Raw genomic sequence first — 121,950 nt, 5'->3', positions numbered from 1 at the left:
AAACAGCTACTTCAGAACCCCTTGAGTTGATCAGGCATTATTATTAAAAACACTGCTGTAAATCATATGTTGTATATGTTGTCTTCTTCCTATTTCAGATAAAAGCAGATTACTCTGAGAATGTACAAATATTACTGAAAAAAAGAAAAAAAATATTAAAAAAAGAGGAGTGGGACAATTTGGAGGAACATGGTGACCATGTTTAGATTTTGGCAGTTATAGCAATGCAAGCAATAGAGGAATTAGGCTGTGGAGAGACCTGATGAGCTTGTTGTCAAATTGAAAATGGGAGTATAATGATATGTGAGATAATTTGCCTTTGACACAAATGAAAACATTGGACTTCTGATGATCAGATAATCAGCTAATAAAGCCTGGGGCTGTGCTAATTTTTTGGAGTGGAATGTGTTTAGACAGGATGATGGACATTGATAAGGCATTTATGTCATGGCACAGTTGTGATTCCAAAGAGTTTGGTGAGATATTTGTAAAATGAATCTGACCCTAATAATGTAGTCAGTGTGGAGATGATGTAAAAGCAAAACAAATGAATCTGATCTGCAATGGAAACTAAGATATGAATGTATATTGCAACACATGGCCATACGTAAATTTAAATAATGTATAAATCAGATGGCACAGTTTATGAAAATAAATGTTTTTGCAGTGGTTCTTTGGAGAAGGGTAAGATGTGCAGTAAAAGAAGAAGGATCATTCAGATGTATGTGGCTGTGTGTGGAAAAGAGGTGTAATGTGAGAGGACAGGGTAAAAAAGCATTGGGTGTGAGAGACTGAGTAGGAGGATAAAAGATGTAGGAGATAAAAGGGTTGAGAGAGGAGAGATATAGACAAGGTAAAATGTGTGTCTGATCTTAAAGATAAGGGTAAATAGCTTTGGTTCAGTACAGTAAGCAACAGGAAGCCAAGCAGTGATTCATATGGCCAAAACAACAGAAGAGGAGATGACACAGAAGTCTAGTTTTGGAGAGATTATTGAGGAAGATAAGCGAAAAAAAAAAAAGGAAAACATTAGAGAAAAGGATATAAATGAGCACCAGACTGTATATTAAGATATTCGTAGACACTAGTAATAAAACAAATATATTCTGCACTAAATACTCATAGGAAGTCTCCATTTTCAGGCTTTTAATATTATGGATGAGTTTAATTTGTTGTGTTTCTTTTTCAAAATAATACCAAATAAAGGTGTCTTCAGCCATTGATTAATCATTTGCCAAGCTTAGCTTTAATTAAATGTGCTATGTGAGTACATAAAGGAATAAACATCAAAGTTGCTCTGTTCTGCTATTGTTAAAATGGGGGAAATGTTTTTTTCCTTTGGAATTTTAAATTTTATATTACATTATTTAGCCCAAGGCAAATATTTTTTTATGGCTGAATTATAAACTTCTTGAGAAACAGGTTTATAACAGAAGTGCAGACAATCTTCAAAAAAGCATTATAAACACCAAGTCATATTATGAAGCAAAGATGGGCCTGAAACCAAACCCCAAAGCTAGCCACTCCATTAACTTTTACATACACTGGATTCAGATTCAGTCTTTGTAATACTAACTCATCCTTGCCATAAAATCCCATTACTGATGTGAAAATGGAGAGCTGAACAAATGCGTAAGCAGTTGCAGGATCAGGACCTAAAATTCCATGACTAAAATGTGAGAAGTGGATTATAAAAAGATACTTCTGAATGTTTCATTTGATGCCAGTTTATATTCAAGATTATTAAAGATTGAACATTTTCAGGTAAATACATGTAAACCAATGATAGAATGTCTTCACTCATCATTCCAGGGCAATTCATACATAGAAAAAAACTGTGCTTATATCCATGAACTAGAGAGAAAAAGATGGGTGGAAAAATGAGACTAGTGTCATTCATGCTATGATAGGAAAGGACATTAACATACCAGACTCTGGAATATTTGCTAGGCCTTGAGACTTCAACAGGAAAGCATAAATAAAGTCCCATTGTGGAATCCAAAATACCCACACAGTGCTGAGGAAGGGCAGAAATCCTCTTCCATGGCCATGTTAGCCCCAACAGAGGCCATTCCTGTTCAGCTGTCTTTGCAGCCTGTTGCACATCTCTCTGTGCAAGGAGAGGAAACTCTGATATTGGAGACATAAGCATGCTGAAATAAACCTATATGGATTAGTGATTACAGGCTGGGCTCAATTGATAAAAGCAACTTTCATCATTATCCTACAATTTATCACATTGTACCATCTTCCCTAATGTACATGTTGTGTCTGCATTGAGGTGTTTTCTTCCAGAGAAAGAAATTTCTTTAAAATACACTTGCTACTAAAAAACTATGTCTCCATCTGCAAAAATTAACTTATTAGTCAGATAGGAAAAAAATAGATGAAACACAATGGCTGGCTGGCTGGTTGGTTGGTTGGTTGGTTGATTGGTTGGTTGGTTTGGAGCATCTTTCCAGCATGGAGCTGGCAATGATTATTTCCTTTCTGCAGATTCCTAGGAATAACCTGACAGACAATGCTAATCCCAAAGCAAGAGGGCCGTCACTGTCATGCACTAAGTGTATTTTTTGATGTACATGCTTTCTTTGTATCTGTAATTCTTAGAGAATTAATCTTGATTTCTGAAACAGGTTTTAAAACATACTTGTATGCATATATTTTTGCAAACCCTTAGTAAGCAACCATCAACAGGTAATTTCTGTTTTCAAAAACAGATGTACTTTATTTTAAAAGCTATACCATTGCTCAAACAGTCAAATTATGATCAGGTCAGAACCCATTTATCTCAAGGATCCAGCAGATTGAGCTTTAATAATCAGAAAGCACTGTTAACTCTCCCCTTCCCCCATGTTCTGGGAATGTCTCTAAAAGAAAAAAAAAAGGGGGGGGGGGGGGGGCTTAATGTGCTACCCATAAAATATACATCCCAATCAATCAAGAAAATGCATAAGTATTGCAAATGATGATCCAGAGACCGCCTAAAGATGGGGAAATGAGACTGAACCCAATAACTCAATCTGACTAGTTCCAGCCTGCCTAGTCTCTAGCCCGCCTGCAGACACAGGCATGGGCAGGGGCACAGGCAGGGGCAGAAGCTGATGAAGGAAAGAATTAAATGTACAGAGAGTATAACAGGATCAAACTGCATTTTAGTGCCCAATATTAGAGAACTGTAATCATAGAAGAGAAAGGGAATGTCTGGAAAATCCTCAGAAAGCAGTGGTGAGAGAGTGTGCAGTATGAAACCAGCAGATAGATTTCCTACAGACTTAATCTCCAGACTTCAGCTGACCTTAAACTCAGGGCTTCAAAAGGGCAGTGAGGGAGAGTGAGAGGAGAAATCTCAAACTCAGGGCTAGAGACAAAGGGATAGAGGAAGCTGGATTTGTGTTTGGTGTCTGCACACAGATGTAACACGTTTCTAGTTAATCTGTATGGCTGCAGACTGACAACTATGTTTGAAAACTATTTCAAGCATGGCTATATCTTCAGAGTGGACGGGGTTTACTGCCATGGCTACACTTGGAGGATGACCCTGTCCTCAGCAAAGCTCAGCTCTTTTCCCACTGCATCCTTCAAAAAAACCCCTTTTGGAGTAGGTCTTCTATCAGCCTTTTTCCTGATGAAGCATTAACAGAGTTTGCCTTAACTGTGCACCAGTAACAAATTGTTTTCAAACTGCCCTGGGAGATGAGAGTGGCTGACGTCCACCACTGGCTGCAGGTCATTTTCCTAGCACAGACCTGTCTTTGGGGACCATTTAACACTGTGTTTCAGCTTTCAGCCTTGGAGCTCTTCCTGTAACCCCTACCCCAGCGACTGGATTGCCTTCACCATAGAGGGTGTGCAAAGTACTCCACATGAAAGTCGGGGTCAGCAAGGTGATTATTCTCCAGGTGCAGGGACAGCCTGTAAGGCAGGGCAATGGGGCAAGGAAGAGACAGGGCCCATAGCTGGTGAGCACCAGACCGTGCAGCCAAGGCAGCAGGATTCAGAGTCCGATATGTCCCCACTTTGTTCCAGCCCTCTGGTGCCGGTGGTGGTGGTGGGGAGGATGCTCAGGAAGAGACGCACACTCCCCAGTGGGGATTTCACGATGCACAGTCTCCTTCGGGAGCAGAGCCGGCCCTGGGGGACTCCAGCAGCTCCTCAGCCCCTCAAGAGGCCTCATGAGAGACAGACTGAGGAGGGCAAAGCTGCAACAGGAGCTGAGAGAGACGGGAATGACAGCAAGAGCGAGTGAGAAAGGAGGTGGAAAGAGGGTCGGAAGAGAGTGGCTACGGGAAAGCCTCCCCCCGAGGTGAGATATGGCCAGATGAGCCTGACACCTGGGGGTGCTCTGACGGGGGGTCCTCGCAGCTCACCCCACATCAGCACAGCCAGCCTTCCCTGAGACAAGGGACGGTGTGTCCCAACGGGGACAAGGGACGGTGTGTCCCAACGGGGGCAACAAGGGACGGTGCGTCCCACTGGGGAAACGGCAGGGACTCCGAGGGACACGCACTCTCGCACGAAACTAAAAGAAAGTGTTGGGAGGAGGGAAAGGTGGCGGAGGAGGGAAAGGTGGCAGAGGGGACGGCCCGGGACGGGACGGGGCAGGATTCCCACGGGGTACCCGAGGCGAGCGAGCCGGAGGTGGGCAGGGGTGCGTGTGTGTGGGGCCGGGGCGATGGGGACGGCCGGGCAGGGCAGGGCACGGCAGGACACGGCAGGACACGGCAGGACATGGCAGGACATGGCAGGGCAGGGCCGGCAGGAGCCCGCGGGGCGGAGGGCGCAGGTGGTGCCGCCGCCCGCATCGGCTCTACCTGCCGGGCGGGGGCCGCCGCCTCTCGCCCCCCTCTGCCCCTCGCATTCCCCTCGCCAGTCCCCGCCTCGGCTGAGCGCCAGAGCTGGGGCTCGCCGTGTTTGTTTGTTCGCTCTTCCGCGCTGCCGATGTCTTGGGGGGCTGAGGAGGAGGAGGAGGAGGAGGAGGAGAAGGAGGAGGGCGGGGAGGGGGAGGGGACTGGGGCTCGGGAGACGGCGGCTCCTCGGCCTCTCTTATTGCCGCTGAGTTGCGCTCCTCTTCCTCAGGCTGCGAGCAGGAGCCGCCCGGGCGCTTCCCAGTTCCCCGGCCGGCCGGAGTCCCTGCGGCGGCAGCGCTCGCCCGCCCGCCTCCCGCCGGGGCAGGTGAGTGCGGGGCACGGCCGGGCACCGCCGGCACCGCCGCCCCGGGCTGGAGCTCCGCGGAGCGGGGCAGGCGGCGGGACGCAGTTTGCCAAACTCCGGCTGGTCCCCGCTCACGGCCGCTTTCCCTTCCTTGTCTCCCCTCCGCAGAGCACCCTCGCCCGGCAGAGCGCTCCCGAGGTGCCGACAGCCGCCAGTATTTTTTGTCTGTCTTGTTTGTGTGTTTGTTGGGTTTTGTTTTTTGTTATTTTTTCCCCTCGTTTTCATTTGGCTTTCTAGTCTCACTGGGAATGGCAGGGGCAGCGGCGCCTGGAGAAGGAACAAGTGTGGGGAAAGCGAGAGGGAGTCGGAGCTAAATGACAGGATGCGGGCGGCTTGAGGCACAGAGAGAAGCCAGCCTCCTCCTGTCCCCGAGACTGCCCCTGCGGACCGTGCTTTCTACTCCTCATTCCGGCTGGAGAATTTAAGGAAGAGTTGGGCATTTTTATTTTTTTCCTCCTTTCCCTGCTGTCGGAAGGGAAAATGGATTGGGGACTTCTCCTGCAGTGTGCAGCCCTCACCTTCACCCTCGCCCGGGCTCTGCGGAGCGGTGAGTGCCACGGGAGCGCGGGGCTCAGCTCGGGCTGCGGGGCTGGGGGGGTTCGGGCGGGCCGTGGCACCGGCACCGACACCCACCCGGCTGGGGAACTTTCTTCCGGAGCAGGGATGCAGTCCTCGCCTGAGGATCGCCCGCCCTGACATTGCCTTCCGACTTTATTTTCTGCTCTTTCGGGTTATTGTGTAAAGCAGGCTGCTCGTTCTCACTAGATCAGGACAGCCAATTATCTTAATAATGTCCCGTCCCATAGGCAATTAAGTGTCTCTCCTTCGATATCTGAAAGATAATGAACACTTTAAAGGGAAGGCGCTCTTCCCCGGCCCCCCTTTCTGTTCTCCAAAGCGTAAAATTTTAGATCGTCCCTCCTACTAGCTGTGTGTGTACCTGCGAATAGTCTTCACGCAGAGAACTCCTTTCCCAAGTCTGCAGTTTATGTGCAACTTACACTGTGCCAAGAGGGGAGCTGAGCTTCTCTGTGAAGGCTCGAGACTCCCTTCCAAGAGGAGAAATCCCATAACAAATGAGTGGTGTGGCTAGCTTACTGTCAGGCAGCCCTTGAAAACACAGCTAATTAAAAGCAGCGTGCTCCTCCTTCCTCGAACAATGCCAGGGCACTGTGAATATTTCACTGCATGATGCGTTTTTAAAGATGGTCTAATTGTGGGACTGCTTGGCGTTTAGCTCTTGCACATGAAACAGCTCATGTGAGTCTTCCTTTCCTGATAAATCCAGAGCAATTATTATTAACTAATTATCAAATATTTACTTTTGCCTGACTGGGTTTTCAATCAAAGTAATTAAAAGAAGAGAGCACCCTCCTCTTACCCTGGTATATTGTTTTAATAAGGGACCACAAGTGGAGTGTCAAGCAAGAGTATTAAAATCTCATGTTTTATGATGGAAGTTAATCTCTTTCCCAGTATGTTTTGAGGAGGCTGCTTAGTTTAATCAGGATGAGCTTCCTCCTTCAGTGCTATGGCACAGGGGCAAAGGTGCTCAAGGGGTGCACCAAGCCTGGTGTGAGGATGCTCCGAGAGCTGCACTTTGCTCATCCCCCCACCCAGCTCGGGGTGTGGGCACTGCCTCCCACACAGACCCACACTGCCACCCTGTACCTCTGAGGGACAGAAGGGGCCACCCTCGTGCTCTTGTTGATCATTCCTCCCTGTGAATGGAAGGGGAGGAGAGTGAGTTGCTGGGCAGAAGCCTCCACCACGAGTGGTTAATGTGGTGGTCCTGCTGGAGTCACCAAGGCCATTAACCTCCTCTGTAACCTACCAGACCTACTAATGCCACCTTCACCTACATGCAGTATTAGTGTCCACTAAATTAATTCATTAACCTTATTTGGAACTAATGGTCCAAAGTCATTAGAAACTGCTCTTCTTAATCAAGTGTGAGAGAGATTGCACAGAGCCAAGGAGTCTAGCAGACTGCATTATCTTATTACACTGTCACTTTCCCAGAAGTCGCAGATTAAGGAGTGCTGGTGGTAGTGAGTCCACCTCAGCGTCCTCTGAAGTGACTCTGTCAAGTGACTAGAAGCAGCGCTGCTTTATTTCAGGCATTTAACAGATGCCAGACCCTGCCATGTTGTTTGCTGGGCTGGAGTGGGCTTAATGAGACAAGATCACTTTCTGAGTGTGCTTACACAGGGAGGAAAAGGCAAGATTCCCTGAGAGCCCCAGACAGCAGATTAGCAAGATCACCAGTGACAGCTTTTGAGCTTTGAGCAGCAATGCCTTTTGTTCTGGTCAGAGGAAAACAGCCTGTTTGCAAAGGCACAGCGGAAATACAATAAGATAGCCTTGTGTGCTTGGCAGTATCTGGGTTTTGACCATACATCTGAGTACCTATCAACCCCTTCCCTGCTAATTTATGGCAAATAATTACTATAAAGAGTGTTGCTTTATGCATTTTTGATGTATGCTTCCTCATTTGTTTCCATTTGACCTGGTTTTCCTACAATAAACTCCTGTATATTTATAAATTCATGCTGAGAGCAAGGATTACTATTTTGCTTTCACAGGGAAGGTATTAGATAGAGCACTGCAGCCTCTATATACCATTTTTGAGATGTAGTGACATATAGTCTTGCTTTAGTGGGGACATTCTTCCTGGCCATAGTTTACTGTCTTGCCTTATTGCTCAAAATTAAACAGCCAACACTTAGAGAAAGTTTTTCATACCTGTAAGTCCACAGGAAGAAATCCACAGTAGTAAAAAAACTGGTAACACAAACCTGCACTGGACAGTGAAATGAGTGACTCTGTAGGTTGGGGTTTCTTGTCACTTTTTATTTTTCCTATAAACCTTAAACTGCAACCTTGACATAGCTGATCAAAGGAGCAAGATGCAGCATACAACATTTCACAGTCACACTTTGTGATTCTATAAACTTTTGCAACTATTTTGCTCTTAGAAGTGAATCTTTTTTGTTGTTCAGGGGAGGAAGGAATGAAGGGAAGAGGAAGGGAGGTTGTTCTGCTCCATTACTTTGATGCAGACTCCAAGCATGAACAAACTTCCTTGAAAGAGTAAATAGCGGATGGTCTCTGCTTCACTAGAGCTACTTTGTTCTCTTCTACCCTGGGTTTGAAGAGCACAGATAGTTTCAACCTGCCTAGATTTATGGGCTGATAAAACAAAGGGAGAGTCTCCTGCGAATGAGCTTGGATCCACCAATACAATCCCAGTGGTCTGTGACACAGACCAGACTTATCCCATAGCTGGGCAGGGGGTCAAATGGCATCCCTTAACATCTCCTCCCAGCCTTTCTTGAAACTTCATACTTAAGAGGATTATAGTTTTTGGAGTTAATTGTGTCCCAGGAACCCTTCTTAGCCAATACTGACGCTGTTATGAGGGTTCAACGTTTTGACACTGTAAGGGCCGCTGTTGGAGTGGAGGGCTTTTTAAAAGGATACTGTTTAGAAATGGGGTGCCTTCTGCTGCCTATTCAGCCAGCGGATTTAAGGAATGGGGGACGGTAGAAAGTAGCACAGATGTCTTTAGAAGCAGGAGGATGCTAATTCAGCCTGAAGAAGACTGCGGCCCCGCAGCATTCCCACGGCCGTCTTCCGGCTCCGCTGCTGCGGGCTGCGCTCGAATTCTTGCGGGAGACACTGAGACCAGCCCATGTGTTTGCTTCCCCCGCAGACAAGTGTGGCGACACGATCAAAATTTTAAGCCCGGGGTACCTGACGTCTCCCGGGTACCCGCAGTCCTACCACCCCAGCCAGAAGTGCGAGTGGCTGATCCAGGCGCCCGAGCCCTACCAGCGCATCATGATCAACTTCAATCCGCACTTCGACCTGGAGGACCGCGACTGCAAGTGAGTAAGCGGAGCGGGAGAGTGAGAGAGAAGGAGCGAGTGAGAGAAGGAGCGAGTGAGAGAAGGAGCGAGTGAGAGAAGGAGCGAGGGAGAGAAGGAGAGCGAGCGGGAGAGCGCTGCGGAGCGCCACGGCGACACCTGCCGGCCACCGCGGGCAGCGCCGCGGGCGTGCTGCGGGCCGGGCCGAGCGGGGCAGGGAGGACAGACGGACGGACGGACGGGCAGACGGAGGGGTGTGTGTGCGTGTTAAAAATGTCCTCACAGCCTTCTGAGGCTTGTAAGCAGCCTCTGGGCTGCGGCCGCCCGGTGCGCTGCGGGCGGGCGGCGGTGGCGATGCGCGGGTGCGGTTGTGGTGAGGCACCGTTTGCTGGCCCGCTTCCTTTTGTGAGTCTTGTTTGAGTTTGAAAAAGAAGCTCCTTTTACTTTTGTACTCCCACGGCTGCAAACAGCCCATGGAAGAGACAGGCCATTTATTAATTGCCAAATCTTCTTAACTCAGAGTTAATCTGGAGTTTACCGTCACCCTTCAAGGGGTGGCGGACTACAGAACTGATAATTGTGTTTCCTTCTTTCTCCCTTTGCTGCTGATTTATAGCTAGTAGCTTTTCTTTCCCCTCCTCCTGCTCTCCTGTAATGAGAGGAGGAAGCTGAGGCTCCCTTTGTCCCCTGTCCTCGCATTCCCTTTGACCACCCGTTCCAAAAGTGGGAAGGAGAATCGGAGCCTCCCAGAAGCTGTTCTCCACTTTTCCCCAAATCTGTAAATCTCACAGCTTGTGCAAGGCAACATATGGTCAGATCATTCCCCTCTTCAGCATGCCCTCTGAATTCAGCCTGCTTGTTGCATGAAGAAAATATTTTAGTGATTCATTATTTAAATATTTCTGGAGTATCATAGTTACTTAAATATTTCTTATGTATCATAATTTTTTACCCCCTGCTGATAGCTGCAAGAGAGTTGCTGTTCATTAATGCTACCAGTCAAGATTTTCTCTGCATGACAGAAAGATAAAATTCAATAGCCAGTGTGTTTGGTATTTCATGGGAGTATACGAGATTTGATCCCATAAAATGATGCTCAGTTTATCAGGAGTGGTTGTGGTAGACCATGAGATAAGAGTGTTGGACTTCGGGAAAGAGAGCAACTGTATTCAAGGACTTAATTTTTACGATGCACATCTTTGTCCAATTATTTAATAAATTGATTACTTAGATCACAATTATTGTTTTTTCTTAAAATGAAGTTTTTAATGATGCATTGTGGTGCTTAGTTGCTTTTTCATGATATTTTATAACCACTTATAGATCAGCATTTCAGTGCCATAGTTGAGTGATAGTGCAGGAAAACCCTGTGGTCATAAAACAAAACTTTGCAAAAATGAGTTTTCACTGTGGTGTTGGAGCTGCAGCTCGTATTCACACCATATGTTCACACGCTGACTTCCCATTCTTTAATTTTTAATGTCTTGTACTCAGGCAATGGTTCACTTCTGTGTCTTCCTGATACAGGTTTTGCTTTCATTCTGTGGAACGCTGCTAACGCTTTAAAATATTTGTCACTCTTAGAGAGAAATTAGGAAATTACATCAAGCATATTCCAGTGTCAAATCCTTTTTCTCCCTTGCTAGAATGCATGTTTTTCCAGCTCTGTAAAACCAACATGGTCTTTGGCAGCAGTAAAATGGTGTAGAGCCTACAATTATTTGAAGAACAAGTAATCTTTGTGGCACAGTGTTGTGCTAAACAGTGCTAGACTGAGCTGAACTGGGTCCAGGGAAAGGATTGACTCCCTCCCTCTGTGGCTTCCTTCTCAGTGTTCATTGTCCACTCTCCCTGCTGTATTATTTCTGCCCCTGAAATGGAGCCCAAAGCAGTAATGAGATGGTAGTGGGTGGAAGGAAGTCTCTCAACAGGGTTGTTCGCATTGTCTTTGCAGTGTGTGATGGTGATGACTTTACCATTATTTTGTCTGTGCTGAAACACTAATTTTCTAGGCTATGCTAAATTACTCAGCTGCTACTTCATTTATGTTGAAAATTGCTCTTTTTAACTTGAGAGGGATTGTATTTGTGGAAAAGACACAAAACAAAAAACCAACAAAAAAAAACCTTAGGACCAGAACAATTATTTCAGCAACAGGAATTTGTCAACAATCTCCGTGGTCTGAAATTTCAGCATCTACTTACAAAATTTGCATTCCTTGTACTGAATATTGAATACAACAGGCGATTAATGTACTAAATGTATCACAAGATTTTTCTGTTTTCCAGCTAAGTACATTTTGTTTTTCTAATATGCTTAGCTTATTAGAAACTCAGTCTGCAATCTAGAAATGTGTAATTTAGGTTACACTCTAGTTTATTGAAAGGTTTAGCACTGGAAATTAATAACCACTTAAATATGAAATGCAGATAGAAAATGAGAGATAAGGGAATTCATGTCTGGGAACAAAAAATGTCCCATACAATTAGAGTAGACTAGAGAAGATTAGCTTGCTGGCCTAGCTCCCAAAATCCTCTTTATAATGCTGTTCATTGCAACTTGGACCTTAGTTAGCATTGAAAACAACTTTAATAACAGGGACCCCCAGAGAAGAGGAAAGGAAACACTTTGGAAAGGTTGCATTCTTGTTCCATAGGGCCAACAAGAAAATCAAGAGGCTTTACCTAACTTCAAAAAATATTGCTCTATATAGAGGGCTAGATGTATTGAAATGTAAAACTGGTGAAAGGTTGATTCTCTGAGGAGAATCAAAAGCAGCACATGTAAGCATTAGCTGTTACTGAAGCTGTTCCCAGTAACTCTCTTTATATGTTAGGGTTTGGAATTAATTTAAGAATATGCCCTTGATTTACCTACTTATTATGCTATGCTTTAATGAATAAGTATTTCTCAAATGACTGCTAATAAAATTCATATATGTATGTTTTTCTGATAATCAGAACCATTTGAATTGTTTTAAATTTCAAGTAAACATGGTGAAAATTCCGTTTTCTCTGGAAGCGTTCCAAAGGACTCGACTTTCACAGTTTTGAAGAATAAAGATACGCAAATAATTAAAAATGTGTTCACACAAGCTAGGTGCATCTAATAAACAATCTTCTAGACAGGACTACTGTACCAGCATTATTTAAATTCTGGGTTTTGACAGGAAGCACACAAACATGTTGACCACAGATTGTTATCAAGGACATCGATAATGAAAAAAATTTACAGTCTCCTTTTAACATCTAACTGTAATGAATGTTATGCCTCCTCCTCAGGAAGCCAAGAAACAGAAATTACGGTTGTACTTTAAGAAAAAAGTAATTTTTGTTTGCCATTTTGCCTTTTCTCAAGCAAGTCTCAATAATAAGCATGCATTCTTGGAGTCAGGAACGCAGTTAAAATGAACAGAAGAGACAAAACATATGGCCACGTATTAGTTAAAATGCTCCAGTGTTTGTTGCATGTGGTAAATGCTTTTCAGCACTTAGAGCAAGCTGTACAAATCTCGTGTTGCTGAAGTATCCTACTGTGTAAATGTAGCCATCTTGAATCTAGTAAAACTTTATACCTAGATAATAAACAAGAATGTCACTGATACAGTATTTTGAATTTATGGAACTTTTCCAGTTTCCCAGCAATGCACACTATCAGCATGATAATTTATAATGGTTTGTGACAAATGTTGCTGAGCAAAGAGGTGTGTGGTTACATTCAGATCAGATGTCATTATCTAGGGAGCAATAAAAATTTCACAGACACTAGGTTAAAAACATTAAGAAAATGAATGTGAAGCTTCAGAAGAAAAGGGCTTAAGAAAGGTGGAGGGTTGGGTAGAGAAAGCCCAACAGTGGTTTCCTTACTGACAAATTATTAACTTTGTTGCCAGACTTGACTGTATTGTTTTACAAGGTTTTCATAGATATGCCACACAGCACTATTATTTCAATGGCCACAATTTATAGATGTAGAAAATAAATACCATTCTTTCTTAACACTTGTGGATTATATACAACAGTGCTGTCAAATCTCTCAGAAAGGAAAAATTGCCCATTTTGGAAACATCCAAGTTGTAGGAGAGGTGTCATAGATAATTACTCTTCATATTGCATTTACTAGGGATTAGTTACATGGATTAGAGTAGAGCTGTATAGAAATTGTGGTCAGTTATAGAATACAGAGCAAAAAATATCTATGTTTGTTTACATGGATGAAAATGGCTCCTCCAGATCCTTGGGTAAGGAAGAAAGCACAGGTATTCAGACCTAAAGAGTGAAAGTATAGCTCCACATAACTCCTATAGACCTTAATGATGTTAGAAATTCATCCATCCATTTTATTTCTAAATAATGTCAATGGATTTATGCTACAAATCTGTAGGTATAACAAACTCAGGCTGGTAAAGTAAACAGGAGACAGCAAAGTCATGGCTCAGCCTTTCTTTAGTTTCTGCATAGTTTAAGCTTTCATTTGCTTTTGTCTAAATCCTGGTTCCTGTTCTTCCATGCAGTGAGGTCTGCTTTGTGCAGGCCTTGAGCCTTGCATGTGTTTCTTTTGTTCAGGGGCAGCTCAAGCCCTTTGAGTTGAGCTGATGGGAGTGGGAGTGTTCATGTCCTTGCTGCCCACCTGCAGAACCACCCATGAATGATCCTGCTGGGCTGTTCATTGAGCCTGTCAGAAGGGCTCTGCCACCAGCTGCACACAGCAGCTGCTTCCTGACTGCCCCAGGTGCACCTGGAGCCTGGACAGCCCTGAGCTGCTCCCACAAAGTGCCCCAAGGACATCTCAGGGGTAGGGGTGCTCTGGTGCATCCCTGAGCTGCTCCCACAAAGTGCCCCAAGGACATCTCAGGGGTAGGGGTGCTCTGGTGCAGCCCCTCTGTCTGTGTAAGTGTGGGAACTTTGCCCTCCACTCCCACAGATCTGTCTCCCATCATTGTTGATGGCTGTGGAGAAGGGCTCAGCACAGCCTGTAGGATGGTTAATGACTGTATCAGTTGTTTGGATAGCAAGTGTCAGTCAGAGCTGCCTGATTCCCTCTCCCAGCTGCCATGGGGCTCGCTGGCAGAGGTGCCTGCAGCTGACAAGGCAGGGTGAGCAGCAGAGAGCACAGGACAGACTTGTTCAGGTCTGTGCAAGGCAGGGGCTATGTTTACCCACCACTGAGCACAGAGGTGTGAAGGAGCCAAGGCCTCTGAGCTTTCCAACAGAAATATGGCTTGACTGGCTTGGCCCCATCAGCTAAGCATCACCATTGGCCTTTTAGTGGATTTCAGCAGGACAAGGTATTCAGGAGACATGGGAATGCCCCCTCCTCACTGCTGAGGGCAGCTGGAAGGATGCCCTGCTTGCATCTCCCCTGAGCTGGGTTCACTAATCCAGGCAGCCCACACGTGTGGGTCACCCCACTGTGGGCTGCACTGCCCCAGGCAGTGACCTGGACCTGTCTCTGCAAAGCCAGAGTGGGATGTGGGCACTGACACACTGAGAAAGCCAAACATGGGCTGAGGAGGCAGCATCTTGTCCTTTTTGTCTCCCTCAAAAATCTGTCCCTCAAGAGCTGTTTGGGGTTTCCAAGAGATTAATTGGAAATACTAAAGGGATGAAGGGGGCCATGCTTCATTCTATTGCTGAAATAAAAAACAAGTGGTTTTGGCTTAGTTTGAGATGGGTTGTTGCAATAGAATTGGGGGCCATGTGGCATCTCATGTTTCTGGGTGTGCTTTGAGGGCATTTCTCTGCTCTGTATAAAAAAACATGAAAGGCTTTCTCAGGGAGCACTCGGCTAGACTCAGACAGCCCTTTGGGAGACCACTGCTATTTGGCACCCTCCATAAGGCTGCAGGAAAGGTTCCTGCCAAGGAAAGGATTCTGCCCATTCCCTGTGCAGGATCAGGGAAAAAAAGCAGAAAACACTTGTACCCCAAAAAATTTATCCTTCACTTAAAAATTTTGCATTATCAAAGTATATATAATGTTCTCTTTGCCACAAGATTCCACATGTATTCGCACACACAGATGAAAGTGTCTAAAGATAAAGATGCTGTTATTTTATTGCAGGGACTAAATGAGAGTTAAAAGAAGTTGGAAATGATATTATTTTTCTGGTGTAATTAAACAATTTCTTTGTGGTTTATCCAAGCAGTTAACTCTTGTGAAAGTCTCTGTTGTCAAACTGTTAAACAACTTGTTCTTTTAGAGTTGTGGTTTGAGTTTGGGTTTTCTCAGGAAAAGGTATTAGGAAATCCATGACCAAACTGCCTGGTCATAGCTAGAGAGTCTGTGTTGGCCTGTGTTCAGGGCTGAGGGGTGGGTGCAGAGCCCAGTGTTGCACTCTGTGTATGGGTGCATCCCCTGTCACAGGAAAGTCTTGACTTGGGTCTCTCTACAGCAGCACATTAAAACCATAAAACCAGTCATACATGGATGTTTCTATTACTCTGAACACTTAACTGTGAGGAGAATTCTGTCTAGATGTGCTAAAACCAGATGCCCTTCAGGCAGGAAAAATTTGAGGGTCAAATATGGATTCCCTTAAGCCTAATCCTTCATCCTTTCTGCGGACAGAGATAAACAAAATCAGAACAAAGGTCTAAGTCCTTTCTAAATTGAAACCCAGAGTTGTTGGAATTAGCTCCATGAGACTCTCAATATGTTTTCAGTCAACCTCACACTGCTCTTCTCTCCTCCCTCCTCTCCTGTGCTAATCTAATTGAAACAAAAATCTATGTGTTTCTGTTAGTTTCTTAGTTTCTTAATTATAGTTTATTGCAAGGTATAACATTGGATTGTAATTTGATAATTATGATATAGAGATCTTTTTACAGCTAATGCAAAACCAAATTAAATTATTTTCTTTAGTGGTATTTCCAAAGAATGAAATTATGTCTGGAAACTGGATATACATGCACTCATATGTGTATGTCTAGGCTTATATATCACCCAAATTGCTTGGATATAGGCACATATTGTGTGCACCTCTTTAGGGCTGTGCATATGTACACGTATTTATGTCTATGTTAGAGATTTCTTAGTTTACGTAGAAGTTCCTAAAGTAAATCTACTAATTAAAGTGCTAATACCCATCTTAAGGCTGATAATTAGGTATAAAGAGAAAAAGAGATGGGATTAGTTCAGATCATGTTCCAAATGCCTCTTAATTGGGTGTTTGTAATCAATCCTGATTGCAAGAGGCAGTGGTTTGGCAGAATAAAGAATGAAAAAGGCTTAGCCCTACTATTTTCCTTTTAGTTGATTTGGCCGTAGTATTTTAGGACAGGATCCAGTGTCAAACAAGGCAATTTTGTCAGCCTTAGCAATCCTTATAAAACATTTAGAAAATCTATTCTAATGATATTTTTTTCAAGCTAGTAACTCTCTCAAGCCTAGAGAGTTATTTTTATCCATAATCTTAAAAATTGTTTTCAAGTGAACCACAGGAAAGACTTTGTTCTCCTGGCCTCTATCCACCACCGACTTTGGAAATCATGTCTGAGTTCACTGTGGGTTTTTCATTGCATTGACCTTGGTACTTTTCTCACCAAGCCACAGTTTTCCATCATAAAACCACACAGCTTGGTATAATGATTATTTCTTTATCCCGAGTAACCAAACAATTTTTTAAACAGGGTGACAGATTTCCCTCTTGCACTGTGGGAAGCAAGCACCTGGCCATTTCCAAATAGACTTTTAATGAACTTCCTGAAGGAGAGTTTGAGAGAAGTTTAATAAGTCACCTGCCAACTTTTTTGGGAGCATAGGTCATTTGCTTTTCTGTAGGAATTTGCAAAAATGTGAGAATAACCCCCTTCCCAAGTCCTAAACTTCCATGGAGGAAATTGATTTTCATAGGCAATATCAAAGGTTTTTAAAAGTGTAACCTCAGAAATCGAATTACTGATTGTTTCTCACACATAAGGTACTGTGAAACACTGTGATCCACAGAGCTGGTTCTGAACTGTGTGAACTTTGTAATAATTTATTTAAACACGATCAGATTGTGCATATTTAGACTCATCTTGCAGGTTAATCTCGTTACAAGTATTTTATGTAATGCTATAAAATGAAGAATTTAGCTGCCTCAAAAGGACCATTGAAAAAATATCTCCATATGTGGAAGAGACACCCATTTATTGTGATGATTTCTTCCAGAAGAAACTGTGCACATCCCAGAAGCACAATAACTAGCTGTTGTTCAGGAGAAACTGGGCAGTTGTGTGCTGCCTTCCACACTGACGTGGGGTTGCAGTGGCCACACGTCCCAACACTCTTACAACACCCCTTATTAAATTGAAAGTTAGTAACCTAGAGAAAACTAGAGGTCTGTTCATACCAAAGTGATTATTCTGCCTCAAGCTTTGAGAAATGCTCCCTCAAAGCCAAAGTTTTGCTCATTCACATAAACAGTCACACTGAAGTCAATTAAAACAACAGACTCACTTGAGCAGGGCTAATGAGTAGGACATACATTTCTGGCACTACACAAATTAATAATTGCTTTTTGTAACAGTGGTTTTCAGATGTTTGCAGAGTAATTTACAGTACAGTAGAAGATTCAGCCTCATACTTCATAGATCACCATAAATAGGTTATTAGTTCTTCTCCAGCTTTCAGCTCTTACTAGTGAATATTTGGGACAAGTTACTAAGTGCATGAGTAAAGTCAGTTTGCCTTCTTGTGCCAATCTGTCATTAAGCCAGACAACTTGTACTGACTTTCTTCTGATGTATTCCTCTGTAACAAGGAAAGCAGATCAGCAATTTAGAAAAGGTTTAGCTTGATCACTATGTAAAAAGGCAGGCTACACTGCCTATTTCCATAGTGATCACACCACTTTGCCAGATGCAAAATGAGAGGCTTACATCCCTCATGCTAAAAGTCCTTCTTAGAGGAAATCCTAGGCTGTCGTTTCATTTGAGTAGCTTTAGCTAAGTCTAGAAAAATATGCAAAGGTAGCTCTTAAATAAAAACTCTCCTTTTTTTTCATGTTTCAAAGTCATCTCCATAATCTGTTTTGGAGACAGAGGCATAAGATATATTAACATGGAAGGCATATGTTCTGATTGCTGAGTGTTTTTTGACATTCTCATAAAACCCCTGGGACTTTGTGTCACAGTTCTGTAAACTTTATCTATTTGTATATTCATATCTGGGCCTAAATCCAAAACTTCTTTACATGCATTACAGCAGACAGTTTGGGTTCATCTGCTTGTGTTCCAGATGGCAAGCAGTTAAATCAGGTATACATTTTAACCACTCCACATGGTCTAATGCTCTAATTTCAAAAGTTTTCCAATGTGTTCTTATAGCACATAGACTATAAATTGTGTGTATATAAAATAGATACAGGGCTACATTGAGCTGTGAAGCAAATGAAGATAGCTCCACTGATGCCAGTAGAGCTGCACCTGCTAATAGCTCAAACACAAAATACCAGAATTATATTGTATTATGTTCCTTACTGGTTTCCATTTTCATTTATTCTCCGCAGCTACATTAGATGATGGCCTTCCAACAGTATAATAGTCATCCTTATCATTTCTCTGACATAATTTTCAAGCTCCTTATTACTCTTGAACAGTGTAGCTAATAGTGCTCAAATTGCTTCTCATTCTTTTCATTATACTAAGTCATTATTCAAGAAACTAGTGCTGTTCAGCCTTTCCCACACAAGTAACTCTCCCCCAAACTAAACTTAAAACTTACCTCCAAGCTCCAGTCTCACATTTGACTCCTTCTACTGGCTATTACATTTTTACTTTGCACATTTTTGCACTTCATTTAATAACTGTACCTGTGTACTCCTTTGAATTTTAATCTTTGTCTTCTAAGCCTAGTCTTCATGCACTGATTTTTGCACCAATTTAATGATTTCAATTAAGGTTTAGTTTGTGTATAGTTAAAACAATTCAGCATACACTGGGGGATACATGTGTTCTAGTATAAAGATGTCAGTACTTTTGCAGAATAAACTTTGCTAATGTCAGCAGTTTGCAGCAAAGACTGTACTGTTTTATCTAGAAAGATGCTGCTATAGTGCCTGTAAAAAACAATGTGTAGATCTACTTCTGTGTGACATAACTAGCCACCAATGCTAGTAGAGCATTTGGGATCCTGTATTAGCTAAATTTGTCAGCAAAAGTTAATTGGATTGCCTTGCTGATTGCAGGTTGCAAATTGCAATATAGACATAGATGTGTGTATTGAGGGCCTTCCTGACACATCCATTTTCTCCCAGCTTTTAGTCCTCAAACAAAAGCTTAGCCAAAGTGTCTAAGCCAGGCAGTTCCTCTGCCTGCTGTAACTTATGCTTTCCAGGAAGGTTTTTTTGGAACTTGTGCTACTAGGCAGCTACATAAATTACTGTGGTGTGACCTCCAAGCACCTCACTTATTCCATGGAAATTATCCATATGCAGCCTCTCACCCTATGATCATGCAAGTTTCTTAGTTATTCCTCCCCCATACCTGAAATTACAAAGTAAAAACATGCTTATAGGTATAAGCACAACTTATCTGATGCTTTGAAGTCAAACTCTGGGTACTCTGGAAATAAATATCTGATCACCAGGTAACTTTTCATGTCCCCATATGCTGAGCATAGAAAAGAAAATAAATCCTTCCTTTCAACATCCCAGTTTCAGCTCTTTCTCATCTGAGAGATATCAGATAATTTTGGTTTAAATATGTAAAGAAAGAAAGCTTTTCTTCATGTACTATATTCCTAATTTGTTTAAAGATCATTCTACTGAACTTAGTAGAACCCCAGTGATTTATATCAGTTGAGTGAGGAGCTGACTCCACACTTCCACAGCTCCCTAGAAATTCTCAGAAGAAAGGTCAGTATTGTAGCTGAACAAATGTTAACTCAGAGGGAAGTCAGTTAAAGTTTTGCCAGTCATCAGGATTGCACTTTAATACTTAGGCAGAATGGGTAGGAGCTTCTTAATAGTAGATGAAATAAAGACCAAAGTAATTCTGTACGAAACTCGCTTTCCACTAACATCTTTAAAGAAATGCACAGGCTTGGGTGCTGTGGTGCTGTGACTCTTTATAGTGGGAACACTCTCCTATTGCTTGATCTTGGGACAGTCAATCATCATCTTTGTGCCTCTGTTTCCTTAGAGAGCATAATATTTCTCTGGTTTTCAAATATCTGAGGATGTGCTTATTAGTGTTTGCAAAACCCTTGAGACTGCTGGTGAAAATGTAGAGCAGTATAATAGTAATTTGCCATTGTTTTGTGCTGTTCATCTTCTAGCTGTTAATTTTTTTTTAACAATATACTGCTATGTAAAAATGCATGTGGCAACCTCCTGATGTACAGAGAGAAGTGTTACCCAAACAAAAATAAAGAATAGGGCTCATGCTCACAAGAGACACATTATCCGTGATGAGGAGAATCTGCAGCAGACGTGGCACTAAGTCAAAACTGTGCAGCAAACAGCATCCAAACGCAAGCAATTTCAGATGTGTGCATATTGCCAGTACAAAACCAGGCCATTCTGCAAATGCAGAGCCCCCAAGGAGCAGTGAACCTCGCAGCAGCAGCACTAATGGCTGTCTTCTCATGTGCAGTGGGGGAAAGCAGCACTTTAGAGCTGCCTTGGGCAGCTGTTGAGTTATTCATTCTTACCTTACTTCTATAAAGCTGTTATTGGGTGCAAGCAGAGAGCACAAAAGATTCTGGAGCTGTGCTGTCTGCTATGGGGAGAGCTTTCCCCATTTTTGTAAATAGGGTGAAATTCTGATTTCCTCCAAGTCAATGACAAAATTTCTCTCCAGTCTTGCTTGGACTTAAAAAAAAATATTTTAGGTCCCAGAAAATTTTTTGAAGAGCACTTCAGTGATGCCATTGTCTCTAGTAGGATTTTTCTGGGTTTGGACTTTATTTTCCTTTGAATGAACACTATTCAAATGCATTTGTACTGCTAGAACAATAATGAAATAAAATCAGAAAAACAACCAACCACAAACAAAGCCAAAACACACGCCAGAACCATTTTCTGTTGTTAGAGTACACATAATGCACAGAGGCACTGTGCTCTGGGTCATCTGCCTTGTTTCTCAACCTCCTTTCAGAATATTTTAAGCTGGTTTATGGTTTGCTTGTTGCACCTGATGCTTTGACCTTCTCTCCTCTCTACAGGTGATGTGAAAATTTAGACTCTCCTCAGTAAAACACAGCAATTTTCTTTATCAATTTTGTACACTCCATAAGTCAGGCCTCAACAAACTGTGAAACTTTATAAAAATCCTTGTATCTCAAAAACTACTGCTGGTTCCTGTTCATTTCTTATCAAGTATATTTTGGGTGCTTTCCTCTGCCATAAATGAGAAGTTTGGCAATACCATGATATCAACAGCTGATGCTTTAAAATATGCAACCAAATTTCATGCTACTCATGCTAAAAATAATGAGAGTTGGTAATGTTAGATTCTTGCTAAAGTCACAACTTCCTGATCCTGTTTCTTTTCTCAGTCATAGCCCTGAAACTCCCACTGTAGGGAAGATTTATAGAAGAAGAATAGAACCAAAAGGAAATGGAAGTGTTAATTAATATTGATTTCACTGCATGACTATGTTTCTTCGCCCCTCACCATATGATCAAAATTTGCAGAAATCAAAATTCATTCCAGAAAAAAATACCTTTGAGTTTACCATCCTTTTCTCTGAGAACACATGAAATAGTATTAGTGGTTGAATTGTTCTAGTTGCTTGGCTTCAGAGCCAGATTACACCAATGAGAAGAAATTTGGTTGAAAGCCATTAAATACCAGGACATGACTTTTGGCTCAGGAAGAACCTGATCTGCAAATTGCTGGCATGGTTGGTACAAAGGTCACACTGGCTGTTTCAGGATCCTTTCCCTGTGCCACTGCTGTCCTCTGCCAGTCCGGCTTTAGATAAATGAGCTGGACTGACACACAAGAAACTTGCTAATGCTACGTTCTTTTATGTGTTGTGCATGATTAGGTGTGCAGGGGATTGTTCCCATTCAGATATTGCACAAAAACATGGTGCAAAGTAGCTAACACTGACATAAAGGGGCCCATCCTGCACTTAACTGTACCATTTTTTTGTCAGCATGTTTCTAGTGAAGTAAATGAAGTTGTGGCCGACCACTTTGTATTTCCTTAATGGTTTGGATCCTTCCCTGCTGCAGTTACAATGACTGCACTGGGTCCAATCTGATGTGCACAAGCTGAGAAGTGGATGCATAGCACTAAACTCAGGGGCTGTTCTGAAGACAAAACTAATTTTTGAAACGTTTTTATAAACTCAAGGAAATCTTAATGCCTTTATTCTGTTATTGCTCTACAATAATAATCCCAAACTGGCCTGGGAGCTATTACTCAGTGAGCACTGGCCCCTTGGAAGGTTTCAACTTGTCAAGTTTAGCCCTTTTTTGAATGCACAGAGGAAGTCATTAAGGCACATCAGGCTGCTGATTGCTATTAAACTCTGCAGAGACTTCTGTGCAAAAATCAATGCCATAACAGGGCTACGAGAATCTAAGAGGTGGGAAAAGCATTTCTTTACCCTCTAGTAACTCAGAAATGGATTAATAGACTTTGTGAAACCTCAAAAAAATATCACCTATAAGCTAGGGGCCAAATGTAGACCTCTGTGACAAAATAATACAGCTCAGAAAGCTCCAAACGTGTGAAAATGGGTTTATAATGGAACTGTCACTGCTGTAACCTCAATTGTGTTTCTGTGCTGGGGAAATCTCACACATCTGCACATCTATGCATGCACATGCTTATTTATTGCATCCCAAGGAACACCTCTTGTGCTGTATTGCCACTAAGGAACCTGGAGGAAAAATGCTTTTTTAGTAAGGTATGGTCTTAGATAGCTTTTGGCAGGAAAGTACTACAAGAATTTTCCAGATGAGCTCCATCTCAGCATCAGAGAAAGTATTATGCAGATGATTGCCTGATTTTGACTGGGGCAGGGGAGAGACCTGCACTGAAAAATGCAACACAGTTGGAACAATTGCTAACATTTGAAGGCTTTTGTAGAAAATATCTTTATCATGGGAAAAACTAGTTTAAATCGCTTAGGAAGTTTTATTGTAAACATGTACTGTATAAACCTGGCAAGTCCATTGTCTGACTCTGGAATGTCTTAAATTCCAACTGTCCAATTCTCTTCCCCCACAAAGCAAAGGGAAAGCATTCAATTCAAATTTTGTCATGAATTTCATTTGAATTTTGATGAAAAAATGATGAAACATCTTTTCAAATTGATTTTTTAAAATTCTTATATGGAAAAAAAATTACTGAGTTGTATTACATTTGTTTCACCCTATTCTAGGAACATTTGGGTTGGAAGGGACTAGGAGGTCACCTCATCCAACTTACTAACCCAAGAAATTGCATTTTATTTAATGCAAAAGATGGAATGAAGCAATCCATGTAAACCAAATGTTTGTTTCCATAAAAACAAAGATCTAGTTATGGTGTTTCAGAACCTTTGTTTCACTGGCTATCCCAGCCTTCCTGCTTAAGTCAATACTAGTTTGCCACTAGCTCTGCTTATTAATTTTAGAATTTTACACAATATGTTTTTATTGAAAAGAAGGTTTCCTTCTGGTTTTCTTTTTTGAAATTCATGGAAGTATCATGTAGGGTTGGCCTTCCCTAGGAGGAGGGCTGAGGGGAAGGGCCACAAGCACCTCCCTACACAGTCATGGGTCATGGTCTGTCCCCTCTGCTAAGCTCAAAAAAGACTTTTTTAAAGAAAGAGTATAAAGATGGGACACCTCAGTGTTAAGGCTCAGGGCAGGCAGGACTCAGGACCAAAATAGTCAGCTTTGGTCCAGGTGGAGGCAATTTTTTCCCAGAGCTCCTCAGGGCTGTCTGACAATTTCCCCCTGTACTGAGCAATCAGTGCTGTACATCCACCCATGGCAAGGGCATGCAATCTGCATGGAAAACCCTCCCAAAGTACCTGGAACCAAGACTGAGATCTGGAGAAAAGCATCAAAAATAGGCTTTCTCTTAAGGACTGTATCAAGCACAGTCAATGGAAAAGCATTTAGGGAATGAGCCTATTGCAGTGTGTATGGTCTGGGCCAGCTGCAGTGAGGGGGCAGATTGTGGACCATTGCCCCAGCATGGTGCTGAGGAAGGAGGCTCCTATATTCTCATTATAGCAGGGGAAAATCCACTTTTCTCGCATGGATAATTTAGAAGTTATGAATCAGCCTGTTGTTTTTATTTCAGCAGAGCACAGATGAAAGTTGTGCAAAATGAGGCTGCTGCCAGTCTGTCAGGCAGCTGTAGTTTCTTACCCTGCAGCTTCTTTTAATGTGCATTCTTGGCAAATTCTGAAGAGAAGCAGTCACAACTGTGCCTCAGAGCAGATCTCATTCCCTCGGCACTGAGCCGGGACTGATGCATCGTCCCGTGTCTGACGCAGCCACTGAGCACCCTGACCCAGTAACCACAAAACAGAACTGGTGTCTAAGTTAAAAGGCACTCTAAAAATATGCCCTTGAATCATCTGTTTTTGAAAAGAGATTAATATTTTCTTGCAGTGTATCTGCTTTTTCCCAGGTGTTGAATAGAACATTTGCTCTCTGCTGTTCTTTAGGATTTTTTAAAGTAAGTGTTAAAGGCTGTTCCAGACTAGCTCGACAGGGTTTTAAGGCATGAGAGACAGTTACCTGCAGAAAAATGCCCATCTCTCTCAAATAATTAGCAATTATCTGTCAAAAAAGCTTCTGAGCTGACTACAGTAAGAAAAATACTTTTCATCTTTGGCTTTTTTGACTCTCTCCTTCCCTCTCCTCTTCGCCTGCCTCCCACCTTTCCCCTAGCATTTTTTTTTGAGCAGCCTTTTCCAAAGGAAACACTGATGAAAGTATCTTTCAGTACCTGAGCAGTTCCCTCGGACACCTCCTCCCTGTCCACCCCTGAGATTGCAAGAGACATCTGCCTTTGTACACACCATGTCAGCTTCCTGCAGAGACATTTTGTGTTTGTTGTTTCTCCAAAATAAATAAGAGCAGCACAGCCAATGCAAACTGTCTGTAGACATCCCATTGCTAACAACACAGCTACGTTGGTAATTGCTAATAATGATGCAGTGTTTCAGCATGGGAACACTCTTCTAGCTGCAGTGTGGATAGGGTGACACAGATGGTAACATTATTGCATATTTCTTTGTAGAAGAAGTTGAAATTTTGCTGTGGGAATTAAAAAAAAAACAAGGTTCCTACATTTTGTTCGAATTGTTTCTTTAATATTAGCAGCACTGGCATGCTTGGTCTGTGAACTGTGTCAGTGCTACCTAAGGAAACACCAAGAGGAGTCTGCAAAGTGAGGAGAAGCAATTGTTTCCACTCAGCAAAGGAAGCACTTAGATGCTGTTTGACAGAATTGCATTTGCCTTTTTTGGCAAGGATGACCCATTTTGATCACACGCAACAGCCAAACAGCCAGTTCAAACATTTCTGTAGCTCCTAGACTGATTCTGGAGTCTTGTCTCATCTACCAGAGTCCCCACATCTGTACCTCAATTGCCTGGGAGTGCTTCACTGCATTTTGCAGGCCACAAACAGCAGGAACACGTGGCCTGTGGGCCAGCTCCTGGGTTTCAGCTTCCTTTGATGCCTGCACAGTAGGTGCTCCCCTGGGACTGCCTGACATCCTCCCTGCTTGCTGCACGGCCGCTCCGGCAGCCCAGCGAGCCCCAGCCGTGGCAGCACACGGTGCTGCTTTGGCCAGGCTGCAGCACGTTTCCTTTGAAAGGTGTTTGGAGAGCTGTGGCAGCATGTCAAAGATAAGAGAGGCAGGAATTGGTTGTATTTGCCAAGCTCCTGCCTTTGTTGGCTCTGTCCACGAGAGCAGCTCCCCTCACTTTTGAACTCTCCGATCTTGCACGTTCATCCACAAAAACTGCTAGCTCACCCAGACCTGGAGTGTCAGGACCAGAGTTGTCCTTCCTGCAAGATTAGGTCATATCATCAGATCAAAGCTCTGTTATGCCATTTTACACCACGTGGATGCAACACCAGCCAAGTTTCAAGTCCCAAGCACAGGTGTCTAGTAACTGTATGAACAAACATGAAAATTAGAGCCATAAGCCAAACTTAGAAGCTGAATTTCCTGTCTTTCCCCAGCATTACATCTTTCTCATCCACACTTATAACTGCATTTCCAATTTATATTTCAGAAGAACGCTGATAATTTCTGAAGCTATCCTACCTGTTGTTCCTTTGCAACTTTTTCTCTTCCTCTGGCAATTCAAAACTGCACTTAATGGGGCCCTTTAAATAAGCTGAGAAACAGTGATTGATCTGCCAAAAAGTCTTTTTCCTGGCAAAAGGAGTGCTACCCAGTATTAATTTCATTGTAGAGGGAACATGTAGCAGAAAACAGTGTTGGTCCATGGGTAGGAAATAAGCACAGGGTATTTTGCTGCAGGGTTGCTGCGTAGATGGAAGTGCAAGGCATAAGCAGGAATGATAAGCAAGTGTCATTTAAAAATCATTATGAGAAAATTGTGAAAAAGCATAGAAAAACAAATAATTTCACCTAATTCATCTTCCAAAAAATGTGTGTGTCCTCTAGTCTGGGTATGTGGGTTTTTTCTGTGGCTTATGGAGAAAAAAATAAATCCCACCTTAAGACTGATCACCAGGATAAATCATTCTTTCCAGGTGCCTTTATCTCTGTCCCCAGACTACCAAAGGATAACTAGCTCAGAGTATCTCCCTGGGTTTTAGACAACTATTATAAGGTGAAATAAATTCCATCCAAAATCCTCAGAAATGGCTGCCCTAAGTGGACAGGAAAGCTGGCAGACTTAGATAGCTGCTGGAACTCATTTCTGTCATGGCAGACAAAGAGCTGGTTGCCAAGGCTGGTTCAGTATTGCCCATGTCAATGAGATAAAAAACATCTTGCTACTATTTTGAAATATTTTGCTGTGTCACAGGCTTAATGCACAACAAGGGGCATAATTGGTTTACAAGTGAAAATTAAAACAGAAAATGAGCACGAGACCTTTATGTTCTGTTCTTATAAAAGTAAATTTTTCTTCAAGAACTGAACAGTTGTGTTGCAGGGTGTCACATGTGGATGTACTCATAGTGTCAGGTTGTGTTTGCTCAGGCAGTGTTACCTGCAGTGCCACGGCTTGGCTCAGAGCCTCTGGAGTCTGGGTGGGACAGACTGACTGACCTGTGCTCACTGCTCTGTGCTGTTCAGGGATGGGACAGACTGACAGACCTGTGCTCACTGCTCTGTGCTGTTCAGGGGTGGGACAGACTGACTGACCTGTGCTCACTGCTCTGGGCTGTCCAAGGGATGGGACAGACTGACAGACCTGTGCTCACTGCTCTGGGCTGTTCAGGGATGGGACAGACTGACAGACCTGTGCTTGCTGCTCTGGGCTGTTCAGGGGTGGGACAGACTGACAGACCTGTGCTCACTGCTATGTGCTGTTCAGGGGTGGGACAGACTGACAGACCTGTGCTCACTGCTCTGTGCTGTTCAGGGATGGGACAGACAGACCTGTGCTCACTGCTCTGCAGTGTTCAAGGGGTGGGACAGACTGACAGACCTGTGCTCACTGCTCTGTGTTGTTCAGGGGTGGGACAGACTGACAGACCTGTGCTCACTGCTCTGTGCTGTTCAGGGGTGGGACAGACTGACAGACCTGTGCTCACTGCTCTGTGCTGTTCAGGGGTGGGACAGACTGACAGACCTGTGCTCACTGCTCTGTGCTGTTCAGGGGTGGGACAGACTGACAGACCTGTGCTCACTGCTCTGCAGTGTTCAAGGGTTGGGACAGACTGACAGACCTGTGCTCACTGCTCTGTGCTGTTCAGGGGTGGGACAGACTGACAGACCTGTGCTCACTGCTCTGTGCTGTCCAAGGGGTGGGACAGACTGACAGACCTGTGCTCACTGCTCTGTGCTGTTCAGGGGTGGGACAGACTGACAGACCTGTGCTCACTGCTCTGCAGTGTTCAAGGGTTGGGACAGACTGACAGACCTGTGCTCACTGCTCTGTGCTGTTCAGGGGTGGGACAGACTGACAGACCTGTGCTCACTGCTCTGTGCTGTTCAGGGGGTGGGACAGACTGACAGACCTGTGCTCACTGCTCTGTGCTGCTCAAGAGGCAGTCCTGCAGAGCACAGGCACCATGGGAGCACAGCAGTCAGCACTCAGAGATCTTCTGTGGAAAAGATGCTTGGTAGGACACAGTGATATGAGCAACATCCCTGAAGTGGAAGAGAATGGAAAGAAAAATACTGGAGTGTAAATGCACAAGACAGGCTGCCTAATTCAACAAATGTCATTAATTCACTTAGACTTCCTCATTCTTCTCTCAGTACACTCTCTCTCAGTCCTGTTTAACAAATGCTTGAATCCTGCTTAATATAACGTGGCCAGCTTACAATTAAGCACATGCTTAATTGTGCCTGAATTAAGGCCCAAAATATTCCTGCTTTAACACATGAAGAGGACTGTTTCCATTAAGATGGAGCAGTGCATGCTAGGATTTGTAATCACTACAGACCACACCACATGGACGATGAGCACTGTGAAATGCTTCTGTTCAGAGCACTGTTCATGTGCATCCATTTGGGTCTGAGCTCAAAACTCTCTTTTAAGCAGGGTAGAAGCAATGACTGTCTTAAACCAATTTATGAAGCCCAAATCCTGAAGTTCCTGTTGCTTAAAAACTCCCACAGATTTGAAACATGCAGACTGGAAGCAGTTCATGGGCTCCTAGCATATTGTCAGGGCAGTGTCCTTAAGTTTGCCATGTTTTGCTCAACTGAAGTAAGTGGCTCTGTTTAAAATTCAGGAAAAATAGAGGGCACTGCATTTTCACTTACAGTCTGATTTCTTGTCTCTACCTTATGTAACTAAAATAAGATGGACTTGAACACCAATAGGTTAAGCAGTAATGATGCCAGCAATTTCTTTTGCTGAGGCTTTAGTCTGGCTAGGGACACAATGTTAATCTGGGGTTGTTTCTCTTTTTCCTTAAATAATATTTTTATTGAGCAAGAAGCGGATGTCAGAATGGCCTTTTGATCATCTAAAAACAACAGTGCCTCTAAGGGAATCTTTCCTGTTTATTGTATGCTGCTGCATTTGAAAAATGCTATCCTACAGTAGAGCAAGACTCCTTAACATACAAGAAGCAGGGCAAAACAGGATGAGGCCAAAATGGGAACTGTATATCACAGGAACTTGGAAAGACAGGAAGTTACAAAAGAACTACAAATTCTTGATTAAAAGTATAATTGTACCAGCTTGTGCAAGAGGATAATGACTTTCAAATGTCAGCCTTTGTGCCTGTTCATAATGATAAAGCTATTAAACCATATGTACTGTTCCTAATTCCATTTTTCATGGCAAGTCATTTAGGATCGATAACTTTTCTGTGCACTAATATCCAGAGTATTTCTTCAGTTGTATATTCAAACAGTAGATTTAAAGGAGTGCTGCCTAAAGCAGAGCCAGCCAGGACTGCTGCACAGTAGTTTAAACTGCATTGGAGATCCTGTTATAAGACCCTATTTTCAAGGATTTAAGTATCAGCCGTAAAAATTCTCACCCACGATAAAAGTCAACCAATGAGTGAATATTTAAACCCAAATTATTAAAATAAAAAGGCAAAATTTTTGCACTTAAGAAGTTTCATGTGTAAAAAAGAATAAGCTCTTCAAACATTTTTCATATATCTGTGACTGAAAAGTAAATCTACTTCAAAAATTACCTCAATAAGAAATTAGCTCTTAAAGCAGTCAGTGGTTTTGTTATTTCAGAATATCAGTCCTAGTAGAGATAGTCACAAAAGGTTGCACTATTGAGCTTGGTCCAGATCTAGCTTGCAAATGGAAAAACCTCATTTGTTTCAGTAAGAATTAGATCAATGCTAACTTCCTCCTCAGGAAGTTGAAGTCTGGAAGAAAAACTAAGAACTTGGTTTTACAACCACTTTGCTTGTTAAAATTGTCATCTATAATATCAGCAAAGTCACCTCCAAAGGGAGGATGACAAACAGTGCCTCAGCCTTACCAGCATTTCAGTCAGTGTCAGTGCTCCTGGTCCCAGGCTGTGGGATGGTGCTCCTTCCAGACCAAAGCTGCTAATAATATGTTTTATAATTATAGGCACAAGAAAACAGGAAAGCTGTAGAATAAATTGCCATTACGAGATGGTTCAAAGTTTTTGATGAGGAGATATTGGTGAATTCTGCAGCAGCTTCTGCAAATCTTACCCAGCAGGTGATATTTATGGACTGTTTACAAGATTTTCACATATGGTATTTTAAAGAGGTTTGTAACTTTTATGCTCATCCATCCAGTTTATTTCTTTTGAAAAAATCCCACTCCAAAGGTCAGTTATGTTCTGTCTGTCTCAGCAACTCCAGGCCTAGGGAAAAATACTGAATGTAATCTCAGCATGAAGTAGTTATACAAATGTGCTTTTAAACATGGTAAGAGAGGGTTTTGTGTCTTGTTCTCATATATCTTAGACTGTGTGTCTCTTGGCTTTACACATCATTTAAATGAGAACACTGTTTAGCACCTCTTTCACATTCAAATGATGTATTTGTGCTCTTTTGTGTGGAAATGTCTGTATATTTTCAACACTTCTCAGTTCATGTGAAAGCAGACAGGAATAAACCAAGGAGACAAAGATTATGTCGAAGTGGCTGAATAATACTGAAATGATCATGATGCATCTATTCTTCTTTTCAAAATCTTCAGAATAAACCCTTCTTTTCATTTCCATCTTTCAAGCAGTGGAAGGAAATTTATTTCCAGCCCCTTCCAGCCTGACATTCTGCTCTTGGTGTTGGGTTCTCAGATCTGACTCTTCTCCTCTGCTCCAACTGATTCATGCCTGAAGGCCAAACATTAATACTGCCTTTTCCTACTTACCTGACAGCAGAACAGGATTCCTTCTCCTTTTTATTACTGCATCTTATCCATATAGATGCTGTGCTTAGTTGCAGGTGAAATTATGCAAATGCAGCTACTCTCATCTGATTAATTAATTTTGAAGGTAAAAAGCATGCTTGTACACAGGGAAGTAACAGATCAGCTTTTTTTATGTATATCCTGAAAGTCACTGTAGCTGGGAGACATTAAGTACCTCAAAGTTATATTTCCTGTATATCTTGGTTTAACCTGGCAGGTAGCTAAACACCAGACAGCTTCTCATTTGGTCCTCCCCTCACACAGTGGGATGGGGGAGAGAATGTGGGAAAAAAGTACAGTTTATGAGTTGAGCTAAAGAGAGTTTAATAGAAGAGAAGTGGAAGGAAAATAATAACAATAACAGTAACAGTAATAATAATATACAAAACAAGTGATGCACAAGGCAGTTGCTCACCATCCACTGACCAGTGCCCAGCCAAAGGCATGCAGCCACTGGCCAACTTTCACTCTAGTTTATAAACAGCATGACACTGTATGGTCTGGAGCATCTTTTAGCCAGCTGGGATCAGCTGTCCCAGCTGTGTCTCTTCCCAGTTCTTGTACCCCCAGCCTACTCCCTTCTCAGGTGATATGAGAAGCTGAAAAGTCTTTGACTTAGTAAACACTGCTCAGCAACTATTGAAAGATCACTGTTATCAATATAATTTTTTGCTTAAATTCAAAATACAGCACTTTGCAACCCACTAGAAATAACATTAACTCTACTATAGTCAAAGCTGGGACACTGTAGACCAGTTATAAAAATTCAACCAATACTTGAATAGCTGAATTTCTCATTCACAAAAGCAATATGATTAGAGAGAAGCTATTATTTTTATAATGTTTGATTTGTGATATATGTGTATAATCAATTGCAAATTATGTGCTTCTCAAACATCTGCTGTAGTTTATAGTGAGTCTATTAGAGGATATCTAATATCCAGTAAGAAATGATGTGCAAGAAATCCATTACCTCTTTTCTGTCAGGAGAGCCCTCTAACTCAAACAGAGGCTGTTTATCTTCTTTTTTATATCAACCTTCTGGATTTAAGGATCTGAGGTTTCTGCTGAATTATCATGAAAATACATTCTTGATGTTTTCATCTCTGCCATGATAAGCCTGTTTTTTGACCAAGGGGGCAAAGCAGATGCACAGTGTGTGGAAACTGGCACAGCTTTAAGACAGGCATTAGTTCAAAGTCATGAAAGAATGTTCTTAGAAAAATAAAATCTGTGTCTTCGAGTCAAAATCACAAAATTCTTATTTTCATCAGCTACCTGGTAGTATCACAAGCCCTATTTCTTTTAGGAATATTCTTTTAGGAATACAGCCCAGGGGTATGTATGCCCTTTGCTCTTAGGAGTCTGGCATACCTGCTTCAGAAGCAAGATACCTGCTTGCTCATAGGATGCACAGGGAGGTTTGCAGTTCCTGGTCTTGTGTGAGTTTTGTCAAACCACCACAGTTTACGAATTCCACATTCTTCACTCAAGGAATTCCACAATTCAGCTGCAAGGTATAAAAGCAGCTATTAAATATACCTACTGTTACATGTTTATAGGTGCACTAGGAGGACTTGCCTTGAGCTAGACCTCAGCAGGTTAAATTGCCTCCACTTAAACTAATGGAGCCGTGTCAGTTTTCAGCTCTAGTGGAGCTGCAGTGGGGCAGGACAGGATGCACATTCTACAAGCAGGGCCAGAAAATCTCTGTGAGAAAAGCTTGGACATAATTTCTGATTTTAGATTTCAAATTGCTCTTTAAGAGCTGAGATTCTCCACTCAGTGACATCTTTTCCTATCCTGCCAGCAGCACCTTTGTGCTGCCATGGCCTCTGCTTCCACTGAAGAGTGTGGCTAGATGCCAGGGAGGAGAGTGTGGTTGCAGAGTGCAGATTTTTTGGGTTCCCTGTTGGGTAAAGTGTTTGTCATGGTCCTCTGCCCAGGACAGTTGTTGTATGTCTCCCTTGGGACTCCTGGTCTCAGACACAGGGCAGAGTGTCGGGTGTGTTTTTCCTTTTTATTTTCTTCTCAGCCTGGAAAAAGCTCTGTTCTCTCTGTGGGAATTTAACTTAGAGACTGTGGGATCAGGACTGCAGCTTACTCTGTTATACCTAATTAACCCTGGGAATTCATTTCCACAACACAGAACTAGGCCAAGTATATAGGTAGCTTTACAAAAGAAAATTAGGGATTTGCAATGAAGACATGGAATATCCACAATTACATTTCATATGATACAAAATAATTAAGGGATATAAGCCATAATGGTTCATGGCACAATCCAAGTTCTAACAGATGGGGATACGATGAAATTTACCCATGGGAAAGTGATTTTGTAATTGTAGAGGTGGGTGTATTCCATTTACTTCTGTATTTATTTTAGATGAATGTTTATATTTGTATAAACATTAAGGAAAAGCATCATTTTATAACCTCTGGGTATTTTTACCATTTCTTTAAAATACAGAAGTAATTGCTGCATACTTCTTAAAGAATAAAAGGAAAAAAATTAAAACTCTTGGTTTTCCCCACCCACACATTTCTCTTCACTTCATATATTCCAGCCCTCAGATTGCCCCTCCCTCTGCAAAAGCCTGGGAAAAGATTCACAAGCACATGTGAAAAATGATAGTTTCACATGGCTGTAGTAGGTTCACATCCTTATTATGTAAATGAGTGGTTTTGGTTTGGGCGTCTCTTTTGTGGTTTTTTGTGCAGATGGTTAAATGCTTAAAGACAGTGGGCCAAATTGTTCCTACTGGAATTTCACTGGCTTTGGCTAAACTGCACCAGGAATCGAAACAGGCCATGGAACCAAAATCTATTTTTGCATATAATGAAATAGTCAAAGGGGTAATGGGATTGCTGCACAGTAGCAGAAAGGAAGAAGCAGCCATGAGGAGATTTCCCTTTGTCTGTTTGGTAATTAATGAAGTACCTGGAGAGCAACAGATCTGAGAAACTTCACTTTGCTCCTGTGATCTGCACTTCCTCCAGCCAGGTAAGCACAGAGCTGTGTGTGCTGGAGACTGATTAATTAGCCAGTTGTAAAATCGTTAGGAAACAAGTGGTGTCTGTTTTCTTCTGCACAGGATGCCAAGAGATGTATTTAAAGTGTGAGAGTCAAAGGTCAGTTTGACATCATGTACTCTAAGAGCCCTTGCTTGGATCCCTGTTTCATGTTAGAAATGCTGTCTGCAAGCCGTGCAGTTATTGTACTTGATAAGAGAAGGAGTAGGATTAATCTGCAGCGAGGAAAATTCAGGTTAAATATTATGAAAAATGCTGTAACTGCGAGATCACTTAAATAAAGTAGCAGGCTGTCAGGGGACACAGTCAAGGCTGGAAGTGACACTTTTCTATCAGTGCTGGTTGGGAGAATAATTAATAAGCATTTCCCTGTGAAGGGGGAGTGGCACTGGGCTCCCCCAGAGGCTTCTGCCAAACCAAAGGAGCCGACGGAGCTCACAGACATGCTCGGAGCTAATGCCTATGTACAGATAAAATGGAGCTTTCTGAGAGGACTTTACAACCTCTTCTCAGCTTGTTTTACATATTCTAAATGTAAATTGAATGCAAATGCTTTGAGCTGTTTGCCACAAAGCAATTTACAATCTTCTACACTAAATCTGACCCACTGGAAATATAAGGGTCCATAGTAATGCTGCATATAATTCTTTAGAAACTAATTGGGTTACAACAGGAAAAAGGTCTGCTCCCAATCTCTATGATTTTTCATGCCTATTTCATATTTTTTTCACAAAATTCTCTTCATAATTTAATATCTCTAAGTTTCTAAGTAATGTCTTCATCTATCAAAGTTAATGATCGTGTTGAAATTACATTCAATGAGAAAATGGGTAAGTTAGATGCGTGGCTCAAGTTCTAAACATTCTGCCAAGTTTTTTATCTTCAAATTGTTCAGGTTTATCTGCTGTTATTGATAATAAGGTATCTTTCTTTCTGTCTTTGTTCTGGAAAGATAAAATTTGTCATTTCCTAGCATTATATCCAAGTGCTGCAAATTGCAAAACAAATGCCTCTACATGATTTTGGAGATTCAGTGAGTATTAAATAGATTTTCAAAATCAGATTAATCTCAGTCCCTAATTTGTGCCAACAAAATTATCAAATCTTCTTAACAAAGGGCCTAGGAATTATTGCCTTGATAATAACAGAAAATTTTAACTTGGCAGTTTTATAGATTAGCCCATGTCTAAAAACCTTTAGTAAAGGTTGTTCTCCACAATCTCCAGCGGAGTAGTGTTTCATAAAAGCAAACATTCATTTTGTCCACTAACAGGGTTTTGGCCAAGTGAAGGGGGGCAGAGGCAACATGGTGTTTAATCCATAGCTTTCTGTCTACTGCACCCTACAGAGCCACAACCCAGGGAACCAGAAGAAAGAGATCAAAAGGCTTTAAAAATGTCAGGCAACAGGATCTCATTTAAATTATTAGGTGAGATGCCCTCTTGGGCTTGACAATAGCAAAACATATCACGTAGCCTGTTTTCTTCTCTCCCTTTATGCTGATTTTGACAGGCTGGTGCAATTGCGTGTAGAAATTGTATTTCTGCTCTCCAGCATCACTTTGGACATCACTTGAAAATGTCTTTTTGTATAACAGTGTAATATTCAAAGGTATTTGTATCATGCAGAAACTGGAGGATTTGTAACAGGTTCTTAACCGGTATTGACTGAAATAAAATTTATTTGATGAAAAATAACCCAGAAACCTGCCTTAGGTGAAGCTGATAAGCACTGGGGGAACACAGAAGGGCTTATCTGTAATTCTGTTAAGTGATTCAGCTTTAAGAATTGTACATTTCTAATTCACATACATATGCTAAAAGGCTTTTTTCAGTTTTCAACAATTGAAATTGTTAAAACCGTATAAGCAGAGATTTTTTTCTTGTTATTTGGATTGGCTTTATTGCAGAAAGATAGATACAGCTCCAACCTGATGTCATACTGCGGAACATTAAAAGCTTTTTCCCAAACTCTGTGTGTAACCTCTATGCTGCTAAATCCTTGTGCATGAATAGTCTCACTGACGTCAGCAAAAGCAGGGCTGCACAGTCTAATTCTTAAAATAAGTCATGTTCATATAAATTCTTGCTGCTGTCATTTTTATCTCAGATTTTGTATGGTAGAGCATATGGCCTGAATACGAGACTGGCTGAATATAAAAATTCTCTAGCTTAGTGAGTAATTCATGTTTCCAAGTCATACAAGTAGTGGATAGTACTGATTTTAAAAAGCACCAATCAGTCAAGACATCTGTGCTTAAAATGAAAGAAATGCAAATAGAAGGTCATCAATATATACATGATTAATGATCTCCCTTAAAAGCAGTTTTAACCATGCCTCCTAATCATGGCTTTTCATGTCTGTGTGTCTGTCTGTCTGTATGAAGGATGGGCTGAAAGAAGGGGAAAAAATATCTCAGAACTGTTCTGTGTTCCTTACTTATGTTAATGCTTTTGGGATTCTTTACAGAATAACACAGACATTGCAGATTTAGGAAAACAGAACAGGCTATTTTTAAGATTCAATTCATATGAAACCATGTTCACTTACCTTATAGCAACTCCCTGATTTTCTTTTCACAATTACATTGGCTAAATGCAGATGGGAAGGAGACTGCAAAATTGAACTGAGCAGGACTTGCATCCCTAAAAATTAAAAGCATCAGGAGACAAAATGCAAAGAGGAGCAAGCTTCTGGATGTAAGGGGTGCTGGTCATACTGGGTGAAAGGCATTTCCCATTCAGAATACCTCACCATAGCAAAGTGTTTGCTAGTGTGCTCTCATCCTCTCGTGCTGCCCCAGGTATCTAAGACAATTCCTACATGGCAAATGAAGGGAGAGTCATTTACAACGTGACAGGCTCATGCTAAGGCTGGCAGGGAATATCGTTAACCTCACGAGTCTTGATGTGACTGAAGAGGCTCCAGATCTGTATGGGAGACGAGTCTGAAAATTAACAGCCTCATTAATCAAATCACAATGTTTTGACAACTTCATGGTGTGTATGCAATCTATCCTGTATACAATTTAGCTCAGGCTTTCATGCAACAAGAGGTTTTTTTGCAATAACTTTAAGTGAATGTGAACTTTATGTCCACCCCACAGCAAAGTTACTGGATTGTATGCTGATTATCAAGGAATAAAAAAGCATAATAAGATGAGATTCAGATAGAAAATCCTGCCAGGAGTATGAAGGAGGTAGCACATCTCCTTTTTTTCCTACTCTATTTTACTGACAGCAGTATAATCACCATCATCATTTATTTAGATAGTCTGGGGGAAAGCTGGCCACCTGAGCTCAGGTACTGAAAATATTCCTCTTCAAAGCAGAAATCCTTTGAATCCACTTGCCCAATGTGTTTAGTCAAGAGTGGAACAAGAGTGGATAACCTGCTGGGGCACCATACCCTGAGGTGCCACAGCATGTCCCTCAGATAACCAGTTCTCTAAAGCAACAGGTCACTCAGGGTAACTCAAAATAACTCTGGGTCCCTCATATGTCAAACAATCATTTTCTGCTTAAATACAGTGCCCCAAATCCTTTGTTTTTCAGGCTTCTTGTAAGCACCTACCCTAAGGAGCTTAGGGATACACAGTTGTCTCTTCCACACCTAGGGATTTATGCCAAGGGCTTATTAATACTTCTGAGTATTAATTGTCTAAATCCCTGCACATCTAGGCAAGGCTACATCAATTATTATTTCTGGGTTATAAAAAAAAAGTTGTTGCTTGTCATAATGGGCTTAATAGAAGGACATTTGATGTAGTGCTAAGAGTAGCAAAATACTGTATTGCACTATGAATGTTTTGAAATGGAGACTCACAAAAAGTACACAGTATTTTAGGTTTCTTTGTTCTTATTGTCCATCTTCAAGGGTAAAAACTTGAAATCGTAGCTAAAAAGGGTTGGAAACAAGAATGAAGAGCTGTCAACTAAATATATCTGTTTACAAGAGATGTATCAAATTTGAAAAATAATGACAATGTTACTAGTATTGTGGCCATCTCAGTTCATCCTGTGCCTTCAAACTCTTTCAGAGAAATATCAATATCTCATTTTCCAATCCAGAAAGCTGTGGCACAGGGAAGTTAGCTGACGTTTGGCTTCACTGAATAGCCATGGCAGATGTAAAGAGTTTGCTTTCAGCCTTTCAGTCCAGTGTCTGCCCACTTTCTCCCATTGGTTTCTATCTCCCTAAATGACCTAACTAAGCCCCATCGTACTGAGGGTCATCTAGACTCACATCTGCAGCTTAAAATCTCAATTCTCTTTCTAATCTAAGCTTTATGGCCCTGCTAACTACTGTGTGAACATAACAGAGCTGTAACAAAGCAGAAGGCATACAGCTGACTGAAGAGGCAAGCCCTGGGCAGCCCCACTCCTTTCCAATGCTCCTGCCTTCCCAGACAGTGGCTCTGATGAAGGCAAAATGACTCCCAGCTCCCAACCTGCTGCAGGTTGGGTATTTGCATCTGCACTGCAGTCCAAGACGTGACTGCAGCATCTATAGCAGTGCCAGATTCTCACCCAGTGAGTGGCAAAGCTATGGTGGCACAGGATTTATTGTTCCTGGTGGGAGCATTCAGCACTGAGCAGGGTCTATGACATTATATACCTCAGCCAGTTAAATAAAAACAGTTCAAACATGTGTTGTAATCACATCTCCAAATGCAAGGATTGCAATTTTTGGTAGAGTTTATCACTGCTCTGAGCAGCACCATTAGCAAGCAATATTGTGATTTTCCCAGAGCACAGTACTGTGTAGAAACCTTACTCAGGTTCTTTCCAGCTGATATATCCTTTTGTTGCTGGTATGAGACACGTTTCCATGATCCTTATCCCTGTGGAGAAAAAAGAGGTAATCCTTCATCAGTTCTTCTATTGTCCATCTGCTGGTTCTGGTTTTTGTGAATTCCCATGTGTAATTTTTATGGGGAAAGGGACTAAGATTTGAAATTTTTCTCAAAGTTGTCTGTCTCAAAGATTCCTGTAGTAGCTATGCTGCAATCTTGTAAGGACAGAGGACACTGTGTTATCTGTTTGAGAAGAAATGTGCAGTAATTGAGGAAGAGCTGAGAAACGGGATGTTATATGCCAAATATGTGGAGCTGTTTCAAAAATCTGTTCATCACAACTTGTTGGTACTGTGAGTCAGGCAGGATTGTGCCTCTGCAGTGGTCTGTAAGTCTCCTAACATCCCTTTGTTGAGAGAGAAAGAGGGACTGGCTTTACAGTGCCCGCGAGACCAGCTCCGGGTTACAGCTAATGAGGAATGCACACGTCTGATTTGTTGAAGAGGTTTTCTGCATGTTTCAGGAAAGAGAGGGGGTTATTACCATTTCCCCCCATAATAAAAACAGGATCCTGTAGCTTGGAAATGTTTGCAGTGTAACAAAATGAGGTTATGTTACACTGTAAAATTTTAAAGGGGTCTAGCAGGGACACCTAAGCTCAGCAGCATGAAACCCATGAGCTGTTCAGGCAGGAAGGGTTTGTATTTAAAAATTATGAAAATAGTGTTTCAGACTGAGATAAAAACAAGTAGTTTTGACACAAAGGTTGAGATTTCCATCTACAGACCCTCCCCTACCAGGTACAAACAGTTTTGGAATGTATTTACCACCTGGCTCAAAGCTGGGTGTGCTGTTGGTCATTTGGGTACTGAGAGAGCAAACCCACAGGTTCCTCTTTCATTGCCACACTGCAGTGAGACAGTGTCTGGCAGTATTGCTGGCCAGAGAGGACAGCTGCACAGGGGCATCCTGTGCCCTGCAGCACAGCACAGCACCCTGGGGTCTACAGCATCTCAGACACAGCACCCTGGGGTCTACAGCATCTCAGACACATCACCCTGTGCCCTGCAGCACAGCACAGCTCCCTGGGGTCTGCAGCACCTCAGACACATCACCCTGTGCCCTGCAGCACAGCACAGCTCCCTGGGGTCTGCAGCACCTCAGACACATCACCCTGTGCCCTGCAGCACAGCACAGCTCCCTGGGGTCTGCAGCATCTCAGACACATCACCCTGTGCCCTGCAGCACAGCACAGCTCCCTGGGGTCTGCAGCACCTCAGACACAGCACCCTGGGGTCTGCAGCACCTCAGACACAGCACCCTGGGGTCTGCAGCATCTCAGACACATCACCCTGTGCCCTGCAGCACAGCACAGCTCCCTGGGGTCTGCAGCATCTCAGACACATCACCCTGTGCCCTGCAGCACAGCACAGCACCCTGGGGTCTGCACAGCCTCAGACACAGCACAGGGAGTGTTTCCAATAGAAGGATGGAGGCTGTGCTGCCAAAAGGAGTACCCGAGTCCCTCTGTGAGCCTCCTCAGAAGGCTCAAAGTGAGGAAAGGGATGGTGTATTATCTCATTTCCTTCCCAGACTTCCTACTACTGTTTTGGGCAATTCATACCTTTAAGAATGCATAAGGCAAACAAAGCTTGTTCTCCCTGGTGTGTGAAAGGCTGTCTTTTGCATTATTAAACCATAAAGGAAAGCCTGGCCTTATCTCCAGCGGATTCTCTGCACGTACAGGAGGATCCGGCCCCAGCACATTTCACGGCTTGTCTGTCTGAGTTAGTGTGCTGCTTGCCAGCACTGAAGGAGAGAATCAATGCCTAATACCACAGAGTCTTACACAGGTTGCTCTTGGATGTGCTTATCACCACTAAGTAGACAAACAAAAGTAAAAGCATTTATAGATACCTACTGAAAGTGTAAACTAAACAAAGGCCATCAAATCAGATTTTATCCATTTAATTGCACAGTAAGTGTTTTCATCAGCTGTATAATGGTTTATTGCCTTTCAAGGCTTATTTATTGTAATTAATAAAGAAGACTTAGAACACCAGTCTCTTATGGACTAAAGAAGATGCAATGCCATTTTTGTTTGCAATTCCTCGAGTTATTTGCAGATCCCCTTGGTCTGTCAGGTAATATATTATTAAAGCTCCATGTCACACTGTCCATTTCTCTAAGTAGAAAGCAAGGGCAGAAACCTGACCCATGAAAAGCAGAAAACATATCAACATCATTATCCATACTTTCTTGGACCCAGTAGCAGCTCTTTCCTGAAGAGTGTCTTTTTCTTGATTACAGCTGTCGAAGCAGCCTGTACAAGGATGGGAGAGTGGTTCTAGGAGAACATTACTTCTGACCTCAGAAGCAGCAATTTCTTTGTGAGTGTGCTACTCCTAACTTAGGTTTTCCACTGCCCTGATTTCAAAGGCAGGGGTCATCTCACAGCCATGCCACTCCAAAATAGATTTAGTGTCCACTGAGTATAGGTCCAAATGCTCAGCAAATTTAGGAGAGAGTGTATCTCAAGAAGTTGCACTGATGAGGAAGGAAAAGGAAGTGGAAAGAAGATGAACTTGGTCCCATTTAATGAATGTTTCCTTGACATTTGTGCAGCTCCCGCTGGGGATTTGAGCTGGCATGCATGTATTCAGTATGGTCCCAATTACTGAAGCCCATGAGCTGTGTATGTGTTTGTGTTGTGTGTATGTCCATTACCCTGCTTGCTTTCCAAAGTATTAAGTACCAGAAGAAAACTATGCAAAATATTTTAGCAAACACTTGTGAATTCTGGTAGGTTTTCCACTTAGTTTTCCATTTTAAATTAGCGTAGGGCATTGCACCTCAGACGCAATGCCACTAAACTCTGTAAACCTGTAGCAGAGATGATGCTGATCTGCTGTGCACATTTTCCTTCCTGTAAGTCATTATCACATGCCTCTCTTTCTAAGAAAGACATTTTTATGAGAGGTGGATCACTGGGGTGGGTTTTTTTTGCATGGCTGGTTTGCCCCACATTCCAGCTATAACAATGCAGTTTCACTGGGCACTGGGTCAGATAGCTGACCCCAGCTAACAAGCTGTTCCTGTTTTTAGGCTACTGGGAATGTTTATTGGCCACTGTTTTCCTCCTTTCTAAACACGTAGTTATTTCTCAAGACCCATATAAATCATAAGGTCACAAAACACATAAAAACTGTGACATTCTCTGTGATATAGAATACAAAAGAACTAAATTCAGTCTTAGCAGCTTTAAATATCTATGATTTATTTTATTGTAAGATAAATACATTTATTTAAGTTATATATACTTTTCAGTTCTAGGATACACACAATAAAATGGCAATAAAGTTGCTCAGTGGGACAAACTTTTATAAACTGACGTTTCAAATTGGTACAGTTTAACTGTGAGCTCTATTACAAAAGCAAAGTACTGTAATTCTGAAACAGTTTAAATAGTGATCTGTTTGCCATAAACATTAAGTAATCATGTACTTTATAAGAAAATTTTAATTCTGAGGGTAAATTTGAATTTCCTAATGCAGATTTCAAGAGCAGAATCTCAGGGAGAGGTCTGCACTTGTGTTGGATTGATGCACTGATGTGTGCAAAACCAAACTACATCTATAAAGACATGCATAAATTATCAACAAGAATTTTATTTATAATGTCTCTACTGAAATTATACAACAAATTACTAGGAAAGCATTGGTAGCAATTACTGTAGTTTAAATCTACATAGACACTCTGCTTCCCTGTTCTCATCTGCTTTAGTGGTTTTAAAATCAACGTCTTCCAGGTTGAGTTTCCCAGACTGCTTCTCTGGCTGAGAATGAACTTTGGGAAGAAACATCTGAAATGATTCAGGTCTTTTCTTGTATAAAGAATATAAAAATATATATACAGAAACACACACACATGTGCATACACGTCCCAGTTGCAAAACAGAAGACAAGCCAGGGAATTTTTCAGGCAGATCTTCAACAACACTTAGTCAGATTAGAAGTCTGGAATTTGAAAGCACCATCCTTGAGTGAATGTTCCTTGCACTGCTCTTAGGAAAAATCATTCAGATTTCACAAAGCCAGGGCTCCTTTAAAGTTGCCAACCCTGAGTATTACTCATGTGCTTAAGGGCTGTTTGTTAAAGTGGCAATGTACACAACCAAATGATTTTGTGCTGAGATAGCGGCTCGCCAGGAAACATGCAGACGTAGTAAGTGGGTTGATCTCTGAACTACAAATGTTTCTTATTCAGCTTTGTGTGCCTCCTGCGCCAGAGAGCACTCCTAGATGTTATGGCCAGGCACTTTGCCTTTCCAAGTTTGTATTATAGGAAAGAAATGAGGAGATGGTTTTCATCTAGATGTTACAATAATCTGCCAAAGGTCTTCTCAGCATTATGAGAATATTTACCTAATAATGCCACGCATCTCACACACTTAAGGACTCTGTTGTCAATACAGAAAAGACTTGAAAGTTTGGATCTCCTTTATATAGTTTAAGCTCTTTTTTCCTTGGTGATAGCTCAAGAAAGTCTGACCCCCTTTTCTCCAGTAGAAATCCATGGGTAAAGCTCCAATACATGCACATGATGAAACACTGACAAGCCAAAAGTTTCAAAAGCAAAGCTGGACATTTTCCAACAACTCCACTTGTTTGTACATATGCCTAATCGTGTGGCTATATACAGGTTTGAGATACAGCCTAAGCAAAAAATCAATCCAATCATTTTCATGTGTCACACTTTCAGGCAAGGAAGACCCACAGCAGACTTACACCCACTTACAGACTAAGTATGTGAAGACACAAATCCCACGGTGGATTTTTCACTTGGCCCAAGGTCTGCCCACAGGGCATGTGATGCAGAAATCACAACAAAGGGAACAACACTGAGAAATATTGAGCTCCAAGTGCCAAACGCTGCATCCTTAATATTCCCTTATATAGTTCCTAACTGGAAATAAATGAAAATGCCCATCATTGTACTGTATTTACAGAGCTTCAGGACATGGTTGCTATGACTTCTGTTCTAAAGCTGATATGAATGTCTGTAATTTCCTTTGTCCTTTAGCCTCTTTTAGTTTCATTAATTATAGGTATTGGTCAGAGAGGTTGTCGACGGCCCACAAGGGACAAATATCTGAGTTTCCAAAGTGTGGAACTTATTTTATGTTCTGAACTTTCACAGTTTCTGTGAAAAACTAACATCTACCTTACACTTTTAAAAGTTGAGTTCCTAATGTTATGATTAATATACTACATAGATCCCCAAAGGATAATTACAAATTAATCAGCGATTCAAAACCCCCAAATGGAGTGCTACAAGGTTGCCACAATTTTAAAGCATTTCTTTTCTCCTTTCATGGAAAGAAAAAGAAATCACAATTGATTCTGATCTCCATTTGATACAGCTCTGTCTCTGTTCTTTAGGCATTTGAGGAAGCAAACCCAAGGCTTCTATAACTTACCAATTAGGCAGGCTTTTTAGTGAATTCAGCAGTACATGCACAGAGCTCTAATCCAGCTACAAATCATTAAACTTTTTGGGCACATGAAAACAATGTTTGATGGATATAGAGGTGTACAGTGAGTATGAGTGTGTATATATGCATGAGTCTCTGTATGCAAGTTATTTAGTCTAGTTCTTCTACAGAAATGTATTTGTGATTCTGTGTGAGACTTTGCAGCCCCTTCATTCTATAGCTTAGGAAAGCTTCCAAGTTTCAAGCCTCTGTTAAGAAGCTTTATTTGAAACCCATGGAAGCCACTAGGAATCTTTCCATTATTTCAGGAGAAGCTAGACTGGGCTCTTATGTTTTAAACACAGTATCTGGCTATCTCAGCTTTGTTCCTTGCTGTTTGCAAAATTCCTGCAAGACTGCTGGCACTCGGTCTCTCTCTCCCGTCTCCACATATGTAAAATGAGAATGACAACTTTACCTCAGAGGAATGTCGCAAAGCTTCACTTATAAACAGATTGGCATACTTGGATGAAGTTGCTCTACTAACAAGAAGTTTTCTGATTGATGGGCATCTCTTGGGAGGTCATAGAAACAAAAACAAAGCCATATAGTCGAGTTTTGGATTTTTTTTTTTTTTTTTTTTTTTTTGCTTAAAAGAGCCTATTCTTACACATGATGGCTGTTTGTGTCATCTTTCTTTATCTTTCTCTCTCTTATCACCTAGGATATCTTTCCAAATCTAACCATATCAAATTAGTGACTTCATACCAAACTAATCCAAGGCATAACCCTCACACCTGAAACATTGACATGAAAAGCTTGAGGCACAGTGAGTAACAAGAAAGTTAGTTTTAAAAAAAGTCACTTTTTTTCCAGTTTCTAAAACCCTTAGCTGTCACAACATAGATAAAGTAACTATTAAGCAACCAGTAAAAATTAGACTGCATTTCATTTTGTGAAGAACACTGGAAAGTTGGCAAGAGGTAAGATTTTGCAGTGAAATAGGGAAGTGAACAAGTTGTAAATGACTCTAATATCTTCCAGATGGCATATTTTACTTGGGAACTGAGTTTAGAGTAATTAGAGGCATGTGAAATTCCTATAAATACTAAACTTCACCAGTTTGACACTAGAAAGCTCCTTCCTCTCTGAAGTCTTTAAACTGCTAAGTGTTTCTTTTTCCCCCACTTAAAGTGGAAGTCAAGCATTTGTAAATTTGTCTTATTTGACAGACAGAAACCTTTTCCATGAAAAAATAGCATTTTTTTATGCCAGAAAGTTATGAACTGAAGTTTCTCACTGAAGAGGTTTAAAATTGAATGTTTCTTCCCAGAAGAGGTTTTCATTTTTATATACTGGGATCATTATACCATAATTTATTACAGTATGCAGCAAGCATTGAAGTCAGTGGAATTTACTGTAACTTCAAGATCAAATCTTTTCATTGGCAAAATGCTTTTTGCAGATAGATGTGCTGAAGATCTTTGCAGATGAATTTTGCTTTTACTTCCCTTAGGACATTGTAATGATAAAATGTCAAAACCCAGTCCATAACCTCTGATTCTTCTGCATTTTGTGCATGACAATGTTGCACACATTCCAAAAGTGAATCCCAATGTTCTCATTTCTGTTGAAGAATTTTCCATATTTTATTTGGTATTAATAGAATAGAACTAAGTAAATACAAGGTAAAGTATTCTGTCACCACTTGCACCCTTTTTAGAAATATGTCAGTGTAAACCAACTTAGATCCATTGGTATAAAGGGCCTAATCTCATCTGCAGCAGCTAAAGATCTGGCTATTGTTCTCAGTGGAGCTGTATAGATAAAAGTAGAGATGTAATCTTGCTTATTTGGTTCAGATCTTCATTTCTGCCAGTCCCAAGTACTCAAAAAACATAAGCTAAAATAAAAGGAGCATGTGATAAGATGAAGGATATTCCAATTTTAAAATAGTAATTATAGTTTTTGTTACTTCTGGGCTTTGAAATGTTATTGGTTAAGGTATGGTGCATTTCAGATTCCTTTGTTCAGCAGAGAATTAAGAGCTTAATTTTAAACTAAAGTGCAAATCCCAATGCATTCAATTATTCCAGAAACCAGTGTAATAACAAGAGTGCTGCTAACATTGGTTGGAATTTTACTGTTGCAGTGGGTAACTGTAGATCTTCATTGAAGTCTTTGTTACATCTTTTCTCTTTTTCACTACAGCGTTGTCTTGTACTAAAATAGACCCTCAGTAGTTCATTCTTAATGGAGACCCACCGTCAGTTAATGGCATTAGTAAATTACTGAACAGTGGCCAAATCCCAATGGCCTTATTCCCAGAAACCTCTTAGGTTGACAGGACCTTTGTATGAATAACTCCAGTGAATTTTGGCCCTGGGTGAACACCATAAAAACAGCAGTTCACAAAAGACCAATGGAAACAAAGGCCCCCCAAACTGACAGTAAATTACGAATTGTTAATTGATTGCAAATTGTGCATTTAAATATCCAGCACTTTAAAGCACTCTGGGATTTAGATGATGTGTTGTCTCCCTCAGGGGGCTGCATCTGCACCATGAATCCAGCACAGGCACAACCAGGTTAAAAGCCTCCTGCCATGGGCACTGCCTGGCTTATCCTAATTCAACTGTGTGCATGTCCATCCTTAGAGAAATGATCTGTTGGGCATTTTAATAGACTTGGAGTAAGAAGGAAGGAAGGAAGGAAGGAAGGAAGGAAGGAAGGAAGGAAGGAAGGAAGGAAGGAAGGAAGGAAGGAAGGAAGGAAGGAAGGAAGGAAGGAAGGAAGGAAGGAAGGAAGGAAGGAAGGAAGGAAGGAAGGAAGGAAGGAAGGAAGGAAGGAAGGAAGGAAGGAAGGAAGGAAGGAAGGAAGGAAGGAAGGCAAAGATATGCCCACACCAACAGGTGACTTGTAAAGGTGGAGAAGAGCCTCTCCATTGAGAAGACTGCAGAGTGTGGTGGGAGCCAGCAGCCATTTAGGAACACACCAAGCAGGATCCCATGCCACTAAGCACACTGGGAAGGGGCTTAAAAAGAGAAAAAACCCTGCAGTTCCCATGCCATGACCAGGGAGCAGTTGTGCCCTGCTTATACTTGTTGAGGACACAGCAGTCACCCAGGCTCCTCTGAGGCTGCATGCTGCTTTCACCTCCATCAAGGTGTCTTGTGAGGCCCCATGTGAGGAATTAAATCCCCTTGGTGCAGACACCTCACTGCCAGTCCCAGCTACAGGGCAGGCTGGTGTGTCTTCACAGGATGGGTCAGTCCCCCATGCCATGGGATGGGTTCCCTTACAGGGGGCCCTGGAGACTGGTCAGGCTGCACAGAGGAGGCTCAGATGAAGAGAAATGCAGCAGATGCTGAGGTTACAGGCAGAAGATCAGCCTGGTCAGAGTTGTGCCTAATTTCTTATTTTTAATAGCATGTGCTTCTTTTTCTTGTTGCTAATAAACTGGAATTAAGGCTGGTGTCCCTCGAGTGCCTGCAGCTTTTAAGCTTTTAGCTCTGGGATACAGACTGCCTTGTGCCACAAGCTCTGCAGTAAATCCCACACCTCTAACCCTCAGTAACTAATGGGGCACAAAGCCACAGTGCAGAACAACTTGAAGCTCTTTATTTAGATTTCTACTTGCGATGCCTTCTGTTCAACTGAAGTGGAGACTTGTGAGGAATTAAAAAAAATCTTTGTAAAATAAAGGCAAAAGAAAGATACATACCAAGAAGAAAAATTTCAGAACCAAAGATAGTCTGACCAGGGTGGATAATTCATGTCAGGGAGAAATTTAGCAGCTTGGTTAGATGTGAAATCAGAGTAATAAAATAAGGAGGAACATGGAAAATTTTTCATCCTAACAGGTGAATAGCCAAAGTATTCATAACAGCCATATAGATCACAGTGGGCTGCAGAATAATATAGTATGCTTGGATGTAAATTATAGTTGTATATGCTTCACTGATTGTTTTATGAGATTAAATGGCAGATATTTAGATTTCAGCTGAGTTCTGCCTATCTCTTGAGAAGGAATTTTGTAAGGAAAAAGGCATAAGGTCTCTCTGCCCTGGTAATAGGCAAATGTGTAGAAGCAGAGTGTATGGCAGAATGGATGGCTTCAGCAGCAGGCAGGGCTTTCCAGCACTTGCACTTCACTTTCTGCAGTACAACGTGCAGTGGTGCATTTCAGGGTCTCCAGCATGTTCAGAACTGAACCCCAATGTAAGCACTGTTATCACTTATTAGAAACTGGTGCTAGAAAATTCACCAAAATTTGAATTCTGCAGCTTTTTATGTTTTCATTGCCTAGGGCTCTTTTTATAGGTATTGCTTGGCCTTTTCCTCAAAACCATAACTTACCCTTTCCAAAAAAGAACATGATTTTTGCAATTCCTTAAAGAATTAGAGGAATTCTAGATTCCCTTATCTTTCCAGTGGGAATCTCCTCTAGACATGGCTTTACTAAACCATAAAATTAGGACCAACTAGTAATGGCCTTTTCAGGTACCAGCTGGGAGAAGCAGGAAATGTATGTGAGCTCTTGCCCTGCTGTTCATCAATCTCCCACCCAAAAGCCACAAACTGGCCTTGCACACTACAGAGGGTGCAAACAGAAATGGGATATCTGGCAAAAAAAATGCTCTTTGCATTGTGGCAAAGAGGCTCCACAAGCATGTTCACTGAGTGTCCTCTCTTCTGGGCAGGCACCTCCTGCTTCCACATCTGATCTGGTGCTCCAGTCTTTCACTCAAAACTATACTCAGTGGTTAGCTCCATGTTTATATTTACATCTCTCTGCCATAAGCCCTAAAGGACTATAAAATTACAAGAAATATTTGCCACACCATTGACAGCAGTAACTGAGTGAAGAATTGCCAAATGGGAAATCCAAATTTGCAAACTCAGTATTCTGGGCTGTGTGCCAAGTCTGTCTGGGTGCTGGGGAGGTGACACATTCGGTCTTCTCACAGGGATGCCAGTGTGCCAACTGTATCCCTGGCACAGCATCTTCTGACAAACTTATGGAAAAGACTGCTACCAAGTCCAGAGGGATATGCAAGCTGCTTTCTGAGCTTCCCTGGCAGCAACTCCATTTCCAAGTTGTGACTGTACTTTCTCCTATTTACAAGACCAGTTGTTTGTGATATGCTGTGGTCTCTGGTAGGATTTTGAAAAGTGCAAAAACGACAGCAGGATGTCAGTTTCCAAGTATAAACTAGTAAAATCCAGAGTAATTTTATTTCTCTAAGAAAAAAATTACATAGGTACTCATTTACTGCAGCCCAATCATATGTTGCCACCAGTGTGGGAGAATCCAAATCTATTTGTTAGCTGCCAAATGGAAAACATGATTGTTAGAATATGAAGGTTGTGGGGCTGATCTTGAAAGCTTCCTCTTTTCAAATTGTGCTTATTACCCATTGTCTCACAGCTAAACTTCTTCTTTGCCTCTCAGTAATTTTTCAAAATGAAAGAAAAAAAATTGAAAAATCTTCCAATCTTCCAGGGGGCTGCATGACCTGTAACTTGCAAAAATCCATTAGAAGAAAGCCTTTTAGTAACCAAATTGTGTCATTTACAACTGCACAGCAGCCAGGAAGAGCACCATAAATTACAATTCTGTCACTACAAGGGACAATGGAAAGTGTGGGCAGGCTATTGCTATAAAGGAGGAAAACTAGGAGAGTGATAGAATTTAATTTGAATGGGGGTTTTTTTGCCTAATTTACTCCATATAATAGCAAAATTGGTACTTACAGGTTAGTTATTTTTTGGCTGTATATGGAAGACTTAGCAAGGCTATATAAAATTGTTTATTTTTAAGATGTAGCAGAATAAAAACACTGAATTAAAGCCTTTTGAATTTTTTTATCTCCTTTATATGTGAAGGAAAAAAAGAATGTAAAATTTGCTTAGCATTTTTAGTTAAATTTTTTTCATACCATTTGAAAATTTGTCTACTGTGGAAGCTTGAGCAAAGAATGGTGCCTGGGAAAGTGGTGAAATAATGTCACTGTGGGGTAAATGGAGCAAAGACTGTCACTCAGATGCTGTGGCTTTATGTGGTTACTCTGTCTTTTTAACAAGATGTTGATTATTTGGACAAAGGTTGTCCTCTTAAAAATTCTCAACTTTTTTTTTTTTTTTTTCCTAAAATCTAAAAAGTAATAGCATGTATCCCTGAGTACTTTCAATAGGTTTTGGAGGAAACCTTGAGCTGGCATTTTTAAGGATATTTCTGAGGATGGAAAATAAAAAACAAACCAGACAAAACCCCAGCAATTCTGAGATATCTTTACAACTCTTCTCCTGACTTTCAAATCCTGTTATACAAATATCATAAAGACATTATAGAAAGAACAGAAGTCTAATTTTAAAAACTACAGGCTACTTAAGTATCTGTAAAATTATCTCAGAAATGCATGTTTCCACTTTGTATTTCCACCAGTCTGCACTGGGGCAGTGAAGCTAGTGAGCTGAGCAATTGCTACTAGAAAAATCAAATACATAAGAAGAAATGCAGTTAGCACAATATTTCACATATGTTAATGCTTACAGTTCCATCAGTGTCAGCTTTATTTTCTATTTGATATACACCAAAGCTGGCACACAATTTTAACTGATGAGGTAATGTCATTTTTAATTTAAGGAGCCTTAAGCTGTCCACTTTAACTAGTGATATCATCTTTGCAGCTGTCTCACAGGACTTCATGTAAACATAAGTAATGTGCCCTGGATGGTTTGGAGCAGACTTGTTAAAAATGACATTGGTCATCATGAAGACATTTTTTTCCTTTGATCTCTTTAAAAATGCCAGACGCATTTTATTGTCCTGTCATTTTTAGCTCTTCCTTGTATATTAATATGCTTGGAACATTTCAGTGAGCATAACAGTAGAGTATAAAGGTCTAAACAAATTAATGGCAACATTTTAATGCCAGTCGTAGTAAGATAATGAAAAGTAAATGAGATTGTCTGGCTAACAGCAACTTGTTAAATGAAAGGGCAGCGTGGCTGAGACAGGGATGCAGGGGCAGGAAAAGCCTTTTGCTGCTGTCTGAGAGAGTCACAAGACACAACCCAAGTCCAAATGCCACCACCTTCTAGGAGAAGATTAAACTGATTCTGCAGATTGGGTCTGATCCTTCTTCCTGTCTGGGGTCAAGTGAAATCATCTGCTAATAAAACTTAAGAGCAGAACTGTCTCTGCACCTGCAGCTTCTCCCTCCCATGGCTTCCATTCTCATTTGTATTCCCTGGGCTGGTTCGGCACCAGCAGCCTGCTGGGCTTGCTCTCCTCAGCCCCTGAACACCAAATCTGTCAGACCAGACACTACACATTGGCATCTCTGGTGACAGGGCTGAGGAGCACTAACAGGCAAAGTTTTACTACCAGCTATTATTTGGTTTTTGCATGTTTTTCCTTACACAGTCTTAGTTTTGATGCAAATAATCACAGAGGTTTTAGCCCAGTCTGTCTAGTAATATGCTGTACTAATAGGAATGTTGTAACATGCACTTCCTGATTCAAATACCTAAGTGAAGATGATTTGTGTTGAAATAATTTTTGTCTGAGAAAAACCAAGTGCTGTGACTGACTTTTGGATTTTGTCATGTGCTCCAAACTATTTGTCCAGATAATAAGAAAAAATAACAGATTTTTTTACCACTGATCTGCAATATGATGGAGTTTTGAACAAAATCTAATGTTTAGGGATTTATTTATTATTCTGTGGACATATGTTTGGAGGACAGCATATGGAAATCAAAGTATTGTTCATAAAGAGCTACAGCCAAAAAGACATTTTTGAATTCATAACAGAACTTCACAGTTTGAAAAGAATGCTATGCATTATGTATTGATAACAACACTACACAGACAAAGGAACACAATTTAATAATACGGAATTGTGCTCGTGAGATTTCCTTTTTTTTTTTTTTTTTTGTTAATTGGTTACTTTAGCTGACATTGTCTGCAAGCATAATGGACACCATTCTTCCTAATAGTTCCATGTTGCCAGATGATGTCTACAGACATAATGTAGTCCATTTTAATTATTTCATTTTGCTTACATCTTTCAGCATAATGCATTTTCCAAGCAAGCTAGCATTTTTCTTGATTATCTATGTTGTGTTATGGTTTCTAAATTAATTAGGTCTCCTTCTTTCCTGGAAGTTAAAAGTTTCTTCCTTCCATTTATCTACCAGGTATGATTATGTTGAAGTGATTGATGGAGATAATGCTGAAGGACGCTTATGGGGAAAGTACTGTGGAAAAATTGCTCCCCCTCCTTTAGTGTCTTCAGGACCATATCTTTTTATCAAATTTGTTTCCGACTATGAGACACATGGAGCAGGATTTTCTATCCGTTATGAAGTTTTCAAAAGAGGTGAGAAACAATTCCTTTTTCATGGTTCATAACCTGTGGTTTTTGCTTGCACCAGAAAGTTCACTGTAATTCTTTGGAATGGGGAAAATGCATGAAAATGCTTGAAAGAGAAAATCTTATTACCCTAGTCATTCCAAGGTGGGGTGTGTATTCAGTGAGTGTAAATCATCATGAATCCAGTGGGTCTGCTGTGTCTGAGGGTTGACTCCTCTGCATGAAATATGGTCATTTTCATCAGCTGTTTCAACCATCTTAAAACCATTAGCTTTATTGCTTTCCTTTTTTTAAAATAATAATTACTGTGTGATTTACAGTGTTAGTGCCTCAACAGCACTGCAGCCTTCTGAGTCCCTGGCTTATTTTGGTTAGTGTTTTGCTCTGTGCTCCCAAGAGATGGGTGCAGGCTCGGGAAGGACCCAACTACACATGGGCAGCAGATGATGTTGCTGCTGCTTTCACAAATCATGTTTAGGAGGTAAAGGAGAGAAGCAGCTCACACTGATCACAGGCATGACCTGCTGGATGCTCGTGCCAGGAGTTAGTGCCAGTGGGCACAATTAGCTTTATGGGGTACAGAGAAAGCCCAGAGAACCAGAGAGTGCAGGATTAACCAGACACAGAGACACTCCCTCTTTTATAACACTCTTCCCAAGTCAATAGCTAGAAGGGCTGTAAGGTCATTTCTTTTGGCATACATCTCCCCTATAGCTGGATGGAGATTAATAATTCATATATTCCATTCCTGGAGAATACAGCACCAAAACTCATAATACCTAAAAAGACAATAACATTCATTTTAGAGAAAAAAAATAATGAACTTCAACATCAGTCTTTAGCATCATATTCACAAAAGCAGCTCAAAACTTCAAATTTCCAATGCACACCACTCCCAGTCAGTGCCCCATTTTCAGAACCAGTCCAAGTCCCTTTTATGCACCTAAACCAGAGCCAGATTTTCAGCTGTGTTCAGCACACACTCTTGGTGGCAGCTGTACTGCTAATGAGGAGAAGCACAGTAGAGAAGTCTCTTTTCTCTTGCTATTGCTGCTCTGCACAGTGCTAATTGGGGCCACAGACCTCTTGTTCACCATCTTCCCTGTCTGTAAATCCACTCCTGACTCCCAGAAATTCTTTTGCTGACCTCCAGGGTCACATTTTTTGAAAGAATCCAGCATCTAAATGACACCAAGCTTTCCTGAAAAAATATCTCTGTTTATTTTGATGTCCTTAGGAGCCTAAACTCTTGAAAATGTGTTCTGAAGGTTTCTCAGTGCTTATACATGCAGTACCATCTTTCATAAAGAGCAAGGCTGAAACACAAAAAGAAAGAATGATCTGGGAAACAGTCTATTTTAGTAACTGAGCCCTTTCAAGAAAAAGGTTTTATTTATTTCCTAATAGTGTAGTGACAAGTCAGGACTCTGATAGGAACATTGTGTTTATTTCCTTGTGTGGTCATTTATGTCTCAAAGATACACATTTACCATGTTGAGATGACATTATGAATGTGATTTTTACACATGGAAGTCAAGAAGCTCAAAATTATGACTCCCAGAGTAACTTTAACTCCAGTTCATTCTGCATAAACTGTATATTAAGGCAGGACAGTTATCACCAGGCAGTGTTAGAAAATGCCATGTGTACACAAAGGATACAAATTATCATTGCTGTGGGAACACAGCCCTATTTAACTTCTGAAAAAATGCATATGCACTATACCAGTTTTGCATTTTAATATCTGTGCCAAATAAAGCAGTTCACAACTTAGCTCATCATTTCCCAGGTATGGGAAGAATGATCCCAAGCCCAGGATCCTGCAGTGCTGGGCTGAGGGCTGAGCTTCATTCCAGCACACATTAATCTTTACTTCTCATTCAGCTCCAAGGCCACATAGACACTGAAGAAGTTGTAGTCAGGACTAAAACATGAAACACATTTTGCCCAACACTTAGCCCACATGCAATGTTCATCATTCTGGCTTGGGCAGACGTCCTATTTTAGGGTGGATGAGTGACGTATTCACTAGAAAAGGATCTACACAGTTCACATTCAACATTCCTAACTTTAGTCAACTAAATTTATGGTGCAAACTGAAAGAAAAGGAAGTGTCAACCAAGGAGGCAAAATGATTTTTTGGCTCAGTGACACCCACAGATAGCAGATTAAATTATCTCCAATGTTATCTCTTTTTCTTTACTCTTCTGTTGCCTCCTCTCTGTCTTCCCTTCAGTTCATATCTCTTCCTTTGTTTCATACATATGTACACATTTAGTTTCTCCACCTCAGAAGTATCTTCTTTTGGTATTTCAGCTGGAACCTTTTCTGCTAGTTTTCCATGCACATTGCCCCATGGAGTTCCACGTAGCCTGAGTATTGATATAACTCCTGCAGCTGCTTCACAGTGTCAATAAAGGGTCAAAATCTTTGGAGGACATTTTAGTGAGACAGCTCCCCTGGAAGCAGTTTCTGTTTCTTGCACCAGATTGACTCAAACATGTTTAAGATAGAGCAAGCTGGCAACAAGATACCATGTGTGAGTGTAGGGAGCCTGACGACTGTGCACACTCAGAGCCAGGATCTGGCTGTATTTAATAAAGCAATAATGATCCTGGCTTACATTTTATATTGCATCCTTTATTGGATTCCAAGAGGAGTACAGAGCACTTTATACTATGAATGGCATAGCAAAGCTATTTTATCCTGAAACAGCAGCTACTGGTGGGAGTGAAGAGCAACAACCAGAATATAACCCTCCCCTACATGACAAGGAGACAAGGGAATGACAGGGAGAGAAGAGGGATATTCTACTAGTGTGTAAGAGGGTGATTTAATTATAGGCAAAATGTAATTTCCCAAATTGGAATGGGTCAGGTTACATGACATTGATATCCACATCTTCCAAAATATGCCATGAAGTGTTCTGAATATTGATGTGATAGTTCAAAAATTTCCTCTCAGTGTCTGTTGAAGGGCAAGAATACCTGAACTGAGTAAATTCATTCAGACCTCTCTCCTGCGTGCTGAATTTATCTGGGAGGTGGCCAGATCTGTGGGGGGTAATATGTTTGGCACAGTCACAATGAAAACATTTTCTATAGTGAAATAAGAGTATTCATATATGCAACAAGCCAGACTGTTTTCCTTCAGTGATCTGTGTTAGGCACTGGAAATCCTCTAAGGCTCCTGACTACAGTCTCTAAGGATGCTGGGCATCCTCACCCAGACTGGGACCTCACACACATCACCCTGCAGCACAGATCTGCCTGTTGCAGCCAAGCTGTGCTCTCCCTGTCCTTCCTCTCCTCCAGGTCTGAGTTCCTTCATTTGAGCCATCCTACTCGAACTCCCCAGGCCAGCTGATATCCACCAATGCCCCAAGTCCTGTAAATCACTCTGTTAAATCTGGAGTGTCAAAAGGCAGAGGGGGGTACCTGTGCTGACCTTGTGGGAGAATGTGTGGGCAGTGCCTGCAGCTGAATTCTGAGCACACCTGCAGGTGTGGGATCCACAGAGAGGATTCCTGAGGGACCTAAATAAAGGAGAAATGAGATCCATCAACAACAGAGGGATTCCAGTTTGTCCCCTTTATTCACAAAGGCAAGTCCAGTGACCTGGCCTTTTATACCCTTACACCTTTACTGCCACTTTCCTGCTCCACCAAGAGCACTGTTTGGAGCATCCCGTTATGCCATGGTGGGAACATCAGGGAAAGCTGGTGTGTCAACACTGACATTAGGTGACTTCTAGCAACACTGCCTGTAATCACACAGTTTATCATGCCCACACTAACAGCAACATTTTACTGGTGCACCTGTGTCAACACCACTCAGAATGAGTCACTCACCCTCAGTACATGTACGAATTACCTTTCACATTTAGTTTGTCAAGGAGGCATAGGTCACATCTGGCAGAGTTACTGAGTCAGTGCTCCAGGAATCTGAAACCACTACTCCCTCTACTGAATTCACTCACCCGCTTTTGTAAAAAATTCTATTTCACCAATAAAAGCCTGTCAGCCATAAGATTTAAAGATTTGAGCTTGAAGGGGCTATAATTATTTCTCTAGGGCTCTGTCGAGATTTCTGCAGCTTACACTTTCATTGTTCCCACATGACTTTGTATTTGTCATAATTTTTTCTAGAGCTGGTACAAGTTTTCATATTGTTCCATACAAATTGAAAATTGAAGATCAGACAGTATATGCGAATTGGGCTTTAAATGACTGACTATCAATAATAGGAACAAGCTGGCTGAATGATTAATGCAGCTATTAAAACGAGGTGTTTCATTGAAAAGCCACCTTTGCTGCTTTGGAGAGACAATGCAACCTAATTTGTTTTCCAGCTAACTGCTTTGCTTAGTAGCACAGTGTTAACCCAGCTGATTTTTCTCCTTCTCCTACAGGACCTGAGTGTTCCAGAAACTTTACTTCATCAAGTGGAGTGATAAAGTCCCCTGGATTCCCTGAAAAGTATCCCAATAGCCTTGAATGCACTTATATTATCTTTGCACCAAAGATGTCAGAGATTATACTGGAATTTGAAAGCTTTGAGTTAGAACCTGATTCAAATACTCCAGGGGGAGCATTCTGTCGCTATGACCGATTGGAAATCTGGGATGGATTCCCCGATGGTAAGAGAAAAATGGATTGAAATATGCATAACCATTACTATGTAGTGGCCTGCAGAAGGCATATTCCCATTTTTTAAACTGTCATGCTAGAGAGATCCTTGCTTGATTTATGTGAAGTGAGTTGAATTAAAAAGAAATGGAGAAAATGCTCTGTAAATTCATTCAGTAAAGCATATCATAGTGTGAATGATTTTGTTTTTAATGAAATATGTTCCATTTTAACAGTTGGCTTAGCAGAAATCTCTGTGTTCATTGGTAATATGTGATGAACTTCCTACAATAAAATAAATTAAATGTGAAGCCTTATATTGAGTCCCCAAATTTCCACAGCCAACCCATGAGTATAGTCCAGGCATTTCCAACCAATTGCAGAAACAGGACTTCAGGTACTGACCCTCTAACTTGCAGAGGAACTGCATTACAGGCCAGCTGTCAAAGCAGAGAATTTCTTTGCCAGAGAAAACGTGGTGTCCATGCAGTTGAAATCATAGTGACTAAACAATTACCCAGGTCAGCAAACAGTCACAGAGTTATTCATTCAGGTGGCTTCAGTGACTGGGCACTGCAGGGTTCCTCCATTATAGTGCTCTCTCTTCCAGTGGTTTAAGCAAATCCAAAGGTTTTATCTTAATTTGTTAATTTATAATCTCTGATTAGATGGCCTCGTGTCAGGGTGGGTGTGTTGGGTACCCTTCTGGAACGTCTCTGCCATCTCAGTAATTTTCCACTTAGTTGTTGACCACACTTGACCTTGTGCACATTCACTAAGTGCATAGCTAGATATTAGTTAACTCTACAGAGCCTGAGAGCCCTCCTTTCACCTTCTGCCCACCCCCATATCCCTGTTTTACTGAGTCTGACAAATAAAATAGCTGCATGATATCTCTATGTTTTTCATGTACAATCTTGGGGCTGCAAGATCCAAATCTCCCCTGGGCAGGGCAGCCATGTGTCAATTCTCCAAGGACCCAGAGCCAAAGGCTGCAGTTCCAGCCTAAAAGGGATTGTTCAGGCTGAATGCCCGACCTTTCAGGTGCCCAAATGCCTGTATGAGCCATGGAAACAGCTATGGAAAGCTGATTATTAGTGATGCCTTTTACACTGTTTCTGTGTTTGGCATAAGCTGATAAAGAGAAACATCTTGAAGCTGTCCTTTTTCTTCTTCATTTTTAATTTGTAGCAAAATTCAGTGACTGAAGATTTATGTTGTTTGTGTTGGGCACTAATTACAACTATTTCAGTTTTCCACTCCTGTGAAAACCCATACCAATAGATTTCTTAATGTTTGTTTTATGAATAGCAGTGGCAGTTTCTACAAACTGCTAATCCTACATTAATATTTCATTTAAATGAAAATATATAAGTTAAGGAATACATTTTAATAACACATTAAAACTTGCCTGTTTTCCTAAATAAATCCCTAAATAAAAATATAATTTTTCTTAGAGCTTCCATTGATGTTGCAGGAAATATATGTCTTTTAACATATATTTGCTTTGGTATTTTTTTTATTTTATGCTTTAATGGGTTTATCATGGCTCTTCTCAATCCATTTTAATAAAGAGTGAAGAAAGACCCAAAACAGTAGCTAAAAGACTATTTAGTATTTAATGCCTCAATTAGGAAAACAATATTTTAACAGTACTATAATGATGTCTGGAACATTTAATAATGGGTTTATTTGTATATAGGCCAAATCTGTCCTGTAGAGCTTGCATTTAAACTGATATTTGAAAAGATGATCCAGTAAATCAATTTATGTGTAATATAACCAAAAAGAAATATTTCATTGTCAGTGTAGAGGGTTTCAAAGCAGTAATTTCCTGGTTCAAGAAAGTGGCTGAGCCATACTGAAGACCAATTATCAACAGGCCTTCCACAAACTGCCTCACAAACTCTCTACACTCAAAATGATCCTGACATCCACTAAGGGTATTTGCATGTTTACTTGTAAATATTCAACAGAATTTGTAGGCTGGAAAAATGTTTTCTTTGATACAAACTGTTGGAGGTTGCAGCAGTTGGAGGAAAAACATTTGCTGCATCGTTTCAATGCAGGACAATCCTCAGCTAGCAGTCAGTCTCTCTTGTTTAACTTAACACTACAAAGAAAGAGGGAATTTCGTTGCTTTTCTGTAAATGCATCACAGGATGAATCCATGGGAGGAAGAACTATTTCAACAAGAGCAAAGCTGGCGCAGGAAACCACTGGTACAACCTAGCCATGAACTGAAGATTGAAAATATCTGGATACTGGAGAATATATATCTAGAGTATCTGGGGAAAAAAAATCTAATTTGCATCCACATGGAAATAATAAATTTCTACACAGTGGTAAATTAGACAATATGGCTCCCTTTGATGAAGGGAGACTCACCCAGGGTGAGTCTTTGAGCCATTTGTCCATTTCCCTTTAGTCTGTGCAAAAATATTCTACAATATTAACTGAAACATGGGCATGGTTGGGTGCGCTTCTAATTTGGTGATGTACTCCCTTGCACAGTTTCAGCACACATCCATTTGCACTTTCCCAAGAAACTCCTAAGCATGATTTGGAGGACAGTGAAAGCCAGGGATCATGGCCAGTCAGTTTCAGAGGGAATAGGGGCAACCTGTGTCAGACTCAGCCTGGTCCCAGGAGCAGTCCCTGGCTGCTGGCTGCAGGTCCAGAGGGTGTCCCCTGGCCTCCTCTGTTTAGTGATATACCCAGAGAAAAGGAAGTTCTTTTGTTGTAATGCATTGCTGCTCACGTGCCCAGTTGTGTTAAAACTGCTATTGCATCAATATAAATGTGAAGGATTGTTTTAAAAATGTGGAAAAAATAGATATCCTTCAGTTCACACTCCCTGCCCCACAGCAACACAGCTGTGGTTTCCTGGGATGATGGCAGTATTGTAATAGGAGAGAGAGAATAGTTTTTTGGAAAATAGTTGGGGTCTCAAGCAGAGCAGAATTAGATGGGCAGTTCCCTGAACATGCATCTCTGGAAAACAAGCATCAGCATTTGAGCCAGGCACAGCAAGTCCCTCTGTTCCCAGCAGGGAACAGCATCCCACTCTGACCTTCTCAACATCTACTTTAGGGCACACTTAATGGACCTCTGGAGTTCCTTGTCTCATTGACTGTACTGGAAGCTATGATTCCCTTAGTCAGGTGTAAACTTTAGATGTCTAAGAGCAGATTAAACCAAACAAAAGTGGAAAATGTTTTCACTATAGAATTTGATAAGATACAGTCACTAGACATCAGCAGGAAATAAATTTGCTGTTTTATACAGTTGCAATAATTTTTTCCTTCCTTCCCCCCCCCCCCACAAAAGCAAAAAATAAAGAAAAGAAATATTCTTTTAAGCACATTTTCACAATGGTGTTTAAAAGGATATGTCAAAGTCAGTAAGCTTCCATTTACATTTTACTTCTATGTAATTTCCATTTCACTGATGGAAAACAATTTTCTGTTAGAGAATTTGACAGCCACTGAAACAGTCATTCAAAAAGACTTTAATCCTGAAATGCTCTGTCACAATCCTGGAGTCCTCAGCCTACCTGGTTGTCCTTTCAGTGGATTGAAGCTGGAAAGTGCTGAGTATTTTCTACTTGATTCTACAAAATACATGCTTATCTTTGAAGCATGTGAACAGTTAGATTGACTTCAAAAGGAATTCAGCAAGGACACTTACAGGACTGAAGTTAAACAGTGGTGTAAGTGTTTTGCTGTTTCAAGAGGGGAATGGTAGGCATTCAGGAATGCCTTGAATCTGGCATTTTGTTTCATGAAAAAAACCCTGCTGAAGAATACCTGAGAATACCTGAGAACTACAGGTGCCTGTTGCAAATATTGTACAGAACAGGGACCATAGTTTGAAAGAGGTAACAGGTGGATTTGGAGAATGAGTAGATCTCAGAATAGAAAGATATGATTTTGCATGAATAAACTAGATACCAAAAATATCTTTGCCCAAGGCACAGATATATCTCAGCCAGCGTCTGCTGAGAACACTCCATTGATGACTTTGAAGAAAAATAGCCCACTCAAAATGACAACTAGCTTTAGTGATGAATTGCACAGATTCATCATGCAGCTCTCTTTGAAGCTCTATAGGCTGTCTACTAGAGCTCAAACATAATTTAAAGAAGTTTACATATGGTTTGAGAACCACAGCCTGAGCATTGCTGCTTCAGTCAATACCACAAGAGCTTCCACTGAATTACAGAGCAAAGCAGAATGCTTTACTGCATTCATTAACATCAGTGCAAATGAAGGTTGCTATTAATCTAAGTGTGCTTCTCCTCTTGTGGTTGCTTTCTACACTCTTGTGAGAAGCCATTAAGATCTAAGAGCATTCACAAGCCCAGTGTAGTTGACTACTGGAATGTGAGGATGGGATTAATTTTTCAGTTGTTTCTTCTTCAGCATCCTAAATTGTGTTCAAATATTATTTTCAATTAAAATCGTAGTGATGTGAAAATACTGTCCACAACATAACTGCATGCTTAAAAAAAACAGCTTTAAAATTAAATACATGGCTGGGTAACACAACATTTGTTTGAATATTTTAGAAGTCTGATATACCTTTTCTTCTTGATCTGTTTTCTTGGGCGAGGGTTCTTAACCTAATTCCAAAAGCTAACATTTCAACTAGATAGGTAAAAGTGTATTTCAGTAAGTCTCATAATTTCCTCATATCAATATTCTTTGTGCAGAAGGACAAATAATAGCAAAGAACAGAATAATCAGTAAAGATAAGGCTTCTGTTCAGTCTTGAACTACCAGCCACTTTCTGTATATTCTGCACTCTGATCTATAAACCTTCAAAAATACTTATTAAGAATAATCAGGGGTTTATTCAAGCTATAGAATTAGATTCTGCATTTTTGGGAATGTGCACAAAATAGTTTTCTTAGTTGTCCCTCCACCTTTTAATCAGAAAGTTACTCAGTTTTCCACTGTATAAAGTGGAAAGAGGAGCCAAGGTGTCAGAAGTTGCTACAGCATGAGCAGTCAGATGAGGTAGCTGGCTCACTGAGATGCCTTTGTTCTGCAGGTAGTGTAGAAGCATCCTTGAGTGAGGACATATCCAAGTGATCCACATTTGGAGTGGCCCTTCCTGGGGGATGCTGACATAGCAACATGCTGGCCCATAGTTAGAGGCTGGCCTGGTGACTTTTCAGCACCTTCTGCCCTAAAATTCCCATTTGGAACTCTACACAGTCTGTTATGAAATCCCATCTCGTTTCCTAAGGAATTGTCAGGAAGATGGTAAAAAATGACCAGTGGCACAGTCTACCTAAACAGACAGCAGCCTCACTCCCTGAATGACTCCTCAGATGGGTTTCCTGCACAGCATTTATTTGATGTGGCGACACACGAAATATTTGATAATTTATTGTCATTCAAAGGTTTTCAAGACTTGAATGGAAAAAAACATAAAAGTGGGGACTTATTTATGGAAGAAGGAGAATCTCTATTTCATCCAGTTGTGCTCAGATCAATATCATATTAGCTCAGCAGGCTAAGGTTTACATGTTGCACAAAAAAATTCAATACCTCTTTGTGTCATATTCTGCACATTTTTGGCATCTGCCTCCACATAGCTAGCAAAGGGAATAGTACTGTGATGGCAGGGCCAATCCATTTAAGACTCAAATGCATAATCACTAAATATGTCTTAAAAATTATAAACCAGTGAGTCATGGGGAATCTTAAAGCCTGTCTGCTTTAAACAAAGTTCTCTTCTGTTTGTCGTTTCAAAGAGGCTTCTCTACAGGAAATGGGAGGAGGGAGACTCAGAGAACCATAACATGGTAGTCTTATCCTCCTTATTTTCTTGCAGTTCAGAGCACATCAGCAGCTATAATCTTGAAGGCCATTCTGAGAAAGAGCAGGATCAGAGGTGTTTGCACAGGGAAAAAACAAAAGAAAATAAAAACAAATACAAAATCAAAAACCTGCAGCAACTGGAATGTGGGGGCATTATTTTGTCTCTTTAAAAAGCCCCTAAGGGTAACAGTCTAAAACAAATTTCTCTCTCTGAAAAAGAAAACCATGAAGCTTTAATGATTTCTAGGATGAGGAAGAATTCAACTCATATCCTCTATAGGATGTTCCATTCTATCAATGCTGCATTGAACAACCTTAGTGGAAATGTCTGAATTGGCAGGTATTTCAAATGCCATGGGATTGCCAAGGCAACTGAAGACTAACTGTGGCCAGAATATGGATAGAAAAGCACATGCTGGCAGCAAGAGCTATAACATCTGAGCTCCCTCTTTCTGGCAACTCTAGGGCCTTACAGAAATGTGTAGCTTACATAATAAAGTTATTCCAAGCTGGAACTGTTTTACTTGTTGGAAAATGCCAATAAATGACTAGAAAATTATGTTAGCTGTAGATTTTCTTTGAACTGTGAATAATTAGGATATCTAAACATTTTATATTTTTTAACTGAAAGTGTAATGGACTTCCTAGAGAAATGACAAGGTGTTAATTTAAGCCTGGAAAGCCAGTGGTGTAAGCATTAGACTGACGCCTCATGATTATTTCCATGATTGACTCCATGGGTAGGTTTTAGCATTATCTTTTCTTATTGTTTGTAAGCACAGATGTACCACCATTCCACAGCCTAGGGACCTATCTGTAGGGAATGCTCAAGTGCTGGAAGGCCACATATGTTGGTTGTGAATTGAGTAGCTTAATTAAGGAAAAAGATTAACTCACTGCACAGGAAGTGCTGAAAAATACCAAAATTGGGTTTGTGCAGTATTAACATGAAGAAAGATCATGTAACTGTTTATGTGTGTGTATTCTGTGACATGGAGACTACTCAAGAAATTCTTGCTCTTTTGAAAGGATTAAGATTTCACTCTTAAATTATTTTACAATATTCTTTAATATTGACCATATGGGCAAAAGAACTATGGGGGTCTGAAAGCCTAAATAAAGGGAGATAAAGAGTTATTTGTCATGGCCTCAATATGAGTCAAAAATGTTTTTCCAAGTTTGAGATGAAATTAACAGATCATCTGCAGTATAGAGCATAAAACCTGAAAGGCACTGTTGGCAAATCAAGCCTTTCAGTTGCTCTTGTCATAAATTGGTGCTTCAATCACACTTTGGAAAATACTTGTTGTGCTTTGTATGTGTAATTTTGTGCATCACTGCCCTCTCTGCACATTTTGAAGGACACTTTTTAAAATCCTGGTTCTATACATTTTCAGAGGTTCAAGGAGTGCTATCTGGAGCATTTTAGAAATCCAGTTGCTAGGGTAGTATAAACAATTTATTGTTCATCGCTAAATTATTGATGGCATTGTTATTTTGAGCTGTTACAGAGGTTCACCATTTCCTGCTGAGGGACTGTCTTTGGGAGGATATTGTAGTGGCACCTATTGTTCCAGCAGCACTGGTAGTTCACTATTGTATCCTGTTTCTTTGCAGTTGGCCCACACATCGGGCGTTATTGTGGGCAGAACAACCCAGGACGTGTCCGCTCCTCAACAGGGATCCTTTCAATGGTATTTTACACTGACAGTGCAATAGCAAAGGAGGGCTTCTCAGCAAACTACAGTGTGTCACAGAGCAGTGTCTCAGAAGGTCAGTATTTATCTATCCTGCAGAGCTTCTTGGAAAATACTCCCTGTTATGTCTTCTTGCACACCAGGTGTTGCCTGAAGTTTTAAAGAAATCTTAAATAAATAAGATGGTGGAGAAGCATTGGTTCTGTTTTCCTTTTTTTCTTTCCTTTTTATTTTTTTTTTTTTTTATAACCAGCTGCCCTTTGAAAAGAAGTGCAAGAAGGAGAAATCTCCTTACAGTTTTATTCCACTGTATTGCCAGGAAGCTGGGATAATTATTGTGGAAAACTGTGCTGACCAAGGGAACGCAGGAATGCAGGGCAATTGAACACTTGCATTAAAACAATGAAACATGAACAATGAATGCACTATCCAAAGCCTTCTTTTATTAGATGGAAAAAGCTTTGATGATCGATTTCTTGAATAAAAAGGACCCATTTAATATATGTGCTCTTGTTAAACCATTTCATAAGCTATCAAAGCTTTGTTCTCTGTCTCATATTTTTCTCAGTTGACTCATTTCATGCTTACCCTTTGGACAAAGAATGAAACAAAGTGAGGGAAACAGGAAAATAACATGCTATGTTGCACCATGTCCTTTCAGATTTCATTGCTTTCCTCAGTGATAAAACACACACTTTATTTCAAACTCCCTCTCCTTTCTGTGTCTTACTGAGTTTCAAGCAGATTCATACAGATTTCATGTACTTATTTAATCAAAAAAGGGAAAAAAGAAAAATGAGTAAACTGAAGATCTAACTGTATCTCCCCATCTCTCCTCCACTTCCTGCCTTTTAAATGCTCTCTTCCACACACGTAGGCAGGAAGAGGGAATAGGGGACACACAGCCTCTGTGGATGGGAAGCACTGTACCTTCAGCTAGTGTGGTTCCCCTTATGTAGGTGCTGCTCCTATCCCTTCCTAACCAGCACAAGCAGCTTGTGTCCCCATGTCCACCTCCTCCAGTGTCACCCTCCCTAGGCTGTAGATGCACCATCACACTGAAGTCAGAATTAATAATATCTGCTGTGCCAAGGTGCCTTCAGCTCTTAAACACAGGACAACAGAACAGAAGTCAGTGTGTGTGAAAACCCTTTTGGACGACAAGAGAAAGCATTTCATCTGCTGCAGACTTAGACAGAGAAGGGAATTCTCTCATTTAATTTCAGCTACCCTTACTCTTTGTGTTGTCTGGTCACCTCCAGAGGACAGCCCAATCTGTTTATCTCAGACATGTGAGATGTCCCAAGGAGTAACTTGTCCCTCTCAGTAGAGTACAGGGAAAGCCATGTCTAGATCAAACTAGACACTTTTTAGGTATTACCCCTACCTATCATGTTTTGCATTCTTTGTAGAGCCTTATGGCTTTCCTTCAGATTTCAAGCAGAAATTCCTTTCCTTTGAGCCTTACTCTAATGTGGTTCAGCTTCAGTACTTCACCAGGTACCTAATACACTGAAGCAGCACAGAACTGGGGGAGAGGGTCCTATTCCACAGGAAATGCAATTGGTATGACTCAGTTATGGGAAGCCTTGACTACAGTTCCTGTAAAATACCCAGATAGCATTTCTGAATGTAAGGTTTTGGACCGCTGATAAAATATTTCAGAATTTTTCTCCACAATACTTTAATTTTCATTGAAAACCCAAAATTTTGTTTATTTAAAGCTCATTTTCCCAGCTCATGGTCGTTGAAACTTTCAGCTCAGCACCCATTCCTAAAAAATCAGCTCCAGAGAAGGTGCAATAAAAAGGAGCATATATCCAACTCCATTTCACACAATTATTTTAGCTTAAATTCTAATAAAGGAATTAATTACATTTCTATAGTGTGAAGTCCTTGAACAGAAGCATAGGCACATGGAGTTTTTTCTGCTGCTCTTGTACTGGAATTAGTAAATTTCTGACATGAAGGAGCTGACCTGGGTGTGAGTATCTGTCTGAAGCTAGTGCCTTCTCTTGCCTTAGTGGGGGTTGGAGACTTTATTTTTACAGACTGAGAGAAGAATTGAGTCACTCTGCCCTATCAACCTTTGAACTCACTGTAGTGATTAGGAAATCAATTGATTCTAAATTAGCTAGGTAATTTTTGTGTCAACAAAAAGAGATTGAATGGAGATGATCAACCTATTTGCAATACACCACATTACAGAAGAGGCGATAATTTCCTTAAGTCAATAATTTTGTGGCTCAAATTCAAATTTTGTTGATCTGTTTCATTCCAGTGTCCAGAATCCAAAGAGAATGGCTAAAATTTTAATAATATTTTTAAGCATTTTATGTTTTTTATACTGAAGTAAATAGTTTGAAAATCAAATTATTTCATAAAGTCATCTAATTTGTCTTTTCTTGGTTTGCGCATAATTTTGAAGTGAACATGCATTGTTCTATATTATGAATCCACAGGAGTGTCTGTGCTAGCCTAGGATAGACACTTCTATTTTCCTATACTGAAATGGCCACAATACTGGGCTAAAAATATTTGTATAGCATTATTATTGCAGGAATTGCCATGGCAACTCGAATGGCAGTATTAAGAATGACACCATAAGCCCAACACTGCCTCACTTAAAGTTGCTAAAGTATTCAAAGTCACATAAAAAATTATTCTTTAGATATTCATATTCAAAGCAGGGAAATGTTCTTATTATTCAAAGTCTAAATCAAAAAGCTGAACATAATAATGATGGTAATTTATTTTTCTTCAGATTTCCAGTGCATGGAACCACTAGGTATGGAGTCAGGAGAAATTCACTCTGATCAAATCACTGTCTCCTCCCAGTACAGTGCTATCTGGTCTGCAGAAAGGTCCCGACTAAATTACCCTGAGAATGGATGGACCCCAGGGGAAGATTCTATCAGAGAATGGATACAGGTAAAAAGATAACATTTTAAAGATGGTATTAATAATACTCCATGGAGTTTATTGAATGTGGAGAATGCAAAAGAAAGAAAAAAAATAACACAGTAAAGCACCTCTACATAATTTAAGAATCAGTGTGAGTGAATAGCTCATATTCCCCATTAAAGAGACAAAAAAAGACTTTCTCCCAAAGGCATAGAAAAAGAAAAGGTCAGGAAGATTAATTCTTCTACTTCCCACATCTATTGTTTTTGCAGTCTTCTGGGCACAAATAACAGAGATTTTGGTTTAGTGGAAAAGTCAATATTAGTTTAACATGCACTTAAAGTGGAATGTCCCAGAAAACCGAGCATGTGCTGTGTCTTTAGCTGATTACTGTTAAGCATTAACACAATGTGGTGTTTTCATGCACTCAGATTTCACCTCAGAAGACCCATGTCCCTTCTAGAATGTGTTACTCACAGGATGAGTTCAATGGTCTCTGTCTGGTGCCTATTCTTCCACATCCTTAAACACAACATTCATTACCAAGATGGGCTGCCTCAGCTTTGCTCTGTTAACGTGGGAGAAATCCTGCAAACATTTGTTACATGAAGATTGAGTCTCTTTCAGCTTGTTGTTTGTTATATATTATCAGGTTCATAGCTGAATGGTGCATAACTCCTGAACAGGTTCAGATTATTCATATCAATTACTGTGTACAAAAAACTATACTAGCAGGCAAAGTATTGATAGAATGATTCTAAAAACCACTGATTTTCCTCAATTTTAAGTTGACTTATACTACTTACCTGAAACCTAAATTCTGTTTCTGTTGGCAGAAGCTAAGAGAAGTGCTTAAGCATATTATATCTATATTACTAATATTGAAAACTTGTAGATTTAAAACATTCCTCCTGCTTCTATTATTTTCTATAGGAAATTACTAACTGACATATAAAAACAATGCCTTATTAGCCTTTCATACAAATGTTCACACTCATGTTTCCTGTGAGGTTTGATGTCTGCAAGAAGGCTCAAAAACATGTTGAGTAGTAGTTAGTAAAAGGAAGAAAGAGGGGGAAATCTTTCATTTCTGATCCCTGGCACACAACGGGACTCTCAGGTGTCCTGCTTGGGGGCCCCTGTGCATCCTGAGCTCTTCAGAGCTCAGCCAAATCAGACTTGAGAGTGGCAAAAAAAAACCCAAAAAAAAAACCTGTTGATCCTCTTTCATTACTTAGGAATAAACATTAAAATCTCCTCAGCCTTATCTAAGTGCAAGGCTTGTTATTAATCATTGCTGCTTGCAATCCATGGAATGCACATGGAAAAAGGGTGGAATGCATCAGAATCAAATTCCGTGTGTTTCATGTGCTCAGAGGGCTGCCACTTTTCCTTTGTTTCCTTCTTTTCTGCTGTCACTTGCACATTTATGACCAGATAATCAAAACAAGAGAGTCAGTCAAATATCATTCATGTGTTCTCTGTGCTTATTAACTTAATATTAAGTTGTGATAACTACATCCCTATATATTACCTATATATATATCTTAATCCTTTCACTTAGAACTAGATCTTTCTGAGAAAAAATTTCAAAGGACTTCTTTTGACCATAAACTTCTTTAATAACAGACACATAACAGAATTCCAACTACTTCAGGTTTTATGCTTAAAACAACTCAGGGTGCCTCAGGCCTCCTGTTCCTCCTGCTATAAACCAGGGTGCTCAGTGAAACAACCACTGAGAATAATTTTTAGCAGTTTTTTGCTGCCTCTAGCTACCACATCCTCCCAGAATTTGGTGGTTATTTGCATGTTGTGCTGCTCATGCCACAGCTCTCCTCTACTTCACCCAGCTCCTGGTCTGGACAAAGCAGCACAAACCATTTTTTGTTTCTGAGCAATCCCTTGAACATCTCCTTCACTGCCCAGGGCCCATGTGGAGGCACCAGCATCCCCAAGGCATACTTCATCACAGAGCAACTGGGCTGTGGCTGTGTCCTGTGGGCAGGACTGAGCCTACAAAGTCCTGCTTGAAGATTCATTGTGTTGAGTAGAGATGCTTTGCACATGCTGCAGAAGAACTGCTAAGTAGTTTCTATCAAGAAACTGAGCTAGTTCAGAAATTCAGTATATCATCCCCTTTCCCAAGGTACAACACCTTAACACATCTTTGGCTCAGATAATTCTTGTGCTTTTTTTATTGTGAATTAATTCTATACTGACATTGATAATTCAAATTTCCATCTGTGTTCTAAATGTTTTCCTGTTAATTGACAATCTTGAGATGGGTGCTAAGGGCTTCAGACCATCAGAAACTGCAGTAAGAGGGTCCTTGTGCATATGAACTGCCATCTTCTACAAAGGCAGTAAGTGCATGTTGTGAATTTGTGTCTGGGTAAAATATTGAAGTCCTCTGTTTCCTCTGTACAAATATCCCTGGGAACAGATGTTCATCTCCATAAGAGCTTACAGACAAGCAACCAAGGACATGTAACTGATAAAGTACTCTGAAATTACCTAGGGAAAAAATTGTAATATTTTATAAAAAGGAGGAAGGCACTTGTATGTGAAGGACTGAGGTCACTTTGTTCTGCTTTGTTGTGCATGCTATTGTAAACTAGTCATTTGTGTGAAGTATTTGCTTTTGTGCAGTGCAGCATAAATTGGTTTTTACTGCACAGTGCAGAGCACTAGAAGATATTCAACAGCAAAAAAACAAAGCTGAAGGATACAGCAATGCTGAACTTAGAACTTTCAAAGTGAAAATTTCTGCCTATAGAAAATTTCTGAGAGACAAAAGTTTTGTGTATATCATTTAATCATTTATTTTTTCATAATTGCAGGTTTCCATACCTGCACAAACAGTGCAGCTGGTTAAATAGTGATATCTGCCTTTGAGCTGCTAATGTGCATATGCAACTAGGGCATATATATGAGCTATGTACAGTCATACATGGGCAGAACAGCTTCAAAACTCAGCTCCAAATATTAATTTCCTCAGTGTGTTGGGGTTTTTTTGTATAGGGGAAATATTACAGTTCTCCTTTCCCTTCCTTTTGCCTCTCCCTTCAAGGTTAATGCTTTTGTTAAGACAAAAGAAACAGAAAACCTCACTGAGTATCAGCCAAAGGAGATTGGTATCTACAGAGGACGTCTAGAGGGCATGAGATATTATTGTCTCCTTTGAGCTGTTGAAGTCTTTTGGACCATTTTGATGAAAATAATTAGGAAATAGTGTTGGCTTGTTGTTAATAATGGTTTTGCATGAGTTCCATCTGTGGACCTGAAGCCCATTCATTTGTGGGAAAACTAGATTGCTCCTTTGTGGCTGACAGGTATGAACTCCTGAGTCCATCTCAGTGCCACCTGCTTACAGGGATCTCTTAAGTGAAAGTTGCCTTTCCCTCCCTTCCTTTCCTTAGGTGTTTGAAAATCAATGTCAAAGCTCAGATTCTAAATAGCCATAGTGCAGTCACACGTAAGTCTGCACTGTACTTTCTCCATTTTATTTTTACCCTCAAACACACTTTGAAAATTGCTCAGCTAACATGAGCTTTGGAGTGATTCCTTAATCAGAAACAGAATCACTCTAGATTGAATTTCTTCTTTAAAAACACATTAATAAGTCTGTGAATTTTCCAATATGAATGGAATAAAGATATGCATGAGGGAACAAGGGCCAAAAAATATGCATGAAGGCAGTTTATTGTTATATGGGATGTTATTAGCATCTCAACCTTAAGCTCAGCCTACTTGTTTATTGCACTTATGTTTCACACACTTGACTGCCCTTCAGTTTGAAACAGCATAATCTAAAACAAAAAATAAAACCAGCCCTTTAATTTAATCAAGAGCAGGGAACTGCCATTGCAATGTAAGTCGTTGTCCCTCATTAACGTATCCTTTGACAGGAAAAATAGTATAGTGTTTCCATTTCTGTAATCTGAACAACAAACATGTTAATAGGTATCAATTACCAGCCAGTTTCAGTACTTAGAACCAGTAAGAAGGCCCATGCAAGGGTTTCACATCTGGTTTTGGTGAAATTGTTCCTGTCTGTGGTATTTAAAATTTAAAGAACTCCTGTTATTGTGCAGTTGGGAATCCTAGGGGAGTACAATGTTAATGAAATCCATAATGCACAGGGATTTTATGATTGCATTTTCAAGGCATTCCTTCAAAAGGGACAACTGATGCCTGCCATGGCAGCAGTAATTGTGTTTTTACAGAGTAGATTTAATGCTCGCGTTTAAGAAAGCAGTTACATTTACACTTATCTGAAACAATAACATGCAAAATCTTTATACTTAGGGGTCTCTTTGCATCTTATTTCTCAGTCCTTTGAGAAGGAGCCACGGGCCATCATGCATGGCACGACCTTCTGGCTCAGGGATGCCCCAGTGCTGTGGCCAGCAGCCCCAGGGCAGGAGCAGGGAGATCCCGAGGAGCTCCCACAGGAGAGGTGTCAGCCACAGACACCTGGAACCCCGTGTGTGGCGTGGAGGGGAGACTGATTGCCTATTGCCAGGGTCACTGGGAACCCCTGCTGCTATCAATCCTCATCATGGGCTGTGTTTTCAAACCCACAAGGAGCAGCACTTTCTGGGTACTTTAAATGCAGGATCTGTGTGTTTTCCATCTAAACGTTTCTTCTAATGCATGTAACACAAATCTTTGCACTCCCACCAAGCTGGATGAGAGTTTTGGGTGGTACAATTTTTCTCTCATCCTGTAACAGTGAGTGAGTTCTCCAGCTTACCCACAGACCAAAAAGTGTTTGTTAATAACATGAGATTTCAGTTCACATTATGCCTGGGGTGGGACAAAACCATAAATCCAGCTTTGAGAATCCTGATATCAGATCAAAACTTTGCACCCATAAACCAAAAAGCACTAGTCTGATATAAAAACACTCAGTTCAAATTTGTTCGAAAAGGTTAACAGGGGGTTAACAGAAGTAGACATTATGCTCTGAATTCAGCATTATCTGCCATTCTGCAGCTGTCATAGGGCCATACTCTAAGATGAACTCCTTATAGTGTGTTCTGGCTAATATGACATAAATCCAGCTAATCCAGCCCAAATTTTTGCTGCTGGGTTTTTCAGCAGGACACAGACCTGATACCCTGTGTAAACCTCCAGACTCAGGGGCTGGCCCAGGGAGCACAGAAGCTTGGTCTGCTCCCTCTGGCCTCTGCCTGCCAGTCTCTATCTCACTGCCTGCCCATGCCTTTGGCACCCACAACCCCTGCAGTAATTCCAGACCTCTAGACCAGTCAGCCCTGGGAATGTCAGCTGATCTGGTTGCAAAATTCTCCCTCTGCTTCTTGCAGCATTCAGGAGTCTGGAGAAAGGCCAGAGAGGTAACAACAGGTCTCCTCAAAAAACAGCCTGGGAGATCCCTCTTGCCTTCACTGATTGAAATATCAGTTGTTTATTTAACACTAATTCTGCTGTGCAAGGAAAATATACTCCCATTGATTTAAAACATTTCTCTGTATACACTACTTCACAGAACTGAGAAGGAACTCTGAGATGGAATTTGCCTTCCACATTTGTCTTCATTCCTTTAGTTTTTAACCTACATTCTTCATTATTTGCTCCTTTGTAAGCGAAACCCAGAAGCATGCATCACTGATGTGGGCTGGTATATAGATTAATACTGATTTATTTCCATCTCACTTCTGAAAATAATTGCAGTTCATCATTTGGTGTCTCGACCTTTCATCTGTGTCATAGCTGATTTCCTTATCAGGTATTCACTTAAAAACATAGTCAGTATTTATATTTGCTGCTGCACAGCACATTTGTTTCATTAACAGGTTTAGTCTTACATCAGGCAGCTGTTTAGGCTGACTTTACCCACCAAGCTTGTCTAAATATTTCACAGAAAAACTCATGGATGTTCTAGTCAACAATGCCTGTTATTTTTATTATTATTTCTGTTTCTTTTGGAGCTTGGTACAGAAGTGAAGTGCAGCATATTACAGCATAGAATAACATGAAAACCAGGAAATCTCAGCCTCCCAGTTCTCCTGGCCTTTGAAGGACTGCCTGAGAGCTGGAGTTCAAGGCTTTGTGGTGGGGCTTGCCCATCATTAGGGAGCACACTGACATTAAAGCACAAAAACTGTCAGTCCTTTGTCTTCTCTACCACTTTAGATTACAAGTCATGAATTTGGTTCATGTCATTTTACAGTTCATAACTGCACTCCAGAAATCACAAAAAGCAGAGTTAGCTTTGTGTGAAAAAGTGTTACAGTTATCTTAGCAGTCTTAACATGCTTTGCACATGGGCAAAGAATGACAAAAGAATATTCCTTTCTGGAAATCACAGCCAGCACAGACTGTGACACAGTGCAGAACCGGGGTTAATTGACCCAGCAGGATACATTCATACCTTTATTTACTGTGACATGGGAATAAATGGTAGAGTTTCACAAAGGCAAGTACTGAAATTAGACTAGAGGGAGAGGGAAAAATAAAAGGGCCCTACAAAGTCTGAAGGTTTTTTGATTATTCAAAGTGCTTTAAGAGCTATTTTAGTACCAGAAAGTTCTCAGCCATAGATTTATCACTCTGGGGAGGCTGAAGAGATGCTCAGAGAACTGTGCAAAACCATTGGCAGCCTTATTGCTCCAGAAGTGCAGGTGCAAAATGCAGTTTAGAAGAAAATCCTCTCTACCTCCCTCTGACATGTTTCAACATCAGGCCTAATACAGAGAGGAATCCTGTGTGGCTTCAAGCAATCCTGAGTGCAACATACGGAGGAGCAGCAGAAGCAGAGCCCCTCCAAGCCTCCACTGCCAGCCTAATCATTATAATAGTTTCAGTTTTTTCAGGGGATCCATTATGCAGAGATCTCAGTAGCTTGTATGTAGCTCTGTAATTACCTATGCATCCTCTTCCCAGTCCAGCCCTACATCCCCTCAATGGCTGCAAGACAGATGGCCCTTTGGAGCTGAGATAGTGAATTAAAAATGTGTCCACCAAAAGCACTGATTCAGCAACTACTAAAATAATTCTGTAAATTTGTTTCACTTTCACTCGTTGGTTCCTGGAAGCAAAGAAATTAAAATCTTTAAATCAAAACTAAAACTAGTTTTAAACTAACCACCACAGGCTTGTTTTGTTTCGTTTTTGTTTTGGGATTTTTGAATCACATCTTGTTCTTCTTTATTTCGCAGAAATTAAATCCACTTACTCTGTACAAAGTGGTTCTTCTCTCTCTTTTGTTTTTGTTTTTATTTTTTTCCATTCAATGGTTCACATGTTTGGCTTGACTCAAAATATTTGTTACAGTTTGCTGGGTTTGGAGCTGCCATCAGGCCAAGAAATCAGTTGTTTGTGCCGTTCTGCTGGGTAGGGGAGCTCCCTCCCAGATGGTTTGCAGACCCTGTGGGGGCCAAGGCAGCCTTGCACACATCTGAGCCAACAGCCCAGGCAAGACCTTCTGCAGATGTAAAGGAAGCTATCTCAGAGGGAGATTTTTCTGAGTCTGGCAGAAATAAATTAATCTACGAGACGAGGCAGGTGTCAGACTGAAGGTGAGGTACAGCTCAGGGCTGGGAGTTCAGTGACTAAGGGCAGTGGCGAGGAGCAGAGCCTGGGCTGACACACAGCTGAGGTGTGTTATAATAAGCAGAGTTATTACTGAGCTAAAGGTCTCTGTTCTCACGGGGCTACCCTGGGCTGGAGATGAGAGGTGTGCTGCTGAGTGCTTTGCACAGATGATTATGCATTTTTATTCACTCTTTCCAGTAGTATGAAGCTGTAGAGTTCATGAGTCCTATGGGCCCTTCCCCATCACAGCATCCATGCTCCAGATTTTCGGTTGCTGAGCTATTATTTACCTCCCCTGTCCTTGTGTCATCCTGCTTTTCTGTCCCAGTTCAATTCTGTTCTGCCCATTAGGTGACATTTTCACAGCAGTAGCAAAATAGGTAGAGTGGAAGGATAAATGAGATTTCTTCCAAGTGGTAAATACCTGCACTTCAGAAAGCAATTTGTCTTCTTGCCTCCGCAGGAAAAAGGAAAAAAAAAAAGCATCTTTCAAAAAGGAAACACTTAATTTCATTTTGTCTTTGCCTCTAATGTTTTCATTTAAGGTTTCAAAAAAAGCCTTTAAAAAGGCTGAATAACCTCCAAAGCTGACTGGTAAACAAAAGCTGCTAGCACAGAAAATACAGTTGAAACATGAAACTGAGATTTGGTTCCTCTGTTTTCAGGCACAACTGGCTTCTCATCAGGGAAGTACTGTTCACACAGAGCTTCACCAACCAGCTGTACCTGTGCAGTCTGCTCTTTCTCTTCCTTGCAGCATTCTGTGTTGAACACTTCAGGCTAAACTCATTTCTGGTGTTGATCCTCTTGAAGATGATGAAAGGATCAATCTGTCCTTATTAAACCATATTAATATTAATAAACCATATTAATAAAATAAAACATATTAAACCATATATATTAACTGTATATTTTAACTGGTTGTATTTAGGTTACAGGTTATTTCACTAAAGATTAAAGTGTCTTTCAGCCATAACAGACACAGGAGCAGGTTCTTCTCCAATGCAAATACTAATAACTTCAGCTATGGACTGAAGGGTTAATGTAGCACAGAATAATTTTTAAATGTTATCAGGCCTCAAAAATTAGCTGCCCATAGGAGGGTTCCCCCCTTTCATGATATGCTTAACTAAGAAAATACATCCTGTGTTTATTTTTAAAGTCCACAGCACTTAAAAACCAATAGCTTTTCTCTTTACATAACTGCAGATAGAGTAACTTTTAGATAGGTAGAGTGGGGGTACAAAAACCAGGCACCATAATCTGGCCAAAGAAACCCTGGAAATGAAATCCTCCTGCCTGAATTTTGAGCATGCTTTGCTGAGGGAAGGACTGGGCTGGGGTAAGCCAGTCTCCCTGGTTTGCTTTAGCACCTGGGGGAAGTTGTCTTGCTAGTCAGTAACCTGTGCCATCCCTTCTGCTGTCCCACTTCCTCCTCCAGCACAAGACCAGAGCACCACTCTCAGTGGGTCTTCCAAATCACAGCCTCAGAAGTATTTAATCTACATGTGTTCATTTCCTCAGAGCTGTGAGGGACACAGCAAAAAATGTGAAATAATCTTTGCATGTGCAGTCTGTCTCTCATTTTTCACCAGACATTTACAGCACCCTCACCACACTGTCTAACTGTATCCACCTGACTTTTTTCTAGAAGGTAGAAGAAATTCATATTTTAAAAAAGCAGTGACTTGCTCAGTGACCCAGCAGTAAATTAAAATCATCATATACAATGTGTATGAAATAGAAAATCGAATTTTGATGCAACAAAACTGACAGTTCCATTTAACAGAGAATAAATGAATGCAGACTCCTGTGGATGAATGACTGATTTAAAGAGACTCTGCCGATTTTCCAAGATGAGAAAGCTGATCAAAAGAAAATACCTGTATTTCCATGTTACAAAGGTTGTATGCTTATTCCAGTGAAATTAGGCTTAAAAAAGTATTATACCACAGACACTGGCACTTTTTCCTCGTTTTGCTGTGATTTTTTACAGAAAGCCCAAAGTCTGAACTCTCAAAAATATCTGAGTGTAGTAAATTCCAGTTATTTCAGTGGAACTGACACTGAACACAGTGCTTGCACAGTCAGATCTATCAGTGCCATCAAGGTGTGCTGTCTGAGACAGGAGAGGTTTCATTTTGCACAGTAAATCATCCCTTGCTTAGCAGCTCCCTACCATTAGCATAGGTATGCTGTGAAACAGGAAGGAGAAGTTTTTACTGTGTGTTTACACATGTAGTATTGTACTTATACTCAAAATGCCACAATTATAAATCAAGCCCTTCTACCTGTACCCTCTGATTTTGACAGGACAGCAGCTGGCATAAAAAAAAAAAAACAACAAAATAACTTAATAGGCAAAATTCATTTTTTTCCACCCAAAGTCTGGTTATTCGCATGTGAAGAAGTCTGAGAGAGAAGCTTTGGATTACTTGTTTCCCATTTGTGCATTAGTTGCTCAGTACACTTAGGGAAAAGAAAGTCCTACAATTATGTCCTTCTGCCAGAAAAGAGTGGTTCTGCAAGTATTGCTATAGAGTTTCCCTTTTCTATAGTTTCTAACACAAACCAGGGAAGGTCACATTCAAACTGCACTAAATAGTTGTCTTCATTCCAGATCAGAGGATTAAGCTCAGGTTTAAAATTAAATGTAAATTACAAATAAGTATTCAGAAAACGTTAATTAAAAGTATTACGTTCCTGACTCATTTATTGCTCAGCAAGGGTTCCTAAGTATCTTAGCTGGAGAAAGGGGCCATTCACATTCCTCCTTTTTTTTGACCAAGTCATTGTACATGTCTTAGGTTATCCATTTGCAAGTTAATGTAGTGCTGAAGCAAAGGTTTTCATTTTAAAGAAGTAATATTTCACAGCAAGATATGTTCCTGCAAGATGTAAAACAATCTTTTTCTAAAGCACTGGGAGTTAATCAGCCTTTCTCTCCATTGCTACAGAGAGGATTTGAATGGCATAAGATGCTGATTGCTTAGATCCCAGAGTCTATAGAAAACCCAATACGATTACATTTTCCTCCCTTTGTTATCAGAGTTTATTGTATCTTGGTGTTCAGGTTTTAAATAGTGTTCAAGTAAGAAAAATAAATTAGGAAAAAGGTATTTTCTGAGTCTTCTGAATAAAGATGGCATTGCATCAAAGCCCCACATGAATGCTGTGAGGTGCAGCTTGCAAATGAGTAGCAGGGGGATCATTCCCTGTCCCTGCATGTGCCTGGATGCATTTCACCCTCTCAGGGAGCAGAGCCAGGCTCCTGCAAGGACTCACACCCCAGAGTTTTGGGGAGCAGGGCACTGCCCTTGCTGAGCCAGGCAAGGACTCTCACCCCAGAGTTTTGGGGAGCAGGGCACTGCCCTTGCTGAGCCAGGCAAGGACTCACACCCCAGAGTTTTGGGGAGCAGGGCACTGCCCCTGTTGAGCCAGGCAAGGACTCACACCCCAGAGTTTTGGGGAGCAGGGCACTGCCCTTGCTGAGCCAGGCAAGGACTCTCACCCCAGAGTTTTGGGGAGCAGGGCACTGCCCTTGCTGAGCCAGGCTCCTACAAGGACTCACACCCCAAGGGTCACACTGGTGGCAGTGCCTCTCCTGGCCCCCTCTCAGCATTTCTCTTTCACATCTGATCTTTATAGTTTCCATACTGGAGCGATTTGGTTTGCTGAGTTCTGGAAATGTCTCCAGTTAAAATGCTAGTGTATTAACCTGCTGTACTGAGTCTCTTTTGTTTCTCTTTACCAGAGTGCTGCTTGCCAATTTTTATGACTACAGCAGATTTTACTATTCAAACAGAACCAGATGGAACACCAGTTCAAAGAACATGTCAGAATTAAATATTTCTTTTTTAATTAGTTGCTTCTGATTTATGCAAAAAAAATTAACATAAGAGTGGGAGAATGTGCCATGAATCCAGATGCAACACAGCCCACACAAGCATTATCTTTTCTCTGTCAGAGACAGAAGCTTTTTCTTTTATTCTTTTCTTGTCTTTTCTTTTTCCTTTATGTTTCTGGATTTCATTTTTCTTATGCTTTCTGCATCTTTCCCTTCTTTAACCGGCCTCATGATGATGACTAAAGTTCTCTTATGTTTATCAGTCATACTTTTTCACCATTATCCTAAATTTTTTTCTATAGAAACTGTCTGATCTGCTTCTGAGAAAAGCTACTGTACTCAATCCTGTGACCAACTTGATAGCATCCTCTATTCTTTGTTTTCAGTTGGGGCAATCTTTACACTGAGGTATTTTTCTTCTGCAGAAAGGGATTTTAGCAGAAGGTAAGGATTGTGAGGAATATATATTTCAGCTGCTAAAGAAAGATTCATTTCCCTTTTGTTGCCAAGAATTCCTATGTCTTTGGCTTGAATGTTTGCTCATCTCTTCTTCCATGCTTCCCCATTTTTGCCAAGTCACATGAGCATCAGTTAGTACAACATGCTGACTGGGGACTACAAGCTGAGCATGAGAATAGCTGCTTTCCTTTTGGGGCTTCCAGGACGTTGCTGTCAAGGTCAATGAGAAAGACTTCAGTGACTCAGGAGAGATCTTAATAAGAGCAATATTTTCTCCCCACTTTCTTTATGGAGCTGCCATAAGTATCACTGGGAGTTTGACACAAATTTTGGAGGTAGTTTACAGTCTTAACTATTTTCACTTAAATCCAGGATGAATATTTACAACCTGTCATTAATCAAGGAATTGTGTTCTTATAATGACTACTCATTTCAAGAATGAAGACTTTTGGAAGTAATTTCCCAACCAAATTAATTAGACTATTCTCAGAATTTCTGCTGGAGCCTGTCCCATTTTTACTTAGCATTACAATCTAAGAAATTAAGGAATTAAGTCATAGTTGTATACACCTCATGAGAAAGCATGATTGGCCAAATCCACAGCAGTGTTAAGAAAATAGATCAACTCTTGCTTAATTAAATATTTGACAGAACAGTGAAGCATCACAACAGTTAATCTGACTCAGAGCACTGTATGCTATCTAGGGAAGTGACACGGCTCTCTAAAAATATTTTCTTTGGTATGTTGTGTCAAGTGATGGATTGTACAGCTTTTCAAGCCACAAGAGATGCCCACAACAAAAAGCTTCCTGTTGTTAATCAAACTCCAGCACTCAGTACTTTATTTTCTCAGGCTGTTGAACAGACCTACAGTAGGAGTGTTAAGAGCTGGCAAAACTGCTCCCTTGCTACAGCTCCCTCAATGACTGTATTTTATTTAACAAGGCAGATAGATTTTCATTCTGAAGAGAAGCTCTTCCATGCTACAACCTAGTTATGTATGACGACAGGAAGCAGCAATATTAATTTCAAGCCGTGTAGTTGTGTGTCATTCTTTATCCAGCAGCTTGCTCAGATTTGCTGTGGGAAGCATTGTGCACAGCTAAATGTTATTTTTTTCCTTCTCCTTAACTGGTCTCAAATAAAATGTGTATGCCTCCACTTGCATATCTCTGTCTTAAAAATATATCACCCACCTGCATTTTTTGGAGACAGCAATGCACCAATAAGAATATTTCTCGTGAATGCTAGGAGATGTGAAATAAATAGAAAGGAATAATTCATATGTAGAAGCAGCTAGTGCCTCACAATATGCTTCTGTAGGAAATAAATTTATTTTAGAAATAGGAACAAGTGAGACTTTTTTGAAAAAATCATGAACATTTCTCTCCTTGGAAAAAAAAATACAGACTTGAGATTCTCCTCAGTTTTTGTAAGTTAGGGGCCCATTTCTATAGGCAAGTCTGCTCCCAGACTTGCATTTTCAAATAAAGATGTTCACCTTGCAGCACAGGCAACTATCAAAGGCTGTGTTTTCAGATAAGGCCCTTAAGCATAATTTTCCAAGAGAGATATGCTTCTTAATCTGAATGAAAGTGAAAATTTGGAAAAAAAAAAGAACTTGAAACATGCTGCCGTTAGTCAAAGCTGAAACTCTGGTCATGAAAAGGAAATGTGAAGATTTCAGGTTTGGAGACAGCTGCCTATCTCAGATCACAGCCATAAGGCTTGCAATAACTTACAAAATTGCTTGCATTTTCTAAAATAAATACCAGATGTTTGTTTATCATATGTGCAGAACGTTAAATGTCAAATAATTGCAGGGAAATGCATTTGATGTTCATCTTCAAAAGTACCATATTTCAACACCACATCTCTTCACAGTCATTCTAACATGAAACACAAGTTCTTGAAACAAAAAGGACCAGGAAGGCCAAAACAAAAAGCTAGTTATTAAAGACTTATATTACAATCATAGCTGGAGTAGCCTGCAGCTGAGAAGAATGGGTTACCTCTGGTCATGTTAACACTTGGAGACTTCTTGGAGAGGACATACTGGGTTGACTGGAACTTATTCACAGAGGTGGGCTCTTCAGACATAAGCCTTCAAGATGCAAAACAATTCCTGTCTGGTGACACAGCTGTTCCAGAGCTATTACCCTCTGCACTGATTTTCCTGGGAAAAATAGAGAAGAGCTGTGTCTTATCAGAGCTACACTCTGGTGCCTTCAGGTTCCAGCTGCTACTAGCAATTGATATGGTTGAACTTCAATTCTGAGCAGTCCCAGTGACATTTAGAATCCGTGTTTTATGGACAACTTTTTGCATTTTATGGAAAGCAAAGTTTCAAAAAACATTGGAACAAAAACAAAACGCATCACAAAGTGATTAGTGAGGGGGAGCTTAGCAGCCCTTTGAAATGTGTCATGCAGTTTCCGAGGTAGTCTTCTACGTAATTAATTTCTATCACCTTACTTAGAGAAGATTGCTACATTTAGAACTTAATTTGCAAACATATTTAGGCACCACAGAGGGGTGCACAGCGTTGCAATTCTGTTTGCATGCACCTGGAGAGGAGCAGTTCCCCTCCAGAGGCCACTGCACAGAACTGTCAATGGGAAGTAAATGCCTTAAGCCCTAGCTCTCTCCTGGACCTTTTCACTGACACAGAGCTAGTACTAAAAATTCCAAGAGATCCTTCTGCTTCTCTGCTGTTTAATCTCACCTTTCTTGTTTGCACTGCTTCTTTCTCACAAAACACCAATGGAGAAATGTTATTCTTCTCTCCTCTATCAGGTTGTGGGCAAACAGCCCCTGGCATGCAGCAGGTCTGGGGTCACAGCTTGCTTTTGCAAGGGGTTTAAAGCTGTCCTGAGCACCTGAGCTGTCAGACTCCAGGCACTCCAGGAGAGGACTACTGTTGACATAGTTCCAGTTTTCAAGAGCACATAAAGATTTGCTGACCTGAAGAGAGAGCACATCTATGTGAAGAGATGTGTTCCCTAACAAAGAGAGCCCTCCTTCCTCCAGTGATGTGTTTTCTCAGTTACTGGAGCCAGGAGGGCTAATGAGGTTGCCTTTCCTTCCTTACTTATAGCCAATAAATCAGAAATCCTCTCAGAGTCTCCCTCTCTCCCAGTGAAAGAGCTCTACCAGGTTTTAGGCATGAAAGTACATGTCTGTATCTGTTGTATGTTTGGGACTTAATCCTGGGCAGTAAGATGGATGCTGTAGGATATTCAGTGCCCTGGAGTTAAGAAGCTGTATTGAATCCCAGCTGGGACCAAGCAAAATTTGGGGGCCTGAAGTTTGCAGACAGGACAAGCCTGGGGCCTGAATGGTCAGTGACTGGTAGCAATTGTTAAGCCAGGCATCAAATAATCAAATCTCCCTAAGCCACCAATGTTAAATTTTAACTTGGCTTCAAATACCTAGAACTCTTGTAGTAGACCATTGCTTGACTTTATTCACAATGAAGTACTTACTGTATATTAAAAAGCCTCTACTAGAATAATTTCAAATCAGTTGGAATGGTACAGGCTTGGGACCCTAATCATTTCAAAACTGAAGAGCTGTTTCAAATTGTAAGAGAAGCAGATCATTTAAATAACTTAGCTCTGCGCTCCCTCAGACTTCCAGATTTTCAAGTGCACTTCAGCCTGGAAGTGAATGTGGTATTGGACATAACTCAGTGCAGCACACTTTACAATCAGCAGAGTACAGCTTGGAGAGCATTTGAAGTTAAGCTGAGATTGCTCTGAGCAATGATGCCCAGATTCCCCCATTAACTTTCAGATTGCAACAATCTAACATCTGAGACTCTCCAGTTACTTTAAATCACTTGATTGTTTTTGTGAGGTGGCGCTGGGATTTTTTATTTATTTATTTATTTATTTTTTTATTTTTTAAGACTGAAATTTCTTTATCACACAAAAACAAAATGTTGCAGTATTTCACCCCTGAAGACAGGGGCTAAAATGTTACATATAGACTTTATGGGCCTTCCAAACTGGGGCAGGGGCTTTGCCCTGAAAGCCAGTTCTATCTGTCACACACAAGGCTGCTATTCTTGTGTTGGAGAGCTCCAAAATGCCTTGCATATGACATGGGCACTGAGAGAGCAGACACTGTCCTCAATAGTGCTTCCTTCAGCCTTTTGAGAGAGAATGCTGATTTATCCAGTGCCTTTGGATATATGACATATATCCAGGAAAAAGGATGCCTGTGGGACATTCTTTATCCTATGTACTTTGGAAATAATGAAAAAGCCTGGGACATTCACAGGGCCATTCACCAGAGAAGGGTTAATTCAACCTATTATTATCCTACTAAACTCTGGACTACTGAAGTTAAATTACACTGATTAATATTTTGTGAATAGTGTCATTTTATACTGAAATTAAATTACCTGCTTTAGGAAACAAAGAGAAGGCTCTAGCTGCAGAAGAAGAGAGTGAAGAATTAGATTTTAATTGGTTTGTTGTCATGTCTAAAAATGGACTATAAGGAAATGGCAGAGGTTTCAGAACTGTGGTCACCAACCTGATTGTGACAAAGTTTTGTGCCCATTTGCAGCTATTTGCATGAGTCTCCTCTGTGCTGACCACACCTTGCAGCTCAGTGTCCTTAGGGAATTTCATTAGCATCTATGCAAGTGCTTAATGAAAGTATTAAGTAGGCTGTTCAGCAGACTGGTCCTCGAGGAATTTCTCTACTAACTCCTCTGCAGTCTGGTGGTTCCCACCCGCACTGATGGTGTCTCTGGTTCCTCCCTCGCAGAGGAAAGAGAATTCTCTGGTGTGTGAATAACATTCCTGGCTAATAAGGCAAATATTCCCATCTTCTGTGATGACACTGATTACAAAAGAGGAGATTGTGTCTATGATATTGTCAACAATATTTGCAGTTTGATTTTTATGAAATCCTTATTATTTTTGGAAGACGGGGTGAGGTAGAGAGGGTGCCACTGCTGCAATGTTGTTATGCTCTGAACTGATTGTCCTCACATTCCAAATTATTCTCTGCCACAGGTAGACCTGGGCCTTCTTCGCTTTGTTTCTGGAATTGGGACCCAAGGAGCCATCTCAAAAGAAACAAAGAAAGAATATTATCTGAAAACATACCGTGTAGATGTCAGCTCCAATGGAGAGGACTGGATTACACTGAAGGAGGGAAACAAGCCTGTTGTAAGTTTTTTTCTTTTTTTATCTCTCTTCAGCTGAGAAATAGTCTGTTGAACTGTTTAGTTGATGTCATCTATTTTAAAAAGAGGAAAAAGCTTTGGTCAGGTTGATCAGCACTATTTCCCAGAGCCAAATGCCAGCTTATGTCTCAGTAGTAATGGGCCACAGAAATTGTTTATGCAAAGCCTAAAGCAGCTGAAAATGGTGTAAGGTGATGCCCTATCTATAGAACTTATCATAATTAGAGTCATTTTGTGTCCTTTTCCTGGGCTGTTCTGCTGTTTCCCTGTTTCTCAGAGATTTTCTATGTGACCTTGAGAAAAGCATTATGCAGAACTTTTCAAAAAATGTGTCTGTCCATTATCTGCAGTGAGCTCTGGATATGCAATGTGTCAGTGCCTCAGCTCCCTGTGCACGGCCATGCAGGACTGCCAGCAAGTGATTAGTGGTTTGTTAGACTTCCAAGTATCTCAGTGATGGGGGTCATGCAGACAGATGATTAGGCTCATCTTTCCATCCTTATAGATTTTTATCACTTTTCCATTTATCAGCCGATTTGCTCTCTGTGACCTCCCAATGAAACAGCTTTAGACACTCATAAGAAAAATTGTCATTATCCGCTACTGTGAGCATAAAGCTCATTACTGAGAAGTCAGTTCTGCTCCAGCTCTCACATGAATAGCCCCAGTGAGGCTGTGCCTCCCTTCCCACCTCACTCAGGATGTGCCTGAGAGCAGCATCCCCGGGGGCTGCCAGGGACTGATGCAATTGGAAAAGTTTTGTGGTACCTCCCTTCAAAAGAAGCTTTTTTGTGACCCTTCTGTAAAGACACAGAAGAGCTGGGCAATATCAAACTCTATCAGTGTAACCCTATCTAGCTCTAAATATTTGGTTACTGGTTTGTCCCTGACTCGTCTGTAAGTGCTATGCCAAGTCCACTACATTTATCTAATCAATGTGGCAGCAGTGTTTAGCAAATACATCTTGCTTTTTGAAGCACTTTGGAAAATAATACAAAATGAATACTGAAAGCTTCTCTCTGACAGGTATTATCCTTCTGGTTTTACTGGAAGTTCTGAAAGTCAAATGACACAATGTGGGCACTGTACAGTGATGTATATAAAGATACAATTATTGACTTGCCCAAAGTCACAAGAGGAGTCAGCACAGTGGCTGGTATGAGACACAGGGTTTCCTGGCTCTGGATCCTGTAATCTGAACAAATGCTTCTTTCAAAATCAGACCATGCCTGATTTTCATTACCAGCTTCAGTTTGTAAACTCTCCAAAAGTGTATTTTACATTAGTTTCTCTTGCACATGCTCTCCTTAATTAGTGAGAACATTTCCTAAACCTGTGTCACTTGCACAAAAAGTTCATTTAAAAAATTGGTTTTCTAAAAAATGGTAATATTTTGCTGTTGATCAAGACAAGAAACCAGTCTCCGTACCAGATATTTTAATTCAAATTAAAAGTTTGCAGCTACAGGTCTCAAGGCAGCCATACACCAGTGTTGCACATAAGAATCTGTGTACTTTTAAAAAAGACTCCTTTTCTCTGTCAGATATGAACTTTGAGAAAACTACAGCAGGTCCTCACAGAAAAAAAAAAGTTCCATTAAAAATCTCTTACTAGATATGAATCTCTTATCTTAAATTACTTGAGAAGTAACTGAGCCTTATGAGCTGACAGCTATGTGTTGTTGGCCTCTGCTCCAAATTAATGCAGCTACTGTAAGGAACAAACAGGAAAGTTGGACAGTGTGTGTAAGAAATGGGAGAATCTCCCATAAAAGGAGAGGGGTCTGCATCCATGGAAAACAACAGGAAATTGGTCCCCTCTATGTGAGGAAGGAGCAGGAAGCTGAATCACCTTCTTTGGACTGGAACATTGCAAGGTTTCAGCTGGGCTAGGAAGGAGTGTGTCTGCAGGATCCTCCACATGAAAGCACAGCACAGTCATGTGCTTCTGGTGGAAGTCTCATTGTTCATCTAATTTGACTGCCAGCCTCAGGGGATGCAGGGAAAATCTTGGAGCCTGCTATACAGATTTTAAATAGACTTCAATTTCAATATGCAAGGAGAAAGAAATTCTGAGAACCTGTTGAAAAGGATTTGAAAACAGGAGGCTAACAAAGCAAAGTTTGCACAATACACCTTAAATATCTTAAGCCCAAGGTCAGCAAAATAATACATGTTTTTATCATAACTCCATATAGGAGTGGTCTAATTAAAATGCAAATCTTTAATTTGAGCTTGAGCTTTTTGCATCATTCTATGAGTGTACAAGAAATAAAACTGTTCTAGTGGGGCATTGGGGGATTCTTCCAGAACACAGAAGTTGTTGGGGGACAAAGACCAGTGTTTGTCATTCCTGCCTGTAGATCTGGCATTAGAAACAACTCTTTTAGTATCATTGAACACCTTACATCATCATTTTCCCTCCCCAAGGAAAGCAAACCTGTCTGTAAAAAATTGTGTTAGGAGATTAATGAAATAGTTTCCCATGCAAGTCTTTTGTATCAGCCCCCACAACCAACCCTGGTTAGACCTCATGTCATAACTATCTGTGAAAAACACAGGATTATAATCACCATTTAAGTGAAAGCCTAACAGATATATACTTTTTCTTTCCACACAAAGGTGTTCCAAGGGAATAGCAATCCCACTGATGTTGTTTACAGAGCCTTTGCCAAACCAGTTCTGACACGGTTTGTGCGAATCCGACCTGTGTCTTGGGAAAATGGAGTTTCACTGAGGTTTGAAGTGTATGGCTGCAAGATAACAGGTAGGTCTTGGGAAAGATTATGAAATCAGGGGAATTTTTTGTGCCTATGCTGTGGTATTTATTTTTATGAATAAAATTCATGATCGTGATTTCTACCATGATCTGAATGTAGAAATGTTAAAAAACGACATTAAAACACCAAAACCCAAACATCCAGTGTTATCTGAATATTTTTCTGACACTATATTTTAGTTTTAATTACTTTTATTGCAATCCCTTTACAACAAAATTCCTGAGATACACAGATATTTTGCAAATTCCCACCTTATTTTTCCTTTTTAACCCTCCAGTCCCTTATGTCTGCTATTCATAGGTACTTCTCAGCAGGTTTCTCAAGGAACAAACATACATGACTAGGTTTAAAAGGATTGCAAGGTACAAACACTTAGATCTGAAGCCTGTGCAAGTAATGGTGTTTGAAGTCAAGTTCCCAGCCATGATCAGTATTGTAATGTAATTCCTTTGTATCACAGTTACCTGACAGAAATGTTTTAGAAATATCTTTTTTACAGTTTTAGGTTTTCTATAATTTATACTCAGTGGAAGTGTCTTTAGCTGTAAAGTAAAAATACAACTCACAGTTGAAAGAAAATGTTCATGATTTATTAGACTTTAGAAAACTAATTTTTCTAGCACATTTTTTAGCATTTAATACAGTTAAAAGGCACTAATTTTTAATAGCTCTAGGGATATTTTTTTTCTCTTAAGGTGTTTCTTTAGTCTTGAAAATGTTTCTTGGAACTAGTTTCCATACAGCAGGAAAATAAGATTACTGATTACTTTGTTAGAGAATTCCAAGTCATTCTATGAAATCTTTTCAGATTAGATATAGGTAATCAGAACTACTGCTACATTCTATATTAGAATTCTTCATTCCTTATTAGCAGGTAGTTCTAATTTATTTTTATCTAGGATTAGAAAAGAAGCAACTATTTAGCTTCTATATCACCTGAAAAAGTCTGAGAGATTAAAGAAATTCATTAGGAAAACCCCACATGCAACAATAAATTATCTTTTAATGTATGAAGATTTCCATTTCCAATGCCATCAATATTAGGCATCTTCAAACAGATTTTGGCTGGTTTTAGAAGTTTTCTCTGAGGAAATATTCACAAATTCAGATGACCCTGCACCCTTTGCCTTAGTAAGAAGAATAGAAAACAAGAATAGAATAGGATTTTCTGATCCTTTTGGTTCCCACCAAGCCAAAAATACTTGTGGTATTTTGGTACTTCCTGCTAAAACTAGGATGTGCAAGTTTGAACAAATGAAAATTTTATACAAATCCAATGGATTATTTTGAATATAAGAAATAAATAAGTAACTAGTTATGATAGTTGAATTGACTGACATGTCCTATTTCGGTTTTGGTGCTTGTTCAGAATAACTATTTAATTTATTTGGATAATTTTTCTCTGCAGATTATCCTTGTTCTGGGATGCTGGGTATGGTGTCTGGCCTTATTCCTGACTCCCAGATTACTGCATCTACTCAAGTGGATCGAAACTGGATTCCAGAAAATGCTCGTCTTATAACGAGCCGTTCAGGTTGGGCTCTGCCACCAACAACTCATCCATACACAAATGAATGGCTTCAAATAGACCTTGGTGAGGAAAAAATAGTGAGGGGCATAATTGTCCAAGGAGGCAAGCACCGAGAAAACAAAGTGTTCATGAAAAAATTCAAAATTGGCTACAGCAACAATGGATCAGATTGGAAAATGATCATGGATTCCAGCAAGAAAAAGATAAAGGTAAGGGTGAAAACTCTGCACTAAGGAAAAGTTGAGTTTAAAAAGAAAGTTTGCATTCCATTTGTACACATCTCTGTCTGATCTTGGAAAAGGCACACAGCTGGGGTGAAGCCAAGCAAGAGGATTCCAAGGAATCTGAAGGAATGCTGTGGGAGCTGTCCCATGCCTGAGGGCAAGAGCTGGCCTTAGGACATTTGCCTCTCTGGCAGAAAGTTTTGCTTATTCAACAGCCAGCTCAGGCTTGGCTCCTGGCAACATTGATGCCTCTGTGGCCCACAATTTACTGCTAAATCCCATGAAATGGGATTTAAAATCTAGTCTAAAAAGCCAAACTCTAAACCTGACAGTAAACAAATTTATTTGAGACAAATTTAATTTAATTGCTTCTTTTCTGTCAGAGCTATAGAAGGAGAATGATGTTATTCAGCTCAGTGGGGTATCCCCTGTATTTCTCAACTGCCTGTAGATTGCTTTGAGAGTTTCAGAGGCTTTCTGTAATGATCTGATCCAAGTCCCTCCAAAAGAAAGCAATGAAGTTTTTGCCATGTTATCCCAGCCCAAGTGAGATGTGTGTCACAAGGGAAGCATCTTGGAGGTTGCTTGGGAACACATTTCCAGAGGAGGGCCAAATGAATTGCTGGGTTAGATTCCAAAGAAAAGAAAATTATTATGGTCCAGAAGAGTTTTTAGGAATGTATCTGTTTTGATTTGTCTTTGGATGTATGCATTTCAGGGACTAAATTGCACTTCTATTTATACCAAATCCCATTGAAGTCTTCCATCTCATTTTGCTATCACTGCTTACAAAGTGCAGTTTTGTCTCAAAAGGCACAACTCTTTCTTAGTCCTCCTACCCAGTTCCTTGAGGAAATGAGTAGGTATGCAGCCCTGCTCACAAATTGGTGCTGTAGTACTGAGATGACCAGGGAATCATATACCAAAATGTGCCCTCAAAAGGCAAATCATTGTGGTGCTTGGCAGATGGGAGTCCTGGAAATTGCTCCATATCTCATCTGTGTTAGTTTGAAAATTAGATGTAAAAGCTGTTTTGCTGTATAGACTCATCCATTGGAGGAACCTGTGTTTCCTTAAAGGAAAAGCTGAGTGGGCCCATGGATGTAGCTTTTCCAGGCACATTTGGTAAATATTGGACTTCATTCTCTCCTGTTTTAATCTCACTGAATATGTCTGCATTTTCTCACTTTTCATCATTTGTTTGGGGGATTAAAACTAAACGGATTCAGCCTTTGCAGTCATCTCCTTTCTCTTGTTACCATGAGTTTTGACTTCATCATAAAGTGTGAAGAGAGTGTAAATCAACAATGGGATCTTACCATTTTCTTTCTAAAATAGATGTTGTTTTGACATGTACTTCTACACTGTGGCTCAACGAGGGAAAAAAATAATGCCATATGCTTTGGAAGCAGCGCGCCGTCTGCTGCATGGCTTTCTGTTTTCTAATACAGGCACTTGCCATCATTGTCAGAAGTTAGCAGTTTGACAAGAAAACTAGTGTGCTAACTAATGCACTGAGCCCATCCTCAGCTTTCATCACCACCAGAAATTAACTTTCAAGATTAATGGAACGGAGAGGGCTGGAATTCAAATCTCTTGTGGCATAATTATAATCCTTCCTGAAAATTCAATATATTTAATAAACTTTATTCCAAAGCACAAGTCTTCTTTAAAGAGAATAGGATAAATCCCATTATTTTGGAGCCTGAGGAATTTAAAATGTTAATAGTGGAATGTAGTGTTTTCAACTGTAAGTAGAGCTGGATGGGACAGAATGCTATAATAAGTCACAGCAGGAATGTGGATTAGAAACAGCCCTGTTATATGAAATGAAACACATCGTTTCACTTGGTTTAAGTCGTGACTTTCAATAAACAAACAACTGCATTTCAGAGAAGAGAGAGCAGTGACAGGCTAAACATAACAACAGAATGTGTCCAAAGGGTGAAACATCACCTTGTTTCTTAACATGATCTTGTCATTCATGCCTGCAGCTGCTTTCACAAAGACTACCATAACTCCTTCCTCTTTGACTGACCCAATTTCAGCTATTTTTTTTTGTGTGCTCAAAATGTTTTCCCCTGTAATTTAGCTCAAGCACTCAAAGAAGTGAAAATCACAAATCATCAAATAACCATGCACAACTCCAGTTCAAGATCCAATTTGTATTTCTTGTCCATGGGCTTGCTTGCTCAAGCTTACTCCATAAAGTCACCTTTCTCTTTCATACTTCTTTGCTCCTTTCATTTTTATGGGGGTGGGATGAGTTGTTTTGCAGGAGTTTTTTGCTGCTGTTTTTACAGTTCCTCTCATCATTTCTGGTACAAGAAAGTTCAGAACATCTTGCCATTTGGAACATCCTTTTAAAAATTTTCCGCAATGTTTATTTTGATTTTAAAATATGTTAAGCAGGTTTTTTTCTGCTCATCATCTTAGCTCCTCTTTTGTTTAACTACTATTTATTATACCTTATCTTTGTAGTGGAGTAAAGCAATTTGTGACACAGCTTATATAAAGGACACTCACAAAGTGAAGTTTTGCTGTACACTCCTCTCTCCTCTCCCACAAAGAGTATCAGTATGTGTTTTAAATGAACAGTCAAAATTGAATCACAGGCAGCTCTGCTCCACAAAGGACAATGATTCAATGTAATTCTAGATGCCTATTGAATCCTAATGTCTATGTGTCAGTACTCCATAGTGATGTCTTTTATAAATCAGTTTTCATTATTATATGTTGCTATTAAGACTACTATTAAAAAAGGGAGCAAGGATTCCTCAGATATATGTGTCTGTCTACTTTTTACACATAAAATGGCATTCATTCTTTTTCATATAGTAGGTAGCTTTTCTGATCATTTGCACTATATTGTTATTCAAATATAATAATATGTAATTCCATGTCAATTTGATCTGACAGGCCCTCTACACATGAATTTGTGACAACTGTCTTCCAAGCACTGGCAGCACACTGGGTCAGCCAGTGCCCTTTGAAGGCACTTGGAGGTGCAAATCCCCTAGGAAGTAGGAGAGGCAGCATTGATGTTGAAATTATTTTTTTTAGTTTAGTTGTTCACAGTCTCCCATCACCATTGGCTTTAGCAAGTGGCCAGAAGGATTGTGATCATAATGCAGAGGCATACAGTAAAAACAAGAAAGGCTTTTAGAACTGCACTGAAAATAGAATTGCACAGAAAAGAGGCAGTAGGGTTTACCCAGGATGGTTTTCTGCCTTAGGTATTCAGCCAGCTTTGCCCATGTCCTCTGTTTTCTCTGCCCCAGATGAGTAGAAGGAGTTCATTGCAGGCTGGGTTTTGTTCTCATCCAAAATGAAGGGCATCTGTTGCTTTCTTCCTAAAGAATGCTTCCAGTTTCATAACTGTATCTTAGAAGTATCTTATGGTAGCACTTCTAATCTTAAATTTGAACTGCGGTTGAAAGATGATTTTTTAGAGTTTTTCTATTTCATTAATTATTGGAAAATGTGAAAATACTTTTACTTCATTGTTATATACATTTTCATATTTTGTACTTTAGAGACTTCTATACATTATATTCTGAAGACATTTTTTGCTTTTTCCTATCTTGGGCTATAAGATAGCTTCATACCAAGGCCTGTTTCTTTGTTCTGTTGATTTCTTCTAAAGACTGATCATCTACATGGAGGCACTTGAGGTGTTGCTATAAGTACAAATTATAATGTGTTCTATATGGAAAAGATTACTGAAAAGGAGAAACTGAAGGTATCAAACAAATGCCATTGAGAGTTGTATTATGTCTGAAGAGCCCAAAGTGCAATTCAGAGAAGAGATTTTTTGTCTGAAACGTACATTTGCTGACCTGCCTTGCCTGTTGGATTATATTGCAGTTTTATCAGGAAGCAGCTTTCTTCTCTTTCTTCTAATTCTTTTTCAATAGCAGGCTCACTGGAAGAACTCTTGCAGCTACTGCTCCTGAAGTTTAATTTATGCCTTTTGAAATAGCTACAACTTGTGAAGCTCTGTCACTGGGGGAAATCAGATTGAAATTTTCTCTTGAATAGTTGGATTATTATTGTAACCACTTAAAAGGTGACAGGATCTTCACCTCAGCCATTTTTTTTCCCTGAGAAGTGTTGGAAATGTCACCCAGTTAAACCTCAGATCAGAATGTCATTTAAAAACATGTCTCATTAAACACTCAGCTCTTGTTATGACCCTGATGGATTGGTTGCTACTGAGTTTATGAAAAATGAAATGCATTACTTTTCTGAGAAGCTTTAACAATGCATTTTCCATTCTCATTTAGGATAGCAATGCCTGACACTTATTAAGCCGTTAGAATCTGGCCTACTGCTCACCTAATTCAAAGGCTGGAGAACGAAGGAAAAAAAAAATGAGCGTGGAAAGTAGACTCTCCTTTTTCTTTTTTTTTTAACAAGTATCATTTGTCATGCTTTGCAGACTTTTGAAGGCAACACCAACTACGACACTCCCGAACTGCGGACTTTTGAACCCGTATCGACACGATTCGTGCGCGTCTACCCCGAGAGAGCCACGCACGGGGGGCTGGGGCTGCGCATGGAGCTGCTGGGCTGTGAGCTCGAAGGTAATTGCTCTGCTAGAAACGAATGCACTTCATTATTTTCATAAGTGCATTCTCTACTCGGTGTGCTGCTGAGGACTGCTGTGTCTGCACAGGCAGCACATCGGACTCTCGCTTCCATGGCTGCCATTAGTGCTGTTTCTTGGCCTATTCTGCTCCTCTCTGCAACATTTGAGAGTGCCCAAGGCACAGTTATTATTATTTTTCCCGTTCCTTTGTTGAATCACAGTGATATTCTCCACATGGTTTTCCATTCCCTTAAGCAGCCTTATGATTATACTTTTGAGAATCATAGAGCTATTAGGAGAGAATAAAGACAGGAACTTAAATTTTATGTTACCATGATACAACCCTGGAGGAGATGTTTTCCGAGAATCCAGAGCTTTGCACTAAATATAGTAATTATGTCCCTCTATCCTTCAAAGGACCTGAAAGTCACACCACAAGCTATAGTGGGCAAAGATCGCTTGACTGGACAGTGTCTGTGGTGTTACTTTTGGGGGATAAAGGGGGCCTCTTTGTTCTTTACTAAGCTTTAATTTTGCAAGAGTATGTAGGAGATGAAAGACCAGGAAAAGCAAAGTTTAGACATTTGTCCTTGGACTGTGACATGCAGTCCGCTTTGATTTTTGTTATATAAACATAATGATTTAACTTCATAGATAACTACAGATAATACTATGTGAATTTAACAATTTTATCTGGTGGATAATGGTACAGTGGTGAGGCTTACAAACCACACAGCTTAAAAACACACAGAATAACAAACCACATTATTTGGTGCTTCATGTGACACCTCTCATAGAAGCAGCTGAACAGGCTCCCGAGATGAATGGAAACAACTGCTCTACCTCCATTTCTTTCTCACCATTTCTCCCCCAAGAGGGAAGTGTGGGAGGCATTTTCTGTGAGAACTGATGAGTTCTGTGTTGTTTTCTTTTAGTTTAGTGATTGAATATGTAGGATTTTACTTGGCCCGGAAAGTGGGGAGGTTGGAAATACTTCTTAGTTCCCGCAGGAAGTCCTCATTTCCTGTGGGAATGCTTAGTTCCTGCAGACTATTGTGCTACTTGCTCAGAAAAAAAGAAAACCCAGCACCTGCCTTATGTAAACTCACAACCTGTGGGCAAAGCCCTTCAGCCACAGGGCTCCTGTAGCCCCCCAGCCATCAGGAGTGAGTCTGTGGACCACCTTACAAGAATATATTGCTCAGTGAGATGGGGAACCTTTGCTTTTAGGCAAACTTCCTTTTTCCACTGGGACCTATCTTTTCACATTTTTCTTTCTGCTGTGGTATACTTTTGATGTATGCTCACCTGTAGGTCACCCATGGACAGGTGAGGTCAATTCCCATCTGCCTGTCAGAGAAGCACAATAATGCTTGATGTTGTATAATTGCATCTCGAGGAGGAAGTTGAATGAAGTCACTTGAGATTTACTGAGGAAGAAAAGAGTTGAGATGAGAAAAGAAGCATGGAGGTTGGCACAGAGAGGAGAAAAAATCAGCTCTCCAGCAGTAACGAGCAAGGGCAAGTTTTGTGTGCTTGAAGCATCCCAGGAGGGCATATATGAAATGATGGCAGAGATGTAGGCAAGCTTGAGGCTATACAGGGACACAAAGATCAAGATAAGAAACTTGACTGGATGTAGAAAGCTAGAGGGATCCCCCAGAGGGGTTTTTATAGCAATGTGGGTAGCAAATGTTCTGCATAATTCATAATAGGTACAGAACTGTTTCTTTAACTAGGGATAGATTGAACCTGTAAAGCATAGGTCAAGGTCCTAATGAGGAATGTTTTATCCCATAATATAGCTACTTCAAAAACTACCACCTCTCCTGACGTTTTCAAGCCAAGAAGTCACTGTATGTGATCTTCTGTGCCAGCAGACACTGAGGGCAGTAGAAAGGAATAGAAGAATCTGCAAAAGACATACATTATTGCATAGCCTATAATGAGTGAAAAAGATTGCTAATGAAAATAACAGTAAGTGAGAAGAGACAAAAGCCTGGATCACATTCCAGGAGTGCTTATCTTAAGCCAGGGAACTATACGTGCAGCATGAAACATAAACGTAGCACCAAGTCTCTGTGTTCTGGTTTTCCAGATGTGATGTGCTTTGCAGATATTGGGCTATGTGGTTTTTGGCATCTTACACAAATCTGAAGCTTTTAGCTACAATAACAAAGTTCAGACTTTTACTGGTTATGCAGCAGCTACCGGAAAGTCATCACCAGTGAGAAGCAGGCAGGTGGCCAGGAGGGATGCCTGACATCACTGGTGTCTTATTTATTTATAACTTCAACAAAAAACAAAAGAAACACCTTCCATGGGCCCTTATTGAGCACAAAGTGATTTCACATCACACTGCCTTCCTGCTGCTGTTAACAGAACTGTGCTCAGACATTTCCTCTCTTCCATTGCTCTGCAGAGAGGTTTCTTCAGCAGCACCTTGGGTGCTGGAGAGTTACCACCTTGAGCATGTACCCCTCTGGTCCCTCTGCACTGGGACTTTAGAGAGAAATAAGATTATGGGGTCTCTACCCCACACACTACTCTCCAGGACTCTCATTCTGCCTTGCCAGCTTTCATTATTCCTTGATAGGAACAACAAACACCCACCAGCCAGTGAATAAACAGTCTGGGGCTTTGCTGCCCAGCTCTGCTCAGCCCCTGAGCTCAGATACACCTCAGTGCAGGAGGCAGAACAGGTGCCCCCCATTCCAAAGAGGTACTAAGCCACCTGCAAAGTAGAGTTGCTTCAGTCCTCAGACACAACACGTGGTGATCATCAGGATGTTACTTCCAGCTGAGTGCTGGTTCTCCAGCCCGTGTTTTAACTGAGCAATGGGTTTTGTTTCAGCTCCGACCGCTGTCCCCACCGTTTCCGAAGGCAAGCCCGTGGATGAGTGTGATGACGACCAGGCAAACTGTCACAGTGGCACAGGTGATGACTACCAACTGACAGGTGCAGAAACCATCCTCATTCCATTGCAGCTTCATTGTAGCTCATATCCATCACCAGCTTAATCTTTGCACTGATTTAAACACGCAGTGTTAATGGACATTAGTATGCAGTTTGTATCGTTAGTGCTGTCAAAACATGGGCATCTGCCTTTTACATATGACAATACTTTTGATTGTTTTCTCAGCTATGTAATTTTTGAAGAAAATAATAGTGACTGGATGGAAGAGAGGGCAATTTTTTGAGCGATAATTGTGTCTAATCAAATCTTCTAATCAAACTTTCTCTTACTAACAAGAAAAGCTGGATAATACTCTTGAGATTTATTGTCTGAGATTGAAGAACTTGCAATATTGCTTGGTTTACATATAGGCTTCCTGCCTAAAACTTAGTATAGGACTCACATCTCATCCCCAACCCTTTCCCAGACAGAAACAAAACAGATTTGTTTCATCAAAGCGTACTGCCACATACTCACCACCAGAAATATTTCCATGAGCTTCCCTGTCTACACTGCATTACAGCCACAGAGGGGCTGATGTTCTTCAAGCTGCCATCACCAGCAGAAAAATAGGAGGGGGAGGTGTAACATAGACTGGAACTAGAACAGAGGAAGCTTGATAGGTTTCATATCCTCACACTTCTGCACAGAGTCATTAGTCCTGCTAAGACAGCTGACACTGCACCTCTATGTTTTTGATCTCTTCTTGGAGGTCACTTGTTCCACAAATCTCCATGTCTGTTTGATTAGGTCTATACATCTGCAGTAATTGAGCTTGTTTTTAAATGCAGGGACACAAGTTATTTCATCACTGCTCCCTGATGTGCTCATCTAATAAATGTTTATTGCTTCTTATATCCATGACATAAAGTAGCATTAAAATCTGGCAATAGCTGTCCAAGAGGACATTGGGTGAGCTTAGGTAAGAGATTGGCTTTTCGGAATAAGCCAAGTCGAACATCAGGCAGCAGATACAAATGAAAGTGAAATTCCAATATCAAACTCTTTCTGAGCTTTGCCAGTGTCTCCTGTAATAGCATGTTGCAAATCATAAATTGAAAAAACAATTCTTGAGTGGAAAAGACAGTGCACGGTCACTGTCACTGCTTTTCAAATCAGTGTCCCAGATGAACCTTATTCTTTTTGAAAACAGCCATGAAGGGAGTCTGATAAAATCATCTGTATTGTGTTAAGGTGGCTCAGAAAGCTTTCAATGTTACTCAACAATGTAATTTATTTATTCATTATTCAGAAAAGAGGCAGGTCAGGAAACACTAGAGCTTCCAGCAGAGCCCTACATTGTCTTGCAAAGCCAAATAGGTAGAGACATATTGCATATAGAGGAGGCTCTGTCAGGGAAAGCAGACAGATCTATGCAAGCACCTTCCATGTTCATAGTCTCTTCACTTCAAGGAGCCTGGTACTTCATTCCACATGTCCCTCAGGGAATGTTTATTGAGCAGAAGAAAAACCTTCTGGCAGCTTCTGCAGGTTGTGCTTTGGGGGCAGTTTGTAATCTCTAAGACAAGGGAACAGCCACTATCCTTCCTGAGCACAGAATCTTCCTGAGCATCCCTCTTTTAGGGAACTGAATGTTTTCAGTATTAATATTGAAAATTACTGCATTGCCCTCCTACTAAAGTGCAGACACTTACATATAATTTATTATTACAACACTAGAAACCCTAGGCAGTGCATGCCCAGTTGTTCTGAACATTGGAGAAGTGTTGCATTGTACGTATGGCGTTACTTACAACAGTAAAATGCACAGAACTGATTTTGCCAATACATTAATTATAGACACTCTTTTCTTCCTCCAAAATGCCCAGAAGGCAAGTGTGTAATCCTGTGGCCCTTTAAGGATAGCAGGGCAGTGCAGAGGGGGTTTCATGAGTGCCTGCCCTCTCTCACCCATTCCCAGAGCAGCATGACTCTCTCCTGGGTGCAGCAGTAGAGTCGCTTCCCTGACAGCACTTGCACATATGTGAGTGCCACAGTGAGCCTCCCTTGCAATTAACTGTAATTGTGCTGCAGGCCAGATTCCTTCCTGCTCTATTTGGACCCCATACAGAGCTACTCTATTTGCGTGGTTTATAGCATTTCCCATCAGATCGTTCTCACAAACATAAAGCTGATACAGCTTGGGCATTCATTCTCCTTGGAAGTCATCATAGTCATCCTTTTCTATAATGCTTTAAGCACTTGCTTGCTGGAGAAAAGAAAAGAGGAGTCGTTGACTGGTAATCAGCACCCCACCGTGCATTTATAATTGTACTAATTTCCTTTTTGTTTCCTTATGAATATGAGGCTTGCTTAAAAAGTCAAGTATTTTAAAAATATCAATTAGTAAGCCTAGGAGAGGGCCATGACCCCACTCACCTCTTGTTTATCTGCATGAAGAAAAGGACAAAGAGGAAGTCCTTAATTTTTCTTTCGCTTGAGACAGAAGAGAAACCAACCTTAGACTAGATCCTGAAGTCTGGCAATTCCCATGCACCTCTCCTGAGAGCTGGACTCAAACACAACTATGAAACAACATACAGGGAAGCCCCAGTTTTACCTCATATCCCTGATATGAGAAACAACAGGTCTTGGTAAATGAACAAAATAGTGACTCTTAGGAGGTGCCATAAAGACCAGCTGCTCACTTCCCATGTGATTTGGAGCAAATCAGTGTCTATAAACCAAGGACAGTCACAGGGACATGTTGAGAATGATTTAGGTGGTGTTTGCATGGACTCCAAAGGTACACAGCTTTATTTAATGAAAAGTTCTTGTGTTCTTTTTTGATAAAGGAAACCAGACTTTTAATGTCATATTTTCATGCTTAAGCTTGCATACTCAGTTACCTGCATGTCTAATAAAGACAGTAATATTTCAGGTTTATATATAGGCTATTCCTAATGACTGCTGTGTCCTTTGTTGTGTCACATGCATCATGATACGCATGATTTCTTTTCCAGGTGGGACTACAGTGCTGAATACAGAAAAGCCAACAGTAATCGACAATACATTACAACCAGGTAAAAAAAAATCTTATTAAAACCACAATAAATTCCATGCCCAAATTTCATACCAGAGACAAAATAATGAATTGCAGCACTTCCTGACTTACCATTCCTTAAAGTCTCTGAAGTAAAGAAGCATCTGGTCTCTTAGCTCTGTACAGCAAATATTTTATTCCTTTCATCCACATGTAGATACAGCAGAGAACAAGATTTCCTTCTGCATCAGCAAATGCCAAGTGCTGACAAAATTAAACTAACTTAATCACACAGTGCACTGTTTAAATGTGGCATGTCAATGACACAAAGTGTGTTTGCAAACTACAGGAAAACAAAAACAGCCACACAGGCCCACTCACTATTTATATCCATGGTTTTACAAAACTAAGACAAGTAAAATTTGCTAGTTTTTTCCACTAGGGAGCTGGCAGTTTTACAATATTGTTTTCTAGCAAGTTTTCTTGAAATGGGGTTACATAAACTGCTACCATGAACTTGAAAAGGGAAAACCAAGTTGTCACTGGCAGCAGGTCCTTGTTACTTAATACAGTATCTAGCAGCTTTTAAATTCCTTAGTTTGCTGCTTCCTCAGCTTTCATGCCATTTTTTTAATATCCTGTACAGTTTACTGGGAGTGGGGGAGAGGAGGGATTTGGGCAGAAAACCCAAACTCCAAAAACTATAAGCAACAGTTAAAAATCCTTTGCATCAATAATTGTGGAGCGGTAAAGAGGTCGGTTTTCAGTTACTCCCATTTCCTCCATTAAAGCACAGTCAGACCCAGTCTTGCAAGTGATTTATTAACAGGGTGGGTAAGTGTTTATCATTGTTTCCTCAACCATGTGACACAATCCACTCTTGCTTCAAGTGAAAGAATAATGCAAAAAATTTCCTAAAGGACACTGATGGTGTTGATCTGATTAAGAGAGAGAGCTGACTTAGCTCAGACGTTGTTCCCACTCTCGGCCTCTGCATTCAGATATTGCAGAGGCCAATGCTTTTACTCTCCTCAAAATTTGTCTCCAGGGTCACCCAGTTGGCTAAGTCAGCATACACTATTTTTACCTCTGCCCTGCTTTATGAGCAGAGGCAGATCATGGAGCACCTGTGCAATGAGAAACACAACAGTGAGTCAGTCACAGCCAGTCCACCCTCCTCCTCACAGTCAGTGCTGCTGAAGGGCTGGACTGCTGCTGGCCTCAGTCCTGCAAAGGGGCTGGGGATGCAGAGGAAGAAAAGACTCTGTGCAGTAGATTTAGAACAAAGCATTTTAAATTTTATATCTGAATTTTTCTGTTAGGTTTCTATTTTGATAAGATTAAGGATTTTTTTACAGTTTTTAAAACCATCTTCTTGCATTTAAACAAGTTGCAGATTTAGAAAGTGCATTTTCCCTCCCTCCTGAGCAGTGCCAGCTGCTTTGCAGGTTGTGTTTAATCCCCTTGGCTTGGGTGGGGCTCTCCAGTAACAGATTGACTCTTACTACCAGACATTAAGATATCCTCATTTTCTCTCCTTGCTTCCCTCCTGCACCACCTTTGCTTACTCCGTGATGTGCCAAGTTTTTTCTCTATTAAAAGAGTTTCTGAGGCTCTGTTCAGAGCATGCCAATGTTACTTCCCTGCATTGTGCTGGTAGAACCGTTTCCTTCCAGGGAATAAGGACGAGTTCACATCCCAAACTCCAGGCTCCCACATGGCAGCACATTACAAAGATCATAGATAGAGATCAGCCAGACGCTAATAAATAAGAATAAGGTTTCCAGAATTTCCAGTTTAAGACATAAAGTTTTCCAGCTGCCTCATAATCCCTCACTGAAAACCAGCCAAAAACTCCCAGAAAGGGGCAGACAGAATTTTCCCTCAGCATTGGGGAAGCCCCTCCTGGCATGGAGGTGGTATGAACATTTCCTTCTGCTGAAGGGACATGGCTGGACCCCAGTGCCAGTGAAGCACAGGAGCAGAGCTGTGCAGTGAGTGTGAGTCTGCTCTGTCAGCCACAAATAACGTGGTTTAAACTGCCCTTGAAGTTCCAGGGCTGCCTGGGGGCCCCTGGCCCTCTGCTGCCTTAGGATAAGTGCACTCTTTCTGCTCTTCTCAAGCTGAGCAAGGTAGGAATTTAACACATCAAAGGCTGAGCCTTCTGCTTTGGCCTTAATTCCCTTTAAGGCCTGGTTTACCTTAAGATGTTAATGCAGCATGAGGAAAAGGATGAGCTCCAAGCCAAGGAGCTGTTCCGGATCAGCTGCAGTTTGCCGGCTGCAGGGGTGACCCTGCGTGGTGCCACTGGTGGCCACAGCAGCTTGTGCCAGTGGCTGGGGACAGACTGGCCAGCCCCCAGAGCAGCCCCTGCCATGGCACAGGTACTCTGCAGTAGGTGCCAGCACCACGTACTGCTGTCCCACTGCCTGCATTCCAGCCTGCAAATATCCCTAATCTTGTTATCCCAGACTAACGTGCTTGTGTGTGTGAAAGCCTGAGATTATCCTATTCCAACCAGCTTTCATACACTATGGAAGCAGTTAAGAGCAAATAGCTGGAAAGCCTCCATGTGTAAACAAGCTGTTCCATCGAGGAGTCTTTTACAGTTCGTTTCAAGGGGACTGAATTGAAAGAAAATAAAAAAAGAATCATTATTTAAAACGGCTAAAAATGCTTAAAGGTTTGGGGTTGGTTTGTTTTTTTTTTTTAAGAGAGGATCTGCTTTCCTCCTCAGACTCTAAAAGATGCCTTTTACAAATCCATCTGTCAAGGTAAATACCTCAGTCCTCAGCCCTAAGACTTTCTAACATCTAGTCTTTTTGAGCACATCTTTTTCAATTCTAAAGGACTATTTGAAATGCCTGTCTCTTAGCTATTTACATACAGAGCAAGCTGTTCATTTACATTACGTGCTCTCAGTGTGTAATCCGAGTCCTTCGTAAAGCAGATTGTTCTGAGAAGTACCATGGTTTTGATACACGTAATAGGTGTTTCAGAAAAGTATAACTAAAAAAACCTGAAGTTAAAATCTCTGCTAAGAAATAATTTAAAGGTAGAATAGATCTGATTCTCGTTTATGCTGGAGCAACTTTGTATCAGTAAAGGGATATTAAGGCTGTTAAATTATCATTTACTATCATTTAAGGTTATCCTGTGATGCCAGCATAAATGGTATAAAAAAGTGAAATGCAAATATGAATCAGACCAAATATACTACTTTGAAGTGGTCCAGATTATGTTTGTAATTTCCTATTTTAATGTTGATTTACTCTTTGGCAAGAGCATCTTAGAAAGCACTTTCATATCATCTTTAATGCCATCATGCTTCTTCTTGCCTCTTGTTGGAGGAGTTATAAAAATATGCCAAAGTCTGTGGGCCACAAAAGATTAATGGACTCGCAAGAAACTCACTCAACTAGATTTTCAAATTACTTTCTTGTCCATGTGCAGTAATGGTCCCAGCTGTGAGCAAGATGTGGTCAAAAAGTACAGCTGTTGGTTATTCTTTGAGAGGATAAATCTGTTTTAATTCAGTATCACGTACCCTACATTTTGAAAAAGGCATATGGGATTTCGTCACACCTCCCTCTCAGATTCTCATCTGAGCTGCTGCTATTTGATTACACAATAGCTGGTTTTCTTTGTCCTCTCAATACACACAAACCCAGAGATCAATCACCTATTGGCAGCAGAATTATCCTAGCATGGGAATGGGCCAGCACTGCAGAGGGAGCCCAACAATTGCTACTCGTCCCTGGTTTCCTTCCTTCCACCAGAGCTGCCAAGCTATAGTTCAAGGACAAAGAGGAGGACAGATTGCCTGTAGCTTGCTGTGAGCTACTGTATCAGCCCCCTGGGACCCTTAATAGAAGGGCTGAGCTAGTCTGTCTTTTCTGGGGCAGGTCCATTGTCCATACTGAGCCATAATGAGCCTATCCTGATGCTACAAGTGTCCATTATTAATTGGCTAGCAGGCCTATTTTTCCTTTTTTTTATGGGTCCCTGGGAGAAGCACTGTAAGAGACATAAGAATAGGCAATAAGAAATGGCATATTTAAGAAGCTCATAAAATAAGAGCACTCTGAAATGCCTTGCCTTTGACCTTCAATCCCATTGCTATGATTGTCTAAGAAATATAGTAACACAATAACTTTTGAGAAAACAATAGAAACCTAGCAAGAAAGAGCCAACTGTGTGCAGGTTACTGGTCAAATTCTCCTCAGTTTCAGTGGATTCTACTTCTGCGTGGAAAACAAGTTCATTTTTATGCTACACCATGCTGTCTCTGAGTCTGAAGCCAAGGAACACAGGCATGGCCAAAGCATATCAGACTTAGGCTCTTTGCCAATTTCCTGGACTATATATTTCAAATGAAAGTGTAAGAAAGTATTTATTAGATGGAGCTGTGAAATTTAGCTGTTATGAAACTATCCTTCTGATCCCAGTGTTCAGAACTGTCATCAGAGCATGAAGTAAAAGGCTTTTGTCACTTCCTGCACTTTAGAATTAACTATTAAATTCTGGATGTTTTCCTTGTCAGTGTCCAGTTCTCTTTGAATTGTGCTCAATCTTAGCAGCATTCAAGGGAGCAAGTACCACTCCCATCATATGAGAAATTTTTTCCTTTGATCCGCACTGAGCTTCACTGGATATCTCATGTTACTTCAGCTGTGAAATGGAGAAAACAGAATATTGTTCTGTCCTAAGTCTCTGCATTCATCACTTATTTACATACTTCTCCTATGTATTCTGCTATTTATTTTTATTCAGAGTTGAACAATACCAGTCCTGTCAGTGTCTTTATGCTACGTGCTCATTTATGCTGTGTGGTATCTTCAGCTGGATGTGATCTATCTACCACTGTTCTCCTTTCTTGTGGTTTGAATACCACACAGGCTATCACTACTTTGCATGATATAATTCTTTGGGATTAATAAGATTAATTTTGTTCTATGCTTTCTAAAACCTTTTCTGAAGTTCTGTCTCATGGCTCTGATGTCAAAGCCATGCAATACAGCTCTCCCTAGGCCTCCTTGACAATGGAAGGCCATTTTTCACAATCTTAAACTCTTCAATTCATTGCAATGTCACTCTGTTTCTTTTAAAAGCCCCCTTGATTTTCAGATGTCCCCTTCTGGGCAAGATGTCTTTGATCATGGCCCCATTGTCTAGAAAAAAAATACCTCATATACTGAAGAAAGAGACATAATGGATTGTCTTTCTGCACTCATGTGTGCAGACTGAGTTCTGCTTCTTCAATATTTTGAGCCCAAAGAGAGATTATTCACCACAGTCTGCTTTTTTCCTAGAAAGGGGTAGGGTGCTCCAGGAAACATCTTTCCTCCACATTGAATTCCTTTGCCAGATACTATCTGTTGAATTCATTTGTTCCCAACTAGGATGCTGCATTCGTGACAATGTGGAGCAGACCCCTCTGGAGGCCAGCAGGAGAGAGGGGGGAGGCAGACAGGGTGGGAAGGATGAAAGGAAGGAGTGAAGAATGAGGGCTCAGTGCAGAGGGACACCACAGCACAGCACTGACAGAGCAGAGGGGCAGGAGCTGCCATAGGCTCAGATGTCTCTGCTGACAGAAGGAAATTTTCTAGGGGCCAGCAGGGAGAGGGCACGGTGGCCACAATGCAGGAATCCAGTGAGTTGAGAAAAAACTGTGTCTGGGAACAAGGGCCTGCCAAACAAGGACACAGCAGGCAAGGAGAGAATGATGGATGAACCCTTTTTATATCCATTCTGTCTCAACCTACTCACCTGAGGTTTTGTGTTGTTAAAATTATTATTCTAGTTTGCCTTCCATTAAAATCTGGGTTGTGAGTTCAAAAGCCTTACCAATCTTCCCTGGCAGCTCAATACATGGAGGGGGTTTTTGCCTCTTCAGACTGGAAGAGCTCCACTTCAAAGATCTGGCCAACTGCAGGTCTCAACACACTTCCCATATTTCTCTTTTTTTTTTCCCACAATAAACAAGCGCTTTCTAAAGGTTGCATTATCTTTTCTGGCTTTTTTTTTATTAATAATGGGCAAGAAACACCATTCTTCCCCCAGAGCTGATATTGATGGAAGCACAGAGTCCTTTGTTCTTAGTTCATACTTGCACAAAGCATCTCATTAAAGTAAACCTAAGTTATTCCTTTAATAAGGCGTGAGTCATGCCTGAGAAAATACTCCAAGATTTGGTCACATTGCTGTTGGGAGGGCATTGCTCTGCTGGGAGTTGTCGCTGCTCAAGGTGAGATAAAAGTTCATACCAATGGGGTAGGAACCAAATGCTCAAAAGATTTCAAACTGCTTCTGAAAATAAGAAATGCAAAGGATTTATATGCTATCTTTGTATAATCTTTCCATTGAAATTCTGAGTTCTATTGAAGAAAATAAGTTACTATGTATTAAACCTTTGGGCAGAATTGAAAAGAAGCTGAAAACAAGATATGATCTCATCTTGACCATAATACCAGACTTCCCTTATTTTATGCAGAGCTTGTTTTGAAGCTTATTTTGAGTTCATTTGGCAATCAGCCACATTTGTCCCTTTTCCCTCTCAATTTGTCCATTTCAATGCTGCCATCTTGTGGGCCTACTTTACTGTCTGGAAAATGCTGAATAAAAGTTCCTTATTGAAGCCAAGGACTGTAGACTTCACCAGAAATCCCTTCCTGCCAAGGACATTCCATTAATGTTTCTGGTTGTCCTTATTTTTGTCCAAATCTCATTGTGAGTTGCAAGTTGTGGCACCATTAGGGTGCAGAAATATTGACAACCAGAAAATACATCTGATAATAAGCCAGAGTTTTCTTTATGAGTCTTATATCCTGCAGGGCGGTTATCAGAAAATGGGGACAAATCAGAAGAATTAATCTAACCACAGGGGGAAAAAAAAACCGAACAAACCATAATGTGGGTCATAAAGAGACAAGAAGCAACCACATCTTTGACCAAAAAAATAGTGATTTTTCATCTGTTTCCTGGAAGGGCTGTTGTTATGGCTTCTCAGAGTTTCAGGAAGGAATTGTTCTGTTGATGGTCAAACGTATGCATTTGTTTTGAAGTACAAAATTCGAATTATAATCACATTTCGTCCTCCCTTTTCCATTTTTCCTTGCAGAGCTGCTACTATACAACTGTGCCTTTGGCTGGGGATCCCAAAAGACTTTGTGCCACTGGGAGCATGACAACCAGGTGGATTTAAGGTGGGCAATCCTGACGAGCAAAACTGGGCCCATTCAAGACCACACAGGTAATCATGAGTTCATGATGTTTCTGTTTTACACGGGATGAGATTGCTCTGTTTAATACCAGTGTCTTCCAAATTCACAGGAGTGTGAATTATACCTAAAATGCATAAAGTAACAAAGATGGTGCTCTAGTAAACCTAATCCATTATAGGTAATCACAATTGGCTGTAATTGTCCTTTCTGTTGGGGAATAAAGATTGTTTCTTGTCAGGAACTGAAGATATTCCCTCACTTGCCTTTGGTAATCACCACCTGGGGTAAAAAAAATATCTGAATGACCAAATATTTTGGAAATATCACCAACCAACTAATACAGTCGGTCAGTTAATGACCTCACATTATTCCTGTTTGCAGTTACAGGGACTACCCACCACAGCAAAGTGTATGTAAGTGAAACTTCCCAATGGGTGTGTCACCAGGCCCCTCTCTGTTCTAGCAGGAGTTGGAGATTACAGCCACCTTCTGCTCACAAACAGTTTTTCAAGAAATATCACCCTGGGGAATTGATTGGTTTGTTTTGTAGTAACTAACTCATAGCTCAGCATAATTAGGCAATAAATTTGCTGCAGGCTAGTGGAGAAGGGAGGGCACAGTGTGACCTGCACAGCCTCTCACTTTAGTGTTCTCGCTTGCATACGTGCAGATTAATCAAATGGGTTGAGATGAATCCCCCTTCCCACTTCTGCTACCCTTTGCTTAATGAGAATGACAAGGAAATTAGACAAAATTGGACTTTTTAAATTCTGAGACACTTTCAATTGAATCTTAAGACAAGTACAGTAGTTTCAGGGGAAAAAAAACTTGTAATACTTTGACTATAAATGGCATTGTACAAATAAATGGCATCAAATTAACTAAATGCAGTTAGCTGAAGTGAAGGCTGTAATGGTGGAAAAATTGATGTAGAGTAAAGTGAAATGGCTCAGTAGGATCTGACATTGAAAGGAGGTTAAAAGCTATGTTAGCCAGAGACTGACAAAATCTAAAAGGCATGCATAAGTAAAGCTCTAATTAAGACAATGAAGACAGAGTTCCTGACCTGGCACTGCAATAATATTCTGAAAATGAGAGCTATCTGCACTTTGCCATCAAGGATTATAGAGAAAGAACCTGTCTTCAATCAGGAGATGAAGAAATTATATTCTTCAAATGAGATTTTGTTGTTTCCACTGGGCCCTGCTAGTACAGAAATCTTATTTGTTCCATGAGCTGTAGCTTTAGTAAATCTTACATGCAGCCCCTTTTTTCTTCTACTGCACTTTCAACATTTTCCCAAATTTTCCTTGAACTCTAAGAGCACCTTCACCTGCCAGGTTTGTGATTCACCTGCCAGCAGTGAGTGAGGTGGGTGTGAACACAGACCATGAGCAGTCTGAATGGCACTGATGTCCCAAACAAACCCTCAGGTGCACAGCAAGGCCACCCTGTGTGTTGGGAGCACAATAGTGAACAAGTCCCAGGCATATATTTCTCTCAGACACACGTGTAAAGCTGAAAAAAATACACAGAAGTAATCTGCAATAGCAAATGCTTGAAGATTACAGCATACACTGGATGTCACTTCAAATTATATATATTGTGATGAAATCTGGCCAGTGTAGGTCTCCCAACTCAGACAGCCATCCTAATGCTGAGATTATTTTCCTTTTTCCTCCCTCTGGATTTCCCTATTACCATTCTTTGATGAGATTTGCACGTTGTGCTGCTCTGCACAGAAGCAAAGTTGGAAAGAACATATAGACATAAGCATTCCTGTTTAAGAAGCTGGACATGATGTTACTGCAGAAAAATAGAAAGAAAAAAACCTGGATTTTTTTTTTACAATTTAACATTATCTTCTCCTATAAAATCCTTCAACATGCATATTGAGCAGGATGCCTCTACTGCTCACAGAAAGTTCCAAACAAAAAAAAACCACCCTTATCTCATATTAGAAGAAATACATTCCTTTCTTATTTATTAGGTCTAGCCACTTGGTTTAACCCACTCCTCTTCCTTCCTGGTTCCCATCTCACTACTCTGTCCTTCTTATGCTTACCAGAGTAGCAATGCTCATCTTCCTGTCTTGATTGGGGCAGGATTATACCATTGCAATCCAAGCAGGTCTCAATTATACACTATTTCACATGAAATTCAAGGATGTTATGTATAGGCAAAGGCTAATGCTAGTAAAACACCACCCTTCCAAACATCTTCTTTTGCCTCTTTTTACTTTGCTTTCTTTTAAGTCTTGATATAAACAGTGATGTGTATACTTTTTCCAGCCATGCTTGAGAAATAGTATTTCTTACTATCACTTTTATCCTTCCTACTCTCAATAGGATGATGTCAATAAATGCTGTCTCCATCCTTCCATGTGAGTGCATTGCACATGTAATCTATTCTTACACAGACCAGGATGAGCTTTGTGTTTTTCTACCATAACTCTCTGCAAAGAGAGTGTTCAAAAGCTGACTGGAATTAATGTGTGGTTGATGTATTTCAGAAGCACTTCTCTATAGTCAGTATCTTACTTAGCAATTTTCTTTTACCAAACTAATCACACTCCCACATGCTTCTCTCTCAGCATGATTAAGAAAGTAAGCTTCTAAGTTAAGGGTATTAGGTGTTCAGATTTCACTGTGTATAAATCCATTATGCCCTTGAGAAAGTACCAGCTATAATCTTACTCTTTCAGGAAAGGGGTCACAAATATAAAGCCCATATATTGCTACAAAAATCAGGGGCATAACTCTGACACAATCTGTGACAGTGCTCAACCTCTATTTGGGAACATACTTTAAATCTTATTTCCTGATCTCTGACCATGGTTGTTCAAAGCCATTTCACCCTTCAGCGTTCTTCCATTCTAATCTTTCCTCTTGAGCACAGATTACTTCAAACAGAGATTTTTTTTTTTAATAGCTCTTTGCACAATTAACATAGAATAGGCCCCAGGGATTTCTCTTTAGCCTGCTGAACCAGGGCTGGCTGTTTTCAGGATGTGCACACTGACTAATGGAGCACATAATGCTGTCTCACCAAACATGCTTGTGCCTCCTTCCCTTAGCAAAAGCAAATGCCTTGTGTGTTTCATGTGGTGAGCACGTTGTTAGGGTTCACTCTTGGCACAGAACATCCCAGTGAACAGCTGAGGACATGGCCAGAAGAAAGTGTGGAATAACAGAAGTGCTTGGGTTGTACAGAACCTTTAAACCATCTAGTCCAGCCTCCTTGCAGTGACCAGGGACATCTTCAAACCTGACCTTGAATGTTTCTGGAGATGGGTGTCTACTTCCTCTCAAGACAACCTGTGTCAATGATTCACCACCCTCCACACTTCTTCCTTATACCTAGTCTGAATCTACTCTCTTTCAGTTTTAAACAATTATCCTTTAGGCTGTCACTATGGGCCCTATTAAAAAGTTTCCTCATCTTTGTTATCAGTCCCCTTTGGTGGCTGAAAGGCTGCAATGAGGTCTCCCCAGAGCCTTCTCTTCTCCAGGCTGAATAACCCCAGCTCTCAGCCTGTGCTCACAGGAGAGGCACTCCAGGCTCTGATCAGCTTTTTCTTAAAGCATATCAGCTTTCCTAGAGCTCCCAAACCAACGCCCTCTGACTCATTTGTGATGCTTGACCCATCAACATGGAAAGAAAGCAAAAGATCAGGGGTGGTCGGGGATTCTTATGTCAACCAAGAAAATTAAAGCTGGTGGCAATTCCTAACACAGTCCTTCTGTCACAGTAGGAGATGGCAATTTCATTTACTCACAAGCTGATGAAAGCCAGAAGGGGAAGGTGGCGCGGCTGCTGAGCCCGGTGATCTACTCGCAGAGCTCTGCGCACTGCATGACCTTCTGGTACCACATGGCCGGCGCCCACGTCGGCACCCTCAAGATCAAACTGCGCTACCAGAAGCCCGATGAGTACGACCAGGTGCTCTGGACCCTGAGCGGGCACCAGGCCAACCACTGGAAGGAAGGACGTGTTCTTCTGCACAAGTCTGTGAAACACTACCAGGTGAGCTCGGCTGCTCCTTGCTGGCCGTGTTTTACACACCCCAGTAAAAGGTGCCTCTGAGGGATTTATGCAGACAACATTACACCTACAGATGAGGCATGCTTGCTGTGACTAGTAGTAATGAAATATTTCATGGTATCTCAGATTACTGTCATACAAACACTGTCTTATCAGACACCAAATAAATACTTTATAAATCGTTTATCATCAGTCACAAAACTGCCTCTTTGCTACAATTTCGCTGATGTAAAAGGCTTTCATAAAGTCGTGACAGTACATAATTTTCATTTGCCTGTATAAGCTCATAAAGGCAGGCAATGCAGATTTTTCAGACCACAATTGAAGCACAAGTGTGACATCCTGGCAAGTGAAGATGTGTGTTAACAACTAATTATGAAATTCTGACTGCTGCAGTTGTGTGCTAACATGAAAACAATGTGAACACTATCTTGTTTTTCCAGGTGGTTATTGAGGGAGAAATTGGAAAAGGAACTGGAGGAATTGCTGTGGATGATATTAAAATTGACAATCATATAGCACAAGAGGATTGCCGAAGTAAGTGCGACAAGCAAGAACATAGAGAATTCTCAAACATTGTTTATTTTGTTTTGATAGCTGGTTTTATTTGTGAGAAAGGGATAGATAATCTGAAAATATCCTGATCCAGCCTGTAACTTTATTCATAGTAAGTGCCACTGGTGTCACCTTGGTATGGCAGCAGTGTGGATCAGAATTGGCATCCTACTGACATGGGTCACAGCATATTCACATTCCCACATCTCTCCCTGTATTTCATATTGCTGCCCTCTTTAAATTTCCCTGCTTTTCCTATTGCAGGACCCTGTTGTAACTAATGCACAGAATCCAATTTTATTTCTTTGCCCTTTTTAGATCACTTACTAAGAAGCCTTCTTAAATTTTTTAAAAGGCCATATCAAACCCTTACAGGATAAGCATAAAGGGTGAAAAGGCCCCTGCTCTGTCTCTGCTGTCCTGTCATTCTAGTTTGCTGTGGCTCATTTGCTGTAGTCATCAGCTCCCAGACATGTGGGACACAAAGCAACTTTAGGACATGGCCTTTCCCATATCTGAGCCAGGCTATTCCTGAGATGCTCTTTGAGCCCTTTTATTCCTGGCCAGTCTTGAGTTATTCCAGTCACTGCTGATCATATGCACATTGCACTCTGCACGTAATTTGGCAGCAGCAGCCCCTGATAAACACAAGCAACAGAACACTGTCCTTCATAGCAGAGATGAAGCAATTATTTTTATATTAAAGAGAGAATAGAAATGAGAGCTCTTAGCATTAAGAAGATAAATTTATTCTGTGTGAGTTAACAATACAGCCAAGAGCAATAATAGAGGGTGTTCCTCACCTTTTGTAGCTTACATCCTTTTAAGGGTAACGTGACAGTCTTCAGCTACGTGGTGATTTCACTGCAGGATGAGGAAACTGTACAATCTCTTTTTACCACGTGGTCCAACCCCTGGGGTTCATCAAATGCCACCAGAGGGGCAGTTGGCAGGAAGTCCTCCTGCAGTGTCCCCTGTGCCAAGAGAGGTGTTGAGACCACAGTCACTCTATTTAATTGACTCCAGCATGAGAAAGGAAAATAACTTCTTTCCTACCTCCGTGTTTTGGTTGTTCAAACCAAATGTTGAGCAAAGATTTCTGCCTGAGGGAGATAAACCCAAAAGCTCAGTCTGAAATCCAAACACAAGTGGTCTCACTGCAGCCAGTGAAACTATTCTTGTGATTAGCTATGCCTATGCTGATGAAGTGTTATGGAATTGGGCTCCAAAATTGTAAATACAGTGAATGAGATGCTAATTCACCACACTGATTTCTCTTTCCCAGGCATGGAAAACCCCTGCTGATAAGTAAAACTGTGCCAAGACTGGGCGGAGAGGAGTTTTTTAATCTTTTTTTCTCCATTAATTTTCAGAGCCCATTATAATGAACAGCTCTGTCAAGCCACCATAATGATGCTCTGACACAGGAAAATCTGCTATACCATTATTGCCAGCATGATAGTCAATCAGTGTTTGTAACCCTAATAATCAATGTCAATTCTTTTGCTTCATTAGAATCAACTGATGTCGAAAATGAGATAGATGAAGAGGAAGACCCAGAAAGTAATCAAACAGGTAAAAATTGTGTTATTTTTTAAAAGGGGATGAATTTTAATGTGTATTTTAATGTGAATTTTTGCATTCTATTTATTTATTTATTTATAGATTTGTTCTCTAACTGCATATTGTATTAAGGTGTTTTGATTTTTCTGGATGAGATGATAAGAAGACTAACATTTATTTGAAGGTTGCAATAGTTTTATTCTTCCATGTCATATGGACTTATGTACTTTTTATTATTTGTACCTATCTCAAACATTTCAAACTTTATATGCTTAATTTGTTACATTATATTCATACACATGCAAGCACATTATAGCCCCTCAATATTTTGTTACCTAGAAGGCTTGTCCACTGCTGAAGAAAGCACTATCATTATATCTTACAATTTATGACTTGCACTGTGCCTCAGTAATAAGGCTCAAAACTCTTCAGGTTAAATGTTTCACAGACCTGGCTGAAAATGCCATTTTATGACCAGTCTAGCAAAGCATTATCATTTCCAATGATGATAATGGTAAATGGATCATTAAATGGATCATAATTGTCATATTGTTCCAATAATAAAATATACTTGCATTTTTCAGGCAATGAGCTTAATTTTTTCTGTTACAGTCAACAGGATTGCTATAATTGATTTCAGTGAAAGAGAGTGAGTTTGTCCAAAAAGACTTTTTGGCTTTTCCAGCAACAATTACAGGGCTTGCTGCTTTTGGATCATTTCCATAAACAAAAAATTTTGAGGGAAAACATTATGATACCCAGTGAATATTTTACACAAGAGGGCAGACTGCTCTTCTGTGTCAGTTCTGCCATTATTTGCACTTCAAGATCCAATTCTAAAGTAATTGAAGTAGAAATAAAATGGCTGGACATTCCCAACAAATGTCTAAGGCTCTAACCTCTCACACTGAGCTGAGTGGGATTTGATTAACATTTTTGAGCTAAATCCTGCACCATGGGAAAATATAATCAAAAGGCCTTGTTATTCACCCCCAAGACTACCACTTAATCCAAGGAGAGCCAGAGCTCTACTAACAGGCAGCAGAATGGAGAACAGTCTGGAAGAAATCCACAGCTATTTGGGCCACATTACACTTTTCAGCTATTTATGACCACCTTAAAAAACTAGGTTTTAAAATCATGTAAAAAACTTACGTTAAAAAAATTGATGCTCTTCTCAAAATTTCCACTTCATCGAACAAAGTTCTAACTGGGATCAGTTCTGAAAATTTTGCAATTCTTTATTCAATTTCAGGGTTTACACCTCCATACCGTAGAGGTGACGACTATGATGACAACATCTCCAGGAAGCCAGGCAATGTCCTGAAGACCCTAGATCCAATCCTCATTACCATCATAGCCATGAGTGCACTCGGAGTGCTTTTAGGAGCCATCTGTGGAGTTGTTCTCTACTGTGCCTGTTGGCACAATGGGATGTCAGAGAGGAACTTGTCCGCACTGGAGAATTATAACTTTGAACTGGTCGATGGTGTAAAACTGAAAAAAGACAAACTAAACACACAGAACTCATACTCGGAAGCATGAAGGCGTAAAGCAGCTGGAGGAGTCAGAGTCGGGGTGGAAGGACATAGCTCGGTCGTGCTGGGGAACTGTTGATCTTTTACTGTACAGGCTGAAAAGTGCATTGATGACACTGAGCCAAGCTTTTCTCAGGAGCTTCAATGAGTGTGTAACCGATGAACATGGACAACAATCTGTGTTAACAACCTGAATCATGTACAGTCTGCTTTTTCTGTTGGTTTTATTTGAAATAATCGAATGCTGGTGTTGAGACCAAGTATGATTGACTTATAGTTCATTTTGTCTTTCTTTCTCTCCCTCTCTTTTGTTTTCTGTTAATGGATAATTTTGTTTTTACCGTGCAAAATCCAAGATGCTGTCACAAAATGTATTCAGTGGGGTCCTTTGGATGGACATGCTGTCTGTAGCTCAGTGCCCAGAAAATATTGGAGTAACAGCAATTTAGTGGACTTCTGCACCTGTATTTGTGTATAATTGCTCGTGTTGTGCATAGGCAAAGAAGGGTTAGGATGTTTTTGAAAGTACTGCTGCATCAGTACCGATATAGCGTGTCAGCTCTGTTTACGAAGCAATACAGTCAAATTTTATTGATGTTTTTCAGTGTTGTACTAAATTTTGTGCTTGTGAACTCCATAAAAGAGTATGTGCCATCATCAGACACAACTGGTAACCAAGTGTACTGCCTAAAAACGAAACAAAAAAAGTCCTTGGCACTGGCTAGTGTATGTCCTCTCAAGTGCCTTTTTGTTTGTACTGCTTCTCATTGTGTTAACATTAACTACAGCTTCTCTGCAGTTACGCCCTTGTCTTTAATCATATTCTGATGGCTCACTGACTAAAACAAAAGTATATTTTAGTGTAAGAAAACAGCCTCAGCCAAGGCAAGGGCTAATCAGATTTGACAACCTGGCTTGATTGTTCTGCTTTCTGTATTTCAACTTCATGTCTCTTGACCCTTTTGTATAAAGCTGCAATATCCCCTTTTATTGTTCTTTCATATAGAATGTATTTTCAAATGTAAAATCTCTCTCCCTTTCTCTTCTCTTTCTCTCTCTCTTTGTCTCTCTGAGTAGGTTGCATAAGCATTTGCCATTGCCAAGGGAAGAAAACTTCAGCTTTAACGTGCTGGTAATGGCAAAGGATTTTATTAGAGTTTGTGTTAAAAAATAAGGGAAAATTCTTAACTTTATCCTCCAAAGTCGAACTTTGGGTTTCTTCTTAACAGCATAAAGTGACATGTCTTTTATCCTGAACAGCTTGCCTGTTAATTACACTGGGGAAAATGCTTCCCTTACAGAAAAGATTGCCTTTAAAATGAGAAACTTTCCTCCTCTTGCCCCTACCTGAACTCGAGTTCTGTTCTCTCAGTAACCATGTATTTTCATGCTAATCAATGCTAATTGGGCTTACCAGTGGGTACTAAGGACAGAATGAAATCCCACAATGTATGTAGGGTATGTTCTTACCATCATGTTGTATCCAATTGGCATTTCATACCAGGAGGTTTCTGTTTGACCACAAGTGCAGGCAGTGACCAGTGCAGTGAACCAAGTGCTCTAAGCTGTCAGAAAAATGTGATTGACAATGATGTGGCAATTTTTTAGTATTTTATTGGTCAAATAATATTCAGCAGCCTATGCAGCTGGTCCAACAGGGTGAAAGGAAACAAGAGCATGTTTCCCCCAGGGGTCCATGCAAGGCAGTGAGGCAGCAGAGGGGTCCCTCCCCTCCTGCAGGTGCCCCTGGGTTTCTGCAGTGACCTGCACACAGCACAGCCATAACAGGGGGTCAGCTTCCACCTTCCCCAGGGTATCCACCAACCAGCAGAGAAAAACAGTGCAAGCGTGGGGAAAGGAACTTCCTACCAAGTGCTTAACTCGTGTTTTTCCTCATTGAATATCCTGAGTAGAGTCAGGGAAGTGATTGGGACTTTCTGAGTTAGTCTTTTCCAAAATTGCTTTTGTAGAAGAGCAATGGAATATCCTGTCCAGGGTTAGGATTAAAGGAGGTCTAATTCAGCCTTGAATTAGTTGGAGCAACAGAATCCACCCCTATTTATACACCAAATGTTTTGAAGTGTGTCATTTCACCAGTATGAACTATAAAATAGAAAAATATGTAGAAAATCCACTATTAACCCAGAAATTGAAGAAAAGGGAGGGAGACAGTAGGTGAAAATGAGGTTTGAAGTTGAAAAAATTTTAAAGGAAGACCCAACAGAAAAAAAATGGGCAGTTGCTACTTCAGAGGAGTCCTAAAGGCAATGACTTTCAGGAAAACCCAACCACCCACTTCAGGTCATCAAACCTGAGATTAATGGAAGAACTACCTCCCCAGCCTCTCAACCTTGGGTCCCCCAAAAGGTGAGACAGTGCACCTAAGTTTTGCCTGAAAGTTTTGCCTAAAAGTTAGTCCATGAGATGTCCCAATCCACAGACTCACTTTTCAGAGGTAGAATTTTCATTGGTTTCTAACACTCTAATTTGACCATAATGGCATTGCAGCAGCTAGTTAATTAACCCAAAGAAGAAAAGGATTTTTCAAAACTATTTTCAGCACACCACCACTGTGTGAGTCAGGAATTAAGGGTCTCTTCTCCTTAGCTGAAAAAACTTTTAGTCCACTAACTTGACTAAGAGTGACATGCTTATATTGCCTTGAAGAGAAAATCCCATTGGGGAGCCCAAGCCCAAAACCTTTTGAAATATTCCCACTGATTTCAATAGATTCTGGACCAGCTCTGGGTCTTGATCTATTCAAACAGAAAAGCTGGTAGTTGGTGGGTTTTTCCTTCTTTCAACATACTGAGAATAGTGAACATAAAAAAAATTATCTCCTTTGTGGTCTTCAGACATTACTATGATAATGAGGATCTAGCACTGAAGATTTGATTTCTCTGAAGGTGATAGAATTAAAGTTGCCCTTCAATAAAGGAAAAATGATACTGCAACTTTACATTGAAAAGTATCTTGCACTGATAAATATATTTAAAAGAATTATATGTTTATAAAGTTATTAATTTGTAAAGGCAGTGTTACAAAATGTTCAGTTTATATTGTTTTAGATTGTTTCATAATTTTTAAAGTGTAAAATAACATATTTTTTTCTTTATTGAAAAACTATAAAAATCTTCTGTAGTAAAATGATTTCATTTTACTGGTATATTATTGCTTCATGTTTTGTACCATCATAAAACTTTGTGCAAATTTTTTTTACAGAAATTTTTATTTTCTATGACAATATGACACTTGTAAATTGTTGTTTCAAAATGAACAGCGAAGCCTTAACTTTAAATGACATTTGTATTCTCAGACACTGAGTAGCATAAAAAAAAAACACATAGAACTGAACTGTAACTTAAATTTCCAAACTATGACTACTACATTCCAAAGAAACAGTTGAATTAAACATTTTCATAAAATATCCCACAGCTGATGTATTTTATTATACTAAAATGGATTGGTATTATTAAATGGATGGTTTTATTTAGCATCTTGCAACAAGCACAGTGTTTCAATCACAATTATATTTGTTAGTAGGCACCTCCAACAGACACCTTGGTGGGTTTGTTCATTGTTTAGGATAGAGGCATTCACCTTTGCCTGACCTGTTCTCTTTCCTTGCTGGAATACACTCCCATAACCAGCCAAACAGCTGGGATTTAAGAGGACAAATTTGCCACCCTGCCCCTTCCCATGGGCTGCCCCTGTGCAGGTGTTACACCCTCCTTGGGCAGGGGTGAGATTTACTGCCAAGCACTGCCCATTTCTGGTGTGTTTGTTAGTCCATGAAGTCTCTGCTCCTGTGGAAAGGTTTGCCCTGATGAGCTCCCTGCAAATTTCCAGGGGGGTCATCAGGACTTACCCAAATTTCCCAAGGCAGAGCACAAGTTGATGATGGGAGCACATGCAGCAGGGTAGGCTATGGGCCTGATTTGGCATCAGCTGGGTGCCAGACTCACCTGTGGAATACATGGCCATGTGCAGAGAGACCTTGGCAAAGCTTGCATCCAGATCAGAAGCCTTAGATTTAACATTTCCTGCTCTATGCAGTACTTACCTGTTTTGTTTGCTTTTAATGCTCAGCACTCTGCACATTGAAGTTTGACAAATCTTTTCTTTACCTTGCACACATGAACAAAGCACAGACTGTCAGTATGTCATTAGCTGGAGTATAAACATTTTACTTCAGCTACTTTACTACTCATGGGAAAAATACTGTACTTATTACCATATATTTGATCACTGTTAACACTTGAAAAGAATGTATTGGATCTTGTCTCCTCAAGAGAGCAGCGCTGTGTGTACCTGTTTAAAATATGAGATGGAACTCCAGCAAGCACCTGAGCAAAATCCCAACTCAGAGTAGGGATTGGTCCCAAAACATGGTTGTGAAAGCTGCTGTCCAAAGAACCACTACACCCAAATTCCTTAGAGGTGTACTTCATTGCACTCTGCTTCTGTGATAACCAGCCACAGGGCTCTTGGAGGGAAAATAAATGGCAATGGAATTGATCAGTGAAAAAGGGAAATCTATAAAGTGAATCTGTTGAGGATGAAGTTCAAGAAAGAGAGACAAGTATTTAAAGTTAAGAAAATTCTCTTTCTTTCATTCAGGGAAAATTAGTTTGCCTAGAAGCTAACAAGTACTTGGCACTAAACCTTCAGTTTTCCATGCTAAACAGGCTGCATAAAGCAAGAACAAAAATGGTGTAATGGGTTCTGAATTACTTTTCAGAGCATAACTTGTAAACTTGAAGAAAAAGAAGAGCAGATGGAGATAACAGATGGGTCAGCTACAGACAAACAGTGCCAGAAGTGCACAGCCATGAGGGTCATGATGTGTAAGAGGGGTCTGGCTGGTAGTGAAAGAAACCCCTTTATTATTTCTCAAATCAAATGTACCATCCCAGATCCAGCAGCCATGTAGCAGCCCCATTTCCTTTGCTTTTGGCAGAATACAAAATTGCACAGCAAAAGGCAGATGAGAGGAGAGGGTGGGGCAGCACTGCTGGCACAAGGTTGGGCCCATGGAAATGCCAGCAGTGCCCACCTGTGCCTGCTGCCCTTGGAGCCAAGTGCCAGTCCTGGTGGAGATGGAGCTCCTCCAGCCTCAGAGCCCACCCTGTGTGAGGCATAGGAAGACCTGACAGGTGCAAGCTAACACAGCCAGAGTTTTGACCCTCCCAAGTCTTTTCAGATGTACAATTAGTCTGTTCCCAAGTCGATTCTTCTGAGCTGCTTTGCCAAAGTCAAATGTCAAGTTTGGTTGGATTTTCAGATCTGGACATTGCATCCCAGAAGTAATTCCCTTCCCATTCATTAATTGTCCTGTCCTTTGCAATACATTATGCCTAACAGCATATTGGTTCAAGCAACATTAATTTATTAGAGCTTTAATTTCCTATTTTATATCATTTTATGCCTCAAGTCACCCATAACCACAAATTTATCTACAAGCGTCTGTTAAATTGTAACAGAGTGTGTCTGATTTTTTTAATTTTTTTTTTTTTGCCATGAGATATGTTGTATAGCTGTCTTATTTGCTGATTAGTCCCCCTGTAGTCCCTAATTGCTTTTCCACAGTAGGTCAGTTCTCGATATACATTTCCATTCTCATAGCTACACACAATCAAGCTCTAATCTTATCACCTCAGGACTGATGGTGTCTCAATGTTTATAACAGAAAATCTCATTAAAAAAATCTTCTGGCATTTTTCACAGATGGATGGAATCTTATCATGTGTCCAAACCTAATTCCATCTTCAATAATCATATTCTCCTATTTAAATTTACATTGTTTTCACTCATCTCTCAGACATTTGATTCATGTCCCTGTCATTGTACTGCATCACTGTGCACCATGCATTGTGTTTTATTACAGACAGTTGTGTTCCCATAATGGGTGAGGTGGGTCTGAACTGAAAAGGGAATTGCAGTCTTACTGGAGCACTGTTGGTACCAGAGAGAGGTCAGGTGTTTCTCTCAAGGGTGGAAGGTGAGGACAAGGCTTGGCAGAGTTTGTCAGCTGCTGCCATGACAAAGACTGAGGGATTTGATTTGAGAGTCTGGAGGATAAAGAGCTTGCCTGAGGAAACAAGTACTTCTGGTGACAGGAGCTGCTAAGAGAATTACCAGGAAACTCCCTTCATTTCAATTACTTCATTTTTGCCTGACAGAATAAAAAAAAAAACAATCTCACAGTTCTAAAAAAATATCTGCAATATAAAAATATCTCTAGCATCTGCCAGGCACTTTTTAAATCCACAGGCATGGAAGAAAGGAGTGGGGGTACCAACCCATCTGCTAGCTGAACCTAAATGGTGGAATTGCAGAGAGGCAATGGGTGTGGATGTGGCTTTGAAGATCCAGGCAGCATCTCAGGGCTGTAACACTGGCATTCTTCATGCATCATTTTCATCTTGAAATCTTTTCACCTTTATTCCCTTTCCTCTGCAACATATTGGTTTATGCCACTTTTTTCAAACTAAATTGACTGGGCTGAACTGCAGGCTTGTGTGGTTTTCTACTGTTTTCTGCTATTAATATATTTTTCTGTAGTGTAATTTATGCTTCCTTCACTGCTCAAATACTTTTATAATATTTCCCTATGCATTGCCAAAGAATGAATAGCATGAATGAATAGAACAGAATGAATGAATAGAACAAATAAGCCACCCATACCATGTCTCAGAAGAGAGAAGAGCCCACTCTGTCCCACACCTCCTCTTCCACATCCCTGCCAGGGATGTGTACTCCATGTCAGAGACCCAGACATTACATCTTTAATAAATAATCTACCTTTCAGGGAGCCTCAATGCTTTCAACATCATGCCTGGTATCTTTGCATTAATTAAATATTGATATCAATATCCTTACTAAATATTTATTTATGGGCTTTATAACTGTGAGCATACCAGAGTGGGTCAGTGGATCACTCATTTTGTCCTTTGAGACTACTAAGTAGACCACAGTGTTTCACCTTTCTCTACTTTCAACCTGCTAATCTAAGTTTCTCATAGTTCTATCATCAAGACAAACAAAACTAACAACACAAAAGAAAGATAGCTCTATCCAACTTCTATTTACATGA

At 40.6% G+C, this 121,950-nt stretch overlaps 1 protein-coding gene across 3 annotated transcripts; it reads left to right on the top strand.

Annotated features, from left to right (window-relative positions):
* The first annotated feature begins 4,989 nt into the window (after positions 1-4,989).
* NRP1 (neuropilin 1) lies at positions 4,990-118,281 on the top strand. Of its 3 annotated transcripts, none has more exons than XM_056483508.1 (18): positions 4,990-5,175; positions 5,323-5,761; positions 8,930-9,104; positions 52,560-52,741; positions 57,146-57,373; positions 64,811-64,966; positions 67,655-67,821; positions 84,694-84,849; positions 87,488-87,632; positions 89,054-89,385; positions 93,842-93,986; positions 96,846-96,929; positions 99,912-99,971; positions 107,052-107,183; positions 110,909-111,180; positions 111,642-111,735; positions 113,269-113,328; positions 114,572-118,281. In XM_056483508.1, the coding sequence occupies exons 2-18, from the start codon at positions 5,695-5,697 to the stop codon at positions 114,859-114,861; spliced, it is 2,745 nt and encodes a 914-aa protein (XP_056339483.1). In that variant the 5' UTR covers positions 4,990-5,175; positions 5,323-5,694; the 3' UTR covers positions 114,862-118,281. The 3 variants fall into 3 exon arrangements, with proteins under 3 accessions (XP_056339483.1, XP_056339481.1, XP_056339480.1); XM_056483506.1 differs by having other exon boundaries at positions 5,052-5,175; positions 110,906-111,180; XM_056483505.1 differs by having other exon boundaries at positions 5,053-5,175; positions 96,846-96,950.
* Positions 118,282-121,950: the final 3,669 nt, after the last annotated feature.

This window comes from Oenanthe melanoleuca, chromosome 2 (assembly GCF_029582105.1).
Source record: "Oenanthe melanoleuca isolate GR-GAL-2019-014 chromosome 2, OMel1.0, whole genome shotgun sequence".
NCBI classification, from domain to species: Eukaryota; Metazoa; Chordata; class Aves; order Passeriformes; family Muscicapidae; genus Oenanthe; species Oenanthe melanoleuca.
This window is presented reverse-complemented; position numbering and strand designations above follow the sequence as displayed.

Coding starts and splice junctions, on each gene's coding strand:
- NRP1 (XM_056483505.1), top strand. CDS start 5,695: ATGGATTGGGGACTTCTCCTGCAGTGTGCAGCCCTCACCTTCACCCTC. Junction 99,972..107,051: donor CGACAATACATTACAACCAG/GTAAAAAAAAAT, acceptor TTTTCCTTGCAG/AGCTGCTACTATACAACTGT. Junction 113,329..114,571: donor CCCAGAAAGTAATCAAACAG/GTAAAAATTGTG, acceptor ATTCAATTTCAG/GGTTTACACCTCCATACCGT.